The sequence below is a fragment of the Carcharodon carcharias genome, chromosome 21, assembly GCF_017639515.1.
Source record: "Carcharodon carcharias isolate sCarCar2 chromosome 21, sCarCar2.pri, whole genome shotgun sequence".
NCBI lineage: Eukaryota > Metazoa > Chordata > Chondrichthyes > Lamniformes > Lamnidae > Carcharodon > Carcharodon carcharias.
The window spans coordinates 80,337,150-80,481,328 of NC_054487.1; the positions used below are offsets into that span (position 1 = coordinate 80,337,150).

At 45.0% G+C, this 144,179-nt stretch overlaps 1 protein-coding gene, 1 long non-coding RNA gene and 1 other non-coding gene across 4 annotated transcripts; all 3 read right to left on the reverse strand.

Moving 5' to 3' along the window:
• Positions 1 to 19,634: 19,634 nt before the first annotated feature.
• Positions 19,635 to 87,372, reverse strand: dcn (decorin). Of its 2 annotated transcripts, none has more exons than XM_041215363.1 (8): positions 87,134 to 87,372; positions 67,673 to 67,885; positions 43,230 to 43,342; positions 34,611 to 34,824; positions 30,095 to 30,208; positions 24,805 to 24,898; positions 22,247 to 22,385; positions 19,635 to 20,094 (listed from the first exon to the last, which is right to left on the reverse strand). In XM_041215363.1, the coding sequence occupies exons 2-8, from the start codon at positions 67,854 to 67,856 to the stop codon at positions 19,900 to 19,902; spliced, it is 1,053 nt and encodes a 350-aa protein (XP_041071297.1). In that variant the 5' UTR covers positions 67,857 to 67,885; positions 87,134 to 87,372; the 3' UTR covers positions 19,635 to 19,899. The 2 variants fall into 2 exon arrangements, with proteins under 2 accessions (XP_041071297.1, XP_041071298.1); XM_041215364.1 differs by lacking the exon at positions 87,134 to 87,372 and adding an exon at positions 85,692 to 85,710.
• Positions 87,373 to 101,590: 14,218 nt separating this feature from the next.
• trnac-gca lies at positions 101,591 to 101,662 on the reverse strand. The gene has a single exon. It is a non-coding gene; the product is annotated as a tRNA-Cys (tRNA).
• Positions 101,663 to 133,410: 31,748 nt separating this feature from the next.
• On the reverse strand, positions 133,411 to 135,476 carry LOC121292913. Its single transcript, XR_005946374.1, has 3 exons — positions 135,401 to 135,476; positions 134,835 to 134,882; positions 133,411 to 133,678 (listed from the first exon to the last, which is right to left on the reverse strand). It is a non-coding gene; the product is annotated as an uncharacterized LOC121292913 (long non-coding RNA).
• Between the last annotated feature and the right edge of the window lie 8,703 nt (positions 135,477 to 144,179).

Sequence of the window (144,179 nt, forward strand, 5' to 3'; positions counted from 1 at the left end):
TTCATGCTCCATCCTGACTTAGACATATATTACTGTTCCTTCATTGTCACTGGGTCACAATCCTGGCACTCATTGCCTAGCAACATTCATCAGCCACCTTAAACATTCACTCCCTCTACTATTGGCACACAGTAGCAGCAGTGTGTACCATCTGAAAGATGGACTGCAGCAACTCGCCAATGCTCCTCTGACAGCACCTTCCAAACTCGCGACCTCAACCACCTAGGAGTAGAGCAGAAGATGCATGGGAACACCACCACCTCCAAGTTCCCCTCCACGCCACACAGCATACTGACTTAGAAATATATCGTTGTTTCTTCACTGTCGCTGAGTCAAAGTCCTGGAGCTCCCTCCCTAACAGCACTGTGGATGTACCTACATCACATGGGCTACAGCAGTTCAAGAAGCCAGCTCACCACCACTTTCTCAAGGGCAAGTAGGGATGGGCAATAAATGCCGGCCTAGCCACTGACAATCATATGAACTAATAATAAAAGCTGTGGGAGTAACTTACCACATGCCTGCAGATGGTCAAGAATGCAGCTCACCACCACCTTCTCAAGGGCAACCAGGATGCGTAATAAATGTCAGACTTGCTAGTGACACCCACAGCCCACAGAAAAACAGTGAGTTGGAGGGGGAGAAACAATTATTTGAGACAGACAAGTCCTAGGTGAAGGTCAAATGGAGTTGAGATATACAGATTAGCCATGATCTAATTGAATGATGGAACCTGAGTAGCTGCAGGGCCTACTCCCGCTCCTAATATTCCTATGTTCCTAAGAAAATAATTAATTTTCTAATTTCCTGTCGGGAACCTCACATAACAGCAGCGCGTGGCAGAAATGTGACACTCAAGATATTTCATCCGTCAAGTTTGATTGAACAGAAAGTTATGGAAAGCTTAGAATTTCTGACTTGTGCTCCCAGTGAATGAAGTTCTCTGCCTGAAGCACAATCCAGAAGATTTAGCCCCATTTTAAATAGAGCTTAGCTACTAGTGAGACACCATAATCCAGACAAAGGAATGCTCAAGCCGCTTTCTGCAGGCAGCCTCAAATCTTGGGCCATTGTTAATGGGGAGTGGGCAATCGGACAAGATATAACCAAACCCAATGACCCATTCTACATGTGCTGAACAAAAGTCGCTTTATAGTCGTTTGGTAGTACAGACTTGAGTAATGCTGAAAAAAGACATTTTGTGAAAGCTTTTTGTCTTGCACTCATCAGGACATTCACAAGAATACCAATGTCAGGGGAAGCAGCAACTTTATACTGTATAAGAACAGAGTCCTGATCGGTTGGCAAGTGGACTTTGACTGGTAGAGGCATTGCCATGGAAAATGCACCAATTAATGGTAACTGACAGTTAACTGCCAAGCATTGTTTGAAATTTAAACCAGGTAGTTTGACTCTGATTTGTCAAGGAATGAACCAGCAAATGGCTGTCATTTATTTTGTTTAGCTGAAACAGGTGCAAGGTGTGTACATGCTCTTTCTGTCTGCAAAGAACAGGGCCCTGTATATTAACATAAGTAGCTTCCAGTACACACAAATGTGCCACACTGCAAGCCCGACTGACTATCTTAAATTGGTTGTCGGTGCAATTTTTAGCACACCGAGGATTATTTAGCAAATGTTGTCCAATCTCGGAATCACATCTAATGTTGCCCACTGTGTTTTCGGTTTTGGGCTGGCTGGGTACAATCTGTACCTTGCCCATTGCTAACAGCGGCGGGGACATGCTGTTTGATATGATCCGCCAGTCCTTGGGTTGTACGGCCTACATATCTAACATAGAAACATAGGGCAGGCCGGCTGGGAGAGGGCGTGCGCGGGCGCGGAGCCGATTGCCGCCCACGATCGGCTGTGTGCCGCCATTTTACATGGGTGGGCCAATTAAGGCCCACCTAGCATGATGCATGCCCGGTAGCGCTTAGCATGAGTGCAAAAGAGTGCAGAAATCTCCCTGAGGCACGGAGCTGCCTCATTATTATTAGGTTCAATTTGAAAGTTTAAAATAAAGAAAGATTGAAATTATTTAGACGCATACCCAATGTCACCGCGCGTCAAAGTGAAAATTTTGCCCATAGAAAATAAGAGCAGGAGAGGTCATTTGGCCCTTCGAGCCTGCTCCACCATTCAACATGATCATGGCTGATCCTCTATCTCAAAGCCATATTCCTGCTCTCTCCCCATACACGTTGATGCCTTTAGAGTCCAGAAATCTCTTGCCCACATGTCTGTCCTTAGCTTGCTGCATTGTTCCAGTGAAGCCCAACGCAAACTGGAGGAACAACACCTCATCTTCCGACTAGGCACTTTACAGCCTTCCGGACTGAATATTGAATTCAACAACTTTAGGTCTTGAGCTCCCTCCTCCATCCCCACCCCGTTTCTGTTTCCCCCTTCCTTTTTTTTTTCCAATAAATTATATAGATTTTTCTTTTCCCACCTATTTCCATTATTTTTAAATATTTTTAAATCTTTTATGCTCTCCCCACCCCCACTAGAGCTATACCTTGAGTGCCCTACCATCCATTCTTAATTAGCACCTTCATTTAGATAATATCACCAACTTTAACACCTATGTGTTCTTTTGTTCTATTGTTGGTGACATCTTTTGATGATCTGCTTCTATCACTGCTTGTTTGTCCCTACAACCACACCAACCCCCTTCATTTCTCTCTCTCTCTCGCCACCCCCCCCCCACCACACACACCTTAAACCAGCTTATATTTCAACTCTTTCTTGGACTCGAACTCAAGTTCTGTCGAAGGGTCATGAGGACTCGAAACGCCAACTCTTTTCTTCGCCGCCGATGCTGCCAGACCTGCTGTGTTTTTCCAGGTAATTCTGTTTTTGCTAACTATAAGTGTGTTTATTACTCGAGGCAGGGCTACCTTGTTTGTAAGTGCATTTGGATGTGTTGTCTTGTATTAATATTTGCTTTCTGGGTGTGAATGATGTGGGTTTATTGCTCGTTGCTTGTTGCCCTGGGAAGGTGATGGTGGGCCTTCTCCTTGAACCACTGCAGCCTTTATGGCAATGGAGCTCCCACAATAGTGCTCAGTGGGGTCAACTCCCAGGATTGATGATTGACGTCAAGGCTAGTGCGTGACTTGGAGGGGAACTTAGCGTTGCTGGTGTTACCATGGCATTGTTGGCTTCTCTTGGTGGCAGAGGGCATGGGATTGGGAGCTGCTGCAATGCATTATTGTTTTAATTGGCATAGATTTAACACAAGTAAGCGAGGTATCTCTATCAGCACCCTGTACCAGGAAAGAAATGTAATGGAGACATTACTCATTTATTTTTCAGACTCTCAAGTAGCTCAACGTGGAGGTGGAGGTAAAAGCTGCTTTTTAAAGAAGAATGGGGGAGCTCTGACCAACATTTATCCCTCAAACAAAACCTAAAATAGATGATCTGGCCATTTGCGGGATCTTGCTGTGTGCACATTAGCTGCTGCTTTCCCTACATTGCAACCCTGATTCTGCGTCAAAAGTACTTAATTGCCTGTGAGGCACTTTGGAATACCCCGAGATTGTGAAAGGCGCTACACAGCTATAAGTTCTCACCTTTTCAAATGTCCTCTTGTAAGGTTAATGTGCTGCCTATTTATTTGAATAGTTAGATGCTTCAATATGTTACAGATTGTGGCTTCAGACAGACTTCATTTAGATTCCACTCACTGGTTCTCTTCCCTCCTCCAGACAATCACATCTGGTCTGTAGTCACACCACAATCTGCAGCCGGAGACCTTTAACCTTGTTTTCAGCTTCTGGCTGGCTCCACAGATTGTGGTACATCTGTGATTAATAAGCAACACATTCTTAACTGCATTTCAATTCCAGCCAGGCAAATGTTTGAATTCTAGCTTGCTCTGCATTTGTTAATACTTTCATTTTGGATTCCTATTCACAACAGGAATGCCATTATGCTGGAAGCATGATTTGCCTTTCCATACATTTAATGGGAATGCAAAACCTTTACTCAGTTTATTTTCAGTCGTATTGCTTCACTGGCTTGCTAATGGGAGATTAGAAACTAATATCGGAGATGTTTAATGTATAGTCAAGTCTTGTGTGGATGCCAGTATGTAAAAAGAGGACAAATGACTCAAGTCCACCTACCCTTTTACACTTCATTTTACACTGTTAGAAATTTGAATTTATTCTCTAAGGAAGAAAAGGCAACTGAATTTGTGGTTGACTCAGCTCAGTTCTAGTTGAAAACGTTTGCTTCACAGACGCTTTCTCCCTCTATTATCCAGGCCAATCGCCTCGAGCAGTCTGCGAGCGTTTATCGAGTGTGAATTCAAAGGCAGCGAGAGGGGAGGGCAGCACAAAACAGAAACAACTGTTAAAGAACAGCTTACGACTATGTGGCAGTGCTGCTGGAAGCTGAAAGGAGATAAAGGACACTGAGGAGGAGGTGTACATAGGATATAAGGCAAAGAAAGGGGCCATCCGTTCCATCCAGACCATGCCATGTGTGTACTTAAGGTTCAATGGGTGACAGCGTTTCACAGGTCAGAAACCTTGGTCCACTAATGAGTGAATTTGTTCTCAAGAAGTGAGATAGTGCCGATGCTGGAAATCTGAAATAAAATCAGAACAAAGCAGAAAATAAGAAGTAGATCAGGCAGCCTCGGTGGAGAGTGATGGGTAAGGTGAATGACCTTTCACAAGACATGAAAGGTTAACCATTCTATACTCTGGTCACAGTTGCTATTTGTTGTCAATTCTTCTTCAGAATGTGAAGAATTTACCGACAGCTCTGACGTTTCCCTTCAGTAAGCCAAGCTAGCCTTTACTTTTTAGATATAGCAAAACCCATCAGAGCAGGGCATGGATTATCACTGTTTAACAAGCAGGAAGTTATCCTCTGGAGCCTGATAAGAAACAATTGCTTCACCAATGTTGATGTGTTTGGAGAACAGAAAAAACTTATAGGACTTCAAAAAGTAAACCAAGCCTAACCATAATAGAGGGGCGGGATCTTCTGTATTTAGAAGATTCTCAGGCATTGGGGCCTGATCCTCCTGGTGTTGGAGGTCCATCCACCAACATGCTCCTCCCAGAGACAGCCAATTGACAGGCTGCTTCCATGTTCACAGGCCAATTAGGAATGCTGGGCAGGTGGGAGGGCCAGTTGTATCACCCGAGGCTGTGGGGGTGGGGGGAGTGCGGGGGGGAGGTGGTTGTAGCTGGCAGCCCCACCGAGAGAGGTGGATGCTGCTGGTGCAGGTAGGAGACAACGAGGGTGTTCAAGATGGAGGTGGCCTCTGAATGTTTCCACAACTTTACAAATTAAGTTTGACCACAGCTGCTAAGCCAGCCGTGGGATAAACCCTCCACAGGGTGGCCACAGTTAAGGCTCTCTGTTTCCCCACTCTGTGATGGGGGCATTTAAAGGAAGCATTGATGGCCCCTCCCAATCAGCCGCCATAAGGCTGCCACCAGACAACGGCCAGGCTTTGGTCTCAGCAGGGGGCCAGTCTACCATCCGGTGGATCCCTATGTCATCACCAATTCACCCCTAAAGGGGCAATTCATTGACAATAATTGGCCACTTGCCACAGCTGTGCGGGCAGCTGGTGCTGGTATGACACTGCGTCCAGCATGAGCACTCAGAGGTGGGATCACGCCAGGTGTGAGCTTCTCTTATGTTGCAGCTGGTCCCAGCTCCAGGCCCTCTCCATGGGGCCAGGACATTTCTGTCCTGGGGTCTTTAAGTTTTTGGAAGGGTTTGGTAGGCTTGACGTGAAGAAGATGTTTCCGCCTGTGAGGTGGGCTGGTGGGGAGTGGGGTTGTGATCGGGAGGGCAACCAAAACCAAGAGGAGAGTTTTCTCCCCATCGGTTGGGTGGGAGCGCAGCCGATCACAACCTTCAATCCGCTGCGTGCCGCTATTTTACGTAGGCAGGCCAATTAAGGCCCGCCCAGCGTGACACACACCGGGGAGCACTGAGTGCTCCCTGTGCGGGCACAGAGTGACTAGGCTGAGTTGGGGCCTGCGCGTGAAAGAGCACAGAGATCTCCCTGAGGCACATGAGCTGGGACATGTCTATGAATTTTAATGAAAATCTTTATTTCACTTATAAATCATTATAAAAAATGCAAAGGCCGCCTGGGCTCTTCGTCTGCCTGCCAACAATAAGGTTGGACGGGCAGCTATGTTAAGTGGTTTAATTAGTTCTTAAATGGCTTTTATGGGTCTTTGACAGTTCGGCAGGTGTGCTGCCAACTCCGGTGTGCACCCACTGAACTGAAAATCGGAATGATGCACGCCCAATGTCACGATGCATCATTTTACGCGTTGGCGAGCCAGCCCCCTGCTACTCACCGAGCCGAAGATTCTGGCCCAGGGTGATAAATCTAAGATAGTCACAAATAAATCCAATAAGGAATCCAGGTGAAACTTTCTTACCCAGAGAGTGGTTAGAATATGGAACTCATGAACATGAGGAGCAAGCGAGGTGTATAGCATGGACACATTTAATGGAAAGTTACTTAAGTATGTGAGGGAGCAAGGAATTGCTAGGGTGAGATGAAGTAGGGTGGGAGAAGACTCATATGAGACATAAACACCAGAATAGACAAGTTGGCCCAAATGACCTGATTCTGTAAAATTTATGAATGGTGAGTCATGGATAAGCAACAGAGGATGCCATGGAATTATTTGGGCTTGAATGTCTGGACACAGTAACAGAATTGAAAGGCATGTATTTGCTGGTGATTTCAGCAAGTGAATATTACATTTTTACAGTTATGTTTTTCCATGCAGAGTGTACTTTCCATACCAGTGTTGGCCTCTTCACATCTATGCTGCACCAAGTACACATCAGTAATGCTTGCCACTCGCACACTTCTCCTGTACATTAACCAAACCTTATTCAACCTTACGTGCCATTCAGCAGAACAGCCTAGACCATCCAGACTTCAAAGCACCACTCCATCACACACTGCAGCAGATTACTCTTTACACAACCATTTTTACTCCATCAGAGGTAGAGTTCGCTATCTCCAAGATCCCTGCGCGCCTCTAATTCTGGCCTCTTGAGCATTCCTGATTTTAATCCGTCTGCAATGGATGGCTGCACCTTCATCCACCTAGGTGCAAACTCCTGAATTCCCCCCCCATACCTCCCCGACTCTCTAGCTCCCTTTCCTCCTTTAGGATAGCCCTTAAAGCCTACCATGTTTTTGGTCAAGTGTCCTAATATCTCCTTATGTAGCTCAGTATCAAATTTTGTCTTATAACACTTGAGGTGATTAATGATGGGAAAGGTGATATATAAATACAAGTTGTTGAGCCACTTGCACCTTCACAAACTAGTGAGCTACCATCACTGACAGAGCAGCAGAATTTCTGCTAGCTGCAGATAATCTGGGGAGGCCAAGTGAGTGGTTGCTTGGAAGCTGAAAATCACACCCTTCGGTTGATATATTAACCCAAGGCCTCATTGGCCTTGTTTAACTGGACATTAATGATCCCAAAATGTGATAAAACTCAAACACTTATCTTTGGAGGTCAGGAACTCCAGTTTCCAGTGTGCCTTGGGCCTTCCGTGTGTGCGTGGCCAGGAAATGGCCACACATGAGCAGTTTGTATCTTTTACGTTATTTAGGCTGGGCACCGGCCCTGCATTCCTCCGCAGAGGAAAAGAAGTAGAATGCGCAAAATTGGGTGACCTGATGATGGAGTGTCATTGTGCCAAGTGTGTCCCAGGAAGTGGGACAGGGAGAGGTCCCAGAAGGAAGTCCCAGGCAGGGACAAAGACAGGAATCAGAAAGAGGTCCCAGAAGTCAAGTTAAAAGAAAGGAATGGAGCAATAGGCTCTGAGTTAAAGATAGACCTGTGACGACCAGACTTGAAGTGAAGAGGGCTTGAGAGAATCCCTGAAGATCCGAGGAGGCAGCCGAAGGTTGGTAACTCCTTACTGCAGGCCCTTTGGAGCAGTGGTGTTCTCCTTGGCATGGCTGAGGATCTGAAATTGTGCTTGGAAGGTGAAGCTAAGGTATAACCTGAAATCTAGGAGAAAGGCATCTCGGAAGATAAGATTGAAACACTGCAAGGTGGGCCATTATTACAGCCATCTGAGTGGGTGCGACATTTGGAGAGAATTCCAAGGCAAATTCTTCAAATTTGGAGATTGGAAACTCGCATGAGAAGGACAAAGCTTCAGTGAGACTGGTTGGCTCACAATGTGACAAATATCTAGATGGGTTGTTAAAAAATCCATGGAATCTGCTTTGGTCGCATCTATCATTTACTTTGGAGTGTGGTGTGTCTGACCACAGTTCATCTGTTAATTCCACATATACCTCTTACCTACCCTGAATATAAGAGTATAAGATGGATATGGTAAGTTGTTTTATTTTTCTGAATTTATATGCAGCTGTAAAGATAATGCTGGGGATGAAGGAATAATGAATATTTGAGTCACCTTCTAATGTTTATGTTGAGATTTTCCCAACCTTTTTGTCTGGTGTAATGTAGTTCATTTTTCTTACTTAATAAATATTTTTTCTTTGTGCTAAACGTTCATCAGCAGACTCTTGTGAACTTGTTCAGTAACTTTCCTCCACAATTGCTAAAAAAATGATAGGATCTATCAAGCTAGGTTTCACCCTGGGATCTGACTTGTCCAGGATTAACATCAGCTAGGATCATAACACAAACAAAAAAAAGTGGAAGGAATTCTCCTGGTGTCCTGGGCAACATTATTCCCTCATCAAACAATCATAAAAGCCTAGATTTGTTTTTGTGCTGAAAACTGTAGAGTGGGACAATGAACCCACAACCTCTGCCTCAGAGATGACAGCACCATCTATAGTGTTTAATGGTTCAATTGTTGTGTTTGATTACATGAGACTGTTTATTATTGATGCTCACTGTGCTTGATTGGTTAAGTCTGGGTGTTGACTCAGAGTAAAGTTAACAGACGCCACAGAAACTATTAAAAGCTTAAGAGCTGAAACATGGTTTAGACATTTTAAAACATTGTATAAAGCTCTGTAAATAAAGTTCCTGCACACCTAGAAAATAATGTCATACCTGCATACATCGAGATATAAAAAAAGACAGCACTATTCTCTGAGAAAAGACTTCTTTCACTATAAAGGGAGCAAAGGATTGGGAATTCAGGTATCCAAGTAGTTAAAAGTAAAAGGGCAAGTTGATAAAAAAAAAGCATTTGGGATTCTAGGTTTTATAAACTGGAGGAAGTTTTACCCCAAACAAGTCATTGGTTAGGTTGCAGCTGGGATATTGAGGACAAAGCTCCTCGCGCCTTTTAATACAGAAGTGCTAGAATCTATGCCTCAGGAACCAATCATATAGATCTGACTGGACCTTCGGAAATCAGGAAGTGTTTCCTTCATCTTCATCTACACAGTGCACCCTAGCCAGTAACAACACCATCTTGGATGCTAGTCAGCATGGAGTGGACCAAAAATGTCACAGAGATGCACCACCCTGGGGCAAAGGGTTGCCAACCCTCCAGGGTTGACCCAGAGTCTCCAGGGATTAAGGATTGATCTGCAGCAGGACATTGCTGAGAGCAACTCCAGAGAAAAATCATTTAAAAATGTGTTTTTTTAATTTTCTTTGAACACTTTTTCTCTATTATTTCCAAAAGTGCGTAAAATGGGGAATAGTTGACAGTCAAGAGTCATCCAATTGGATCTGTTTGCTTTCCAATTGGCGTTGAAAGGTGACGTGTCACAAGAATGGATGTGTGAAGTCACCAATGGCAGGGGAGGGGTGGCAGAACAGTTGAAGGTCAGAGACCGTGTGATGAAACGTCCAGCAGGAGGATGGGTTACCCTACAACACAAAGATGGAACTCCCTTATCCTTATTTTTTGAGTGTCCATGCCATGGCGAAGACCCGGATGGGTCCCACTTGCACCCCTCCAGTTCGGTTACACCCCTGACTGGATCAGGGGGCTCCTACAGATATGGTAGGCCAATGGTAAGGAAGCTGCAAGCCTATACGCCCTCTGACAGGGTGACCTGGTTTGGCACAGGCAGAGGTTCTGTCACAAACAAGGCTCCATGGGAAACATCAAGAGCCAGCCAATTCAGGACGCAGTCTAAATCCCAGATTTACTTTACCCGGAACCTTCCTCCAAACCTCCACTGGATTTATAGTGAGGTAGTGCCTGAGATGCCTGTGAAAATTCGGTGCCATTATGTCCAGTTTCGGGCAGCCTATTTTAGGGCTCAGCTGCACAGGATTTTCCTCATTGCTTTTGAGTGGGTCAATAATTCCAGGGAGCGGTGCATGGGGGAAAATCAGGCAGGGAGGATCACATTCTGCAACAAAGGCTGATCAATGCAGAATCAGAAGAGTGAATGCCTCAGAGGGCCTCTTAAAGCTGGAGAGGGCCACCGGGGAAGCAAAGAGCATGATTGTGGACAACTCATAGACCAAGCCAGGAATTTTGAACTTGATGAAAGAGGAAACCAATTGATATCTGCAAGGTTGGGGTGATAGGGGATAAAAAGAAATGGCAAACACAGATCCCAGATTTAATTAACAGAGGGTAATTTTTCCTGTGTGCACCGCAAACTCATGAATGTTTCCTTTAGAAACAGGCTTCTGATGTTGTTACTTATAGTGTCTGAAGGAAATATCTCCCCCATGTGCTAACAGTTAAACTCTCTACAATGATATATCTTGAGATGTCTGCACCAACAATCCATCACTAAATCAGGTCCAAAGTATCCTACAGTACTGCGTTTAAAACTTAGAAGACAAGTCCGATTCTTTATTTGGTAGTTAATTTTGTTAACTACGTAAACTGGTGTGCCTATTACAAGGAGGCAGTGCTCTCTGCTGGCAGTTTTTGCACAATCAACAAAGTCTCTGAGGAATCTATATAATAACAGGAACTGCCGAATGGATCACAAATACCCACTGAATTCCAATCCAATAAATGGCTGTGTAACAGTGGCATGACCTCTACCCCCGAGATATGCCAACTCATTCTAGGTGGCAACCTGACATTTTCTTCACTGTAAATTTCGCAGTTGAAGTTGCTCTGTTTCAAATTATTTTTTATTTGCTGACGTTCCACCAGCCTCAGGTATAATCTGGCCTCCCTCATATTGACACGCCTTTAAGCGTGCCTGCTTTTTTTTAAATCTCCTTTCTCTCCTTCTGTAATGTTTGACTTACAGTTGAGATTCCGTTGGTTTTAAATCGCAGACTTTCCAGCCTCCAACATCCATATACTTGATTATAAATCCTCATCTCCCTGCCTAACAGCACTATGGGTGTACCTACACCACACAGACTACAGCAGTTCAAGACGGCAGCTCACCACCACCTTCGCAAGGACAATTAGGGGATGGGCAATAAAGGCTGGCCTAGCCAGCATCGCCAACATCCCATGAATGAATAAAAAAAATCTTCCTTCTGTTATAGAACTACATTTAAAAAAATACTGGTGAACAAGACACAAAAAGGTGATGGGGAATTAAAGGGACAATTAATCAGAGAGTAGATATTTCAGTATTTCCATTTAGATGGAGAATAAATCATATATCAGTTCAATTATACATTGTGCAGTATGCATACAGATGTGTAAAAGGCATGTTGCTAAATTTGTATTAATTTATATGTTACATGATGAATGCATAACAGATGACAAATATTATTTTTACTGTAAACTGAATTTGAATCAAATCCTATTTGCTCTAAGCTAAATCACTCCCTGATATATATAGGCTCGACATGTCAAACACAGTCAATTCCATATCCTGTAAAGGATCCCTGACAGTAGTGGATTTATGTTCACAGAACATTACCAAGTCGCATTGCTGCTTCTTATACAGTTATTATTGGTGCAGCTATTCCCTGCTATTTAAACTAGATGTCACGAATGTGAACAATACAGCAGAATTCCAATCTCCCTTGCTGTCTATCTATAAACAGAATTCCTGATCTAAACGTTTCCGAGTCTTGCATTGTTCCTGAGTCTTTATGTCAGACTTTTGAAAATTAGAATATTTTGGTGCTGTGGCAAATCATAGATTTTCTTCTGTCCAAATGATATAAAAGAATATTTCTTGGATTTAATCAGGCATGAGCAACTCCAGCTCCAAGATCTTTCTAAGGATTGATAAGAGGCTACCCTTTTGTCTGTCCCTTCCTCCAGCTTTACAACCCTCCAGGGGCTAAGCACCCCTCCAAGTATGACCTCCTGCTCTGATTTCCATTGCACCACCTTTGGCAGCGGTCGCTCGGTTGCCTGGGCCCTAAACTCAGGCATTCCCTCCCTAAACCTCTCTGCCTCTCCACCTCTCTCTCTCTCTCTCTCCAGCTTCTTTGAGACGTCCCTGAAAACTCTTTAACAAAGCCTTTGATTATTTATTCTAATATCTCCCTCTGTCACTCAGTATCAATTTTTGTTTGAAAAGGCTCCTGCACAGTACCTTGGAACACTTAACAACATTGAATGCACTGTATAAATGCAAGCCGTTGATGAAACAACCTGAAAGAGGCATGGGAAACTGTTAACTATCCTCTTCCATGTTGTGGCCAATGCTGTGTTGGAAGACATAATCAGGGGCAGCCTTGAAACCTCTGATCCAGCTTATCTCTCTGAGTATTGTGATGCTCCTTTGTTTTAAAGATGGTGTTGTGCTGTTGGCGAATCAGCTGCGGATCTAATGTGTTTTACTCAGCATCTTAAACAATGGACTAATCTATGAGATGTGGTGGTGGGTACACTGTCAAAAAGCAGTGATGCAACATGATGCAGCTCCAAAGGAGATCTGAGCAGCAGACCCTAGCTGCCAACTCATATTGCCACCTGGATGTCGCTGAGCAAGGCTGGCATGTTTTGCGCATCATTAGTTGCCCTGAAAAGGAAGGTGATGAGCTGCACCCTTGAACGGCTGCAGTCCATGTGGTGAAGCTGCACTGATCATACTGGAGTTCCTGAAATTGACCCAAAAAAGCCTTGCATTATATAGCACCTTTTACAACCTTAAAATGTCCCAAAGCCAAAGTATTTTTGAAGTGTGGTTAATGTTGCAATATAGAAAATGCAACAGCTAATATGTGCAGAGCAAGATCCCGCAAAAGGCAATGTGATAATAAGCAGGCAATCATTTTATGATGAATTTAGTAATCAATATTGGCCAGTATATAGGGGAGAGCTCCCATGCTCTTCTTCAGAATAGTACCATGTGGTATTTATATCCACCTAAATTCTGATCAATGTTTCATCTGAAAGATAGCACCTCCAGAAATGTAGCACTCTCCCCAGTATTGCCTTGGAGCATCAGTCTCGATTTTTGCTTTGAAGTCTGCAGTGTGGGACTTGAACCCACTGCCTTTGTCTCAGAGGTGAGAGTGCTACCCACTGAACCATAGTAGATGCAGCCACAATAAAGGAACAATGTTACATTTCAAAATCCTGATGATGTATGACTTGGAAGCAATGGTGTTCCCATGCATTTGATGACAGCTTCAACCTGGACATCGTCTGTTGGACATTGGAAAGAGCTACCATGAGACCAGGTTTGTAAGCTGGTGTTTAGGGCCTACGCTAATTGGTGTGCAACTGCTGCTGAAGCTCAGTACCTCCAACACGTGTGCCCATGAGAGCATGGTAACATGTCAGCCACACATTTAATGGTGAATTGTGCTGCTTACCATACCACACTTGAGGAGCTGCTACTACCTGCTTCCCAACTGGTGATATCTCAAACCTGTGCTTGTCCATTGACCTACTAGTGTCTATCCTCCTTGGAGATATGGGAATCAAGAACCTCTTAGGTTAAAGGTGATGCCATATGATGAAACAGGAAATTTAGAACCATGTTAATCCACTGTGGCAAATTTAGTAATTTGATATTTGAGCCAGCAGATCTAGGAAATATTTGGGTCAGTGATAGAAGTGGAGGGATATATCCACCACTGGGGGCTAGTGTTTTTCTCACTTGTCTCAAGATAGCCCTGAAAGTCAATGGCTTTATGGTGAGGGAGGGGTGGGGTCTCCTTGTTGGATACACATCAAGAAGCTTGTTGTTGATCTGCACTAGTAGGTTATGCAATTTTAACTGGGTAAAGTCCAAAATTATTCCTGAGCACATTTGGTTCTGGCTAGTCCAAGATCCTAACCACTCACCGTGTGAAGAGGTTTTCCCTCAAGTCCCAGTTGCTGCTTTTGCCAATTACCTTAAATTTTTGCCCATTGGCTCTCGGTCCTTCCACCAATGGGATCAGTTTCTACCTGCCCAGACACCTCATGACTTTGAACACTTCTATCAAATCCCCTTTCAACCTTCTCTTCTCTAACAGCAGGAGTGTTCTCCTAACGTTTGCCCCTCAACCAACAATGTCACTAAAACAGATTATCTGGTCATCACATTGCCGTTTGTGATTGGCCACCATGTTTCCTCCATTACAGCAGAAACTATACTCCTAAAGAACTTCATTCCCTTTCAAGTATTTTGGGATATCCTGAGATTGGGCTAGAAACCGGCAAAGAGCATTACTAAGTGGCTGATGTTTACGCTTTGTGCCAGACAGCTTCTGCTCTGGTGAGGCCAACCAAAGATTCTTCTAGATTTTGTCCTATTTTTTTCAGATTTGGGCTTAAAAGAATCGTAGACTTCAACTGGAAAAACCTCAGCAGAAAAATAAGATTTTCAGTTCTCTGGCCAAGAATGATTGTCACATCCAACACTTGCCAGAGGAAATGACTTAGCGAAAAAAATGCCTCCAGCGTCGATATTCCTGTTTTCATAGGACACATGAGGGCCCATTGTGAGGGAACATCAGAGAGCACAGAATGTGTGGTTTTGATAAAAGTTTATTTGTGATGGCTTTGGCCCAGGCATGAGGTTTTATTTCTTCAGTCAGAGAAGTTACTGAGTTAGATTTCTGAGTAGGGAAGAACAAAGTGAGTGGCATCGTCAACTTTCATCGTCCTGGGCGGCATCAAATAATGTACACTTGTCAAAATATTACCATAAAGTATCAGCACAACGAGGGGAAGCTAAAATGGGTTTGAAATATTTCACCAGGCATAAAAGGAACTTGGCAGCTTACTGCTCGTTGATTAAAAAACAAATATCTGGGTCAAGTTTGTCAACGGGAGTTAGCAAAACTTCCATTTATATTTATTCTTTTCCTGTCCATTGAATTGGCAATGCTTTGGTTTCCATTTAGAGATAGAATAATGTCCCACAATCAATACTTCAAATCTTTTCGGGGGTTGCAATGAATACCGACTAAGACCAGTAATGAACATGCTAACAGGCTCATGTCCAATTCCTTACTCCACAGAGATATCTTGTTTCTGAGTGAAGAGCTTGTGCTAAAGAAATGGATGGTAAAATTTCCTACCTCATTCACACATCCATTACTAATGTCAGAGAACTTCATATCGTCATAGTTTCGTAAAACGTGGAGTGAGAAAAGGCCTTTCAGCAAATGGTTCTGTGCCTTCCAGAGATTACAGGCCAATTTTCAACCATTGACTTCCCTCCCACCGAAACTTCAAACCTTGCTGTTGATAGCTCTCTAACCCACAGTTCCCCTTCACAACAAATATGGACCCATTTCATTTATCAAGTTGTCAGTCATCCCCACCCTTTCCTCAATATTTCTGGGAGCTAGTTCCACATTATTCATGATCCCGTGAGGAGAAATGTCCAAACTTAGCCAGTTTGGTACCTGTACCCTCCAAGTCATTATCCAGATTAATAAATATGCTGATTGGGTTGGGTGGGGTTAGGGGAATCATGTCAGTTGCTCGATGGGCTCAATAGCTTGTTTCTGTGCTGTGCAAACGATGTAAATAGCTTGCCAACTTCCACCTCATCTGTACCTTTCATTATTGTAAAGACCTGTATGACGTTTTCTTGCAAGCTTCTTCATTGAAAATAAATATAATTACTTGAGCCTTTCTTCTTAACTTAGACTTCCACCTTAGTGATGGAAAATGAAGGGAAATTGGTTGGGAAAGCCTATCGTAATAGGTGTGCCTCCATCAATGCGTAAGTCGGTTTTATTCCTTCCATTTTCCCAGGAATCCTGGCTTAGTGAACCTTGCATGTCCTACAGGTGGAGCAGTGAAGGGAGTAGGGCCTGAATATCTGGTCATTTTCCCTGTCTCTTCCTTGTGTTGAACCCCACTGTTCCCAATGGAGGAGAAGTGGCAGCAGGGCCCGAGGCAGTAGTGGGAAGTCTGACAAAATCCTTTCTGGAGGGAGGTCTCTTGGTCTTGGGTCCTGATTTCTTCCCCCAGTCACTTACCCCTGTATAGGGGCATTACATGGGGGTGGGGGGCCACACAAAACTCGCCCCTCCACCACCACCACCACCCCCCCCAACCCCCCGCTTCCCCCCCCACCCCAAACCCAGAAGCAAAGCCATTGTGGAGCCGGCCCTGTCCATAGCCATCAAACGCTGCAGAGTCTAAACAGGGCCAGTGTGGGATTTCCACCCCCCTCTGGAGAAGGAGCCCCACCCTTGGGAGCTGCCGGCCAATCCGATTGGCTGACAGCTCCGGCAGTGCCCACTAACACAATCTTGGCACTGCCGGCACTGTAGCAGAGGAAACCGAAGAATGATCAAATAGATCACGGGAAACAGGCCTGTCTGAGGCCTTGGGCAGGGAAGGTTTGGGCAGTTTAGGAAGGGGCGCAGGGGGTGGGGGTTGGGTGGTAGGTTTAAGGCAGCAGGCAGGTAGGAGGGGCGTGTTCTATTTCAGGCCCCACCCCCCCCCAATCCGATCTGCAAAGGACAGCCCCCAAAAGATAGAAACATCCCCTTCCTTCCCGCCCTTTGAAGAGATTATTTTTTAAATCAGGCTGCCCACTCCCGTCCGCCTGTCCACACCAACCATTTTATGGTGTGGGCAGCATATTATCAGGGTCAATTAGCTTGGTAACAAGACGAACTGGCCCTTGATTATCTATTTACATATGACAGATGGGCTGCCAATTTTGGTGCCTGCCTACCCCCTCATATTGGGGGGGGGGGGGGGGGGGGGGGGGGGGGTGTGGGGTGTGCCGGTGAGCTCCAGGGTGGGTAGGATGGGCACCTGCCCTATTTTCTGTGCCCCCCGCAACACCAACCCCCACTGAAAACATGCCCAGCGGTGGCAGATAAAATGAAGTCCCTTGTTAGATTTGAGCCAAGATCCTTAGAAGCCCTTCTGTAAATCCTATCCCCCCCGTGACAGGAGGAAAGGGTTGGGAGGCAGGAAATCAATCAGTAAAAAGGTGAAACCTGATCCCAATCCCCCAGAGATGCGGCTATCTTCCGGTTTAAGTGTGACAGTCTGGGGAACATATGGGTAAACAGGTCTGGGAGGCGTATCAGTGATTATAATATTAACCAAGGTTCTGGTCCTCAGATTTTAAGAGCCATTTTAATTGAACGGCTTTGGGCTGGTTGCAGGGCTCGGAAAACCCGACAACCTGAAGGTACGGGATGCAGCAGGTCAGACCTTTCCCAGTGCTGCTGATGGGCTGCGGGAGCAGGATTGCTTCCCCCCAAACCCCACAGGCAAACCTTCCGTCACAATCTCTCCTCCTGTGATCCCTGTCCCCGCTGTGATTGGCCAAGAAGCATTCCCACCCCACATTTTCTCCCCAACCTGATCACAATCTTTCTCCATCCCCATGCGATCAGCCAACCCCTTACTATGTTTCTCATCATGCGGTTGCTCCTCCCCATGCCCAGCAATCTCTCCTTCCCCCCCGTCGTCTCCTCTCCCCTCTCCTCACCACGCTTGGATTTTCAATAGTTGGGGACTACCCCCAGTTGCGGCCTTCTACCTTAGGCTCTCCCTTCCAGCGGCCAGGCAGACTCTCAATCTGGCCAGGAAACACAGTAAAAAAAAAATTGCTGAAGATAACCTATATTAAAGTTAAGCAGGATCCCCACAGACTGAATTTGCAAGTTTGCCATTTGCAGATGTGCTCCCCCTGCTCCCACCTGGCCAATATTGAGACCAATATTACTGTTAATGCAATTGTGCATACGAACAAGGAGCAGGAGTAGACCATTCGGCCCCTCAAGTCTGCTCTGCCATTTAATAAGATCATGGCTGATCTGATAGTAACCTGAAATCTGCATCCCACCTACCCCCAATAACCTATCACCCGCTTGCTCACCAAGAATCTATCTAGCTCTGCCTTAAAAATATTCAAAGACTCTGCTTCCACCACCTTTTCAGGAAGAGAATCCCAAAGACTCACAACCCTCCTAGTGAAAAATTTTTGCCTCATCTCTGTTTTAAATGGGCGACCCTTTATTTTTAAACCATGACCCCGGTTCTAGATTCTTCCACAAGAGGAAACATCGTCTCCACATCCACCCTGTCAAGACCCTTCATTGGGGTGATGTCTAAGCGTATATTGCATTCTTGCCTGATTTTTATTGTTTATTTTTATTATTTACCTCAATCATTTTAAAGGTGGTGCCAAAACACCTCAGAAGTTACATCTTGTTGATTGCTGGTTGCATTTTTGGTTATGCATCTACAATTCCTAAAGATATATGGATCAAAAATCAGTTGACAGACGGTTAAAGCAAGACAAAGTTCTACACTGTCCAGGTAATGGGATACTATCTGTTCAGATGCTGTCGATTGTAAAAATTGAACAACTGTTTAAGAATCCCTCTTAAGAATACCTCAAGACTTGGCTTTTCAAATGCAATGCTGGCTAGTCTTCCACATTCTACCTTGCTTGAGCTCACTCAAGACTCCGCTGACTGTCTCTTAATGCGCACCAAGTCCCGTTCGACCATCACCCTGTGCACTTTGGCCTACGTTGGTCAAGCAATGTTAAAATCCTTATCCTTGATTTCATATCCCTCAATGGCCTCACCTCTCCCTGTCTCTGTCATCTTCTCCAGCACTACAACCCTCCAAAATATCTACACTCATCAAATCCTGGTCTTTTGAGCATCCCTGATGTTAATCGCTCTACCATTGGTGATTGAGTCTTCAGCTGCCTAGCACTTAGGCACTGGAATAACTGTACCGCCCACACCCTCTCCCCACATCCCTCCCCCCCAACAACTCTCCACCTCATTTTCCTCCTTTCACTCGCTCCTTAAAACTCACCTCTTTGACTTTTGGTCATTAACCTTACTTTCTCCTTTCTCACATTTTGTTTTATAATACTCCTGTGGAGCGCCTTGGAATGTTTTATTATGTTAAAGATGCTATGTAAATATAAGTTGTTGTTGTTAAAAAGAATGAAACCAGGACAGGAGCTTACGATATATTTTGTATAGTTCTCACTTTAACCAGGTGAGCACCAACATGCTGTTTATGATACATACACTTTGCAAAGAATGGGAGAGCCACATACTTCAATCAATCGAACCACCTCCTCCCCTTCCCCCGCACACAAAGGCTTTCCCCATGAACTGGACAAAAAGCATTTCCAAGGAGCTCTTGATCAATTTGGTCAGGGTCGACACTTAACAACGTGAACATTGTGAGATTTAGCAATAAGCCGCCCTTGGGCAATGGACAAGGATCATGGCTGAGACAGGTTGGCAAAGCGATGGATAATAAATTACTGGCTGATGGGGGGTGGGGTGGGAGTGTGGGTGGGGCGGGGGCGGTGGTGGGGTGGGGGGGGGGGGGGGGGGGGGGAGACCGGTGTTCAGTCAGATCATGTAACGTGCTTGCGCCCGCAGACGTTACAAAATAAGTGTGCGGTTGGAAGATGAAGCTTGTGGATATGCTCGTTTCTATAATTATTCAGGAGTAATGAAGATAGTTTAGTAGCACCATTTCTGTTTGGTCAGCTGTAGGTTTACACTCCTCAGCAAATCTTGGGGTGTACGAGGGATACTCAGCACTGATTGTGACATTTCCTTCTCACAGGCTGGGAAGGTTTTATTTAAAGTTGCCGAGCTGGATGGCTGCACGGTTCGTGGCGCAGCGGAAGGTAATTGGCTGGATCTCCCAGTATGGGACAGGGTTATTAAAGAGGCTTATCCCCGAGTACAGGTTCTTCTTTGCGTAGTAATCGAGTCCGCAGAAGTCATTAACGCCCACGGCCGTGATGAGATTGTTATGGAGGTAGACCACCTGTAGGGTAAAGGAAAAGATAGCGTCAGCAAGAACACCAATAATTAATGAACAGAATGTAAGTCTTGTATTTCTATGGCGCCTTTCACCACGTCAGGACATCCAAAAGAGCTTCACAGGCAGCACAGCTCAGATCCTAACCACTCACTATGTAGATATGTTTTTCCTTATGCTGCCATTGGTTTTTTTGGAAAACACCTTAAAAGTGGGTATCCTCTGGTCATTACTCGAAAGCGAGACATGTTGCCGAAGCTTTTCGTCTTGCATTCATCAGGACAAACGCAAGAATGCCAAATTTCAAACAATCACAACAATTTATACTACAGGAGAAAAGGTTGCTGATTGGTTGGCAAATCAACTCTGATTGGCTGAGGCATTGCCATGGAGAAAGCAACAGGGAAATATAGACTCCCTAAGCTCCTAGGAATTCAAAAAATGTACAAGGCTTGAACATATTCCTTTGTTTGCAGAGAACAGGTCCCTGCGTACTAATCAATTAAAATGCTCAAGCCTTGTCCCTTTTCTGAATTACCCAGGAGCTTGGGGAGCCTATAGTTGCTTTCTCCATTGGAACGCCTTGGCCAATCAGACTCAACTTGCCAACCAATCAGCACTCTTTTCACCTGTAGTATAAATTGTTGTGATTGTTTAAAATTTGGCATTCTTGCATTTGTCTTGATGAGAGTGAGACAAAAAGCTTCGGCAAAATGTCTCTCTTTTCAGCAATATTCAAGCTCTGTACTACCAACCAGCTGGAATCTGCTTCTCGACCCTTCTGTCAATGGGAACAGTTTCTCCCTTTCTACTCTGTCCAGACCCCTCATGATTTTGAACACCTCTATCAAATCTCCTTGAAACCCATTCTTCTCCAAAGAGAATAGCTCCAGCTTCTCTAATCTATCCACGTAACTGAAGTCCCTCATCTCTGGAACCATTCTCATCAATCTTTTCTGCACCCTCTCTAAAACCTTCATATTCTCCCTAAAGTGTGGTGCCCAGAATTGGACACAATATTCCAGTTAAGGCTCTCCAAGGAGAGAGTGCACTCCCCACTGAGTGATGGCTGACATCCAGTGTGGAGGAATAATCTGAATCTTAAGGACAAAGATCTTTCGAGATCCTGCGCCACCTTGGTGTTTTGAGAACTTGAATTCATTTTAAGGAATCCGGGAATGACAAGAGTTGGTATCAATAAAGATGGCCTTAGATCTGACTGCCAGGTTATCACAAGAGCCCAAGTGTCCTTTGAAAGGAGACCTGCTTTCCTTACCCAGTTTGCCCTATATTTGGCTCCACAGCAATAAGTTTGGCTTGTAACTGCCCCCTGAAATGGCCTAGCAAACCACTCAGTTCTAATCGGAAGGGTAGGAAAGTGGATTTGAAGCCAAAGATCAGCCATGATGATATTGAATGGCGGAGCAGGCTCGATGGGCTGTCTGGTCTACTCCTATGTTCTTAATTTGAGATAGGCAGTAAAGGTCCTTCACCAACCCCACGACCTCTACCACTAAGAAGCACAAGGGCAGCAGACACATGGGAACACCATCACTTGCAAGTTCTGCTCCATGTCACTCACCATCCTGACTTGAAACTATATCATTGTTCCTTCACTGTCGTTGAGTCAAAATCCTGGAACTCCCTGCCTAACAGCACTGTGGGTATACCTACACAACATGGACTGCAGCGGTTCAAGAAGGCAGCTCACCACCACCTTCTCAAGGGCAATTAGGGATGGGCAATATACGCTGGCCTAGCCAGTGATGCCCACCATCCTGTGAAAGAATAAAAAAACCATAATAGTTGCCATTGATGCTCATATCTCAAGAATTAATATAAAGAAAATGAGTATTGCTATAAAAAGAGACATGCTGTCAAAACTTTTCATCTTGCACTCATCAGGACAGATGGAAGAATGCCAACTTTCAAAGGGAGCAACAATTTATAAAGCGTGCTGAATGGTTGGCAAGTTGACTCCGATTGGCCGAGGTGTTGCCATGAAGAATGCACCAGGAAACAATAAAGAAAATGGTCTTTTAATGTTCCTCCTGAAAAGCATGTTGTGTATATAATAGCCAGATACCACAACCAGATTAAACACAGGATCATTTACATAAATATAACACAGTTTGGCACGTGTCTTTCACCTACATACCTGGATATATCGATGGTCAGCCAAGCCGGCAGGTACTTTGGTGAGTGCATTGTTGTCCATGTGAAGTTCTCTCAGGTATGGTGCATTATCCAGTGAGCCATTGTCCACAACGACAATCTCATTGAAACTCAAGCCCAATCTGCAAAGGTGGGAGAGAATTAGAACGCTGTTGGCCACATGATGCGAAAGCTCACAAGTTGATAACTAACAGCGACTTTCAGTAATAATGAGAACAGACAATGCTAGAAACACTCGAAGGTCAGGCAGCATCTGTGAAGAGAGAACTAGAGTTGGTGTTTCAGGTTGGTGACCTTTGTTTTAAGGACGCAAAAACCTCTCAACCTGAAATGTTAACTCAGTCCACAGAAGTTGCCTGACCTAGAATCATACTGTCATTATGCATTGAACAGGCCATTCAGCCCAACAAGTCCATCCTGGGTCCCTGTAGAGCATCCAATCAGTCCCATTCCCCTGCTCTATCCCCGTTGCCCTGCAAGTTTATTTTCCTCAACTGCCTATAAAATTTCCTTTTGGAAGCATGGGTCGTCTCCACTTCCACCACCCTCGTAGGCAACAAGTTTCAGGTCATTGCCACTCACTGTATAAAAAATTCTTCCTTACATCCCCCCTGCATCTCTTACCCAGGAAATCAAATCAGCATTTTTTGTTTTCATCTTTCAGATGTTCAGCAACCACGGCATTTTGCTCCTGCTTTGGGGATTTTCATTAATGTCACTCCTGGCAGGAAGCTGAGGCTCTGCTGAGAAGAGGGTTCCATGATTTCCTGGTGTGCGCCCGTGGCAAGAAAGGCTTCTCCACTGTAAGGGCGAGGTGAGAAAACAGGCCCTGTATGTATATTATAGATGGACCGACATGGATATGAATGGACTGAATGACCTCCCTCTGTGCCATTATTCCTCTATGGGTGGTATTTAGTCGAGGTGAAGGGGGGTTCACCAAGTGCCGGATGGAGAGGTGACAAGAGTCCCGCGTCACCTCTTTTCAGGATGGCCTGCCAGGTTAAGTGGCAATCAGGCGTGTACTGGGCAGTAGCGGGTCTTCCCTGAGATCGCTGGGGCTCCTGGGACGGAAACCCGCGCCTGCCAAGAGCTGCTGGCCAATTGGAGTCCAGCAGCTATTCATTGCTCATCAGCGCCACTGGGTAGGTGGTGGCTGCTGCTGGTACTACACCCATCAAAGACCCAGTACAGGTTTGTGATGGCGAGGGGTGGGGGGATTGGGTGGAGGCGTCGTGGTGTGGTGGCCATAGGAGAGGTGGCCGGCAGCAAGGGCAGGGGGTTTGGCTCTCAACGGGCCCCCTTTCCAATGCTGGGGTCCCTCGATCAGGCGCTGATTGCCTTTGCGCGAGGGTCCTCCCTGGAAGCCCGCAAACAACCTGCATGGTTTTGCTATTCAGGTTCCCACATGGTGAGTTCCTGCCTGCCACTGGGTGAATACCAGTGACGGTGGGATGAAGGCCTTAAGTGAGAATTAACTGCCCACTATAAAGGCCTCAACTGGCAGCAGAGTGGGAAGGCCATTCATGAGCCCTCCTGCTATGAGCCCAGTCAGGGCAGTGCCCAGAAGGTGGTGGGGTCCTCACCTCCTGCCTGATTAAATGCACTCCGCCACCAAACTCACCACAGGGGGAGGGTATTAAATTCTGCCCTATGACTCTAAGCTTCCGTCTCTCGACATAAATTACTTCTCAGTCAATATTACAGTACTGATGTTCCAAGTGACATTTAGTATCAATCTCATACCTACTGTGTATTGTACATTGGTAGCCCATGGATGTCAAAGCACAGCCCGTGCTAATTAAGCCTCCTTCATAAAATTAACAGTCTGATTCAAAAAAACTTGTATTTACCACAGATTTATTTCAAAGTGGTAAGCTAATCACAGAACAGGGATATTCGGATCCGGAATTTTGCTCTACTAACGTCTCACAAAGTATGGCGGAAAAATGGAGAACTCAAAAGAGTTGAAAGAGAGGTCCAGAAGCTTCAGGCCAATTGACTGGGGCACAGGAAGTGATGGGTGAATAGGTATTTTTAATGGGGGTGGGGGTGGGGGGGTGGTGGGGGCTGAATTCCAGCTTAGTAGAAATTGTGATTTGTGGGGGATTGAACCTCAATGTTGTCAAAAACACAAATTAGGGGAATTCAGCCATTGACCTCCAGCAGGAAGGCTCAAAGGGTGGGCTACCAGCAATGGGTCTTTTGGTGAAACCAGGAAATTGCACCACTTTGTCCCTCTATACAGTACTGTTAATAGAATGAGGTGTTCCAAGGTGCTACACAGGAGGGTTATCAAACAAAAATTGACATTGAGCCACAAAAGGATGGCATTAGGGCCAATGATCAAAAGTTTTAAGGAGTATCTAAAAGGAGCTGCAGAGGTGGCAATTTAGGGTCTTAGCAGCTGAAGGTGTGGCCGCCAATGGTGATGCGATTAAAATCGGCCAGAATTGGAAGAGTGCAGAGAGCTGGGAGGGCTGACGGGACTTGAAGAAATCACAGAAACAGGGAGACTGTCAGACAATGAGCTTCATTTACCTGACCAAGTTGTGCAGACCCTTCAGCGAATCAGTTTTCACACGAGTGATTTTGTTGCCGTCGAGATGAATTTCAGACAAAGAGCTTGGGAGATCTAGTTAAGGGGGTGGATGGGAGATGGAAAGGGGAAAGAAATTAGTCAAAATGAGCCATAAGAGAGTTACCATAAATCACTGGGGCCAGAGGCTTGCTCATGAACATTCTGTCGCCTTCGAATAAAACAGGGGTGGGTGGTTCCATTCCTCTGCACTCCAACAAGGAGCGGCACTTACCACTGGGAACCCAACTTGGGTATTTGTTGGAAAGCAGCCTATAAATCCCCATGACGTGCTCCCCTTCTTCCAGGAATTGTTGGGATTATAGAATCATCCCTCATACTTTTAAGGAATATCATTATTAGTCGGATCATGTGAAAGCACTGCACCTATCATTCCATGCAAAGGAAATGTCCAGCCAGCAACATCAGTGGGTCTTTAGATCAAACCAGGAGATTGCACAGCATTCTGCAGGGGGGCAGCAGCAACAGCAGCATAATGGTTATTTTGCTGGGCTGGTAATCCAGAGATGTGAGTTCAAATCCAAACACAGCTACAGGAGGAATTTAAATTCAATAAAATGCTATGAAATGACTGAAATGTCACAACAAGCCTGTCTGGTTTACTAATGTTCATCAGTGGAGGAAATCTGACATCCTTACCTGGTCTGGCCTACATGTGACTCCAGACCTACAGAGCAATGTGGTTGACTCTTAACTGACCTCTGAAATGGCCTAGCAAGCCACTCAGTTATAGGTAGCTCACTGTTACACTTTCAAGGGCAACTAGGGATGGGCAATCAATGGTAGCCCTATCAGTAACACTCAAATCCTGAGAAAAAAGGTAATACATCATCAAATCAACCAGGAGAAAGCACTTATATAGCACTGTTTATGATCTCAGGATGGCCAAAGTGCTTCACAGCCAGTTGGTATTTTTGCAATGTAGTCACTTCGTCTGTAATGTAGATCAGGCAATTTGCACACAGCAAGCTCCCATAAATAGCAATGTGATAATCTGTTTCAGTGATGTTGGGAGAGGGGATAATATTGGCCAGGACATTGGGGCGAACTCCCCTTCAAAATAATGCTATGGGATTTTTTACGTCCACGTGCAAGGACACAACAGGGTCTGGGTTTAACTTCTCATCTGAGAGATGGCAACTCCAACAGTGCAGCACTACCTCAGTACTGCACTGGAGCATCGGTCTGGTTTATGTGTCCGAGTCTCTGCAGTGGCTCTTGAACCTACAACCTTAGATCTGTTGTTTAAGTCCTGCAACTGGGTGGCAGTCAGATCAGTAAACGTGAATTGTGAAAGATGTTGCACATCGGTTTAGTAACCTCTCTGTGAGAGTGGAATGATCAGCCTGTGGGGCTGCCACAGTTCAGTGCTCCTCTGCACCGTTCTGCTCAAGGTCACCAACTCCCCAGGACTGGCCTGGGGTCTCCAGGAACAGGAAATTAATCTCCCGACCACTGCTGTGAGCAACAGGCAGAAGAAAACTCACAGGGGCATTAAATAAATAGTTGCTTTTTTTTTCATTTCCGTTGAGCGCTTTTTTTTCAGATATAAACATATATCAGATGTGGGGTAGGGGATGGTGAAGGCTGAACAACTGACAGTCAAGAATTGTCCAATGCAATGGAGATTGGCCGTAGGGAGGCAGGGCACCGTGGGGATGGCACTCCATGGAGGTGATGATGGGTCATGTCTGCCAGCTGGAGAGCCGCTGGCGAGAACCCCACGTTATCTCCTTTGGGGAAGGCCCACTGTGAGGGCCATTTAGGCACTTGAGCGATCAGTGGTGGGCCTTCCCCGGGATTGAGGGCCCCAGGGGGGTGCAAGTCCCACACCCCAAGAGCTGCCGGCCATCTATCGCAGGCAGCCCCGGTGGGAACGATGGCAGCCGCCGGCAATGCATCCACCTGAGGCCGGGGATCAACGAGGGGCCCAGACCCCGCAGGTGACTTGAGGGTGGGATAGGGGGCATCATGGGGTGGGGGTCGTGGGGGTTGGGGAAAGGAGGGTCATCAGCGAGGGCAGAGGAGTGACTCTCAGTGGGGCCCTCCCCCGTCCTGATGCTGGGTCCCTCGGTCAGGCATTGAGTGTTTGACAACGAGGGATCTCCTGGGCAGCCTGCAAGCAAAATCGACAAGGTTTTGCTTTTCAAGCTCCCTGCATGGCCAGTCCCCCACCTGTCGCTGCAGAGATACGAGTGGCTGAGGAATGAAGCCGTTGAGTGGGGATCGATTGCCCACTTAGAGGCCTCAATTAGTGGTTGGGTGGGACAGATGTCCATGAGCTTCCACACCCCGGTTTTAATTGGGGCAGAGGCAGGAGGTGGTGAGGTGCTCACCTGACACCCACTAGCCTGATTAAATGCCCCCCACCTCCAATCTCATCTCGGGGAGGGAGGGCATTAAATTCCACCCAATATGTCAGATGACCGATGACAGGAGTGTGGGGATGGGAAGACGATAGGAGATCATGTGCTGAAACATCCAAGAATACAACCAACCAGAATTGGCAACCATGCTCCTCTGCATAAACCTTCATCCAACTGTAGAGACAAGCGGATGAAAAGAACAAAAATGTGATTAAAAACGGTGTGAAAGATTTCAAAGGTACTTCTTCTGATCTTATGGTCTTGCGCCATATTGTAATCCCCTTTGGGGGGAGATGGTGGTATGGTGGAAATGTCACAGGACTAGTAATCCAGAGGCCCAGACTAATGCTGTGGGGATAAAAGCAAAATACTGCGGATGCTGGAAATCTGAAAAAAAAATAGAAAATGCCGGGAAAACTCAACGGGCTGAGATCTCCAGTCGGCGAGCCGGTGTCGGGCGGGTGTCCTGACATCTCCGCCCGTCATTTAGATTTTCAGTAAGGCAGGCATGCAGCCGATTCAGCTGCGCGCCCGCCGAACTGTCAAAGGCCTATTAAGGCCTGTTAAAAGCTAATTTAAACAATTAAATGAGCTGACCATCCAACCCTAAGGCTGAAGAAGAGCCCAGGCGGCCTTCGCATTTTTCATGGAACCTCATCCACGGGCAGGATGAGGTTTCATGAAGTGTTTAAGAATTCAATAAAAAATTTTTTTATAAGTCATTGCTATGTCCCAGCTCATGTGACACTGTCACATGAGGGAACATGTTTTAAAAGTCTTCAGATGCTTTATTTAGAAATTTTAAACTTTAACAAATCTCGGTGCCTCAGGGGGATTTCTGCGCTCTTTCGAAAAAGCGCACTCCCGACTCAGGGAACCGCACCCCCCACCCCCCCACCCCACCACCCACCCGGCCGCCCGCACAGAGAGTGCTCAGCTCTTCTGGGTGAGCATCACACTGGGCGGACCTTAATTGGCCCATACACCTAAAATGGCGGCACGCACCCGATTGGGGGCGCCAATCGGGTTCGCACACGTCCCGCCCACACCCCCCCCACCCAGCCCCCCCACCACCGCACCCCCCCCCTCCCGCCACCCCACCCCTGCACAACCCCGCCCAACGGGCGTCAAAATTCAGCCCAGCAGGTCTGGCAGCATCTGTGGAGAGAGAAACAGAGTTAATTTTTTGAGTCCGTATGAGGAGAAGAGTCATATGGAGTCGAAACGTTAACTCGTGCTTTTCTCTCCACAGATGCTGTCAGACCTGCTGAGTTTTTCCAGCATTTTCTGTAATGCTCTGGGGACACAGGTTCAAATCCCACCACAGCAGCTGGCAGAATTTCAATTCAATTAATAAAGTCTGGAATTGAAAGCTAGTCTCAGCAATGGTGACCATGAAACTATCATCCATTGTCGTAAAAACCCATCTAGTTCACTAATGCCCCTTAGGGAAGGAAATCTGCTGTTCCTTACCTGGTCTGGCCTACATGTGACTCCAGACCCAAAGCAACGTGGTTGACTCTTAACTGTCCTCCGAACTGGCCTTGCAAGCCACTCAGTTCAAGTGTAATTAGGGATGGGCAACAGATGCTGGCCTTGTCAGTGACACCCACATCCCATGAAAGAAGAAATTTTAAAAAAACTTACACCAGGCCTCAAACATCTTTAAACCTTGTATAGGGTTTAGCATCCAGCTCATTTGGGTGCTACCTGAGCATGAATGCAAAGGAAACTCTTAAGTCCTGAAAACAAGATTGTCTACAACCGCAAAGTAAGATCTACACAGTGAATCTGTTCATAGCGTTGCTTACACTGCCATCAACCAGGATGGAAAGCGTTTCTTCCTGATTTCTGCACTGTTAGCAGGTGTACCAGAAACTCAGATCCAAGCAAGCATGCAACTTCCAACCATTAATTTAAACGGTGAGGGAAACGTGCACAGTCCAATTCTGCAATTTCCGAAATGCTCGTTTTCCCATTGGAATTGCGAAGTAAGAATTAACGCCATTAAATCTTCACCACCATGAACCTGACAGATCCAAGGCTAGAAATGACTGTTGTCAAATCTAACTCTTAGAGCTGTTCACAGGTCATTTCTCTGCCCACCGTTTTTGTGAAGATGTTGGCCATTTGAAATAAGTGCCCACTTTAAAATATCAGACTGACAAATGGATGAGAGTATCTATTCATTATCCATCCACTAATATCGGCAGAGGTAACCTTATTTACTATTAGTTACCTTCGGTAGGTGACAGAATTTCACAATTGTAGACAAAATTATTGCCATACAGCACCAAAGGAGGCCTTTCGATCCATCATGCCCATGCCAGTTCATTGAATGAGCTATCCGTTAATCCCACTCCCCTGCTCTTTTCCTCTTGTCCTTGCAACTGTTTACTTTAAAGGTATTCATCCAATTTCCTTTTGAAAGTTACCGTTGAATCTGCTTCTTCCTTTCAGATCACAATAACCCGTTGTGTAAAAAAAAAAATCCTCCTCTTTCTTCTCTTCGGTTCTTTTGCCAATTACCACAAGTCTGTGTCCCTCTGGCTACTGAGCCCCCTGCCAGTGGAAACAGTTTCTCCTTATTTACTCCATCGAAGCCGTTCATCATTTTGAGCACCTCTATTAAATCTCCCCCTAGCCTTCTCTGCTTTAAAGGAGAATAATCCCAGCCTCACTGGTGGCCATGGCTTAATAAGAATGCTGGCAAATTAATAAGAAATTAATAGATAACAGACACATTTATGGAGTACTGCACCACAAGCTCAGTGCAGCTCTGGCCAGGTCCATGGATCCCGCCGTGCTCAGTAAATGAGCTCCTTTGCCAACGTGAAATGCTCTAATTGTTTCATTTGCTCATTACCTTTGGGGACAGCTGTGAGGGCTGCATCCGATAGTCGAATAAAAGAAAGCTTTTTCAGTCCGTGAAAGGCACCACTGTCGATACCGGAATTTTTCAGGGGGTTGCTGCCCATTTCTGTTGGGGTTGGAGGTAAAAGAATTGAAAAGAAAAGTTTGAATCATCGTATCTCACGGCACCTGGATGAGGGCAGCTCCAACAACTCAAGAAGCTCGACACCATCCAGGACAACGCAGCCCACTTGTTTGGCACCCCATTCACAAACATTCACTCCCTCCACCACCGACACAGTAGCAACAGTGCGTATCATCTACAAGATGCACTGCAGCAACTCATCAAGGCTCCTTTAGCAGCACCTTCCAAGCCCATGTCCCCTAGAAGGACAAGGGCAGCAGATGCATGGGAACATCACCACCTGCAAGTTCCCCTCCAAGATACACACACCCTCCTGACTTGGAAATATGTCATCATCCCTTCACTGTTGCTGGATCAAAACCCTGGAACTCCCTTCCTAACAGCACTGTGGGTGTACCTACACCACAGGGGCTGCAGTGGTTCAAGAAGGTAGCTCACCACCACCTTCTCAAGGGAAATTAGGGACGGCCTAGCCAGCGATGCCCACATCACATGGATGTATAAGTAAAAAATGGAGACCATTTGGCCCATTATGTTTATGTTAGTTTTTTGAAAGAGCTATCCAATTAATTCCACTCTTCTGCTCTTTCCCCACAGCCCTTCGAATTTTCCCTTTTCCTGGGATATATCCAATACTCTTTTGAAATTCACAATTAAATCTGCTTCCATCGCTCTTTCAGGCGGCGCATGTAATATATAGTTATACGTTATAATACATAGTTATATGATTTGGTTGAAGTATCAGAAGGTACAGTGCTTAGTATAAGGAGCTATTTCCAAATGTGGGTTTTTTTTGCCTTGGTGTAGATGAACCAACATTGAAGACACAATGAACCATAGGATCATAGAAAGCTTAATTCACTGATGTAGGAACGTAGGAAAAGGAAGGTAGGTTCTAGAGGATTGCAGGTCTGCGAATGTTGTAACAACATTTAAAAGGGGTGCAAAGGATAGGCCAGAAAATTATAGGCCATTCAGTCTGACTTTGGTGGTGGGCAAATCATTGGAATCAATTCTGAGAGATAGGATAACCTGTCATTTGATCGATTAGGGATAGTCAGCATGGTTTTGTTAGGGGAAGATTGTGTCTTACTGAGTTAATAGAAATTTTTTGAGTAAGTAACAAGGGGGATTGATGAGGGTAGTGCAGTGGATGTTGTCTGCATGGATTTTAGTAAGGCATTTGACAAGGTCCCACATGGCAGACTGATCAGGAAGGTGAGATCCCATGAGATACAGATGAAAGTGGCAGCTTGAATCCAAAACTGGCCCAGCGACAGGAAACAAAGGATAACATCGATGGGTATTTTTGTGAATGGAAAACGATTTCCAGTGGTGTTCTACAGGATGTGGGGTCAGTGTTGGGGCCATTGCTGTTTGTCGTATGTAATAATGATGTAGACATAAATGTGGGAGGCATGATTGGGAAATTTGCAGATGACACAAAAATTGGCCGTGTAATTGATTGGGAAGAGTATAGCTGTTGTCTCCAGAATGATATCAATGGTTTGGTTGAGTGGGCAGAAAAGTGGCAAATGGAATTCAATCTGGAAAAGTGTGAGGTAATGCATTTGGGGAGGGAATACTCAACAAACGGGAGGATATTGAGAGGGGTTGAGGAGGTGAGAGAACTTGGAGTGCATGTCCACAGGTCCCTGAAGGTGGCAGGACAGGTGAATAAGGTGGTAAAGAAAGCCTATGGAATGCTTTCCTTTATTGGAAGAGGTACTGAATACAAAAGCAGGGCTGTAATGATGGAACTGTATAAAACACTGGTTAGGCCACAGCTGGAATTTTGTGTACAGTTCTGGTCACCACATTACAGGAAGGACATAATTGCTGTGGAGAGAGTACAGAGGAGATTTACAAGAATGTTGCCAGGGCTTGAAAATTGCAGCCAAGAGAAAAGATTGGATGGGCTAGGGTTTTTTCCTTAGAACAGAGGAGGCTGAGCGTGACTTGATTGAGGTATACAAAATTATGAGGGGCCTAGTTAGGATAGACAGGAAAGATCTGCTTCCCCTAGCTAAGGGGAAAATTACCAGGGGTCATAGATTTAACATGATTGGTAGAAGGATTAGAGGGGACATGATGAAAAACTTTTCCACCCAGAGGATAGTGGGCATCTGGAATTCACTGCCTAAATTGGTAACCACCAAGCTGAAACCCCCAACTCATTTGAAAGGTACCTGGATCTGCACCTGAAATGCTGTAACCTGCAAGGCTACGGACCAGGTGCTGGGAAGTGGGATTAAAAATGAGTGACTAATTTATTTTTCCTTTTTTTTTTGGGCTGGCGCAGACAAAATGGGCTCAATGGCCTCTTTCTTCACCATGACTTTGCTATTGTTCTAGGAGGCCATTCAGCCCCTCAAGGCTATTCCACAATTTAATTAACTCAGGGCTGATTTATATCTTAACTCTGTCCCACCTGCCTTCAATCTGTGATCCTTAATATCCCTGCCTAACAATGACCTCCAGCCTCCACAACTTTTTTGTGGGAAAAAGTCCCAGGTTTCCACTACCCTTTGTGTGAAGAAATGCTTCCTAACATCATTCCTGAATGACCTAGCTTTAATCTTAAGGTTATGCCCTCTTGTTCCAGATTCCCCAACAAGAACAAATGATTTCTCTCTATATACAATGCTTTCTCTCTATTTATGCTGGCATTGTGGTATTGACACTGGACTGGTAATCCAGAGACCCTGGGTAATGCTCTGGAGACTTGGGTTCAAATCCCACCAATAAAAATCTGGAATTAAAGGTCTAATGATGACCATTAAAAAAAACTAATGTCAATTGTTGGGAAAAACCCATCTAGTTCATTAATGCCCTTTAGGGAAGGAAATCTGCTGTCCTTACCTAGTCTGGCCTACATGAGACTCCAGACCCAGCAGCGATGTGGTTGACTCTTCACTGCCCTCTGAAATGGCCAAGCAGCTCAAGCACAATTAGGGATGGGCAATAAATGCTGGCCTAGCCAGTGACACCCATATCCCATGAACAAATGAGAAAGAACTATTCCTACTCCTTTAATCATCTTCAAGCAATGTACCTCGCATTATGCAGGTTGTGCACATCAAATAATGATTAGAGTGCTCAATATTATTCCCATGTATTAGTGGAAAGCTGTAGTTACTGGAGTCCGCTGGTGGCTGATCGCTGAACTTAGAAATTTGAGTTATGTGGAACGCTTATCCAGCAAGGGTCTAGAGAGGAGGGGGAATGTGAGTGACATGATGGAGGTTTTAAAAATTTCCATGGGGATGGACATCTCCGGATCAGAGGAAATTCTTCCTCCATCTGGGTAGTGAGATCAAGTTGGGTTCAAGTGGGACAATGGGAAGATTTAAGGTAATGTGTCCCTAGCTTTAAGATTAAACTCCCCGTGTTCACCTCTCACTTTGGGGCTGGCCCTTACTGTATCTAGTCTTCCATCCCTTCACAATCAGGGCCAGCAGAGCAGTACTCCGCTTGCATAATATATAATAATAAAAACAGAAAAACTCAGCAAGACTGACAGCAGCCGTGGAGGGAGAATCAGAGTTAACGTTCTGAGTCTATGTGACCCTTCTTCAGAGCTGCCTTCGAGAACCCCACATTGCTTCCTTGGGGAGGGCCCGCTGTGAGGGTCATTTAGGCACTTAAGTGACCCGTGGCCGATATTCCCCGGGATCGGGGGCCCCACCAGTGGAAGTTCCGCACTCCAAGAGCTGCCGGCCAAGAACCATAGTACTCTGCTTTCATTAGGGTTTACCTCCATTCAGTGGTGATGGGAGAGGCCTGGGATATTACATGGCATGGAGAGAGAGAATGAAACCATTAAAAAAAAAAGCCTTTAAATGTTTTCTTTTTTAATAGAAAAACATCAGCATCAACAGTAAACGATCTTTGTGCAAAATCTACTGTCTGCTGCAAAGAAGTCGAGCTGGGGCAATAGGCTGTCTGAGGGCTGAGTACCACCGGGTCCCTTCAGCATATTTTACATGTATTCACACTTTACAATAGAATTGGAAAGCAATTGACTTCACAGCAATGCTTCCAAACTACAACACCTGAGGCTGCGATGGGATCATTTTACCCTCGTGAATTCCCAACGCGGAGCCTGCCCATCGGGAATTTATCCCATGATTTTCAATCCGCGGACATGAAGACTTAAAAAGCAGGAAGAGTTTGCCAGGATTCTTGATCTTCCCAGATGGGTGAGGATTCACAGCGGGCACGCTAAACCTGTCAGATTAACCCTCCGCACCCCCCAACCTTTTAACCACCAACGTCAACTGGAGAGAATAAATTCAGTCCCAATGAAAGGAGCGGGAAGTTGGCCAGAACTAGCTTGGGCATCGTGTGTGATCTCAGCGACTGGGGAGGCAGTGAGTTATACCTAAGGCGTACACCTGCGACAGGTTGTCAAAAGCGTTCTTCTTCACTTTGGTGATTTCGTTCTCGTGGATGCGAAGCTCGTGGAGGGAGGAAGGCATGTTTGCTGGGATTTCTTTCAGCAGGTTCTTGGACAAGTAAAGCCTCTGCAGCTTCACCAGGGGTGCGAAGGCTTTGGGATGAACCATGCCAATTTTGTTGTTCACCAGGATCAAGGCCTGGAAAAGAAAGGAAAGGCGCCAAAATCAGTGCAAGCAGCGCACAACACAATGATGGAAATCTGAAACAGAAATGGAAAATGCTGGAACAGGTCAGGTAGCATCTATGGAGACAGAAACAGAGCTAACGTTTCAGTTTCATGACCTTTCAAATTTCTGTTCTGATGAAAGGTCATCGACCTGAAACATTAACTCTGTTTCTCAACATATCATTTCATCTGGCTCGTACATAACTTACATAAAAATAGCACCACCACCTTAAAGATCAGGACCTGGGTGTCCATTAAATTATAACCATGCTGTGCTGCTCATCTTATTTTTCTAAATTGGGTTCAGACCTCATGGAGACGTGTATTCACTTCTGAACTTGTACGGGACCTTAGTTAAGTCACACAGAACACTGTGGTCTCAATGTTACAAAAAGGATATAGATGCACTAGAGAAGGTACATAAAAATATTCTTACAGATGAGACCAGATGAGAGGTCTCAGGCAAGACTGAACAGGCTGGCACCTTGACATAAGAGAAGGCTGAGGAGTGATCTACTATCTGTCGTTAAAATTACAAAAGGGTAAATGTAGAGCATCTTGTGGGGGAATCCAAAACTAGCAGCCATAAATATGTGATAGTCACTAATAAATCCGACAGGGAATTCAGGAGAAACTTCTTTACCCAGAGAGTGGTTAGAATGAGAAACTTCCTACCTCTTGGATTAGTTAAGGTTAGATGCATTTAAGATGAAGCTAGGTAAACGCATGAGGGAGAAAGGAATAGAGGGATACAAAGATAGGGTTAGAAGAAGAAAGTGGAAGGGGGCACCCATGGAGGATAAACACCAACATGGACCTGACGGGTTGAATGGTCTGTTTCAGTACTCTATAACTCTGTGCAATTCTGAAAAAACAAGTGTCCGCTGCTCCTTAGCTGCCTGTAAATACCTGATTAGGATTCTGGAGAAGAAATACTTCTTCCTTACCACAAGACTACCTCTGAGATATGTTTTGCCTCCAACAAGCAAACAGTTGCTATTCTGTTATCTCCACCTGAGACTGGGCATCCATAAAATAGAGAATTTCTCATTGGATTTGGAATGCTACTAGCTGTGGAGGCTAATTTTCCATCATTGCCGAACAGGAATATGTCCACAGGCCGCTGAAGGTGACAGGATAGCAGGATGTACTGGTCAATAAAGCACATGGAGTGCTTTCCTTTATTGGTCGAGGTATGGATACAAAAATAGGGATGTAATGATGGAATTGTATGAAATGCTGGTTAGGCCACAGCTGAAATTTTGTGTATAGTTCTGGTCACCACATTACAGAAAGGACATAATTGCTCTGGGGAGAATACAAAGGAGATTTATAAGAATGTTACCAGAGCTTGAAAATTGCAGCTATGAGGAGAGATTGGATAAGCTGGGATTGTTTTCCTTAGAACAGAGGAGGCTATTGGGTGACCTAATTGAGGTATACTGAATCATGAGGGCCTAGATAGGGTGGACAGGAGAGACTTGTTTCCCCCTAGTTGAGGGGTCAATTACCAGGGGGGCATAGATTTAAGGTGATTGGTAGAAGGATTGGAGATGACATGAGGAAAAACTTTTTCACCAAGAGGGTGGTGGGCAGCTGGAATTCACTGCCTAAGTCGGTGGTTGAGGCTGAAACGCTCAACTCATTTAAAAGGTAACTGGATCTGCATCTGATGTGCTGTAATCTGCAAGGCTATGGACCAGGTGCTGGAAAGTGGGATTAAAATGAGTGGCTAGTTTCTTATTTCTCTTTTTGGATGGCGCAGACACAGTGGGCTGAATGGCCTCTTTCTGCACTGTAACATTTCTGTGGTTCTAGGAACAGCAGCAGAGGCAGACTTTGAAACTGAGGAAAAACTGGGCAATTAGACAAAGCTGCTACTCTTTCCTTAACTTCCTGCACTCCAAAACTTGCATATCTTCCATTGAATATCTTTTGAAAGCAGTGGCATTGCTTGTTAAACAACCACCTTGCCTCAGTGGGAGAGGCCTGGTCTCTGTTATACTACGATTCATCTAAGTGAAATTTCACTAAGTTGATTTCTGGGATGAAAGGTTTGTCTTATGAGGAAAGTTTGAGCAGGTTGGACCTATGCTCATTGGAGTTTAGAAGAATGAGGCATGATCTTATTGAAACATATAAGATTCTGAGGGGGTCGATACTGAGAAGATGTTTCTGCTCAAGGGGGAATCTAGAAGTAGGGGACACAGTTTAAAAATGAGGAGTTTTCCATTTAAGACAAATATAAGGAGGAATTTTTTCTCTCAGAGAGTCATGAATCTTTGGAATTCTCTTCCCCAGAGAGCAGTAGAGGCTCGGTCATTGAATATATTCAAGGCTGAGTTAGACAGCTTTTTGATCGACAAGGGTTATGGGGGCAGGCAGGAAAGTGGAGCTGAGGCCACAATCAGATCAGCCTTGATCTTACTGAATAGCAGAGCAAGCTCGATGGGTCAAATGGCCTACTCCTGCTCCTATTTTTTAATGTTCTTACGTTAAGCCAGAAGGTTATATGTTTGAGTGCATGGTTGAGTTATCACGATCGTGGGGTACTGTGGGAGTGTCGTCTCTCAGGTGAGATGTTAAACTCTCTGATGAGTACAAAAGATGCCGTGGTACTATTCAAAAAAGAGCAGGGGTGTTCTCCTCGTGTCCAGGCTGACACTTCTCCCTCAGACATTCATCAGCTGATGTGGAAAGCAGTAATTTCTAGGCTAGTTATTGTGCACAATTTTTGTTGCTGATTTTACATAATGATCACTCACTTCAGCCAGAATTGGTCTTTCAGCCTCCTTTGCTATCCTGAGTGCCTTCGGCACCATTCCTGACAGAGCATGACCAAGCAAGCTGTTCCCAGGTCACTTCTGATCCTAGTTTTGTCAATGTGCTACAAGGAGATTCAGGTTAACAGGTCCCCTCCTTCCCTCCCTCCCTCCCTCCCTCCCTTTCTCTGGGGTTCCACTTCATCTTTGCTCAACATGCCCCCCCACCCAACCCCCTGCCTGAGCTGGCTGACATAAGGAACTTACTGTGTGGACAAATATGAAAGGATTATATGGGGCAAAGTTGTTCTCCATTTGCTATTAACACTGAAATCTTTAACGTAAGTGAACAGAACACATTTACAATTCACTCTGAAATCTGCCTCTGATCTTCCAAAATGTGGGGTTTTAAAAAAAGAACAGTTTGTAAATATAATAATGGCATAAAGGAATTCCAGAACATTCATTCTGTAGGTTTGTCCTTCACAAAACTAAAGCTCTAATTCAAACAAAGCCTGAATTAGTGCAATAAAGTAGAATACAGACTAATGGCTTTCTACCCAATACCTATAAACAGTATTTTTGAACCTTGCTGATATAATCTTTATGAACCCACAGAGGAAACCAGTTAGTGTAGCCCCATCTGAATTTTATTAGGGGCACCTTGGTGCTGCGAGTAAATGAAAGGCATAAAATTGTTGCTTTTTGACTGTGTCCTGCAGGAGGTTATGATCAGCTGCCTTCAATGGTTTCCATGGCTCTTACTCTATTAGACCTCATTTCTCTTAAAAAGAAAGACTTTTATTTATATAATGCCTTTTCTGAGATGTCTCAAGCACTTCACAGCCATCCACGTACTCTTATGGTATAATCACTGTCATAATGTAGGAAGCGCAGCAGCCAATTTGCACACAGCAAGCTCCCACAAACAGCAATGTGATGATGACCAGATTTTAGTGATGTTGATTGAGAGATAAAACACTGGGGATAATACCTCTGCTCTTCTTTAAATTAACACCAAAGGATCTTTTACATTCTCCTGAACAACCTGACGGGGCATTGGTTTAACATCTCACCTGAGAAGCAGCATCTCTAGCAGTGCAGCACTCCCTCCGAACTGCACTGGGGCATCAGGCTTAACGCTTGTGCTTAAGTCCCGGAGAGGGGCTCAAACCCTCAAACTTGTAACTCAGGAGCAAGAGTGGTATCAACTGAGCCACAGCTGACACACATTTAGCTTTTTAATGGGCATTCTGTTTTAGACTGAAATAAAATAACTTTGGTTAAGGTTTGCTCACTTCACGAGAAAGGTGCATATTTGTGGAAATGCAAACTAATTTTTCTGAGCATCGGCTAATGGGATCATTAAAAACAAATTGGCCAACACCCTCACCCCTGGTTGTCAATGATCAAAAGATGTTGCTCAACATCAAGCAAGCTTCGAAATGGGTAGAACAATTACTGAAGATACGGAACTGCTAATAGAGAGCTCATGTTGTTAGACAAAACATTTGCATTTGTCACGCTCGAGTAGTTATAGAAAAAACAAAATACTGCGTGTGCTGGAAATATTCAGCAAGTCTGGCAGCATCTGTGGAGAGAGAAGCAGAGATAACGTTCCGAGCCAATAATTTTTCATCAGAAACTGGTTGCGGTACAAGTTTATTAGCCTCAAGCTGTAACTCTGCTTCTCTCTCTCAACAGATGCAGCCAGACCTGCCAAGTATTTCCAGCATTTTCTGTTTTAATTTTAGCAATTGTAGAGTTGCCAACTCTCTACAATTGCCCTGGAAGCTCCAGGAATTAAAAATCTCCTAGGCACAGGTGTGAGCAAAAGCCTAGAAAAAGGACACCGTGGCATTTAAAAGTGTTTTTTTTTTCCAATTTTTTTTAACACTCTTGTTATTTAGTTATAAAGTTATTGGGGGGTGAAGGGGGACCTGAATGACCATGGGCACAGTGGTTGGAGGCAGGACTTCATCTGATGGAACCTCTAGGAATGTGTCCAACCCGAATTGCAACCCTATTGAATTCTGCACTTTGAGACTGATGCTTGTACAAGGACTAAGTTACCTCACTCCTGCTTTTGGTCCTTCATCTGTAGGCAAAAGAAAGGAGGAAGATGTCCTCTTTTGCAAATTCTGTGCCTTTTGGCTGAATTAACCTTTAATCAATTAATCCCAATAATTAAGCGATAAATTGGAGCCATTTACAAACATGAGAAAGAAAAGAGGGAGTAGGTCATTTGTCCTCCCGAACCTGCTCTGCCAATGATCAAGGCTGGTCTTCCACCTCAACTCCAATTTCCTGCCTGCTTCCTTAAATCCCTTAGTGCCCAAAAATCTATTGACCTCTGTCTTGAACTCAATGACTGAGCATCCACAGCTCTCTGGCGTAGAGAATGCCAAATGATTCAGCAACCTTTCGAGTGAAGAAATTTCTCCTCCAAAATGGCTGCTCCCCTGTCAAGGCCTCTAAGAATTCAACGAGATCACCTAGCATTCTTCTAAATGCCAGGAAATACAGGTCCATTCTACTCATTTGGTCTTGTCTCTTGATTGCTTTCCTGATTTGAGTTGAAGGTGACTGAATACCATGTAAGCAGCAAAGATTCTCATATCAGGCTATAGCAGTTTGTGTCGATTGCAATTATTGTCACTCCGAGCCAGGCCGGTTTCTACCAAATCTTGCAGTCCATTTGCAATAATAACAGCACGCCTGCAGGCAGCAGCTTGGCAAGGAGTTAGGGTGCGGAATTGATGCCAAATAAGATTTAACAGGAAGTGGCCACTTAAAGATAAGTGGCTACATATGAGGGATAAAAATTTGGGAAGAAAAAATCCATTGGGAAGCAAAGCAAGTGTGGGGATCAGAAAATGAAGCTTATGGGTACATGACGCAATGGGGCAGCACCTGTATGATGGCTGGTAAACAGATGGTGATGTTAGATGAGGCAAATGAGAAAAAAGTCCTGGGGCTGCATTTAACTGGGCACCGTGGACCCCATACCCTGGTTAGAAATTTCTGGGCGGAGACAGCTGGCAGCCTTATAGCCCCAGCGGCCAACTGGATGTTGATTGGTTTAAGGCAGGACTTCCGCCCTCAGCAACAGAAAGCCCCGCCTCAGAGAACTGCCAACTACTGAGAGGCCTGTAGCTCTCCAGTACTGGCAGCACCACTGGGAGTGGTGGCCAATGAGAGTACTGCAGCGAGGCCTGCAGGAAGACATAGTGCACGGGAGCTGGGACTGGAGGTAAGTGCAGTAGTCTTGCTGGGGCCAGGCTGGCAGCCCTTGATGATGGGGGGAGTTGCGGGGGAAGGGCGAGGGGTGTGGGGGTAGGGATAGATAGGCCAGGGGTCAGGGGGAGGAGGGGGAACATGGCAGGAGGGTTAGATGTTGCGGTAGGCCCTCTGTGGGCTTTAGGGAGGGTGTGTTAAGGAGGATCCGCCTCTCTTGTCCATCACCAGCCCACGCAGAGAAAGCTGCTGGACTGAATGCTTGGCATGGGCCTCTCTCGTGGTGGGTTAAATCACAGCAGTGCGATGTGTGCAGTCCTTCAGCTTACACTAGCTTTCATACAATCTTACAGCACAGAGGAGGCTACTCAGCCCATTGGCCCTATGCCAGCTCTTTGAATGACCTTAAATGAGAGGATTGACGCCTTGCACAAGAACTAGAGGACGACTCAGAAATTACCTTTGGAGAAGGAGGCTACTCTGTGTCTAAGAGAATAGAGGAAACAGAGAGAGAAAAGCCCACAATTATTGACTTGCAAAGTGAATTCTGAATGGGCTGATTTTTCACTGGAGGCTGAGCAGAGCACAGCAGGGTAAAAAAAGATAATAGCACTTCAAAACCCCCTGCATTTCACTCACCAATATTTACTAGGAACTAGTTAGAGAGTTTGAGGAGGATATCTGTGGGTGGAACCTTCCACTTTGACAGGTGGTGCACACAGCTGGTATCGGCCCTCCATTATTTGCACCAGTAAATATCCCTACCCATTGCCTCTAATGGCAAGTCACAAGAGGTGGGGACAGGCAATGTAGGGTACATAATGAGAGACAGTTGCGTAGAAGTAATCTCACTGGTGTAGTAATCCCAAGATCCTGAAGGCTAATGCCCTGGGGACATGGGTTCAAATCCCACCACGGCAGCTGGAATTTAAATTCAATTAATAACTGTGGAGTATGAAGCTAGTCTCAGTAATGGTGACCATGACAACTATCATCGATTGTTGTAAAAACCCATCTAGTTCACTAATATCCTTCAGAGAAACCTGCCATCCTTGCCTGGTCTAGCCTACCTGTGACTCCAAGGACCCACAGCAATGTGGTTAACTCTTAATTGCCCTCTGAAATGACCTAGCAAGCCTCTCAGCTCAAGGACAATTAGGGATGGACAACAAATGCTGGCCTGGCCAGTGATGCCCACGTCCCACGCAAGAATAAAAAATAATCCAAGATCATTCATTTTACATCCCTGCCAATGTTAAAAACTTTGTCCTTCAGGGTTGGGATATTCCATTCCCCCCACACCCAACATCACTGTGGCTGTACCTCCACCACATGGGCTGCAGTGGATCAAGAAAGAGGCACACCACCACCTTCTCAGGGGCAATAAATGCCGGCTTTGTTTTGAACAATTTAAAAAAAAAACGTTTGGGTCAAGTCTCCTTCGCTGAAGGACATCAGAAAACCAGATTTGTTTTTTAACAACAGTCCAACAGCTTCATTGGTCACATTTACTGCACCAGCTTTGAATTGGCAGATTTTTTTAAACTCAATTTAAATTCCCAAACTGCTGTGGTGGGATTTGAATTTACTGTGACTATTGCTTATGGCATTACTCGCCCAGTAACATAACCACTCTGGCACTGTACCCTATGTACTGAAGCAAAGAGGGATTCATGAGAACGAAGCTCTACAAAGACAAGTTGAAGCCAGTTTGACCCAGTTAACCAATCAATAAGGATAATAAATCACCACACGTGAACACTTAAAACCTACGTGCCTCTTTTTAGTGGCCCAAATTAAAGTTCCAAATCATGACAAAACTAGCTTAAAAAATAATTTAACAAATTTTAATTTTGTTCCTTTATTGTCTTTGATGCATTCCAGTCCCTCATGTGCCCACACCAATTGTGGGAAGATAACAGCAGACAACACGTGCTCCCTCTTTGGCGACACCTGAACACAGACATAACTGTGGGACAGAGGGATCAAGCACCCCCATCGGTGGCGGACTGCCTAGACCTGTCAGTTGTCACCTTGGTCAGGCCCAAGAGCAGGCCTACGAGCTGCTCCTCCAGCCTGTCCTCTTCTCCCGCCCTCCCCCCCCCCCCCCCCCCCCCCCCCCCCCCCCACCCCTGCCCCCTCCCCCACCCGCAGTATCAGATGATCAGTGAGCAGCAGCGTGGGGACTGAAGCGCACCCAGAAGTCGAGGAGCAGTCCTCTTGAAGAATGGAAAAGAGGCTGCATTGAGGCAAGCTCATGGTGAAGATTGACACGTCAACACTAACGGAGACATATAGGCCTATCGAGAAGCGATTCTGTACAAGGGTGACCATGTCAGAAATAAAATCTGCAAGCCAATAGTGAGAGGTAGCTTACATGAAGATTCTTTAGGTTCTTGAAGTCATTTTCTTTCAGCTCTGTGATCTTGTTGTTCTGCAGGTCAAGTAGTGTGGTGTCTTTGGGAATGTTCTCGGGTACTGTGGTCAGACCTGTTGCGGAAGAAGGGTTGAAAGATGTCACTTTTAAGAGCTTACACATCACTTTATAGACTTGTGTCAGCCACAACTCAAGTGATAGCATTCTCGTGTCTAAGACTGAGCGTTCTGTGTTCAAGCACTTAATCTGGGCTGACACTGAATGAAGTATTGTTTAGAAATGTAGACACTGTTGCAATGCAGGAAACGCAGAAACCAATTTGCACACAGCAAGCTCTCACAAACAGCCATCTGATTTAGGCCAGATAATCTGTTTTTTTGTCTTAATGGTGTTAGGTGAGGGATAAATATTGGTTGGAAAACTGGGGAGAGTTGCCCTCCTCGAAACAGTGGCATTGAATCTCTTACCCAAAAGATGAAGCCTCTAACAGAGTGTTCACGACATTAACAGGCAGGACCGTGTAAATGAGTGGCAGAGCATTCCAGCGGAATTGGCACAGTGTAAAATCAACAGAAATCAGTCACGTGTCGGAAATGTCATTCTTACACCAAAATGTCATTGAAAGGACACTAATAGTTATTCAGCAATTTGAAAAGCAAGACCAAGCAAAATTACAGCCTCTGGCAACCTAACTCTGCAGCTCCAATTTTCTCCACATCTGACTTCAGGATACATGTCTCTGCAATCAGTTGATTTATTTTAGCTGCAGACAAGCAGAGACTGTTAACACTGAGTATTATCTCCCTTGTTATCTGGTCTACAGAGTTGAGAATGAATATAAATTTAAGTGTTGTCATGAGGATGCTTTCAGCGTGGTACTTTTGCCTTACGCATGTTAATTAAGACATTGTTCAACTGCAGAACCAAAGTAGCACCCCCTCTCCCGATCACCCCACCCCACCTCAACCCCCACCCCACCCCAACCCACACCCCAGCCCACACCCCACCCCAACCTCCCCCACTTTTTCTTTTCTCTTAGCGATTCAAAATGGGCAAAGCATGTATCCCAGAGCATTATGGTCCACTTACGAGAATGTGTAATTCACTTAATGTTACACAGATGATGCCCTGACAACATAGCCCCAGGATTGAAAGTCAAGTAGATTAATGACAAACAAATTTAATTTAATTGAAGACATAAAAGATTGATGAAAGAAATGCTCCTGGTGACTTACATCGAATTTTACAACACAAAAACAGGCCATTCTGACTAACAGGTCTAGGCCTGTGTTAATGCTCCACATGAGCCTCCTCCCACCCTTCTTCATCTAACCTCATTAGCATGTCTTCCTATTCCTTTCACCCTCATGGACTTACTGAACTGCTCCTTAAATGCATCTATAAAATTCACCACAACTATTCCCTGTGGAATTTTAAACACTCTGTGGTTGATAAAGTTTCTCTTGAATTTCCCATTGGATTTACATGGAAATAGAAACAGGCCTTTCGGCCCAACCAGTCCATGTTGTGTTTATGCTCCACTCGAGCCTCCTCTCATATTTCCTCATCTATCATCGTAATCTTCTACTCCCTTCTCCCATATATGCTTGTTCCACTTCCCCTTAAATGTATCTGTACTACTTGCTTCAACCATTGTGGTAGTGAGTTTCACATTCTCACCACTCTTTGGGTAAAAAAAATTTTCTTCTGAATTCCCTACTGGATTTCTTGGTGGCTACCTTATATTGATGGCCCCCAGTTATGTCCTTCCCCACAAGAGGAAATATTTGGTCTGTGGCCACCCTATCAAAACCTTTATAATTTTGAAAACCTCTATTAGGTCACCCCGCAGCCATATTTTTTCAAGAGAAAAGAGACCAGGCCTGTCAAACCACCCCTGATATTATACCCACACAATCCTAATATCATCCTTGTAACTCCTCTGTGCACCCTCTCCAGTCCTCCTCATCCTTTTTATGATATGGCAACCAGAGCTGCATGTCGTACCCTAAGGCCGGGATTTTCCGGCCCTGTTGTGGGCGGTACCCGCCATGGGAGATTCGGCGGCCCAGCCAAAAGTCCACTGACTTTTGGCGGGACCGGACAATCCCGACAACGTACGGGGCTGGAAAATCCAGCCCTAAGTGTGTTCTAACCAAGGTTCAATAAAGAATAACTTCCCTACATTTCAATTCTATTATTGACTATCTCACATTTATGGCCTTTAGTTTTGGATTCACCCTGCAGTGAAAACACCTTTTCTACATCTGCCCTACCGAACCTCTTCACAATTTTAAAGGTCTCAATCTTCTCTTTGAGGAGAAAAGAGCTTCAGCTCATTTGGATTGATCTATCTCAACTTGTCAACAATGTGTGACAAATTATAGGGTGGGTGCTTGCTGAGATATTCACACAAAATGATGGAGCAAAGTGTTCAGTTCTGATATGAATAGGTTCCTGTATGTTCATTTACTTAGAGGTCGTTGACTTGGAATAAGAATTTACTTTCAATAAAAGTTAATCAACCTTTGCAAAAAGGAGCAGGGCAGCAAGACCACGATTGATTTTGGTACCTACGTTTCCGTCATTCTATCTTTAACTCAGCGAGAGTACTTTAATTGTGTGATGAGAAAAGGGAAGGCTAATATTCTTGCAGGAAATTTTTAGTTGACACAAACTGAAGCAGCATCACATTTCCCCGCCAGTATAGGGGCCATATTCCGACCTGAGTCACTCTAAGCCAAATCAAGTGGAGGGTTTTGAATTTCAGAATGAATTGGAGAGAGTAAATGGTGAAAGATTATTTCCACTGGTTGGAAAATTGGTAACAAGGGGATGGTAACAATTATTGAGGATTCCCTCTCTTCCAATCCTGACCTCTGGCGCATCGTCAATTTTCTTCGTACTACATTGGCAGCCTTGCCTTCAGCTGCCTGGGGCCTACACTCTGGAATTCCCACCATAAATCTCTCCGTCTTTCTATCTTTCTTCCCTCCTTTAAGATGGTCCTTATAACCTACCTTTTGATAAAGCCTGTTCTAATATCTCCTTATGTGGACCAGTGTCAAACTTTCTTTGATATCACTCCTGCAAAACATCTTGGGATGTTTTATTATGTTAAAGGCGCTTTGTAAATACCAGTGGCTGTTGTTGTTGAAAAGGAGAAATAGGAAACTAGGACCCTTTTTTTCCGCATGGTGGGGGGAGTAGGATCATGGTAATGATCTTAAAATAACACAGGAAAAGGAATCTTCATAAAGTTAAAGGAATAGATGTAGGGAGCTCCTCAGCCCACTGGGCTCATCCTTCCTTGGAGGTCTTAGCTTCCCCACTCCCAGCATAATGCCTAACTGCTGCTTGATGGACAGCTCTTCCAGGAGGATCATCCAATCTCCTGCCGTGACTCTGGGAGAAATGGTGGAGGCAGAAATGTGCATTGGGGTTGAGGTGTGAGAAGTCGCACAGAGCACATCTCTCCAAGTTGCTTTTCCAAAAGCAGCCGTCAGAGCGGGGAAAATTGCCCAGAATTTTCTTGGAGCTGCTTCCACTCCACCGGAAGAAGAGAAAAACCTGACATTTAGATTGTGCCTTTCACAACCTCAGGCTGCCCCAAACAGCTTTACAGCCAATGAAGTACTTCTGAACTATAGTCACTGTTGTAATGTAAGAAACACAGCAGCCAATTTGCACATAGCAAGCTCCCGTAAACAGCAATGCGATAATGACTAGAGAATCTGTTTTTTTAATGGTGTTGGTTGAGGATAAACATCATCCAGGACAGTGGGAAGAACTGTTCTTCTTCTAAATAGTGACTGTGAGGTATTTGACATTCACCTGAGAGGGCAAATGGGACCTCAGTTTAACATCTCATTCAAAGACGGCACCTCCGACACCGACGCTGGGAGTGTCAGCCTCGATCTTGTGCTCAAGCATCTGGAGTGGAGCCTGAACCTACAACACACCCAGTCTTGGAGGCACGAGCGTTACCTACTGAGTCACAGTTGTGAAAGTCAATTTGCACAGAAACAATAGCAAATTCCAGGCGTATGACATCTTTTAAGAGAAAAATAGGTGTTCATTAAGAAGTCTACAAGAGAAAGGATAAGGAAATGGGAGTCAATTTGATAGACTCAGTTGAGGTGTGAGTTAGAGATGGATGAAAGAATATTTTTGTTGAGGACATGAGAGTGAGGTAAATTCCCATTAATTATCAACTTTAATGACAATGCTTAATCATTTCATCAGTGACCTACTCATAACTGGGTTTCAATAAAATCCCTGCAGACTAATTTTGAGCTGTTGAGTGCAATTCTCTGATGTGAATAGTCGTTTGGTAGCACAGAACTTGAGTTATTGCTGAGAAAAAGAGACATGTCGAAGCTTTTTGTCTTACACTCATCAAGACTTTGCAAAAATACCAATAAAAGGAGAAAACAACAATTTAAACTGTACGCGAAGAGTTGCCACATGCCAACCAAAATGTCCTGATGAGTGCAAGACAAAAGGCTTCGACATGTCTCTTTCTTCAGCAATACTCAAATCCTCTTACAGGCAGGTAGTGGGAGCCTGTGGGGCACTGGCAGTGTTGTGGTAATGTCACTAGCCTGGTAAGCCAGAGGCCCAGGCTAATGCTCTGGGGACAAGGGTCTAAATCCCACAACAGCAGCCGGTACAATTTAAATTCAATTAATAAATCTGGGATATAAAGCTAGTCTGAGTAAAATGGACCATGACAATTATTGTTGATTGTTGTAAAAGTTCACTAATGCTCTTTAGGGAAGGAAATCTGCCCTCCTTCCTGGTCTGGCCTACATGTGACTCCAAATACTTGCCAGTGACGTCCAGATCCCATGAAAGAAAAATAAAAAAACTCCTCAGTGTGCCTGACATTTTGTGTAGGCAGGTGGTTCACATTAGTGCCGATCATAAAAGGAATTATAAGAATGTTTTGTTAAACAAATCTATAATTGTTAAATGAGAAAACAATTAGCGGGTGCAAATTGCTTTTCAGGCTTTAGGTTAATGGAGCATTCAAAGCGGCTACAAGAACCTTTTGGTTTGTTCCTGTAATAGTTAAAGCTCCTAGTCCTGAATTCTGCTTCTGGACTGAAATTTTAGGTCAATGTGTGGGCGCGCGCCCAACTTGATTGGACGCGAAATCACCTCAGGCGAGCGTCCTGATGCCATCCTGCGCTCGCACAATATTTCAGTCAGTGTCGGAAGCACACCATCCGACAATTAGGAAGACAATTAAAGTTGTTAAAGTCCCAATTGTCCCCGATTTTCCGTGGTCCATCCAACCTTACGGTTGGCAAATCTGCTAGGTGCATTGTTGATGAAACCTCATCCCAGGGCGCGATGAAGTTTCCATTATTGTCCAGGTCTGCTACATTTGGACATGAACTTCAGCATCTGAGGGGTCGTGAATGGTGCTGAACATTGTGCAATCATCAGCGAACATCCCCATTTCTGACCTTAGGATGGAAGGAAGGTCATTGGTGAAGCAGCTGAAGATGGTTGGGCTGAGGACACTACCCTGAAGAGCTCCTGCAGTGATGTCCTAGAACTGGGACGATTGACCTCCGACAACCACAACCATCTTCCTTTGTGCTAGGTATGACTCCAACCAGCAGAGAGTTTTCCCCCTGATTCCCATTGACTCCAGTTTTGCTAGGGCTTCTTGAAGTCACACTTGGTCAAATGCTGCCTTTATGTCAAGGGCAGTCACTCTCACCTCATCTTTGGAGTTCAGCTCTTTTATCCATGTTTGAACCAAGGCTGTAATGAGATCAGAAGCCGCGTGATCCTGGTGGAACCCAAAATGAGTGTCAGTGAGCGCGATGAAGTTTCCATTATTAAATTTAAAAAACAAACGTATGGACAGAATTTTCATCATGTATAGGTTCAGGTGACTGATTCTAATGCGTGGACATTTTTTTTCCAATTATTTAATTGTTTTGAAGTCTTCAGCCCCCCGAGGCAGCTCTCCGCCTTCGGGGAGCTTTCATTCAGCGCTCGCCCGCAACCCCCCGCGCTTATGTCAGCGCCCGCCTTCCTCCCCTGTCCTGTCGCCCCCCCCCCCACCCCCCGTCACCCCAGCAGTGCTGAGCGTTTCATTTCGTGCTTCATGCTGGCTGACCGTTAATTGGCCAGCCAGGGTTAAATCGCGGCCGGGGGGTGGGGGGGAGCCAATCGCAAGTTCCCTGGCCACTCTCGGGCCCGCCGGTCATGCCTGCACTTCGACTTAAAGATCCTGCCCTCTGTTTGAGTTGTGTGGGCATCACAGGCTGATATCCTTATTCCGCCCTCATTTCTACGGGCCGTGCCAGCTAAACCCTTAGCTGCTGAGATGGTCGTCCTGATGACGGAAACGTACAAATGGAAATAACGTAAAGGTGGGTCTTGGGGATTTCAAGCGTCGGGGCTGTCCCCTGGCAGCTTGTTCCGTTGGTGGGATTGTCCTTGGGAAGAAAGACCCTGGGCGGGATTTTCCAGCCAGGCCAGCGGCCGGCATTGCCGCAAGCGGGGCGGGAAAATCTGGACTCTTGACTTCTGTCCGCTCTCCAAATTCTGCCATCCCATCTGCGACGATGGCCGTACTGGGCCGGGGTGGGGGTGGGGGGGGCCGGAAAATCCCACTCTGTGTCTTGGGAACAAATGGTCTTTGTGGTCTGTGTGGATGTCTAGCCTGTGTTTATTCATTGCCGGAGGGCACCGGGTACTTGCTTCAGTCAATTCCCACCAGTCCGTCCCATATTTTACAGAACACGGTCCCAGTGTATTTTTCTCCCTCTTTCGAATCTTACATTTTCACATATTTCCCTGTGCATATAGAAAAAGGGCACGTTATCTGGCGCTTGCAGGCTGAACTGCCCTGAACCAAATCAGGAATCAGCATTGAGAGATATACATTGAAGCAGGCTTAAAAATATATGGGCTGGTGGGTTGCGGGGGGGTGGGGTTGCTGGTTGGGTGGGGAGGGGGGAATGCAAAACTTGCATTAACCAGATCCAGCAAGGCCTGAATTGAATTTAAGTGGATCAGACGGTCGGTTCATTTCGACTGCAGCCTGGAGCCAAAGTCTGGTTTCAGCAATTAAAGCTGTCGGTTTCACTGGAGTGAATCTGGCGGTTTAAAAGCAGCTCCACTGGAGTCGATGGGGGGTGGTGGGGTGGGGGAGGGGGGGGGGTTGGGGGGGGAAATATCTGTCTGATGTGCCTGCGAGATGTCTGACTAAATTTCAGTGTTAGGGCTGGGCGGGGGGGCCAACTGATGGAGAAGGGGAATGCTGACTAAAGGCTGGGAAAGAGAGCGGGTTTAGCCTGGGCCTGTCGCGGGATTATTTCCGAGGCGAGACGTTCCTCCCTCAGGTTGATTTCAAGAAGCCAGTGCTAAATCTGAAGTCAATCGGCGATGCAGCTCTTATGGCACAGAACGCGGCCATTCGGTCCATCAGGCCCATGCCCGTGCCTGGCCCTTCGAAGCAGCTATCCCGCAGGGGTCCTGCCACTTCCTCACAAACTGGCCGCTGCATTTCACTACATTCCAACAGAGACTACGGGCGGAATTTTCCGCCCCCCCACCCCTGCCCCTTCCCCAGCCCCAAGCAGCAGGAATTTGCCGCTTAATTTTGGCAGGAGGCAAAAAAATCTGGCCGGGATTTTCTGGCCCCGTCATGGTGGGACACACTCTGCGAGATTCGGCGGCCCAGGCAAAAGTCCACTGACTTTCTGCGGGACCGGGTGATCATGGTGGCAGGCGGGGTGGGGCGGGGGTGGGGGGGGGGGGGGGGGTGGGGGGGTTGGGGGGGGGGTGGGGGGGGTGGGGGGCTGGAAAGTCCCTTCCTCTGTTTCCCGAGAGCGGGATCAACCGTTGTAACTTTGTTTTCCTGACTTTCGAGGTGTGCTAAAGGCGAGTCCAGCTTCCCGACGAACGGCATCAGGAACCCCATTTACATGCGTTAAAGATCTCATGGAGGCTCACTAAGAGGCCATCTCGCCAGAATTAATTCCGCCCTCCAAATTAAGTTCCTCACCAGCGAGAATTTAGAACTTCAGTTTTACGCCTGTATACAAGCGAAGCGAGCTTCACTTCTTCCAAGACTTTGAGGTCCGTAGGTGTTGCTTTCTCCATCTTGGGGGACCTCACATAACATCACTCGAGTGTCAATAGCACACCCTGCGCCATGGCTGGACATGGGAGGCAGGCAAAGGCCGGAAGATTGGTGGGCAAGGGTGGAAGGGTCGGGCGAAGGCTGGGACAGGGGAGGCAGGCTTAGAGGGTAAGGGTGGGGAGAGTGTCTAGGGAAGAAAGGGAATGGCCAGTGGGGTGGCAGACTGCCCGGGGGAGTGGAGGCAATGTCGGGGAAGCAGTGGTGGGGGGGTGGGGCTGGGTCATCTTAGAAGGCAGGGTTGCTGGTCTTGACAGTGGGGTCCTAGGGGGATAACCTGGGGTACTGGTGATAGGAGAGAACAGTCACAGTCAGAGGGGGGAGTGGGATGCGGCAGGGTGGCAGGTCCAAAGTGAGAATCTGGTAGGTGAAGGTCTCATCGGGTAAGTCACGGAGGGGGACAAAACAGGGAGGCTCGGATGACGGGAGGGGGCAGGATCAAGGCGGGCATGGAGGTGATTACGGGCGTCAGCTCTGAGGGGAGAAAGGCACGTGGAGGTGAATCGTTATAGGGTCGAGGGTGATGAAGGAAGGCTCAAGGGTGACAGAGGGGAGGGGAATGGTTATATTGGGTGGGTCAAGGGTGATGGGGGAAAGTTTGGTAGGTCACATGGGGAGGGTAGAAGGCGGTGGAGCGAGTTTGAAAGGTGACGTGCACCACTTTCCCAAACTGACCTTGGCCACGCAGTTAGTCAGTCAGTGAGATCCCTCAAAGTGGGAGGAGGGTCTTTTCAAGTGGGTGGGAGTACAAGTGGCCGACTAAAGGGACATCCGAATAATTATGAGGCAACTGGATGTGAAAGTAGCTCACTTGTGTTCCCCTCTCCACGGTGAAGCCCACGCGGCTGAAGGTTTGTTCCTGACTCATGGGTCTCATAACATTGAGATCCCAGCGAGATGCGGAGCTGCTGTTCATTCTGTGTAACTTGCCAATTGCTGCAGTCAGAGACAGGGATAAAGGGAGGGAGGGAAGTGGAATGCCACTGAAGGGCACGGCTGGTGAAGAGCTGCCGACTCGCAACTCCAAACCTCCTTGCTTCTGGGTGAATGGTTATGGCTGATAAGGGATCATGCAGTTAGTCTTTCCGTTCTGCCAATGCAAATATCTCTCTATAGAGCCTGGAGGGTAGCGGAGACAAATGCGAAAGTGTCCAAGTGGCGCTTCTTGCACATGGCTCTCATCACCCCGGTCAAAGAGCAATGTCTCCATACACACTCATGTATAAACAGCAGGAACACCCATCTCGGGTCCTCCAGGATGCCCTTTACCTGGAAGGGGTGGGGTGGGGGTTTCGTGTCTAGGCGGAGGCCAGGTGAAGGGCTTAGCACTGGCCTGCTGGCTTTGAGGTGGAGGGGAACCTGTAAAGGACATGCTCACTTAAGGCATCACTTCAATCCATTCACACATCCTCTGAGGTGCCGATGATGCAGGCTGCAGGCAACCCTGCCTTGGTAATGGCTCTCATCCAGACGAGGAGAAGGAAGGCCTGTCACTGATTGGCACAGGCCAGGAGGAGCAAGGGCCTGAGCAGCAAGAGGCAGCAGAGCCTCTATAAGGTCAAGAGGCTGTGAACATGGAGCGCTGCAATGACCCGACCATGGGTATATCGCCAGCAGTGTACTTATCTAGAGACGAGTGAAAGGCAATGCCAGAGGTGCCCTGGTGTGTCCCGGGATTTGGTTGCTCACACCTGCCAGCTTCTCCAGCATGAGCTGTGGCCACAAGGACTCTGGAGGAGTAATGTGGAGCTCCTGGCCTGCAGTGAGTGAGTGTCTGCCCGGGTGCGCTTTAAATATGGCCCCAGGGCCTTTGACTCCATGAGGTAAGTGCGGGGTGGGTGACTTACTGCCTTCCCCACCCCGAGATTCGCCAAACTCTTTGCTGATGCACAATTAATGCGCTGAAAAGTAAAAGATCGTGTGTGTTCACCTGTCCAACCGCCAGCGGGAATTATGTCGACTTTCCCACCACCGCTGGACTTAGTCTCCAGGATGGAAAATTCCGCCCTACATTTCAAGCATACTTCAATGGCTTTAAAGTGCTTTGGAATGTCCTGCGATTGTGATGGGCGCTATGTAAATGCTACACCCCCAAAGCCCTGCAAATATTTCCTTTCCAAGGTATTTATCCAATTCTCTTCCAAAAATTATTATTGTTACTTCTTCCACCACCCTTTCAGGCAGAACATTCCAGATCACAACTCGCTGAGTAAAAATAATTCTCATCACCTCCCCCATTTGTTTCAATTGTGTTAAATCTGCGTCCTCTGGTTACCAACCCTCCTCAAAGTGGAAATAGTTTCTCCCTGTCTAAAGCCCCTCATCATTGTTCTAATGTTACTTGTGACCATCTCCAAAAAGAGAGAATCTAACAATCTCCTCTTGGCATTCAATGGCATTACCATCACTGAATCCCCCACTATCAACATCCTGGGGGTTACCATTGACCAGAAACTGAACTGGAATAGCCATATAAACACTGTGGCTACAAGAGCAGGTCAGGCACTAGGAATCTTGCAGTCAGTAACTCACCTCCTGACTCCCCAAAGTCTGTCCACCATCTACAAGGTACAAGTCAGGAGTGTGATGGAATACTCTCCGCTTGCCTGGACGAGTGCAGCTCCAACAATACTCAAGAAGCTTGACACCATCCAGGACAAAGCAGTCTGCTTGACTGGCACCCCATCCACCACCCTAAACATTCACTCCCTCCACCACCGACGCATAGTAGCAGCAGTGTGTACCATCTACAAGATGCACTGCAGGAATTCACCAAGGCTCCTTCGACAGCACCTTCCAAACCCGGGACGTCTACCATCTAGAAGGAAAAGGGCAGCAGGTGCATGGGAACACCATCACCTTCAAGATCCCCTCCAAATCACTCACCATCCTGACTTGGAAATATATCGCCGTTCCTTCACTGTCGCTGGGTCAAAATCCTGGAACTCCCTTCCTAGCAGCACTGTGAGTGTAGCTGCAGCGGTTCAATAAGGCAGCTCAACACCACCTTCTCAAGGGCAACTAGGGTGGGCTAATAAATGCTGGCCCAGCCAGTGACACCCACACTCCATGAACAAATAAAAAAAATAAACTGTAGTTGTAAGTGAAATCTGCATCCATCCTGAAAGCTGAACTCCTTCAATGTAATGAAGAGCAAGAATAAAGTGAAGTTTAAGAAAGGCTTGGGTCTGTTTAGCCAGCCACTGCAGAGCAGCCCATCACGGGAGTGTAAGTACAGCTAAGCACAGAGCCTACTACTTGAGCCCATAGTTAGAGATCAACTTTTCATCCTCAGAATCGACCACCCCATTGAGTAAACAATTTTCTCATGCACAGTCGTCAAAAAAATTTACTGCGTATCTGCAACTTGAAGGCCCTTTGTAAAACTCCAAGTCCGTACAGATTCCCCTCATAACCACATTCCTGATTAAACGGCCAGTGGCATACTTAAACATTGCCACGTACCATTCACTACAACTTAATTTGGACTCAATCGTTTTATTTAATGTGTAAACTACGTAGTGTTATGCAGTACAATAACAACAACCTGCATTTACGTAGCGCCTTTACCGTAGTAATACCTCCTGAGATCCTTCAAAGGAGCATTATCAGTCAAAATTTAACATCCAATCACTGAAGGTATTAGGAAAGGTGACCAAAAACGTAGTCAGAAAGGTAGGTTTCAGGGAGCATCTTAAAGGAGGAAAGAAAGGCGGACGTTTAGGGAGGGAATTCCAGGGATAGGGTCCAAGCTGTTGAAGGCAGGGCCACCAATGTGGCATGATTAAAATCAGGGGTGCTCAAGGGGCCAGAATTGGAAGAGCGCAGAGATCGCAAAGAATTGAAGGGCTGGAGGGGGTTACAGAGATCAAGGGCAGGTGAGGAGGGGGTGGTGGGGGGTGGGGAATGGAGGGATTTGAATAAGTGGATGAGAACTTTAAAATCGAGGCATTGCTAGACTGGGAGCCAATGTGGGCCAAGAATCGCAGGGTGACGTGTGGGTGGGACTTGATTTGAGTTAGGACATGAGCAGCAGGGTTTAGGATGAGCTCAATTTTCGGGAGGGTAGAATAAGAGAGAAAGTGTTGGAATGAGCCTGGAGAAGACAAAGGCATGGATGAGGGTTTCAACAGCAGATGGGCTGAGACATTGGGCAGAGACGCATCAGATTACAGAGCTGGAAGCAGGCAATCAATAATGAAGAGGATTTGGTATTGGCCAAACAACATTAGAGCACCTTGCATCATGTGACTATATTCTACCCCCTCATTAAGATCTGTGTTTTATTTACCCCTGTCTGAATGTTTATTGATGACCTGATAGTGGGTGAAGCATTTACACCTTCTTGAACACAATGACCACAATTTCTACGATCGAAGTTTAAATAATAGTATTACCTCTGCCCCCCACTCACAAAGAAAGTCTTCTATTGACAAAAAGCACCAAAGTTAGGTTGTTCTAATTTATTCTTGAAGCTCTTATGCAACATTCCAACAAGAAAGAAAGACTTTAATTTATATTGGGCCTTTCACAACCATAGGATATCCCTCAGCACTTTAAGGCTTTTAAAGTGTAGTCACTGTTATAATGTAGGAAACACAGCAACCAATTTGCACACAGCAAGCTCCCACAAACAGAAATGTGATTTTTTATTCATTCATGGGATGTGGGTATTGCTGACTGGGCTAGTATTTATTACCCACCCCTAATTCAGAGAGCAGTTAAGAGTCAACCAAGGAGTCACATGTAGACCAGATCAGATTTCCTTCCCTGAAGAGGCCATTAGTGAAGCAGATGGGTTTTTAACAGTTTTGTGGTCATCATCAGATTTTTAATTCCACATTTTTATTGAACTCAAATTCTACCATCTGCCATGGTGGGATTTGAACCCAGAGGATTGTCCTAGGATCTACTATAGATTACCAGTTTCTAGTGACAATACCACTATGCCACCACCACCCCAGACCAGATATGCTGTTACCTTTAGTGATGTGCTTGAGGGAAAAATATTAGACAGAAAACTGAAGATAACACCCCTGCCCTTCTTTGAAATAGTGCCATAGGATCTTTTATTCCAGCCAAGAGGGTTTATCTCATTTGAAAGAGAGATAGCACATCCAACAGTGCAGCCTCAGTTAGATTTTTTTTGCTGGAGTGTGATTTGAGCCTATAACCATCTAACTCAGAGGTAAGTATGCAATCAATTGAGCCACAACTGACAAACACTAAAAACAAGCCCCAAGGCACTTCACATAAGCAAGAGGGAAAAGTGGACACTTCACCAAAGAAGGAAATATTAGGAGGAGGTAACCAAAACCTTGGTCAAAGAGATGGTTTAAAGCAAGGTCTGAAAGGTGGAGAGGGAGAAAGGTTACCGAGAGATTTCCAGCATGTCAGGCCTTGGATGCTGAAGGTACAGTTGCAGATAGTGGGAGCAAAAAGAGGGGGCAATCCACAAGAGGGCAGAGCCAATCCAATGGAGAGTTTGGGAAGGAGAGGGCTGTCGGATGGAGAGAGCAACAGAGATCAGAAAGAGAATGGCTAGGGCAAGATTAAAACTGAATGAGAATTTTAAGTCTGAGGTGTTGAGGGAAAGAGCCATTGGAGGGCAATGAGAGCAGGAATGACGGATAAGTGATAGTTTGTGTAAGACAGGACATAGGCAGGAAAGCTGTAGATGAGCTGAAGTTTATAAAGGGTGAAGGATGGGAAGCCAATTAGTGGGGCGTTAGGCTAGTTGAGTCTGGAGGTGACAAAAGACTAAACAAACAATGAAACAAGTGATATAATCAAATTATTCTGCAAAACAGTGATGCACAGTGCACTATGCCACTGGACTAATGAAAATAACTCTTAAAAATCATATTGCAAGGAGCATGATCAGACAAAATTTGACATCAGCCTGTCATGAAGATATTAATCTGTATAATGTTATTGGAAATTATTTTAAATTGGACTTGTAGCGGGGTCTGTGTTTGTGTGTCTGAGTGTGTATGTCTTAATTGGATTAAAGCCAGCTAGACTGTGTGCTTTGATGTATAGTCATTTCGAGATGTTAAACAGTAAGGTAAAGGGTGAATTTGCATTTTGTTGAATAAACCATTCAAAGACTGGGGCACCAACAGTTTCCCAATGGCTAGCTTAGGTTGAAATTGCTCCTTTATTGTTTGTGTGCATATGTAAAATGACAGAATGTTGTTCTGTCACATGGACAACACTGTTCGGGCTATGCCTAATGCCACTCGAAAAGGATACTTGAACATTTACATTGTGACCTTAAACTCTGGTGTCGATTTTACCTGTTCCTGTCTAGCAGAATGATGGGGCTCAATGGCTTTAGCTACCCATTTTACACCTCACCCAATTTTCCCCGAAAGGACACAGTGTAAAACTTTTATGTTGATTCAGTCACAGGATGTGGATTGCCCATCCCTAATTGCCCCTGAGGAGGTGGTGGTGAGCTGCCTTCTAGAACCACTGTCAATGTGGTGTAGGTACACCCACTGTGCTGTTAGGGAGGGAGTTCCAGGATTTTGACCCTGCGATGATGAAGTAATGGCGATATATTTCCAAGTCAGGATGGCGAGTGGCTTGGAAGGGAACTTGCAGGCGGTAGTGTTCCTATGCATCTGATGCCCTAGTGCTCCCAGGATAGGGATCATGGGTTTGGAAGGTACTGTGGAAGAAGCCTTGGTGTACCTTGTATATAGCACACACTGCTGCCACTGTGCATCGGTGGTGGAGGGACTGAATGTTGAAGGTGGTGGATGGGGTGCCAATCAAGCTGGCTGCTTTGTCCTGGGTAATGTCAATTTTCTTGAGTGTTGTTCGAGTTGCACTCTTCCAAGCAAGTGGAGTACATTCCATCACACTCCTGACTTGTGCGTTGTAGATGGTGGACAGGCTTTGGGGAGTCACGAGGTGAGTTACATGCTTCAGGATGCCAAGTTTCTGACCTGTTCTTGTAGCCACAGTTCAGTTTCTGGTCAATGATAACCCCTTGGATGTTGATAGTGGGGGATTCAGTGATGGTAATGCTCTTGAATGTCAAAGGGAGATGGTTAGATTCTCTCTTGCTGGAGATGGTCATTGCCTGGCACTTGTGTGGTGCAAATGTTACTTGCCACTTAATGGCCCGAGTCTGAGTATTGTCCAGGCCTTGCTGCATTTGGACACGGACAGCTTCAGTATCTGAGGAGTCACGAATAGTGCTGAACATGGTGCAACCATCAGCGAACATCCCCACTTCTGACGTTATGATAGAGGGAAGGCATCCATGAAGTTGCTGAAGATGGTTGGGCCGAGGACACTACCCTGAGGAACTCCTGCAGTAATGTCCTGGGACTAAGATAATTGATCTCCAACAACCACAACCATCTTTCTTTGTGCTAGGTATGACTCCAACCAACGGAAAGTTTTCGCCCTGATTCCCATTGACTCCAGTTTTGCTAGGGCTCCTTGATGCCACACTCGGTCAAATGCTGCCTTGACGTCAAGGACAGTCACTCTCACCTCACCTTTGGAATTCAGTTCTTTTGCCCATGTTTGGATCAAAACTGTAATGAGGCCAGGAGCTGAGTAAGTTAATTCACTCCCTTTATTTCATTCTTTCATGGCATGTGGGTGCCACTGGCAAGGGCAGCATTTGCTGCCCATCCTGAATTGCCTTTGAAAAGGTGGTGGTGAGCTGCCTTCTGATGAAGGTACAGTGGTAATATCACTGAACTGGTAATCCAGAGGTCCAGGCAGACCAGACCATAGCAACTGAAGGAATTTAAATTCAATTAATAAAATCAGGAATATAAAGCTTGTCTCAGCAATGGTGACCATGAACCTATCACTAATTGTCGTAGAAACCCATCTGGATCCCTAATGTCCTTCTGGAAAGGACATCTGCCACCCTTACCCGGTCTGGCCTACATGTAACTCCAGACCCGCAGCAATGTGGTTGACTCTTAACTGCCCTCTGAAATGGCCTAAGCCACTCAGCTGTGTCAAACCGCTGCTACCTGCTGTTTCCTGCCTGAGTTATGGGGAGAAACAGTTAAAATGGGCTCTATTGTGCCAAGTCAGGATGTGGACAAAAAACGAGATGAAAGCTGCTCTGTTCTGGTGCTGAAAGGACTTTGGAGACTTTCAATCCAGTTCTTAGAGGATTCGAGTCCCGCATCATAACAGTTGTTCCTAATTTCTGTTGCCACTTGACACTCCCAGGAGGAAGTTGCTCGCAGGAGTTGGAAAAACTTACAGTGGTCTAGAGTGGCCTCTGAGTTTCTGTCTGAGACACATTGTTCAACAGGATGTATAAAGCTTTATTCTCTATCAGGCCATACGCCCTCAATGTGCCTGATATTTTCATTGTGTAACTTAAATGAGGAAAACTATTTTTTCCATTTAGTCACATCCTTCACAGCAAGGAGCACAAGAAAATATCACAAATATTACATCACCATCTTGGAAAGGATTTTACTCTAAAAAGCGGAAAGATCCAGAAATGAGCGTCCCTTGTCCAAGAGTTCTGGTGAATGCATTCTCACCAAAAGTGCTGTGCCAAGAGAACATCATAAAGCACTGAAACCAGAGCTGGGAGTCAAACAAATTTCCTGCACATCTGATATTTTAGCCTAAATGAAGTAATGGAACTAGAGCAGCAAGACTCCACTTGAATGAAATCTTAAACTACCTGCCAGGTTTATTGTTGCCAATTTCCAACTCTAGATTTTCAACCTTGATTCTGACCGAGAGTTTAATGATTTGTGTTCGAAAACCAAACTGGTATTGTTCTGCATTTCAAGTAAAGGTGTCCATTTGTGTGACTTCTTCCAATTCATATCTCTTGTACTTACATTTGACTTTCCAACCCTGTCTGTGTCTTATAGTTGGGTGCGGTATTAGGGACAAGTAGACCTTAAACATGGGGAGGCCGGGGAACAATTTTAATGAGATCGGAGAGTTGGGGGAACCAAAGAGGGCAACATGCCCGGGAGGTCAGCATTTATTGCTCATCCCTAGTTGCCCTTGAGAAGGTGGTGGTGAACTGCCTTCTTGAACCGCTGCAGTCCTTGTGGTGTAGGTACAACCACAGTGCTGTTAGAGAGGATTTTGACCCAGCAACAGTGAAGGAACGACGATATATTTCCAAGCCAGGATGGTGAGTGACCTGGAGGGGACCTTCCAGGTGGTGGTGTTCCCATCTATCTGCTGCCCTTGTCCTTCCACATGGTAGCAGTCGTAGCTTTGGAAGGTGCTGCCTAAGGACCCTTGGTGAATTCCTGCAGTGCATCTTGTAGACGGTACACTGTGTGTCGGTGTTGGGGGGAGTGAATGTTTGTGGATGGGGTGCGAATCAAGTGGGCTGCTTTGTCCTAGATGGTGTCAAGCTTCTTGAGTGTTGTTGGAGCTGAAATCATCCAGGCAAGTGGGGAGTATTCCATCACAGTCCTGACTTGTGCCTTGTAGATGGTGGACAGGCTTTGGGGAGTCAGGAGGTGAGTTACTCATCGCACGATTCCTAGCCTCTGACATGCTGTTGTAGCCACAGTATTTATATGGCTAGTCCAGTTCAGTTTCTGGTCAATGGTAACCCCCAAGATGTTGACAGTGGGGGATTCAGTGATGGTCATGCCATTGAATGTCCAGGGACAATGGTTAGATTCTCTCTTGTTGGAGATTGTCATTGCCTGGCACTTGCATGAATGTTACTTGCCACTTTTCAGCCCTAGCCTGTATATCATACAGGACTTGCTGCATTTGGACATGGACTGCTTCAATGTGGAGAATCAATTGGTGTGCGACCATAATATTAATGAACACCCACTATCCTGGCAGCAGCCACAATGCGTTCATTCTGAGACAATCTGCTGTTCCTATCATCTTCAGGCCTATGAACCAGAGGCTTGCCTTGGACAAAGGCATGTGCACACAGCTGATGACACAATCTATGCACTCACCCCACCTCCCGCCACCAGCTGACCACGCAAGAATAGCAGGAATATAATGAGTGTCACAGCAACCAGGAACATCGTGGAGCAGACCATCTGCGTGCTGGCAGCAGTGAGAGGAAAAAAACACAGTTATCCTGAGAGAGACCTTTGTGTTCCACAGAAACTCTGCCACTCCCAGGGAGTGGTACCTCAGCTATCCTAGTAATCTCTGGAGGATAGAGCCTGCATGACCCTTTCAGCATGGAGGTCTCCACAATGGCGGTAAGCATAGATCTCAGGACCTCTGTCTGAATATCTCCTGCAGCACTGAGGTATTGGCTGGCTTCTGCTTGTACTGCAGTGGAAACAGCCACTAAGCACTGCATCACAGGTGGGTCTGTCAGTTCTACCATGGAGTTGGCTACAACTTCCACAATGGACAGGATGGGCTTCAAGCTCCACATGATACCCTCTGCTCATGTTGGAGTCCAACTCCTCCATGCTCCTTGACAGTGAAAGGAAGCTGTCTTTCAGGCCTGACGATGCACCAAGCATCTCATCTGCTTTCCCCAGTCTGTCACCCCATCAACGTCCTCATCCGCTTTCCCCAGTTTCCACCCCATCGATGTCCTCATTCTCATTCCCCAGTTTCCACCCCATCGACGTCCTTATCCTCATTCCCCAGTCTGTCACCCCATCAACGTCCTCATCCTCATTCCCCAGTCTGTCACCCCATCAACGTCCTCATCCTCATTCCCCAGTCTGTCACCCCATCGATGTCCTCATCAACTTTCCCCAGTCTGTCACCCCATCAACATCCTCATCCTCATTCCCCAGTCTGTCACCCCATCAACGTCCTCATCCTCATTCCCCAGTCTGTCACCCCATCGATGTCCTCATCAACTTTCCCCAGTCTGTCACCCCATCAACACCCTCATCCTCATTCCCCAGTCTGTCACCCCATCGATGTCCTCATCCTCATTTCCCAGTCTGTCACCCTATCAACGTCCTCATCCGCTTTCCCCAGTCTGTCACCCTATCAACGACCTCATCAACTTTCCCCAGTCTGTCACCCCATCAACATCCTCATTCTCATTCCCCAGTCTGTCATCCCATCGATGTCCTCATCCTCATTTCCCAGACTGTCACCCTATCAACGTCCTCATCCGCTTTCCCCAGTCTGTCACCCATCAACGTCCTCATCCTCATTCCCCAGTCTGTCACCCCATCAACGTCCTCATCCTCATTCCCCAGTCTGTCACCCCATCAACGTCCTCATCCTCATTCCCCAGTCTGTCACCCCATCAACGTCCTCATCCTCATTCCCCAGTCTGTCACCCCATCAACGTCCTCATTCTCATTCCCCAGTCTGTCACCCCATCAATGTCCTCATCCTCATTCACCAGTCTGTCACCCCATCAACGTCCTCATCCTCATTCCCCAGTCTGTCACCCCATCAACGTCCTCATCCTCATTCCCCAGTCTGTCACCCCATCAACGTCCTCATTCTCATTCCCCAGTCTGTCACCCCATCAACGTCCTCATCCTCATTCCCCAGTCTGGCACCCCATTGACGTCCTCATCAACTTTCCCCAGTCCGTCACCCCATCAACGTCCTCATCCTCATTCCCCAGTCTGTCACACCATCAACGTCCTCATCCTCATTCCCCAGTCTGTCACCCCATCAACGTCCTCATCCTCATTTCCCAGTTTCCACCCCATCGATGTCCTCATCCTCATTCCCCAGTCTGTCACCCCATCAACGTCCTCATCCTCATTCCCCAGTTTCCACCCTATCAACGTCCTCATCCTCATTCCCCAGTGTGTCACCCCATCGATGTCCTCATCAACTTTCCCCAGTCTGTCACCCCATCAACACCCTCATCCTCATTCCCCAGTCTGTCACCCCATCAACGTCCTCATCCTCATTCCCCAATTTCCACCCCATCAACATCCTCATCCTCATTCCCCAGTCTGTCACCCCATCGATGTCCTCATCCTCATTCCCCAGTCTGTCACCGTATCAACATCCTCATCCTCATTCCCCAGTCTGTCACCCTATCAACGTCCTCATCCTCATTCCCCAGTCTGTCACCCCATCGATGTCCTCATCCTCATTCCCCAGTCTGTCACCCTATCAATGTCCTCATCCGCTTTCCCCAGTCTGTCACCCCATTGACGTCCTCATCAACTTTCCCCAGTCTGTCACCCTATCAATGTCCTCATCCGCTTTCCCCAGTCTGTCACCCCACTGACGTCCTCATCAACTTTCCCCAGTCTGTCACCCTATCAATGTCCTCATCCTCATTCCCCAGTCTGTCACCGTATCAACATCCTCATCCTCATTCCCCAGTCTGTCACCCCATCAACATCCTCAGCCGCTTTCCCCAGTCTGTCACCCCATTGACGTCCTCATCTGAATTTGTCTGTAACCTCATCCTCCAGTGAGCTGGCACATGAGCCAACCTTTGCCCATGGTCAGCCGATCAGAGGGAGCCAGCATGAATTTGTAAAGGGTAGCTCATGCCTAATCAATTTGATTGAATTTTTTGAAGAGATGACTAAAGTGGCGGACTAGGGAATGTCTGTGGATGTTATTTATATGGACTTGCAGAAGGCATTTGATGAAGTCCCTCATAAAAGGTTGTTAGCTAAAGTTGAAGAAGAGTTAGTCCTGTGTTTTGTTCCTTCCTGGATAGGTAACACATGCTTCTAATGTACAGTGTGCTGTTCAACAGAATGCACAAGAAACTGCACAACTAGTTGTGAAAGGAGCAAAGTTTGAAATATTATGAGATTAGGATTTAAAGCAAGACATAGGAACAGAGAAGGCCATTCAGCCCGTCGAGTCTGCTCCACCATTCAATACAATCATGACTGATCGAACACTTCAATGCCTTTTACCCACACTAACCCCATAACCCTTTACGTTATTGTTAATCAGAAATCCATCAATCTCTACCTTAAACTTACTTAATGACTGAGCTTCCACAACCCTCTGGGGTCGAGAATCCCAAAGATTCACAACCCTCTGAGCAAAGAAATTTCTCCTTATCTCGGTCCTAAATGGCTTCCCTCTTATGTTGAAATTGTGTCCCCGGCTCTAGACTCCACAACCACGGGAAACATCTTACCTGCATCTACCGTGTTTATTCCTTTAAGTATTTTGTAGGTTTCAATCAGAAACTCTAGATATAGGCCCAGTTTGCCCAATCTCTCTTCATAAGACAGTCCCGTCATCCCCGGAACATGTCTGGTGAACCTTCATTGCACTCCCTCTATGGCAATAATATCCTTTCTGAGGTAAGGGGACCAAAGCTGCAAACAGTACTCCAGATGCGGTCTGGCCAAGATTCTATACAATTGAAGCAAGACTTCACTACTCCTGTACTCAAATCCATTGCGATAAAGGCTAACATTCCATCAGCCTTCCTAATAACTTGCTGCACCTGCATGTTAGCTCTCAGTGACTTATGGACAAGGACACCCAGGTCCCTTTATACATCAACACTTTCTAATCTCTTACCATGTAGGAAATACTCTGCGCATCTGTTCCTTCCACCAAAGTGGATAACCTCACATTTTTTCACATTATATTCCATCTGCCATATTCTTGCCCAATCACTAAATCTGACCAAATCCTCCTGTAGCCGCTTTGCACCTTCCTCACAACACACATTCCCTCCTAGCTTTGTATCATCCGCAAACTTGGAAATGTCACATTTGGTCCCCACATCCAAATCATTGATATATATTGTGATATATTGTAATATATATATTATGTATTCTAAATTGAAAACACATAACCTAAAGCAACTAGAATCATAGGATCATAGAAGGGTCATGGCCCAGGAGAGACCATTCAGTTTGTCATGTCCGTGACAGCTCTCTGCAAGAGCAACTCAGCTACTTCCACTCCCCTGTCTTTTCCCCAGGATTCCCTCTTAAAAGGCTCGATTGAGCCTACTTTCGTCACACTCTCAGGCAGTGCATTCCAGATCCTAAACACTTGCTGCTGGCAAATGCTTTTCTTCATGTCACCATTGGTTCTTTTGCCATTCACCACAAGCCAATGTCCTCTAGTTGGTGAATCTCCTCTCAACCTTCTCTTGTCTAAGGAGAACAGTGCCAGCTTCTCCAATCTGTCCATGTAACTGAAGTTTCTAATCCCTGGAACTAGTCTGGTAAATTTTTTCAGCACCCTCTCTAAAGCCTTCACAAAGTGTGGTGGCCAGAATTGGACACAATACTCTAGTTGAGGTCAAACCAATGTTTTATAAACCATAACTTTGCTGCTTTTACAATCTATGCCTCTGTTTAGCTCAGGATCCCATATTCCTTACGAACTGCTTTCTCAACCTGCTCTGCCACCTTCAATGATTTATGCACATATACCCCCAGGTCCCACTGCTCCTGCACCCGCTTTAGAATGTATATTTTATATTGCCTCTCCTTGTTCTTCCTACCATAACATGTCACTTCACAGTTCTCTGTATTAAGTTTCATTTGCCACATGTACGCGCATTCCCTCAGCCTGTCTATATCCTCTTGAAATCTATCACTATCCTCCTCACTGTTCAGTTTTGGAAATCTTCCAAATTTTGTGCCATTGGCAAAATCTTGAAGTTGTGCCCTGTAAAGCCATGTAAAGCCTATCAGGTAAAGCCTAACACCCCTGTGGAACCCCACCCAATACCCGCCTCCAGTCCAAAACACAACTGTTCACCACTACTCTCTCTGTCCTGCCACTCAGCCAAATTGGCATCCATGTCCCTTTTATTCCAGGGGCTTCAGCCTTGCTGACAAGCCTGTTGTGTAACACTCCTATGGAAAAGAGAAGCCAATTAAGGAAAGGCAAATTGAGAACTGCAGTCCATACCATGAAGCCACATATCCAGATTTACAATTCCACCAGCTCACCACCACATTTTCAAGGGCAACTAGGGACGGGCAATAAATACTGGCCCAGCCAGCGAAGCCCACATTCCATGAATGAATAAATTAAAAAAATCACTATCAGATATAATAGGATTCGATTCAACATTTTCACCATTCCATCTTTACCGTTCGGGGATATTATAAAACCATACAATCATCCAACAAAGTGTTAAATCCAATAATTGTATGTTGAGGAAGAATGAGTCTGAAGCTAACCTGTATCTTAACATGGGTTTATTTCCAAGACAGTAAAGTAAAATCACAGACTCTCCCAAGTCCTCCTAGGCACCCAGAGTGAACTGGTTTATATACTCTTTGGAGCAACCATTTAAAACAGATTAACAAAACAAGGCAGCCCCTTAAAAGGATACTGGGAAAAGAAAATCAAAACCTGAAAGGAAACTTACAAAATTCAAACTAAAATGTGTTTAAAGGGGTCAATAAAGTACCCAGCCCCCATGGTGGGCACAGAAGGCATCGATCACGTTGGCGGACACTGTGTGCTCCTCTTTGCAGGGAGTGAACTAGTTTCTATACTCTTGCAATGATTCCCTCATCCTTCCCCAATTGGGGAACGCTGTGCTAAATTACCAACTTAAAGCATGTATTCTATTGCAGCACAATTTCAACATTAACACAGAGGAGGAGGCCACTTGGTCCATCATGGCTCTTTGAAAGTGTGTCCACTTAGTCCCACCCTGCCACCCACTGCTCTTTTCTCATTGCCCTTCATTAACTTTTTCTTTTCAAGTATAAATGCAATTCCCTTTTGAAAGTTAAGGTTCAATTTGCTTCCGCCCTTTCAGGCAGTGCATTCCAGACCACAACAACTTGTAAAAAAAAATTCTCCTCATTTCCCCGCTGTTTCCTTTGTATATTACCTTAGAAGTGTGTTCCCTGGCTAACGACATCCCCACTGCCGATGGAAGCAGTTTCTCCTCATTTACTCTATCAGAGCCTTTCATCATATCAAACAGGAACTAGTTGCATTGATAAACGGTAATAAAACCGCTCAAGGAGCTTCACATGAGCATTAACAAGAAAAACTGAGCCACAGAAGGGGTTATCAAGTCAGGTGATCAAAATTCCAGCCAAAGAGGTAGGTTTTAAGGAAACCATCTTAAAAGACAAGAGAGGACGAGAGGTTTAGGGAGGGGTTTCCAGGGCTTCGGGCCCAAGCAGCTGAAGTCCCGGACACCAATGGTGGAGTGATTATAATCGGGGATGCTCACAGGCCAGAATAAGAGCAGTGAAGAAATCTTGGTGGGTTGGAGGGCTGGAGGCAGTTACAGAAATGGGGATGAGTGAGAAGGATATGAGGACAAGGATGCGAATTTGACAAGATTTATTCAACATGAAGACACCGGGAAAGCAATCCCGTGACTGAAGCGGTCTGAGACAACACAGCTTACCTAAGTCAGAGCACTGTACCACTCTTCGTTGGCACTGACAACCAAACGGGCACCTGGGTACATCATTATCGGGGAGAAAACCAGATCCCTCATCCTCCAGCATAAAGTCAAGGAACTGCGTCTGATGAAATGGCTTGGCCCAGGAGGCTGCCACCAGGAATGCCAGCGATATGATCACATGCATGGTTGGCACAAGTAACACAGTAACTTAACCTAGGAGAAAGCAAAAGAACACAGTGGTTACAATACAAAGAATTGCGCTGAGTTAACAGCACAGCAACAGGCCATTCAGCCCAACTAGTCCACGCTGGTGTTTGGGCTCCACATGAGCCTCCTCCCACCCTCTTTATCTAACCCCATCAACATGTCCTCCTATTCCTTTCTCCTTCATGTCCATGTCTAGCTTCTGCTTCAATGCATCTTGCTACATTATGCATAACATGTATTGTGTCATTCAAAGGTCAAGATAGTGTCATTTAGCCAAGTCAAACCTTTGAGACCATAGGAACATGCCAACATAGGAAATAGGAGTGGGAGTAGGCCATTCAGCCCCTCGAGCCTGCTCCACCATTCAATACAATCATGACTGTCTCTCACATCCATTAGAAAAAGCAAAGCACCTTTAGTTTAACGTCTCATTTGCCAAGGAGGCACCCCAAACAGTGCAACATTCCCTCAGTACTGCTCTGGAGCATCAGCCCGGATTTTGTCCTCAACTCTCTGGAGTGGGACTTGAACACATTCTTGTTAATTGTACACCAGCCAGCTAGAGACCTGCTCTGGCGTTCGGCAAGTGGAGAGAGGCAGATCTGTTGGCCCTTCACATCACATCACTGGTGAATATTAAAGGGGAACTCTTCCATTTTTCTGCCTGTTTCTATGGACCAAGAGTCCAGGAGGAGGGAAAATGGGAAAACTGCATTTTGTTCTGCCCATGATCTCTACCAAATATGTGTAATTGTTGGATGTGGATCTGTGATGCAAACTCCAAAGCAGAGAATCTCCCTAGAATGTTTAATGAGAGAAGGAGGCACAAATTGGGGGATTTATCACAGGGTGTGTCACAATAACTTAATTGCCCACAATAACATAATCCCTTTCAGACTTCTCTTGAATCCTGTTTATAGACAGGAATATTTTCCTTGAATGGTAATAACAATGAGTTCCAAATATAATAATGGGAAAAATATCTAGTTACCGTCTCAAGTGAGCTGGCAATAATTCTTTCAACATGCAAAGCTTCTGATTAACACAGGAGAACTGTGATTTTGAAAAAGATGTTAGTGGAATGAGGCATATAATTAGGAAGAAAGTATAACATTAGAAAACATCACTGAATCCGCGGGTATCTATTTCAGCACCTTCATTCACATCTTCTAATCATAATTAAGTCTGGTCAAATAGTCATTAGTCTGGTGTATTATTCTAAAACTGGAACAGGTCTAGCTACCACCCTGTTCACAGGCAGTTACTCTCCGTTTCATTCCAGTCAATGTTGCTTATGAACATAAGGAATTTCCGATCAGACATTGCCTCACTCCACGGCTGGCCATTTCTTTTGAACTCAGTAAGATATACTGACAGAATATTGTAAACATTAAGTTTGTTGCTGGTATGTTTTCAGATGTGGTAGCATGTGATCAAACACATTGGATGACAGTTTTAAGAGATTTTGAAATAGATGGCATTGATGCATTGCCCTCTGAATTTAAATTGAGACCAGAAACTGAACTGGACCAGCCATATAAATACTGTGGATACAAGAGCAGGTCAGAGGCTGGGGATCCTGCGATGAGTAACTCACCTCCTGACTCCCCAAAGCCTGTCCACCATCTACAAGGCACAAGTCAGGAGTGTGATGGAATACTCCCCACTTGCCTGGATGAGTGCAGCTCCCACAACATTCAAGAAGCTTGACACCATCTAGGACAAAGCAGCCCACTTGATTAGTACCCCATCCACAAACATTCACTCTCTCCACCACCAACGCACATTGGCAGCAGTGTTTACCATCTACAAGACGCATTTGCCAAGGGTCTTTCAACAGCACCTTCCAAACCCACGACCTCTACCATCTAGAAGGACAAGGGCATCAGATGCATAGGAGCACCATCACCTGGAAGTTCCCCTCCAAGTCAATCACCATCCTGACTTGGAAATATATCGCCGTTCCTTCACTGTTGCTGGGTCAAAATCCTGGAACTCCCTCCCTGCCAGCACTGTGGGTGTTCCTACACCACATGGACTGCAGTGGTTCAAGAAGGCAGCTCACCCCCAACCCAAGGGCAGATAGGGATGGACAATAAATGCTGGCCTCGCTAATGTTGACATCCCATGAATGAATAAAACAAATTCCCAGGACTGTGGAAATCTTTGGGCTGTCTGATGAAATGTTGGCAACATGAAACATTGGGTGGATCATCTGGTCCTGCTGGTGGTGGGCATCATGGAGGGAGCGGACAGTAAGACGACAAGGCCAAAAATCGGTTACATGCCATTGTCAAACGCAATCATCCGCTCCTCCGTCAATGGCGGGCCGCGTTTCCCACCATCCAAAATTCGGAAGGTAATTTTAATATATTTGCATCTCATTATTGTGCTCTCAACGCTGGAACCATCCCCCCACGTCAAACTTGCCGCCCACGTTGGTATGACTTCAGAACAGCATGCTTCACGATTGCCTTTAAAAGGTGTGTACCTGGTGACCTGAACTCTGAGGGCTCCTGTGGGGGTGAGGCCGATGGGATGGTGGGTGGGTGGTGGTGAGGCAGCACAGAGCTCATGTCTGGGGTGTGGGGGGATGGGGGGGGTGGTGGGTGAGGGAAGCGGCCTCGCACTTGGAAAAGCTTGTCAAAAGTGAGTATCCTTCTGCAGCTGAGACCGTTGAGCAGCAGCTCGGTGTGGGGCCTCTGAAACTCTTCTGCCCACTCAAGCAGCGCAAAAGCATGAAAATGCCAGCAAATGCTCCAGAACCTTTCACCCCTCGGGCGCAGACTGTAAATTAGTGTACGGTTTGAGGGGCAGCAGAACAATTGGCCGACTGGGCAAGTTGTCCAATCCCCTTGTGAAAGGCAGACATGGCGCAGTCACTGGTGGAGACGCTCACAGCCCCTTGCAATGTCTTTATTCAGGTTTGGACCAGTGTCCCTCATGGTTCAAGCTAACAGTGCAGCCTTGCAGTGAGGGTTAGGAGAATGCCTGTGCCTGAGCTGAGAGCACAGCCTGCAGTCCAGTGGGCAAAGCTGCTGCCAATCAGTCAAGTGGACTGGGGCAGAGGTGGGTGGGGTTTCGGACAGCCAATGAGCACACTACACACTGGCCATCCAAGCAGTGGCCAGCACTCTCCTGCACGTGTGAAGGGGCCTTGAGACTTAACCAAGAGAGGTTCTTCAGGCACATATGCTAATCCATGCGTCTCTCTCTTTGATCCTGCAGGAGGAGAAGATCAGGATCATGGAGGCTGGTGATTTAGCGTATGCCTCATGGCTTACAGGGAGCAGAGAAGAAGAAGAGTGTGGTAGAAGCACCTGGCTCAGCAAATGGAGGAGCACCACCCTCAAAATGAAGGGGTGGGCAGGCAGTTGAAGATCCACAGAGAGCCGTCACTCATAGGCACCTCTCTCACACAGGGACTATAGACAGCACCTGTCATTCCTGCAGGTGACTGAGAACCAGTTTCGCTGAAGACTGCACGAGTCTAGGGAACTGGTCAGTCACATATGCCACCTGCTGCAGGATTTGGTGTCACGGGGACATGGAGGGCACCCATTGCCAGTGGCCATGAAAGTGACAGCGGTGCTCAAATTTTATGCTACTGGCTCCTTCCAGGCCTCCACAGGTGACCTGTGCGGGAACTCAAAAGCCTCCACCCACAAGTGTATCCAGAAGGTCATGGACGCCATATTCGCAATGGCACAGAATTTTGTGCATTTTGCCCGGGGTCAGGAAAGCCAGGAAACAAGAGCGCTGGGATTTTCGCAGATCTCAGGTTTCCCACAGATGCAAGGTGCCATCAACTGCACTCACGTGGCACATAGATCTTCGTGGCAACAAACAGTCAATTATGTCAACTGCAGGGGCTTCCACCCGCTGAATGGTCTGTGACCACCACAAACACGTGGTACAGGTCGGCGCATGATTCCGAGGGAGCGTCCGCAACTCCTACATCTTTAGCAGGTCTCAGATGGCTGAAGTCTTCCAGGGTCCAGAGAGACGACAAAGTTGGCTGCTCGGGGACAAGGGTGACTCACAGAGGACGTGGCTGATGTCGCCTGTTCCCCGGCTTCAGACTGCAGCAGAGTGACTGTACAACGAGGTTCAAGCCACGACCGGGACTTTGGTGGAGCAAACAGTAGGCATTTTGAAAATGAGGTTCTGTTGATTCAACATGTCTGGTGGAGCACCGCAATACAGTCCCTAGGTGCTGTCCCGCATCATCGTAGGTTGCTGCGCACTATACAACCTAGCGCTGCAATGGGGGCAGGAACCGGCTGAGGAAGAGATGGAAGAGCTGCACTCCTCCTCCGATGGTGAGGTCCTTGAAGGCGAGGATGCCGGTAATGAGGCCACCGCACTGATCAGACAAGGCAGGCTCGCTCTGGAGGCCCTCATAGCCGCAAGATTCATGGAGGATGATGACTCTGTGCAGTGAGGACACTCCATAGATCTTCACATAGCCTCTGTGAATGTCTGACTCCTGTCTGGCTGAGGACAGCTCACTTGAGCTCGATGATCAGGGTCATATCATGGAGATGGAGCAGTGAAACTTTAAATGCACCTGATCTTTTGTCAGCCTTCAGCACCTGACCCTTCAGGAGCACAGCGTCACCGGACACACATGCTGAATAGATGGGGGCCAGCCCCACCTCAAAGGTGCAAAGAGAATGACGGAGCTCTGGGACGCCTGCCCAGGACATTCTGGTAGCAATGACAAGCACCAGCAAGGTGCAGGTATCAGTAATGTGTCCAGAGAATGTGTGGCCAGACCATCACTGTGGTCTGAAGGCTGCACAAGGTACAGGGAGCAGGCCCTGGATTGAGGCATCTGCTTTTATGTTGTGCAGGAACCCACGTTTCAAATCTGAGTGACACGAACACTGCTTATCATAACAAGGAGCCATAGGTAGGGGGACATCCTTGGGAGTTAATTTACAATAGTGAACGTTATGTACAAGTGATTAACACCCATGCCCACGCTATGCAACTGCATATTCTTAACCTTCCTAATTCTGTCGCTATGTCTTGGTGCTTCCCTAATACCCACAGCAGAGCTAGAGGCAGCCTGCTGACTGATATGCCCTGCCTGTGATGATCTTGGCGGGCGTCCTTTGAAGGGCTGAGACCTGGAGTGCCCCCGGCCTGCTTTGGGAGTCCTGCTGTGGGGCAGGTGCACCCTCCCTTGCCTGTGGAGCTGGATCTGCGAGTGTCACAGGAAGAGGGGATTTTGATCTGTCGGGCATTACTGGAGTCACCTGGATGGATGGCCCCGGGGTGGGGAGATGCTGATCCACTTCCCTATGGGTGCCTGGCAGCCCCAGGCTGAGTCCTTGAGGAGATGGGGAAGCCGGAGTGAGATCCAGCAGCCCCACACCCCTCTGCATTGACACTGTTGGGGGCCAGTAATGGCATCAGTGATGGAGTGCAGCCCACTCAGCAGGGCCGTGGTCTCCATGGCGACCGCCATCCTACCAGTGTTGACCTCGGTGCGTCAGCATATCAGCGCTATCACCTCAGGCTGAAAGCGGACGGACTCCTCCATCTTCCCTTGCAATCTGAGGAGTGCAGCAGACATCCCTTCCTGATGTTCCCGTGAGTGTCTTTGCAGCTCCACCAACTGATTGAGGACCGAGTCCAGAGGCTCATCATCTGACCTGGATTCAGCAGATTCCTCAGGTCCAGCAGCCCTCCGAGTGCCGGCAACAAAGGATGTCCATGCCCCCACCTGCTGTGGAACAGATTGGGTGCTGTCTCACCAGAATGCAATCCCGAGGCTACTCTACATCTAGGTCCCATCAGGTTGGGTGCCGCTGCGCTGGTGGAGGGTGTGGGTGAGCGCTGTGACAGGTCTTCAATGGAGCTGCCCTCAGGGTCCTCATCTGAGGTACTCTCGGCACTGGGGTTGGGGCCAAGATTGTCTGAGGGCAACATGGCAGGTGTGTCTAGGACAGAAAATGACGATTATTAGTGTTTGGCAGCTGCATTGAACACAGGACAGGGGACTCAATAGCGTCGAGTGTGGGATGATGTGGTGCAGGGTCCTCATGTGGGCATTCGCAGGCGACCTCACTGTCGCTGTAGGAATGGACCATGTCCTCTCCGGCCAGTTCAACACGCGCCTCTCAAACCGAGTGAGGACCGTGGGGCTGAATTTTTAGCTCGGTGGACGGGCGCACACCCAACCCGACCGAGCGTAAAGTGACCCAGGATATTTCGGTCAGTGGGAGTGCACCCGAGTCAGCATTGCGCCCGCCAACAATTAAGAGGCCTATTCAGGCCATTAAAAAGGTAATTAGAAGAAATTTTTCGCTGCTGGTCCAACCCTCACGGTTGACGGGCAGGCGAAAAAGCCAAGCGGCCTTTGCATCTTTTTGGAAACCTCATCCACAGGTGGGATGAGGTTTCCAACATAAAATAAAAAAGAAATAAAAATCTTAAAATTTATTTAATAACATGTCCCTGCTCATGTGACACAGTCACAAGAGGGGCCACATTTTATAACATTTTTAAGATCTTTGTTTTTCATTTTTAAAACTCTTCATCTCCCTGAGGCAGCTCTGTGCCACAGGGAGATTTTTCAAGCGCTCACTCATGCACAGGCACCAAGTTCCCCCTCTCGCCCACCTCCCCCGCCTGCACAGGCAGCGCTGAGCGTCGCTGCTCATGTTTCACGCTGGGCAGGCCTTAATTGGCCGACCGGTGTGAAATCACGGTCCGGCCCTGATCGCGGGTCGGCCATCGGCTTCCTGACTACCCCCTGCCCTCCCCCACCGAGCCCACCTGACAAGCGCAAAATTCCGCCCTTGATGTCCGGCACTCCACCTCCAGTCTCGGACCTCTCCCGGTGATTGTACATGATCTTGTCCTGCCATAAAGACAGATGGGGAAGAGTGTGACCAAGGCGCATGCCTGGCCAAATGAGACGGACGCCAGGCATGTGTGTGTGTGTGTGTGTGTGTGTGTGTGTGCTGAGTGCAGCCCTGGAAAGGATGAGGAGGCAGTCTCCAGACGACATGAGGCCAGATGGAGATGTGAGGGCGCATGTGAGAGAGTGAGTGGTGATGTCCCTTGAGCTGGCAGTGAGTGAGGTGCCAGTGAATGTGTGATGGGCTTGTGAGTGGGTGAGTTTAGGGTGATGAGATGGTTGACTTACTCTGGCGGCACGGATGAGATCATTCATCTGTTTTCTGCACTGGATGGCCGACCTCTTGTGTACAGCATTGTCACTGACCACCTCTGCCACTGCCCCCCCCTAAGCCAGAACGGTGAGACTGATGGGCCTCCCGCAGCCAGAGCAGCTTCTTGGCCTTTGGAGGCCTTGTCTTCACCGGAGCAGTCCTGGGCTGTAAGCATTGAGAAGTGTGAGCGCGGCTGATGTTTAAATAGGGTGCCCTTGCGTGAGGAAGTGGTGAGGTATCGGCGTGGCGGGCAAATCGGAGGCCACTCACCATCGAGACGCCATGTTTCCCATGACTGCATAACTTATGAGGTAGGAAGGGGACAATATGGTGCAAAAACCCACCACTGTGGCCAGTGAGTAAAACACCTTTTCTCACGGACGTTACCGCACTTAGTGCAAATCTGGGATGGTCTTGCCCATTAATTTTGCTTCTCTCTCCGTGGGCAAGCCTGCTGTGCATTTCCAGTATTTTCTGTTTTTATCTCTGGGTTAGTAACATTAACAGTAACAGTAAATACATGTTCTACTAATTTATTAACTGTACAACTTTCTTTACAAAAGGTTAATCCATAAAACAAAAAGTTTTAAAGTTCAAACCATTTAGACCTGGTAATAGTCAACCACAAGATTTTGCGTTTTATTTTAAGAAAAAATAAATGCATTATATACAAATATATCTGTAAATTAAAAGTTAAATATTTGGTGAAACTAATTCATGGCAAATCCACCCTGCCAGAGAAAAAGTGTGAGTGTCCCGTTTTCCCATTTTCTAAAAGTCTTTGCTTATAATGAGGCAGTATCACATATTTCTGGCCAAAAATCAAAGTGTTAGCACTTTGTATTCCTAAATGTAATAGTTAGTCAAATATTCATAAAGAATGTTCCAGAAGCCAATAGTAAAAGCTCTTATTTTTATATCTTAATAATTAGATAAATCACATACAATCAAAACACAAAAGTAAACAGACACACAACCATGTACGGACCTTTTCACTATAGAATGGAAGAGAGAACTTGCATTTGTATAACACCTTTCACATCCTCAGGACATCAAGCAATTTAAAGCCAAAGAAGCATTTTTGAAGTGTAGTCCCTGCAGTAACGTCGGTAACATGACAGCCAATTTGCACACAGCCAGCTCCCACAGACTAAAATTACCAGGTGACCTGCTTTTAGGTATCGGTTGAGGAGTAAATATTGCTCGAAGAGTGCCAGGGGATCTTTTACAGCCATCTGAGAGCTCAGACAGGGCCTCACTTCAACATTTAACCCAGAGCATGGCACCTCTGATCCTGCAGCACTCTCTCAGTATTGCACAGAAGCATCAGTCTTAAACCCTCCAGCTTCAGACTCAAAGGTGTGAGTGCTACCCACTGAGACACAGCTAACATGGAAACAGACCCAAACGACTGAATATCTGAAGCACAAATATGAACAAAATATTTGCCGTAATGCATACAAAGTGAATTCCTCCCTTACGGCCTGTGTTTTGTCGTGACATACATTTTGCAGCAGATGGCAGTCAAAAAAACACCATGTTCAATCTCTGGTATTTGATATTATTCTATACTCTGTTTTTCCACTTAATTCTTAAGATATGACAAATTGCTTGACAGATCCACATAAAACCCCACATGCCAAGTCTGCGACTGAACTCCACCCTCATCCTTCCTTTACTAATGTTCCACCAGATTCTCTGGCTGCTATTTCACTTGGCTCCAAACATCTGTTTAAAATCCAGCTGTCCTTGCCTGCACCAGCCACTCACATCACCCCATCCACCCCTCGCAGAGTACACTGAGGGCGGACACAGAGTAGGAAGAAATGAAGCTACTGCAGAGGAAAAATGGAAATTTGTCTTAATTGTTATTAAATATATGCAGAGGAAATATTTCTGGGAGTTTTAAATACTATAAATTAAATGTCATCCTTTGGAATGTGAGACATGATGTATCAGTGGCTGCTTGCCTGTTATTGTAATGGAAGTGAGCTCTGAAATGCTGTGGAGTGTTGCACTGCAATCTCTCAGTCTAGCTGTGATGGCAGATCAACATCCGCCTCTAGGGAAACAGGCACTAGTAACCTGAGTTAAGGCGGGGGACCCCTGTGGAATCTCAGGCCTTAGAGATTTATGATCTAACAACAGAAAACACTGGCAAAGCTCAGCAGGGTCTCTTCTTCAGAAGAAGGGTCATACGGACTCGAACCGCTAACCCTGTTTCTCTCTCCACAGATGCTGTCAGACCTGCTGAGCTTTTTTCAGCGTTTTCTGTTTTTAATTTCAGAGTTCCAGCATCTGCAGTCTTTTTCTTTTATCTTAGAAATTAACACCCTTGTTTGAAGTTAAAAATGTGTGTCATTTTGTGACTCCTAGTTGAATAATAAGGTAACAAACTAAAGATCCAGATGATCACCTGAACTTGTGTTCAATCACCTGAGGGGGTCTGAGGGGAAGATTGCAAAAATTTGTTTTTGACCCTGGGTTTTTCTCTGGCTCATTTTTCCAGTCTCTAGATATTGGGTTGGGGGTGGGAGGGGCAGAGGTGGGGATAGGGGCGGAGGTGGGGAAAGGGACTTATGGATGGGTGAATGCAGGACCAGCGGACAGGGGTAGGAGGTGTCTAGTCTTGATGCCCCAACCATCATGAGGGTATGGGGCACGTTTGATGGATCGGCTAGTCTTTAGCTGTGCAGCTCACCAGCATCTTCTCAAGGGCAGTTAGGGATGGGCAATTAATGCTGGCCCAGCCAGCAAAGCCCACATCCCGTGAATGAATTTAAAAAGAAGTATGTATTTTGGGATGACTCCTGGAAACTAATGGCATCAAAGGCTGTGGGCCCAGCAGTAGCCATCTTAGTGCATTCCCTCCAGGTCTTATTGTCAGCTGCAAACTCACACTCTTAACCCCGATGGCACTGCAATACTTCAACTGCAGCTTTTCCTCTTCATTACAGGCTGCAGTGCAAGCTCCCATTCCTGATTAACTATTGGAGGTGGCCCAACTGGTCACATACAGGGAGGGAAGAGTTGAGTTCGGCACTGAAGGTCAAAAAAGGGGTGAGTTGCCGTTTAAGTGCAACGAATTCATTTAACTCCGTGTTAATATTTTGCTTGACCCTCATCCACTTATTATCTAATTCTACAATGTTGTGTGATATTCTCACTGTTTAAAGGGAGAAGGTGACTTAGTGGTAATGTCATTGGGCTAGTGATCCAGAAGCCCAGGCTAATGCATGGGGACATGAGTTCAAATCCCACCATGGCCACTGGTGCAATTTAAATTCAGTTAATACTTCTGGAATTGAAAGCTGGTCTCAGTAATGGTAACCGTGATTGTTGTAAAAACCCATCTAATTAACTAACACCCTTTACTAACATCCTTACCTGATCTGGTCTACATGTGACTCCAGACCCACTTAACTGCTTTCTGAAATGGTCTTGCAAAACCCTCCCTTCAAGGGCAATTAGGGATGGGCAACAAATATGCAGGCCCACACCCCGTGAAAGAATAAATAAAAATTTTGAGTTTGAGGGAATTACAGAATACGTAAATACTCACATTGGCATACGAAACAGCCCCCAAAAATCCAACCCAAAAAACGCCAAGGAACAAGATTAACATTGTTGAATGAGCAGCTGTATCAGCAGATTGGAATGAAAGGTTGTCATGAGGGCACTAGCTAACATGATGGTGTGAATTTCAGTAACCTTGCTACTCTTACAAATTCATGGAATTTGTTGCATTGAATTTGGACATTGTCTTATTTGTGAGTGTATCCTGTAATTGCCAGATGAGATGTGGTTAACTCATCCCATCAGATCACTGCACTAACTAGTCAGAAGAGAGGAATTCTCATATGATAAACATGGACCCATTAGTCACTGTCTGATTATTTGCTGTCTCTCACATCTCACCATCCATGTCAGGAAAATACCAAATACCAAATCGTTGAAGATGTTCTTCAAATGTATTTTAATATACGTTTCAGAGTTAGAAAGGAGTGATTCTGAAATGACTAACAAATGGTTTAATAATTAGTTTCTAGCCTGCATTTTTGATTCATTTTAATATAAAAGTTGCCTGTCAATCAATCAAACTTTAATATTCAAAGTTGAGCTGTGCTGGTCACTATTTGATTCAATTATGATATGTTTACGAATGAACCCAAGTTAAATTTCTAGTTTAGCAGTAAAGAATGTGGATGGGACCAGAGATTCATCGATATTAAAAGGCTCCTGTGTAGCAATAGGATAAGGATTAGATCATGACTGACTGTATCTTTACTCCATCAACTCACCTTGGTTTCAGAACACTTAATGCCAACAAAGATCCATCAATCTGAGTGTTAAATTCTACAACTGCTTTTTGGGGGAAAGTTCCAGATTTCCATTACCCTTCCATTTCCTGACATTACCCCTGAATAGCCTGATTTTAAGGCTATGCTGCCTTATTCTGGATTCCCCCACCAGAGGAACTAGTTTCTCTCTATCTACCATATCAGCACCTTTAATCATCTGAAGCACCACAATTAGATCACATCTTAATCTTCAATACTCAAGGGAATATGCAGCCTGTGCAACAGATCAGCCATCTCACTGATTGGCGTGGAACAGCCTCAACGGGCTGAATAGTCTAACTTTGTTCCTAATTTCTTAACACTTCTTCATAACCCTTTTAGCCAAGGCATCATTCCAGTGAATCTGGGCTTCACTCCCTGCCCCTACCAGGCCAAAATATCCTTCCTGAGGCGAGGTGACCAGAACTGAACTCAGTATTTTTTTTATATTATTTGTTCATGGGGTGTCGGCGTCGCTGGCTAGGCCAGCATTTATTGCCCATCCCTAATCGCCCTTAAGAAGGTACTGGTGAGCTGCCTTCTTGAACCGCTGCATTCCATGTGGTGTAGGAACACCCACAGTGGTGTAAGTATTCTAAATGGGATCTAACTAGAGCTCTATAAAATTGTAACATAACCTCCACCCCATTATTTTTGGCCTCTTGATATGAAGGTTACATTCCTTTTGCATTTTCATGTAGCTGTCGACAATTTTTTAGTGTTTTCAGGCACCAAAATCTCCTTGCATCCCCAGTAAATACTGTATTGGCTCAGTATGCTCATCATTTATATTGCCAGTTGGAAACCGCCATGTCCTCCATGTTGGCTCCTGATAATCTTAAAGAATGCATTAATTGCAATTATCATTGCCCATGTCTTAAGTAGATGCATGTCTGTGCATTAATCTTGGCTATTTTATTCGATTTGCGCCAAGTACGTGTTTCCAAAGCTTTCTCGATCCCCACTCACTTCTCCCTCAGAAAAGTCATGCTGGTATTTCCCTTGTGTTTGTGCCAGGCAATGGTAATATGCTGGTTATTGCGGATGTATTCACACCACAAGTTCAGCTCTGTTCTGAAGTGGCCTTAGCTTTGTACCAACGCTGACCTAGAGTTCGGGGCCTAAAGTGTCAGCCGTGACTGTGTGGCTCTGGTGGTAGCATGCTCACTGCTGAGTTACCGGTTTCCAGGTTCAAGTTCCACTCCAGAGCTTGTGCACAAAAGTTAAGGCTGACATTCCAGTGCAGTACTGAGGGAGTACTGCACCGTCGGAGGTGCGGTCTTTCAGGTGTGACCTCAAAGCGAGGCCCTGTGTGGATGTATCCTATGTCACCCTGAATTTGCAAGACTAGCAAGGTTACTGAAATTCACACCATCATGTTAGCTAGTGCCCTCATGACAACCTTTCATTCCGATCTGCTGATACAGCTGCTCATTCAACAATGTTAATCTTGTTCCTTAGTGTTTTTTGGGTTGGATTTTTGGGGGCTGTTTTGTTTGCCAATGTAAGTATTTACGTATTCTGTAATTCCCACAAACTCATAATTTTTATTTATTCTTTCACGGGGTGTGGGCCTGCATATTTGTTGCCCATCCATAATTGCCCTTGAAGGGAGGGTTTTGCAAGACCATTTCAGAAAGCAGTTAAGTGGGTCTGGAGTCACATGTAGACCAGATCAGGTAAGGATGTTAGTAAAGGGTGTTAGTTAATTAGATGGGTTTTTACAATAATCACGGTCACCATTACTGAGACCAGCTTTCAATTCCAGAAGTATTAACTGAATTTAAATTGCACCAGTGGCCATAGAAGAGCAGGGGAGTTAACCCCAAAATCCTGGCCGATATTTATCCCTCAATCAACATCACAAGGAGCAGATTATCTGGTCGCTATCACATCTATTTACGGGAGCTTGCTGTGCACAAATTAGATGGTGTGTTTTGTACACTACAATAGTGGGGATTTCAAAATGTACTTAATTGGCTGTAAAGTGCTTTAAGATGGCAGGAGTGGGGGTGGACGGGGCACTTGGACTTTGAAGATTATGTGATAATTCCTCCACGAATATGTCCAACCAAAGCTGGCCATCCTAAACAAAGGGACGATCCACCCAACCAAGTAACTGCCCTCGGGCTTCTAAACAGTCAATTGCACTATGTTCAGCAGTACTTCAGTTGAGCACAGTCGGACTCATAAACAATTTAAATAGGTGGCCTGCAAAAAGCAAGTTATTTGCTTTATTCCCTTACATGGGCAACTGAAAGCTTGAGGTTTTGGTATTTAAATAGATCATTATAGGGAGATAAAACTAGGGGTCAGAAATATAAGATAGTCACCAATAAATCCACTAAATTCGTAAAAAAAAAAACCTCTTTACCCAGAGAGTTGTTAGAATGTGGAACTTGCCACCTCAGAGAACAGTTGAGGTGAATAACATACAGGTATTTATGGGGAAGCTAGATAAACACGAGGGAGAAAGGAATAGAGGGATATGTCGATGGGATTAGATGAAGTAGGGTGGGAAGAGGCTCGATCATGTGAAGCATAAACATCGGCATGGACCAGTTGGGCCGAATGGCCTGTTTCTGTGATATAAATTCTATGTAAGGTAAAAAAGGTCAGAACAAATTTAAAAGAACTGCAATTAGAATTTTCTGCAATTTTTCATAGGCAACCAGTTTTCAAAACTGAAATCATCATTTAGTCTTTGTTTCTGTTTTCAACATTCCAAGGTTAACTACATTCATAAAAAAAATTAGTTCACAGGCCCGCACAATCATGAATCAGCCTTTAAGAATTCTGGAAGGACCATATCTGTGAATTCCAATAGATAAATTGGTGGGTTTGCTCATTTTCATGTTGGCTGCCACTCTGAAATTAAATCAATAACCTTACTCTGCACAAGAAGTAGCATTATTGCAGGTGAGTGCTGATTGGACATAACTGGTAGAAGTCTGACCAATGAAATCACACAGGGTATAGGCACCCAGAAACAATTAGCATTTCTATCCCGTCTCATTAATAGAAAGCCAAAGATAGTGGTGACACCACAACTAGAGTACTGTGAACAGTATTGGTCTCCTCATTTAAAACAGGATGTAAATGCATTGGAAGAAGCTCAAAGAAGGTTTACCAGACTAATACCAGGAATGGGCAGGTTGTCTGATGAGGAAAGGTTGGACAGGCCAGGCTTGTATCCAATGAATGCAAAATACTGTGGATGTTGGAAATCTGAATTAAAAACAAAAAAAGCCAGAAAAACTCAGCAGGGCTGGCAGCATCTGTGAAGAGAGAAACAGAGTTAACGTTTCGAACCCTTATGACTTCTTTGGAGCTAAAGCTTTTTTGTTTTGTTTTTATTCTAGGCTTGTATCTGCTGGAGTTTAGAAATGTACTGGTGGCTTGATTGAAACATATAACATCTTGAGAGGTATTTGCTGAAAAAGAGAGACATGTTGAAGCTGGTGTACATTGCACCTGCCCAAGGTGCTGAGGTATTGGAGTTAAACATGGGCCTGATGTTTGACTGTGAACATCATCAGTGTCCATTTTGTGAGATAAAATGGAAGATGATACCTGGGAGGAATGGAAATAGGCAGCTCATTTAAAATTAATTTAATCTTCCTCCCAGATATAGAAAACTTAAATTTTGGCCACTGATAATTGCCAACCAATCAAACTAAGTTAATTATTTGCTAAACATTTCTTCACATTTTATGTATGCCAGATGAGGGGTGAATCTCCTGACACTGGTTAATTTTATTAATGCAGTTTAGCATGATTCAGCATCGGTTAGAATGAGGATCAAGCTGCTATGGGTCATTGAATACCAGGACAGCTCATATGGAATGGTAAAAGAACTTGTGCCTTTCACAATCTCAGGATGTCCTAAAGTTTTACAGCCAATTAAGCACTCTTCCGAAGTGTAGTCACTGTTGCAATGTAGGAAATTTCTGCACAGCAAGCTCCCACAAACTGCAATGTCATAATGATAATCTGGGGATTTTTTAAAGTGATATTGATGAATATGTCACATCCCTGTGCAAAAAAGGAGGATAAACCTGGTAATTAGGGTCAGTCAGCCTAATATTGGTGGTGGGGAGACATTTAAAGGCATTAATCCAGGACAAAATTAATTGGCACTTGGAAAACCATTAGTTTATACATAGAAGGATTTGTTAAAGAGAAATCATGTTTGACTAATTTGATTGATGAAGTATCAGAGTTGGTTATATGGGCTTTCAAAATTTGCCAGCAAAACTGAAGCCCATGGGAATAATGGGATGGTGACAATGTGGATATAAAATTGGCTAAGTGATGGAGTAATGGTGAATGACTGTTTGTCAGGCAGGAAGGGGATGTGCCCTGGTGTTCCCCATAGGTGGACATTAGAACCGCTACTCTTTTTGATATATGTTAGTGATCTGGGCTTGGGAATGCAGGGCACCATTTCAAAGTTTGCAGATGGTACAAAACTCTGAAAAGCGATAAACAATGAGGAGGGTGGTAACAGGTTTAGGGAGGGTGCGGACAGACTGCGGAAATGGGCAGATACATGGCAGATGAAATCTAAAGCAGGAAAGTGTGAATAATCCATTTAGGTAGGAAGAATGGGGGGGGGGGTAGGAAATCTGAAATAAATGGTACAGCTTTAAAGGGAATGTGTGAACAGAGAGATCTAGGGGTGTACGTGAACCAGTCTTTGAAGATGACAGAGCAAGCTACTAGGGCTGTTAAAAAGACAAATGGAATCTTTGGCTTTATAAATAGATGCATAAAGTGTAAAAGCAAAGAAATTATGTCATGTCTTCTTGAAACACTAGATAGGACCCAGCGTGAGTATTGTATCCACTTCCAGGCACCATACATTAGGAAGGATGACAAGGTCTTAGAGAGGGTAGAATGGCACCAGCAATGAAAGACTGCAGTACCATGCAAAGACTAGAGAAGCTGAGATTATCCTCCTTAGAGAAGAGCAGGCTAAGGGGAGATTTGATAGAGTAAATAGAGTAGAATACCAGTTTCCACTGGTAGAAGAGTCAGTAACCAGAGGACACAGATTTAAGGTGATTGGCTAAAGAACCAGAAGTGACATGAGATAGAAAGATGTTAGGCGGCAAAGACATGAATGGCAGACACATCGGAGCACCACCACCTGCATTCCTGCAAGTTCCCCTCCAAGCCACTCACCATCCCGACTTGGAAATATATCACCGTCCCTTCACTGTCGCTGGATCAAAATCCTGGAACTCTCTCCCTAACAGCACTGTGAGTGTACCTACACCACATGGACTGCAGCGGTTCAAAAAGGTGGCTCAGCGCCACCTTCTCAAGGGCAACTAGGGAAGGGCAATAAATGTTGGCTTTGCCAGTGACACCCACATCCCATGAAAGAGTATAAAAAAAGTTATGATCTGGAATGTTCTGCTTGATAGGGTGGTGAAAGCACATTCAACAGGAACTCTCAAAAGGGAATTGGATATTTACTTAAAGGTGAAAATGTGTTGGGCTATGGGGAAAGAGGAGGAGAGTGGCACTAACTGGATAGCTCTTTGAAAGAGCCAGCATAGGTGTGATAGGCTAACTGGCCTCCTGCTACGCTGTATCATTCTCTGCTGGAAAATAAATATTGGCAAGACCATAAGACCATAAGACGTAAGGGCAGAAGTAGGCTATTCGGCCCATCGAGTCTGCTCCGTCATTCAATGAGATCATGGCTGATCTGATAATCCTCAACTCCACTTTCCTGCCTTTTCCCCATAACCCTTGATTCCCTTACTGATTAAAAATCTGACTATCTCAGCTTTGAATAAACTTAGCGACCCAGCCTCTACTGCTCTCTGCAGGAAAGAATTCCACAGATTGACTACCCTCAGAGAAGAAATTCCTCTTCATCTCTGTTTTAAGTGGTTGCCCCCTTTCTCTGAGATTATGCCCTCTGGTCCTAGACATTCCCACAAGGGAAAACAACCTCTCAACATCTATCCTGTCAAGCCCTCTCATATGTTTCAATAAGGTCACCCCTCATTCTTCTAAACTCCAATGAGTACAGGCCCAAATAACTCAACCTCTCCTCATAAGAAAATCCCTTCATCCCTGGGATCAACCTAGTGAACTTTCTCTGGACTGCCTCCAATGCCAGTACATCTCTTCTTAGACAAGGGGACCAATACTGTTCACAGTATTCTAGGTATGGTCTAATTAGTGCCCTGTATAGTTTTAGCAAGACCTCCCTATTTTTATACTCCATTCTTTTTGAAATAAAGACCAACATTCCATTTGCCTTACCTATTACCTGCTAAACTTGTATGCTAGCCAGGACATCAGTAAGAACTACACCGCTCTTCCTCAACATACAGTAGTACCACTTTTACATCCACCTGAAAGGACAGCAAGGCTTTGGTTTAATGTCTCATGCAGAAGATAGCACCTGTGGCATTGCAGCACTCCCTCTAAACTGTATTGAAGTGTCAGCCTAAATTGCGTGCTCAATTCTCTGGAGTGACACTTGAACCAGTGACCTTGTAACTCAGGGGCAAGAAGCTGGCCCACTGAGCCACAGCTGGCACCTACTGCTGGATGAATGATCCCACCATACCAGGTGCCCCATCATAATATGCTCCTGGCCACACACACCTTCTCACTTTAGTTGATACACCCACTCAACAGACCAAAAAGAGACCTGGAAATTAGTTTCTCGAGGAATTAATTTCTATGTCTAAGAGAAAAACCAGATGGGGTATCTGTCACCTTGCTACAATTCTCATCAAGCACCCTCTTCAGAGTCTAGCACAACTGAACAAAAAGTGGAAGGCGAGGATCCTAAAATGACTGTAATTACCCTTTGCGCTGGCCCTGGTTCCTTATCTTTTGCCCAAGAATTTATGTTTCAATCTGTTACAAAATGGGACAGCTGGCCACTATCTATGAGAATGTAACATCACCAGGGGATACTCAAGCCAGTAGTTGCTTCACCACGTTAAAATATTTTGTCTCGATTTCATGAACGGATTTGAACATACTTACTAGGAAGAGACCAAAAGGGTCATTTCAGAAATGAGGCTAAAAGAAGTTTTTGAAAGAAAATCACAATGATGGAACTACCCAGAATTAGACAATACTGAACTCAAAACACTTCTGGAATCTTCTTGTTAAAGTAGCACTTTAGGACCATGTGATTATTTCACTCTTCAGAATTCTATTAATAAGGCTGTACAGCAATGATCAAACAGCACATCTCAGTATTGCCAGTACCACAGGCTGATAATTTACATTCACCATGTAGTTTTTATTTGACTACACCCCCGGAGTGCAGCTAGCAAACAGTTACAAGGTCAGTTTTGCATCTCCTTTCAAGTGTTGAAGAGACAAAGTCAACAATACATTCATCCTCCAGCCGTTAAAGTCAAAGTGCTGGGCTAACATATTTCATCTAAACAGCTGCAGTTAAAACAAAGGGCTCGCCCCACGCGATAAATGCAAAAGCCATGCTGAAAGAAAACTTATTTTGCAGCAAAGCACACCTTTATCAAGTATGCTTTTGATTTGGCGGGGGGGGGTGGGGGTGGTGGAGTGCCTCAGATACAACGCATAATGCAATCGAGTTAAAGTTTGCGAAAAAGCCACTCAAATTTACAGAGCTTATCAGTTTTTTAGAGGGGGGGGGGGGGGAAATCACAATCGATGACTATTTGCAGATTGAATCGATCAGCATTGGACGCGAGCCATACCTTTTCAGTTGCTAAGATCCGTCCCAGTGTTTCTCTGAGATGTTCTGACGGTGAATTCTCGCTGCCTGGGGAGAGCAGTACAGGTGTGCAAAGGGGAGGGAGCGTGTTAGTGTTCGCTGGAGGGTCACAGCTGGTTAAAAAAAAGTTATCCCCTGCTCCTGTTCTTTTAGCTAGCCTCTAGACTAGGTCCCATTAACTGCAGAGAACTTTAACTGACACACACACACACATACACACACACATACCGGCAACTCCTGATCATATGGTAATGATATATCCCTTGTATTGAAGCCAAGAACACTTTATTAGTCTTTTGTTAGATTCCCACCCCCACCCCCCCCCCCCCCCCCTCAGTTTGGCTTGAGTATTCCCTTTGCACGTGGACTTGTTCAGCCTCACACACCCACTAGATCTGAACGTGTAATTTATCAAACGTGTCATCGGGGTTTGAGAAAATAAACTCCATAATAGGGACTTTTTCCACGATTCTGAAAGTGCAATAGTTTTGTCAATGCCTAAAATGATAATTGGCATCAATGAAAAGTGATCCTATTCGAGGCGCGACAGCACTGAAGGTGAAGCTTTTTGCCTCATGGAAATCCAGGGCTCTGTCACAGAATCTCTTGAGTACTCAGTAAAATGCAAGTATGTGTTTTTTCAAGAAATGCTTCTTGGGAGGCCAGCCACTCAGTTGACTGAAGACGCCTGGCCATTTTTAGTATGATAACAAGCCTGCTGTTAGTCTGGGCTTCAAAGCGCTTATTGCACCAGAATATCCTCATTCACCCACTATACTTACACTAAAGTGAAAGGCCAGTACTTCTTTCCTCTCAAAAGTCAAAATAAATTGCAACCACCCCAGCAGACCATAACACCCACTAAACAGTTATGATACAATTAATATTTACTTTCCACTGAAGCAATTGTTGTTGCTAGCTTGTCGAAACATCTGCCCAGAAACAGCTGGAGAGGCACACCTCGGGAGTAAGTGCCACAGATTGAATTCTTATTGTCTCACCCCTCAGAGCATGACAGATCACTTGGGCGGCGTGAGTTATTACAGTGCGTCTCATCCTCATCGACTGTCCCTTGGTTCAAGGGTGAAGTCTACCCCAGGGTTGTGAGTTTCTGCTGTGGGTCTTCATATGCCTGGACAGTCCGACTCTCGGCCCACAGGTCTTTGGGAACATGGGGCAGGACGTCACACGAGGTAGTGGGATCTGGAGTGCAGGATTCGCTTCCTTCTCTGTTGCTGCTCTGCCTCATCATTAAGATGTTGTGAGTCGAAGAGTGATGCAGCTTGATGGACAACCTGTCGCCATTTTGAATTATTGGTGGCAAGCTCCTCCCAGTCATTAAGGTCAATGCTGCTGTGCGTCAAGGAGAGCTTCACAGTGTCTCTGAAGCATTTTCTTTGCTCTTCTGTGGAACATTGGCCACTTGAGTGTCGAAAAAACAGGACCTGACCGGGGAGACGGTTTCTGGCCGTTCAGACAAAAATAGGCCTCCTTAAAGATGGGTCCAATGATCTATCTCCTTAGCCAATGAAATTTAAGATTGAGAAAGAAACAGGAGGGAGCAACACTGAAGGAATTAGGATGAATTAGGGTCAAATCAGGTACAGAAAGAAATGGAGAGGGAGAGAAAGATTGGATTAAAAATGAACGAGGAAATAGTCACAGAGAGGAAAAGTTAAAAAAAAGTAAAAATTTTGAATAATTCTAGGAACAATTTACTACCTACAGTAATGAGACAGTTTCAATTGTTCCCTTTCTGGTGGCATGTCAGGTCCATAAATCACCTCATTAATTCGGTCCTAATGATATTGAGTACCAGCCCTAACTTTCTGTGGAGAGATTCATTCATATTCATGCTGCAAATCTAACTATTTCTTGACACTGACAGGGAGGTTGGAGGCTTTGCTGCCATTTTCGGGGGAGCTGAGTGGCCCAAATCATCCAACGATTTGTCATGATTCCCAAATTCATGATGTATCCCTTCCTCGCCTCAAGTAGCTGGGTTTTTTTTTTACAGACTAATAATGACTGGCTTCGTGAACACATTTTTTAAGAATTAGTTTACAGGATGTGGGCTTCACTGGCTGGGCCAGCATTTATCGCCCATTCCTAATTACCCTTGAAGGTGGTGCTGAGCTGCCTTCTCAAACCGCTGCAGTCCATGTGGTGTAGGTACACCCACAGTGCTGTTAGAAAGAGAGTTCAGGGATTTTGACCCAGCGACAGTGAGGGAACGGCGATATGTTTCCAATTCAGGATGGTGAGTGACTTGGAGGGGAACTTCCAGGTGATGGTATTTCCATGCACCTGCTGCCCTTGGCTTTCTAGATGGTAGTGGGCATGGGGTTGAAAGATGCTGCCTAAGGAGCCTTGGTGAGTTTTTGCAATGCATCTTGTAGATGGTACACACTGCTGCTACTGTGTGTCAATGGTGGAGGGAGTGACTGTTTGTGTATGGGTGCCAATCAAGTGGGCTACTTTGTCCTGGATGGTGTCAAGCTTTTTGAATGTTGTGGAAGCTGCACTCATCCAGGCAAGTGGTGAGTACTCCATTACACTCCTGACTTGTGCCTTGTATATGGTGGGCAGGCTTTGGGGAGTCAGGACCATTATTAAGCCTATGGCAAAATTTCTGATCATGGAATGAAGTAAATGTACCATTTTTAAAAATGCAACAAAGAAGCACAAACTGCCCCTAATTCTGTCACGCTCATCACTCAGGCAGGTTTAAGAGGGATTGGTATTGGAAATGGAAAACATGCTGCAGTTGCATAGTTTGTGGATGAAAATGGAGGGAGATCTGCACTGACTGTGATATGGCTAAGCCGGGTCCTCTAAGTATTTGGCCCTGATGCTGGGTGCCTGAAATCTAAGACTCCTGCAGCTATTCTGAAGGAGGCTATTCTTCCCAGCTTGTCTATGCCAACTCTTTGAAAGAGCTAGCCAATTTCATGACTCCAGAGAGTCCCAAAGTGCCGACGAAAAGTAGTCACTGTTGTAATGTAGGCAAATGTGGCTGTCAATTTGTGCACAGCAGGATTCCACAAACAGCAAGGAGATAAATGTGCAGATAATGTTTTTGGTGATATTGGTTGAGGGATGAATGTTGGTCAGGACACCAGGAGACCTCCTTCCCATCCCCCCATCGTCAGATTGTGTCACAGGGCTTTGATTCACCTGAGAGGGCACACAGAGCCTCAATTTAATTTCTCATGCAGAAAACCAGCGAGTCCAATAGTGCAGCACTCCCTCAGTACTGCATTGATGTTACAGTCTGGATTTGTGCTCATGTCTCTGGAGTAGTTCTGGGCTGCACAGCCTTTCAGCTTCAGGTGCAAGGCTGAGCCAAGGAGCTTGTGCAAACAGCCCACTACATTTGTCTACTCAATGTTGCCTGGCTTTCAAAAGTAATTAATTTGTACGGAAGGCACTTTGGAACATCCTGAGATCGTAAAAGGGTGCGTTTCAGTGTAAGCTCTTTTCAGCTGACTGATATTTAATTCCGCCTTTTGTGAAACCTTTTGGGATCTTTCACAATGTTAAACATGTTAGGTAAGTGCAAGTTGGTTTTATTAGCCCAGTCTGAAAACAAATGTCAATATGTGGCAGATGAGTTGATAACCAAAGGATAGAGATCCCAGCTCACTGGCAAAATGAACCAGAGGTGCACAGAGGAGATTCTTTTTACGGAGCAAGTTAGTGTGATCTGGAATACACTGACTGAAAAGACGATGGAAACCAATTCAGTTGTAACTTTCAAACAGGGAGCTGGATAAATACATGAAGGGGGCAAAGTTGTAGGGGTATGGGGAAGAGCAAGGGGAGTAATGTTCCTGCTAAGCTGCGGGGACGTACAGGTCCCTCACAGGCCTTGTTATGTGATAAATAAGGTGTGTGCGCAGCTGCGCAAAGTGTTAAAGGGGTTATGAACTGGAAGAAAACTACACGTGCACTTACTAAATTTGAAAGGGAGCAAACAGCACCTCTGGCTCATTTTGCCAATTAGCTGGGATCTCCAGCCTTTGGCTATCAACAATGAGATAAATATGCAGATAATCTGTTTTTGGTGTTGGCTGAGGGATAGATTTTGGTCAGTGTACCAGGAGAACTCCCCCCGCCCTCCCATGTTCAGATTGTGTCACGGGACTTTGATCAATGGGACTAACTGGTGACACTTTGAAAGGGCTGGCACAGGCATGATGGGCCAAATGACCTCCTTCTGAAATGAATAATTGATTCTGTGATACTTAATGCAGTTCTGAAGTAGCTCCCTGATGAACAGAACAGAGAAGCAAAACAACATACCTAAAAGCACAATGCAGAACTCCAACCTGCAAAGTTAAGTATGAACACTTATTGCATTCATTATGGTCAGCAACTCACCAAGACTCTTTTGACAGAGCCTTCCAAACCTTCAACCTCCACCACCTAGAAGGATAGTGGCAATGGCAGCAGCCACGTGGGAACACCATCACTTTCAAGTTCCTCTCCAAGCCATACACTATCCTGACTTCGAAATATACCGCCGTCCTTCACTGTTGCTGGGTCAAGATGCTGGAACTCACTCCTTAACAGGACTTTGGGTGTACCTACGCCATATGGACTGCAGCAGTTCAAGAAGGCAGCTCACTGCCACCTTCCCAAGGGCAATTGGGGATGGGCAACAAATGCTGGCCCAGCCAGCGACACCCACATCCCATGAAAGAGTTAAAAAGAAATACATTCCTCTGTGTGCCATTAGCTCATTTACTTGGTTTTACATTCAATGGGCAAATAACAAGAATGATAAGTATAACATGTCTCAAAACTGCACTGGAGGGGAATGAAGTATCAGCAGGCTAAAGGCTTGTTCCCAAGCTTCAGTAGTAACTACGCTCCACTTTGTTCTGGACAAACCTTGACTTGTGTAAAATTGTACTTCAACAGGCTCTTCACTGTGAAGTAGCCCACAATTGCATTCTCTGCAACGTGTCTCCCCACCCAGGTCAAAATTCCAGTCAGGACCAGTAAAGGCTTGTCAGTTGATTTAATGATCAAAAAGCAATTTTTAAGGATTTAAAGTAGGAACAAAATCTTAATACTAATCCCTTTTCGAAAGCACTGCACAATGATGAATGTTAGCATTAGAAAGTTTTCTACTTTGGAAGAAAGATAAAAAGAATTTATATAGCACCCCAGGACACCCCAAAACACTTTACAGTCAAAGAGATTTTTTTTTAAGTTTAGTCCCTGATTTAACAGTAAATAATGATCAGATAACCTGTTTTTAGTGGCAATGGTTGAAGGATAAATATTGGCCAGAACATCGGGGATAACAGCCCTTGCTTTTCCACAGGCTGGTGGCGCGGAATCTCTTACAACCCCTCAAGATGGGGCTTTGGTTTAACACCTAATCCAAAGCGCGGCACCTCTGAATGTGCAGCATCCTCTCAATACCGCACTTCAGATGCTTTGAGCATCTGAGGGAACGCTGCACAGGGATTTTGCTAAGTTCAAATTGGCTGCCATATTTCATCCATTACAACAGTGGCTACCCTTCAAAAAATACTTGTTTGGCTTCAATTGGAATGTCTTGAGTTGTGAAAGGCGCTAAATAAATGCAAATTGTTTCTTTCTTCCAAAAACACATCAGATTTCACACGTATGCTGACGACTCCCCGCTTTACCTCACCACCATCTCTCCTGACCCCTCCACTGTCTCGACATTGTCACACTGTGTGTCTGACATTCAGCCAGTGGATGAGCAGCTATTTCACTGAACCAAATTTTTTTAAAAATGTCTTAATTCCCACCACAAATTACATTCCCAAGCCACCAACTGCAGCCCTCTCCCTGGCAACTGTCAGGTTTAACCAGTCTCTTCACTGGCTTAGTGTCATATTTACCCCGAGGTGATCTTTTGACTACAAATCTGCACCATCACCATGACCACCCTAAAGTGTCTTCCTTAAACTTCTCTACTTCTCAACTTCTCTTCCTCTTTTTAAGACATCCCTTAAAACCTCTCTCTTTGACCAAGCTTTTGATCACATGTCCTTGTGTGACTTTTGTGAAATTTCGTTTGCTAATCGCCCCCGTGAAGAGCCTTGTAGTATTTTACTATGCTAAAGGTGCTACATTAATGCAAGTTGTTGTTGTTGAGAAGGTTAAGCAGAAATTTAATAAAGGTGTTCAAAATTATGAGCAGGGGGAGGCTTTGATCAAAAAAATAAGGAAAAATCGTTTCCGCTTGGGGAGGCGGTGACACAGTGGTGTTGTCATTGGACTAGTATTTAGAGACCCAGGGTAATTCTCTGGGGACCCAGATTTGAATCCCACCATGGCAGAGGGTGAAATGTGAATCCAATAAAAATCTGGAATTAAAATTCTGATAATGACTACGAAACCACTGTCGATTGTTGTAAAAACCCATCTGGTTCACTAATACCCTTTCGGGAAGGAAATCTGCTGTCCCTACCTATATGTGACCTATATATCTGGCCTATATGTGACTCCAGACCCACAACAATGTTGTTGACTCTTAAAAACTGCCCTCTAAGCAAGAGCAATTAGGGATGGGCAATAAACGCTGGCCTAGCCAGTGATGCCCACCTCCCAAGAACGAATGTATTTAAAGAAAGCAGAAGACATAGATAATAGACGATTGGCTGGAGGGGAGTGAATATGAGGAGAATATTTTTAACTCAATGAGTTGCTGTGATCTGAAACGTGCTGCCTGATTTGGTGGTGGAAACTGATTCAATATTACATTTCAACAGGGAATTGGATAAATACTTGAAAAAGAAAATTCTGTAAGGACTCTGGGGGGAAAGAGAAAGGGGGTGTGGACCTAATTGGATAGCTCTTTCAAACAATCAGCACAGGCTTGATGGACCGAATGATCTGCAGTTGCATTGGATGATTCCAGAGGTTCTGAGGTGCATGGGAGCAGTTTGAGTTTTCAGCTTTGAGGAGAACAGCACAGGGTGAAGAATATGTTTCCTCAAAAATCACAAGAGGACCATGGAGTATTTCAGCATAGAAAGATCATCTGGTTCATCAAAGGGAGCTGGTTCTCTGAATGAATGACTTCCTGAATCCCATTTCCCTGCCCTTTCTAACACCACTTTATATTTATAATAAAAGCAAACTCATCGATCCATAGTACAGAACTTGAATCTTGCTGAAAAGAGAGACATGTTGCTGAAGCTTTTCATCTTGCACTCATCAGGACAAATGCAAGAATGCCAAATTTCAAGCAATCACAACAATTTATACATCTTAGCCAGAGTCAGGAGAAAAGAATGCTGATTGGTTGGCAAGTCAACTCTGATTGGCCAAGACGAATAAATTGTTCTGACTGTTTGAAATTTAGCATTCTTGTATTTGTCCTGCTGAGTGCAAGATGAAAAGCTTCGGTGACATGTCTCTCTTTTCAGCAACATGAAAGCAAAATATGGCAGATGCTGGCAATCTGAAATAAAAACAGAAAGTGCTGGAGATACTGAGTTCTGAAGACGAGTCATAGTCAATTCGAAACACTTTCTCTCTCCACAGATGCTGCCGGACCCGCTGATTATTTTCAGCGCTTCCTGCTTTTATCGCTTGGCAGTTCTTTCTCGTCTAATACTAATCCAGTTCTTGTCTAAAAGCTACAATGGATTCTGCTTCCGTCCCCACCAACCCTCCCCCCACCATTACACCCCAGACGAAATGCCGATAGAAAAAAAACATTCTTCAAATATCTTCTTCTATTTTTTTTTAGAGATGGTCTTTGTTAGCGACTTGTCCAGCAATAGTTCCTCTTGATTTATGTGATTTTTCTCATAACTTTGAACAGCTGCCTTAAATTTTCAATTAATCGTCTTTAAAAAAAGCAGGAACTTGTTTGGGCCAGATTTTGCTGAAGAGTTAACAGCGTGCGAACGATGAACATTGTTATTGATGCAAACCAGATTGCTGAATATTTTGCATGTTCCATTATTAGATTTGAGAAAATGGTATGGTGCCCTCAACCTCCCTGTGATTTTCAAGTAGTTGCGGCATTTGCGCATTAATTATCTATTAAACTCACCGGAAAGTTAGTCTAGTATTTATCAGCCTAAGTACCCTATTAATGATGTGGTAATTGTCCGTGACTGCCAATCACCCTGTCTAGCTCAGGAAGTGAGCAATTAAAAGTCTCATTCCTTCGCGTTGTGCATTGTTTTTAAGAGGTTTTAAAATTGTCAAATTTTAAACTTCATTTTTTTCTTACTTTTCCTTTCTGCCTCTTTTCTCTCTCCTCATCTAATCTTTTTTCCCTCACTTTATTTCTCTTTCTAAACCTGATTTGACATCAAATTCATCCAATTTAATTCACCCTCCTCAATATTTCAAGGAAATATGCAGTCTGCCCCATTATTCACTAAAGTTCCAGATGTCCTGTTGCTTTCACCATGCCATTATCAACTCACACTTCCATCACCTTTGTGGCAAAATATTTTAAACCCTAAAACATGCAACTTTAAATTCTTACTAAAAGGGCATGCAGTAGGATACTTCTCTGAAGAAAAATCTGACCTCTTACATTTATATAGTACCTTTCCTGACCTCAGGAGGTCCCAAGTCACTTTACAGCCAACAAAATATTTTTGAAGCGCCGTTATATATGGGTGTATATGTGCATAAGTTATTGAAGGTGAAAGGGCAGGTTGAGAGCATGGTGAATAAAGCATACAGTATCCTAGGCTTTATCAACAGGGGCATAGAGTACAAGAGCAAGGCGATTAAGTTAAACTGACACAAGACACTAGTTCAGCCTCAGCTGGAGTACTGGGTCCAGTTCAGAGCACTGCTCTTTGGGGAGGAACATAAGAAATAGAAGCAGGAGTAGACTAGCTGGTCCCTCGAGCCTGCTCCGCCATTCAATTAGATCATGGCTGATTTATCTCAACGCCATTTTCCTGCACTATCTCCATATCCCTTGATGTCTTTACTATCAAGAACTCTATCGATCTCTGTCTTGAACAAACTCAATGATGTAGCCTCCGCAGCCCTCTGGGTAGAGAATTCCAAAGATTCACCACCCTCTGAGTGAAGAAATTCCTCCTCATCTCAGTCCTAAATAGCCTATCCTTTATTCTGAGACTGTGTCCCCTGGTTCTGGACACCCCCCACCAGGGCAAATATTCTTGCATCTACCTGTCAAGCCCTGTAAGAATTTTGTATTTTCAATGAGATTGCCTCTCATTCTTCTAAACCCTAGAGAATACAGGCCCAGTCTCCTCAATTGCACCTCATAGGACAATCCCGCCATCTCAGCAATCAGTCTATTGAATCTCCATTGCACTCCCTCCGTGGCAAGAATACCCTTCCTTAGGTAAGGAGACCAGAACTGTATGGGCAGGATCTTCTCCCCATCGGAGGAAGGCGCAAGTGGGTGGGTTCCCGATCGGTGCCCCCGATTGGGGGCACGCCGCCATTTTACGTGGGCGAGCCAATTAAGGCCCACCCAGCGTGATGTCCGCCAGGAAGCGCTATGCACTCCCTGTGCGGGCAGGGTGGGATTCCCTGAGCCGGGAGTGTGCTCTCTCATGCATGCGTGAGAAAGAACACACAGATCTCCCTGAGGAAGATCGGCTCAGGTTTGACACATTGAATAAAGATTAGAAAAAAATTACTGACATGTCCCTTCATGTGCCACTGTCACAAAGCTGGGACATGTCAATTTCTATTGTTTAGATATTTATTACAAATTTTAATACCCTCATGAAACCTCATCCTGCCCATGTATTAGGTTTCATGTTTTTTTGGAAGCCAACCTGGGCTCCCGGCCTGCCCACTAACCTTAAGGTTGGACGGGCAGGTCCACTGATTGATTCAATTACTTTATTAATGGCCTTAAGTGGCTGTTGACAGGTTGGCGGTTGCACAGCCGAGTCGGCTGCATGCCCACCAACCTGAAAATGTAACTGACACAGGATGACATCGGGACGCCCACCTGATGTCACCCCGTGTCATTTTACACGTCGGCAAGCGGGCCCAGAAGATGCAGCCCTATACAATACCCTAGGGCCAGGATATTGAGGTTAAGGTTGGCGGGCAGGCTGGGAGCCCAGGCAGGCTTCAGAAAAAGCATGAAGCCTCATCCATGGGCGGGATGAGGTTTCATGAAGGCATTTAAAAATGTAATAAAAGTTTGAATAAGAGTGATAGACATGACCCAACTCATGTGACAGTGTCAAATGAGGGGGGACATATCAGGGAAATTTTATGTTTGTGCATTGGCCATTTTTGAATTTGGCTCTGATCTCCCTGAGGCAGCACTTAGCCTCAGAGAGATGTGCGCTCTCAGCTTAGGGAATCCCACCCCCCCCCCCCCCCCACCCCCCCCCACCCCCCCACCATACAGGGAGCGCATAGCGCCTCCTGGTGGACATCACACTGGACGGGGCCTAATTGGCCCATCCACGTAAAATGACGGCATGCCCCCAATTGGGGGCACCAATCGGAGGCGCGCCTACACATGCCCACTCCTGCACTTCCCCCCGACGGGGTGAAAATTCTTCCCCAGGTATGGTCTCACCAAGAATCTATACAATTGCAGCAAGACATCTTTACATCCTGTGCTCAATTCCTCTTGCAATAAAGGCCAACATACCATTTGCCTTCCTAAATGCTTGCTGCACCTGCATGTTAGCTTTTAATGACTCACGAACAAGGACACCCAGGTTTCTTTGGCCATCAACACTTCCCAATCTCTCACCATTTAAACAATACTTTCTGTTTTTCCTACCAAAGTGGATAACTTCACATTTTTCCACATTATCTGCCACATTCCTGCCCACTCATTTAGTCTGTCAAAATCCCCTTGAAGCATCTTTGCATCCTCCTCACAACACAAATTCCAACCTTAGTTTTGTAACATCAGTAAATTTGGAAAAATTACATTTGGTTCACATATCCAAATCATTGATTTAGCTTGTGAATAACTGGGGCCCAAGCACTGATCCTTGTGATACCCACCTAGTCACAATCTGCCCACCTGAGAATGACTCATTTATTCCTACTCTCTGTTTCCTGCCTGTTAACCAATTCTCAATCCATACCAGTACATTATCCCCAATCACATGTGCTTTAATTTTGTTTACTAACCTCTTGTGTGGCACCTTATTGAAAGCCTTCTGAAAACCCCAATACGCCACAACCACAGCTTTTCCCTTATTTATTCTGTTAGTTACATCCTCCAAAAATACTAACAGATTTGTCAAACATGATTTCCCTTTCATAAATCCATGTTGACTCTGTCCAATCCTACCATTATTTTCTAAGTGTCCAGTTATCACATCCTTTATAATAGATGCTAGCATTTTCCCTACTGATGATGCCAGGCTAACAAGTCTGTAGTTCCCCATTTTATTCTCTCTTTCTCCCCCCGCTCCTTTCTTAAGTAGTGGGGTTACATTTGCTACCTTCCAATCTGCAGGACCTGTTCCAGAATCTATAGAATTTTGGGGGGATGACCACCAATGCATCCATAATCTCAACAGCCACCTCTTTCAACAGTCTGGGATGGAGACCATCAGGTCCAGGGCATTTATCAGCTTTCAGTCTTATTAATTTCTCCAGTGCTACATTTTTACTGATAAGGATACAAAGGCATTGGAGAGAGTGCAGAAAAGATTCACGAGAATGGTTCTAGGGATGAGAACTTCAGTTATGGAGATAGATTGGAGAAGTTAGGACTGTTTTCCTTGAAGAAGAGAAAGCTGAGGGGAGAATTGATAGAGATATTCAAAGTCATGAGGGGTCTGGACAGGGTAGATAGGGACCACTCATGAAAGGATCGAGGACGGCAGGGCACAGATTTAAAGTAATTGGCAAAAGAAGCAAAAGTGACGTGAGAAGAAAACCTTTTCACGCAGCGGGCAGCTAGAGTCTGGAATGTGCTGCCTGGGAGTGTGGTGGAGGCAGATTCAACCTAAGCTTTCAAAAGGGAATTGGATTGTCGGCTGAAAAGAAAGAACGTGCAGGGTTACGGGGAGAAGAGGGGGTAGTGGCACCAGGTGAATCGCTCATTCGGAGGACCAGTGCAGACACGATGGACTGAATGGCTTCCTTCTGCACTGTAACAATTCTGTGATTCTGTGAACTGACAAACCTTCTGACTCTGTGTGAGAGTGCTAGCCACTGAGCCCTAGATAACACCAACAACAAGGGCTTCAATTTCTCAAGCCTTTCTATTATAGCTCAAAATAGCCGAAACCTGACATACTTAGATCACAGTGAAGTAAGCTGCACATGACACACTGATATAATTTATGGTATTATCAGTCTTGCTTCAAATTGCAATATGATCAAAACACAGGACACAGTCAGGTGAAAATGGCACCTTATAGCTGACACAGATCAGGCCCCTTCAAGCAACCTGTCTTTCTCTTTCTCTCACAAATGTAAATGTTCCTTCTCCTTTCAGTCCAGACCAGTTTCCTGTCTTTCTAACAGAAAAGTACATTACTTCATTAATCAGCCATGAGTTGCTTTTGAACATCCCGTAGTTGTTCAAATGCAAATTATTTTTTTCCTTTAAAAACTAATGAAAAAATGGACCAACACTATTTCAGTTAACAATGTAAACTTCACCATTTTAGTAATATTTTAACTTCTTTTAAAAAAATCATTAAAATATTTTATTCTTTCTGATTGAAAATTGTAAAACAGGGGACTGGGTGGTGCATTGATCTTTTTCATTCACCCTTGTAACTTGGATTCAATTCTTGCCCAGACTGATTTACATGATCCTTTATATATCCTGAGTTTTTTTAATGACCTGTATAACAGCTTTGCTTGCACAATGTAGTTCTACACAGCTCAGAATTCTTCTTGGAGAAACAGCTGCTATAAACACGAGTTCTTCCCTACCTTTTTTTAAGTGGCTGACGTGAATGTGAACATCACAATTGTTTAAAAGCATCGGTCAGCATCGAAGAGTAAGTTCACAAATGCTTCTTTCCCATACACGAGCGCTAAATCTACTCCTAATGTCTCCGCGGAGCAGGGCTACCAATGAAATTTGCCCCTGATCTTGGTGGAGATTGTCAGTTTTCGAAAGGAGAAGGAACATTTACATTTATATACCCACCATTTGTGACCTCAGCACGTCCCAAAGCACTTTTCACCCAATTAATTATTTTTGAAGTGTAGCCACTGTCATAATCTAGGAAGCACTGCAGCCAATTGGCACACAGCAAGCTCCCACAAACAATAATTAAATAAATGAGTAGCTATTTATCAAATAGCGTTGTGTTACTTTGATGTCCACTGGAGAGGATTAATATCTCATGAGAAAGGCAGCACTTCCAGCAGTGCAGCACTCCCTCAGTACTGCACTAAAGTGGCAGCGTGGATTACATGCTCAAGTCTTTGGAGTGGGACTTAAACCCCTGACCTTCTGACTCAGAGGCAACTAACTCAAACAAAACATTGGTTTGTCAGTGTATCGTATTCAGGCAGGAGACAAAATAATGGCGGTGTTTTAAACACCAACATTAAATGAACTCAAAAATATTTGTATCTAAACCCATGTTCAATTCAGAATAAACTGTTGCTCAGAATGGCCTGCATTCCTAGTTAACATCTCAAACTGTTCAATTCAATACAGGTCGAGCATTTTTCCCTAATATATTTCAGCTGCAGCACCTACAGAAACTCCTTCAAGGCATGACTGCCGCAAGGCTGACATATGGAAAAATTGCATTTGGGTAGTCAATGTCTGGTAGTATTTGAGTCTGCGGTACATGCAAGAGAGATATCTCAACCCAATACCACAAGGCAGGTTAACAGGAGAACAAGGCAGCAGTAAAGTACTTTGGTTTCTCAAACAATCAAAGCTTCCTGTTGGCTTTATAATGTATAATCCCAAAGTATAGCAAATACCTTCATTGACAGGAAGAAGCCATCGAAAATATTACAGTGCTTGATGCAAAGGTTTTGTAACATTTCTTTTTCACTGCACTAGAACAGCTGCTGGAATATTAATTTGTTGTTTTTTTAAAACAAAAAGTTCCTCGGGGTTCTGTACAAAAAAAAAAGTCAGACATCTGGCTCAGCTTTATTGGGACAATTTGTTTGAAAAGTGCCAATTGGGAAAAAGCAGTCAGAATTTTTTCCAGCATGAGATCAGTGGACAATGGGGGAAACTGAAAAATACATGGAGTGATTTTCACAGATTGTGCGTTAATCTTCAACACAGACCTGTGGAGCCTTCTCAATTTATTTTATCAAAGGCATAACCTTTCCATTCCCTCAACTCCGAGCCATTTTATCCAACAAAATCTTGCCATTTTACTGTGAACTCATCCTGGTTTTAAGATGTACATTCCTTTCTGTTGTCTACATCAGGGGAATTATATCATGTATTGAGATGAGAGAGGGTGATGGGGCCATAAAGGAGGCCATTTAGCCTACCAGGCAACTTCCAAGGGGGCACCTGGATTTGAACTAGGGACCTCTTGATCTGCAGTCAAATGCTGTACCACTGAGCTATACCCCCATGCATAGCCCAACTCAAACTTATCCTTTTTATCTTACTCAAGCATGCTCTACCAGCCAAAAAAATTTTAATGTTAATGCTGGCAGGATATTCAGCCTCTCCAGTACATGGAAATTTTCCTGTAATGAGTTTGAACTCATTACTCTCTCTGCAAAAGTAATCTATACAGTTTCACTTCAATCTCTGGAGCTGCAGGCTAGTAGTGCGTTGGGATATTTGAAGGCTAGGGGGTGGGGGGGTTGCAGAGCAAGCCTTGCTTTAATGTCTCATCTGAAAGATAGCACTAATACTATTGCATTGGAGTGTCAGTTTAGGTTATGTGTTCCAATCTCTAGATTAGAACTTGTATCCATAACATACTGATTCAGAAGCAAGAGTGCTACCCACTGAGCCAATTGGTCTGATATCCAATAGCTGGTTTATTCATACTGGTTTAAACAAGGAATAGTGACGCTTTTTTGATGGAATTGTAAGCTTGAACAGTTACATCTAAATGTGAGTTTGTGTAATCTCGAGAAAATATGAGTAAGTAGGAGGGGATAATTTGTATGAGGAAATGCTGAGCTGTTCTAGGGATGCAGGTAATACAGAGAAATGATCAGGACTCCATATGGGTTTTATCAATTGTTTTCAAACCCTCCTATGGCTTAAGTCTCCCCTCCTTAGCTTTATAGCCTCCTTCAGCTGTACAGCTCTCTGAGATATCTGCACTCCTTTAATTCTGGTCTCTTTAATTCCCAATTTTAATCACTCCAACATTGGCGGCCATGCTTTCAGCTGCCTGGGCCCTAAACTCTGGAATTTCCTCCTTAAATGTTTCCACCTCTCTCACTCCTTTCAAAGTCTACCATCTTTGACCAAGTTTTTGATCATTTTAGAGGGTGACCTTTTAGCAGGAGATGGTGGTGTAGTGGTAATCGTACCTGTAGTACAATGGGTTAATGGAATAGTTATGGTAATAAATTATCATGATGTAACTGTGGCATCAGCAGTCATGTGCTAGATTTTCAGGACAGAGGATAGAACAGTCTGTACTCATGCGAAATATACTTACTCTGCAGCCTATCTTATATATAGAGTTAAGAAGTCAGTTTGAAGTAGCTACCTGAGTCAGACTCCAGTCTCTCTTGATAAACTAGGCCACACAACCAGCATTTGAAACAGTAATGTCACTGGACTAGTAATCCAGAGGCCCAGGTTAATGCTTTAGGTACATGGGGGTTCCAATCTCACTGCAGTATCTGGTGGAATTTAAATTCAATTAATAAAACTGTAAATAAAGCTAACCTCTGTAATGGTGGCCTGACAGCTATCACCAACTATTGTAAAAACCCATCTGGTTCACCAATGCCTTTCTGGAATGGAAATCTGCCATCCTTACCTGGTCTGGCCTACATGTGACTCCAGACCCAAAGCAATGTGGCTGACTCTTAACTGCCCCTCTGAAATGGATGAGCAAGCCACTCAGTTCAAGGGCAATTAGGGATGGACAACAATTGCTGGCCCTGCCACAGATACCCACATCCCATGAAAGAAATGTATATCTCCTTATTTGGCTCAATGCAAAATTTTGTTTGGTTTTGCTTCCACGAAGCACTTTTGGACATTTTATGACATATAAGTGCTATATAAGTGAAAATTGTTGTTGCGCATTGTCCTGGTTTGAGATAGTCTCCCAATCCACCATCCAGCCCTAACCTGAGTTGAACAAAGGGAAACCATACCCTTTATGCAGTTTTCCAGTTTAAACATGTTGACACTGAGGCCGGAACTTTCCTCCCCCACCCCACCTCCCCCCCCTCACCCCCGCAACCCAACCCCCACCACCCCCCCTCCCCTCCCATGGCAGGACCCACCGCGGGGGCTGGGTGGGCCCAGAAAATCCCAGCCTGAGTGTGTCATCACCAACTTAGCTCTTGCCATCAAACGTTGGCAGAACTATGCAGTGCCACATGGCTAAGCTACATCTTATCAAGCATTTAGGATGAGTATCAAACCCATATGATCTTGTTGCATTTACGGCAAGGACTCATTCCATGTACCTTAGCCTTGCAATTCCATCAATTCTGCACCCCACCCCTACAACTGCTACTAAGAGAGTCAAAAAACACTGAGGCATGTAGCCACATCAGGAGCTCTCTATCAAAAAAACCCAAGCAAACCCTCAAAAGATCATCAGCAACGTCACAAGAGCATTTAAACCATTAGCTATCGCCTGGAATCTCATCGCTGTTGTGCTGTGTACATGTAATTTTTGAAAAATGTCTCCAACACTTTCTTGAAAGAGTCAGTCCTCATTACCACCATAGATTAACCACCCTCAGAAAAATAAACCTTTTAAAACTCATTCCTAGCATTCTCACTTTAAACGGGAGGTTTCTCACTCTACCTGGCCCCATTGATGTCAAACAGTCTACTTCTATTGATGCCCTTAATAATTTTAAATACTTCATCAGATCCCATTCTAAGCCCCTTAAGCAAATTCAAGCCTATGAACAATAATCTATCTCAGGTTCGGGATCATCCTTGTTGCCTGGCTTTAAAGTCACAATAAACTTCTTGTATTAGGGAGTAAAAATGATGCACAACGCTCCAAATGAGGTCAAAGCAAAATCCTTATTGTGGCCTTTGTTTTTATACTGAATAACTGTGCAATTCAACCTAAACCCCTCTTCACTTCAGCAATAGCCTCCTGATACTGCACTTGAACTTTTTGGGGAGCATACCGACCACTGGCAAGCCTGTCCCCCTCCTGGTCACCTTCAATATATACCCACTCACATTACACTCTGAATTTTGTGTACCTGTGTGCATAACTGCACAGTTATGTACAATGAACAGAATTTGCCAATTTTGGACCCACTTTCCCCGTCAATCCAAAGTAAGTGGCAGGAGTCAGAGGGTGATGGTCGAAGGTTGTTTTTGTGATTGGAAGCCTGTGACGAGTGGCGTACCACAGGGATCGGTGCTGGGACCCTTGCTGTTTGTGGTGAACGTTAATGATTTAGACTTGAATATAGGAGGTATGATCAGTAAGTTCGCAAATGACACAAAAATTGGTGGTGCCACACAGAGTGAGGAGGAAAGCCTTAGCTTACAGGATGATATAGATGGACTGGTAAAATGGGCAGAGCAATGGGCAGGATTAAATGGAATTTAATCCTGAGAAATCTGAGGTGATGCATTTTGGGAAGACTAACACAGCAAGGGTCTTTCACACATTGAATGGTCGGACCCTAGGAAGTACAGAGGATCAGAGGGACCTTGGTGTACATGTCCATTGATCCCTGAAGGCAGCAGCACAGGTAGATAAGGTAGTTAAGAAGGAATATGGGATACTTGCCTTTATTAGTCATGACATAGAATATAAGAGCAGGGAGGTTATGTTGGAGTTGTATAAAACGATAGTTAGGCCACAGCTGGAGTACTGTGTGCAGTTCTGGTTGCCACACTAAAGGAAGGATGTGATTGCATTGGAGAGGGTGCAGAGGAGACTCACCAGGATGTTGCCTGGGCTGGAGCGTTTCAGCTATGAAGAGAGACTGGATAGGCTAGGGTTGTTTTCCTCAGAGCAGAGAAGGCTGAGGGGAGGTTGATAGAGATATATAAAATTATGAGGGGCATAGATAGGGTAGATAGGAAGAAACTTTTCCCCTTAGCAGAGGTGTCAATAACCAGGGGGCATAGATTTAAGGTAAGGGGCAGAAGGTTTAGAGGGGATTTGAGGAAAATCTTTTCACCCAGAGTGTGGTTGGAACCTGGAACAAATTGCTGAAGGGGTGGTAGAGGCAGGAACCCTCATAACATTTAAGAAGTGTTTAGATGAGCTCTTGAAACACCATAGCATACAGGACTACGGGCCAAGTGTTGGAAAATGGGATTAGAATAGATAGGCACTTGATGGCCAGCATGGACATGATGGGCCAAAGGGCCTGTTTCTGTGCTGCATAAATCTTTGACTATAAGTGGTGATTAATTTTCCTTCTTTGTAAGATTCAGCTACCTCACAATTTAGCATCAACTGCAATTACCATCTGTATTTATATCCTGTACAAAATCATTAATTGGTATATTTAACAGCAGCGAACCCAACAGAGAACCCTGATGACTGATAGAAGACCCAGCACTAAACCCACCAGTGACAGGACCCTAATGGAACGCTGCCCTGCTTAAAGTCACCATTTCAATTCTGGTCTTTTGGCTAATTTCTAAATCACCTTGCTCTTTCTCCCTTCACCCCATTATGTTTCACTTTAGTGTGCAACCTGTCATGAAGAAGCTTAGCAAAAGCCTTTCAGAAAACCAAGTAGATGCTTGACCTTCCAGAGCCACCACCCTAGTGATATCCTCAAAAAACTGGATCAGGTTTGTCTACGGTGACTTCTAACTTATGAAACCGTGTTGGCGATCTTTGATCAAACCCGGGTAATGTAGGTGATTAACACATCCAGAATGATTAGATCCCTTAATTTCTGAACCACACCACCCATATGCAATCAAGGGGATCCATCAGTCTCCCTTACAACACTCAATGTTAGCAGAATTAATATACAGAGGTCCAACCCCAATGTAACCAAAGCTCTTTGAGGAACATGTGCAGCAGGGTTTGGGCATGGGCAGCTTCAAACTTTATTTGACGTGCATTCAAATATTTATGTGTATAAAGGTTTTAAAATGGTACTTCTTCATCACATTGTGTTTCATTGTTTCTTTTTTGGAGAGTGGAGAATTATTTCTATCTGATATTACAATGATGATGCTGAAAATTGATAAATTCAGTGTCTTAACATCAATTCATGTATGCTTTAAACTGAGAGACTTGCACGGCATGGGTTTCAGGAAGATGATATCCTTTAAATCGTTTGTATTTCTAAAGAAGCATGCTAAAAGTAACTTATACAGATGTTGATCTAAATATACCACACTGGAACAGGATACTGGTAAGTTCACTGACCCACCTTACCCCAGGCAGGCTATACAGCTCAGAGAATCATCTGTAGACTTTCTTCCGGAATGTACTCCCTTTAGGTAGTTCAGCTCCTCAGCTGAAGTCCAGGATTTGTGACCTTGATAACCCCATTTAATCTTGTTAGGTTTAGGTTTTAAGATGCGTAAAAATTCGAAGGGAGACAAGCAATTTAGCTTGTGGAAATACAAGTAGAGTTAACTTCATTACGAAATATAGAAATATGACCTGCACAAGTTTATATGGAATTTAGATCCCTGCAGGGCCAAATGTCCTTATTTTTATGTCTTTGCCAGTCATACCTACTTTTCCATCCAGTTTCACTTCCCCTTTAAGGTATTTGCTGCATAATGCTTTATTCAGGCTATTACTTCCCTGTATTTGGCTGTATAAAGAATGGTCTTGTGAACATTCTCTTAACAGATTTTTTTACAATCCTACCCAGAGCTCTTGCTTCAGACAGAATATAATACTCTCTGACAAAATTGCTTACTATTTATTTACAGATGCATTTTTATTCTTTCATGGGATGTGTGCATTGCTGGAAATGCCATCGTTGTTGCTCACTGGAGTGCGACTCAACGGAGTGCTGGGGGTTGGTGAGTTGAGGGGGTTCAGTGAGGAGGGGAGGGAGGTCCCCCTTTGCTTTTAATAACTTTTTCACCTTGTAGGAACTGGATCTTGCTCTGCTACATCAGAAGAAGTGAACTGTTTGGTGAGTATCTGGTAAGTATCTATTGAGTGGTTAAGATCTATTCTGTTCCTAAGGTTTAAAATAGCACAGGAATTTGTGGTAAGATTAATAGAATACATAAAATAAAATAAATAATTGAATAAAAGAACTAAGTGGTTAATTAAAACAAATAATGATGGCAGGACAGGTGTTGTGTCACAACTGCAGCATGTGGGAGCTCCTGGGTGCCAGTGTGATCCAGGGCAGACACGTCTGCAGTAAGCGTTTGTGACTTGAGGAGCTTCAGCTCAGATTCATTGAGCTGGAGGTTGAGCTGCAGACACTGCAACACATCAGGGAGGGTGAAAATTACTTGGAGGCTTTATACCAGAAGGTGGTCACACCTTTAGGATAGGGTCTTCTGATTTCAAGGTAGTCAGGGACTGCAGCTGAGGCAGGTAAGGGGACCCAGGGGCAGGATTGCAGGATTGTCAACCTCTACAATTGTCCAACAGGTTTGATGTTCTCTCGGTTTGTTTGGGTGAGAGTGAGGGCTGCAGGATGGATGAACAAACTGACCATGGCACCATGGTACAGGAAGCCATTCAAGTGGGAGGAGCAAAAAAGGAGTGTTAGTGGGGGACAGTATAGTGAGGGGATTGACACTGTTCTCTGCAGCAAAGAATGAGAGTCCAGATGGCTGTGTTATCTGCCCAGTGCCAGGATTCAGGTCATTTGCTCAGGGCTGGAGAGCAACTTACAGTGGGAGGGGAAGGATCCAGTTGTTTTGGTCCATGTAGCTACCAATGACATAGGCAAGATGAGAAGGGATATTCTGCATAGTCAGTATGAGGAGCTTGGCACCAAATTAAGAAGCAGAACCTCAAAGATAACAATCTCTGTGTTATTACCTGAGCCATGTGCAAATTGGCTAGGGGCAGGTAAGATTAGGGAAATGAATGTGTGCCTCAAAGACTGATGTGGGAGAAGTGGGTTCACTTTCACTGAGGAAAGTGGGGCTGTACTGCTGGGACAGTCTAGAGCTGAACTGTGCTGGGACCAGTGTTTTAACGAGCTGCATAACTAGGCAAGAAGAGAGGGCTTTAAACTAAACAAGGGGGGGTGAAGAATCAAGCTTGGGTAGAGGTAAAAAATCAAGGGGTAGAGTCAAGACAGGAGAGCAAAATAGTAATATGGGAAATGAGAGTCAGGGAGTGGCAGGAATAGACAAAGAGATAAAACCTAAGAATACACCAACAGTTAAGGCTAGATGTTACAAAGAAAACAAAAGTGCAAAACTAGAGGCTCTGTATCTGAAAATGCATAGCATTCATAACAAAGTAAATGAATTGATAGTGCACATTGAAGTAAATAAATATGACCTGATAACCATTACAGAGACGTGGCTGCAGAATGGCAATGATTGGACCCTAAATAGTGAGCGATTTATGATATTCAAGAAGAATAGGAAACTAGGTAAAGGTAGGGAGATAGCACTGTTGATCAAGAATGGCATTGGTAAAATAGTTGGAGATGACCTTGGTTCAGGAGATCAGGATGTAGAATCAGCCTAGGTGGAGATGAGGAATAGTAGGGGAAAGAAGTCATTGGTGGGAGTGGTCTACAGGGCCCCTAACAATGTAGAACAAAGTATACAAGAAGAAATATTGGGTGCTTGTGATAAAGGGATGGCAATAATCATAGGTGGTTATAATCTACATATAAACTGGAAAAATCAGATTGGTAGTAGTAGTAGCCTGGATGAGGAGTTCATGGAATGCTTTTGAGATAGTTCCTAGAGCAACACATTCTGGAACCAACCAGAGAACAGGTTATATTTGACGTGGTATTTGGAATGTGACAGGATTAATTAATGACCCTGAGTAAAGGCAGCCCGAGGTTGCAAAGACCATAATATGATTGAATTTTACATCTAGTTTGAAAGTTTGAAAAATTCTAACCATCTGTAGTTAACTAAAGAAGTTAAGGAAAGCATCAAACTTAAGGAAAAAGCATATAACTGCGCAAAGATGAGTAGCAGGTCAGATGATTGGACAGAATATAAAGAATGGCAGAGAATGACTAGAAGGTTACTCAGGAGAAAGAAATTAGAGTATGAGAGGAAGCTAGCTAGAAATGTAAAAACGGATGGCAAGAGCTTCTACAGGTATTTAAACAGGAAAAGATTAAGTAGAATGTTGGTCCTTTAGGGAGTGACAGTGGGGAGTTAATAGTAGATAATAAGGGAATGGAGGATGAAATGAATAAATATTTTGCTTCTGTCTTCACTATAGAGGATACAAAAAACATTCCAGTGATTGCTGTAAATCAGGAGGTGGAAGGGAAAGGGGGACTTGGTGAAATTACAATCACTAGGAAAGCCTTACTGAGCAAACTGATGGAGCTGCGAGCTGACAAGCCTTCGGGTCCTGATGGACATCATCCCAGCGTCTTAAAAGGGGTGGCTAATAAAGTAGCTGATGTGTTAGTGTTAATTTTCCCAAAATTCGCTGGATTCTGAAAAGGTTCCATCAGACTGGAAAATAGCAAATATAACCCCTGTATTCAAGAAGGGAGGGAGGCAGAAATCAGGAAACTATAGCTTGATGGCTGTCATGGGGAAGGCATTAGAATCAGTCATGAAGGAGATTATAGTTGGGTCCTTAAAAAAACTCAAGGTAATCAGGAAGAGTCAGCATGATTTTGCAAAAGGGAAATTATGTTTAACCAATTTATTGAAGTTCTTTGAAGAAGTAACATGTTCTGTGGATAAAGTGGAGCCTGTAAACATACTGTGCTTAGGTTTCCAGAAGGCATTTGATAAGGTGCCACCTCAAAGGTTATTGCAGAAAATAAAAGTTCATGGTGCAGGGGAATAGAAGATTGGCTGGCTGGCAGAAAACACAGAGTGTGCATAAATGAGTCTTTTCTCAATTGGCAGGATGTGATGAATGGAGTCACGCAGGGGTCTGTGCTGGGTCTCAAATTTTTACAATTTATATCAATGACTTAGATGAGGGGAACTAAGACATGGTAGCTAAATTTGCAGATGGCACAAAGATAGGTAGGAAAGTGTGTTGTGAAGAGGACATAAGGAGGTTGCAGATGGATATAGATAGGTTGAGGAAGTGGGCAAAAATCTGGCAAATGGAGGATAATGTGGGAAAATGTGAAGTTGTTCACTTTGGCAAGAAGAATACAAGAGCAGAGAAATTCTGAGGTGCAGAGGTGTTCTAGTGCATGAGTCACAAAAAGTTAGTATGCAGGTACAGCAAGTAATTAAGAGGGCCAATGGAATGTTAACCTTTATTACGAGAGGAATTGAACATAAAAGTAAGGACGTTATGTTTCGTTATACAGGGCATTTGTGAGACCACATCTCAAAAGCTCTGTGCAGTTTTGGTCTCATTATTTAAGGACCGATATAAATGTGTTGGAGGTGGCTTGGCAGAGGTTTACTAGGTTGCAATGAGCGGGTTGTCTTATGAGGAAAGGTTGGGCAGGCTGGGCTTGTTTCCATTGGAGATTAGAAGAGTGAGGGGTGACTTGATTGAAGTATATAAGGTCCTGAATGGTATTGACAAGTTGGACATGGAAATGATGTTTCCTCTTGTGAGTAAGTCTAAAACTAGGGGACACTGTTTTAAAATTAGGAGTCACCTTTTTTAGAACAGAGATGAGGAGAAATCTTTTCTCTCTGAAGGTTGTGCAGCTTTGGAACTCTGCCTCAGAAGGCAGTAGAGGTTGGGTCATTAAATATTTTTTAGGCAGAGGTAGATACATTTTTGTTAGGCATGGGAATCAAAGGTTATCAGGGGTAGATGGGAATGTGGAATTTGAAACACATACAGATCATCCACAATCTTATTGAATGGCAGAGCAGGCTCGAGGGGCCAAATGGTCTACTCCTGCTCCTATTTCATATGTTTGTATCCCTAATGGTCCTTGAGAAGGTGGTGGTGAGCCACCTTCTTGAGCCAGTGTAATCCATGTGATGTAGGTACGCCCACCCGCAATGCTGTTCGGGAAGGAGTTCCAGGATTTTCACCCAGTGACAGTGAAGGATATAGTTCCAAGTCAGGATGATGTGTGGTGCAGGTGGTGGCATTCCCATGCATCTGCTGCCCTTGTCCTTTGAGATGGTAGACTTCATGGATTTGGAAGGTGCCATCAAAATAACCTTGGTGAGTTGCTTCAGTGCATCTTGTAGATGGCACTTTATAGATGCTGTGAACTGTTGATTTGAGCAAAAAAATTCATTATCTTGTGCAGGGATTTAAGCTAAAACCCCTCTGTCTTGGTTGCTGGGCACACAAGATTCCAGTAGACACTTATAAATAATACACACAAAGTAAACACAAATACATAACACAATCTCTTATTCTCACTTGTAACAAAAGATCAAAGAAAGAAAGACTCACATTTCTGTAGCAGTTCTCACAATCTCCAGCTTGTGCACAGGAAGCTCCCACAATGCCATCAATGACCAGATATAGACTTGGACTGCACTGTCTCAGTTTTTGCACAATTAATTTTCAGTCCATCTTCCACAATTATATCATTAAAGGCGTGCCCACCATTGTGGGTGGGCGTACCTATATCACATGGATTACAGTGGCTCAAGAAGGTGGCTCACCACCACGTTCTCGCGGACCATTAGGGGTACAAACATACATATATGAACAACAATTTGTTCTGCAGCGTTCATTTAGGCCGAGGATCAAGTCTGATAAAAGTCACTGCATATCAGGGCCAGTCATAAGCCTCTAGGGTCATGTAATCTTCAGCTTGATTGGCATTTCACAATACCCATTTGCACCCAGAGTATTGAGATAATCCTGACTGTTTCTGGGCAAATGCAATGGCAGCCCGTTCTGCATAAAATTTAAGTTTATTATCCAGATGTCATATTCTTTTAATGAAACAGGCTTGTTGGCACGGTTTTGGTTTAACAGCTCAGTGAACATGTAGGTTGAATTCGGCATGCTCCTTAATACAGAATTGCTTTTTTTTAAGAATGTAAATTGCTTGGCAAAATAACTTGGTTTCATTTCTAATTTGATGATTCCAAGATTTGATAGAAAGACGTCCGAATAATTAAAAGCAGAAAACTAACAACGTCGCCTGTAATGTGCAAGCTTTATTATCCCACCATCCACATATGCCTTACACACTGACAAGACCATTGCAGAGTTCTGGAAGCTATATATAACTGCCCAGTGTTATTTGCACCACCGGTCCATGTAGTTCATGAACCCATACTGCATGGACTACAGATTACTGCATGGGCTACAGCTTACAATTTATGTCTCCTTCTTTATGTCAGTAACTTGCAAGTGCAGTTGTTTAAATTAAAAAAATTTACCACAACTCCTATTGTATGAGACTGACAATTACAGTGATGTATTTGTACCAGTAAACAAGTAAATTTTTCCAACTACAAAGGATTTCATTTACCACAAGTTTCTGTTTACAGCATACTTCTTTTCCATTACCACTGTCTGGTTGACAATCCAGGCATGAGGCAATTAATTAACGCTGAGATCCAATGTAATTTGGAGTTGCTCATTGTTTCCTTTCTGGTTCTTTCCCGGAATACTTTTCCACATTAATTTTCCTTCTCCCTTCCCCACCAATGGTATCCACTCCTGGTGTTCTACCGGCAACAGTCATCCTATGGTATCTATGGAAACGCACATGTGACAGAGTGTTAGCTGGCCATGCAGGCCCGTATGCATCACTGTAATTGTCAGTCTCATACAATAGGAGTTGTGGTAATTTTTTTAATTTAAACAACTGCACTCGCAAGTTACTGACATAAAGGAGACATAAATCATAAGCTGTAGCCCATGCAGTAATCTGTAGTCTAAACCGTGTGGGTTCATGAATTCTTCACTGGGTAACCATGGATGTTCATGCCCAGCAAAGGTCACTGAGAGCATGACCTATGGCCAGTTATCCTCTCTCTCACTCAAGGCCAGTTCTCGCATCACCCAACAATGATGCCCAAAGCTTGCGATAAACTAACGCAGCATGGTCTGAGCGTTTTCTGGCCAGCATGAGTCAGTCCCTCACTGGATAATGAATCTAATTGACAATCCATGGAGCCATGTTTGAGGCTTATGGTTTACACATTGGGATCGTTTCACAGTGATGGGAATCGATTTTAACTAGCCAAAGTTCACAGCAGTCAGACGGGAATAGCCCTTTTAAAGCTGAGGCTCTATCCACTGACACTTCTACAAGGAACGATCACTGGTCAGTCAAATTGATTGCATGTTTCATGAAGTAGGCCCTTTATAAATGCAAGTTGTGTTCTCTAACATATAGAGGGTGCCAATTACCAATTAAGGGCATGTATAGACTACTCTCAAAATAGTTCCCTGCTGATAAATTTGAACAAGCTGAAAATGTACACTGAAAATTATTCCCTTGGAGCGAGGAGTGGAGCAAGAAAGCTTCTCTGGTTCCCACAAAAGTAATCTTTGGCCATCCTGGGCTATCCTAGTATTGTATCAGCCTGGACCCGGAAAGCTGCATCCAGATGCCAGTTTTCAGCCAGGCATCTTGATGGCCTCATTGATACGAGGTCCAGCCATTAGAATGGACCAGTACTCCCATTGTACATCCTCCTGATGTTAAAACTCCCCATCAACTCTTTCACTTATGCATGTAAAAAATGACCAGTTTAAAAAGTTCCCACAATTCCTCATCTGCCCATTGCTTCATAGGGCCCATGGTCCAGCCAAATTTCTCATTAAGCCCCTTTGCTTCTCTCTTGGTATCTATGTCTCCTTGAGCAATGGGTTCTTTTGAATTCCAGTTAATTCCTGAAGCCTTTCTGTGGTTCTTCTGGTCGACCCAAAATCTGTTAGTCTCTGGATTTTGAATGTCTCCCACGTGGCCTCATTATTTAATTGTACACCTTTCCTTGTACAACCCCCTGCTCATTCCTTGCCTGGTTTTGGGCATTCAAAACTCCTGACCTTCACCTCCTCTGAATACTGGAACCCTTATTTAGCATCAGTCCTCCCAATGAATTTCATCTTATAAAACATGTGTCCTCTCACCTGTATCGCATTAATGTTTATACAGAGCTCTGATGTGGAATTCCATCCTTCTTGTATGTTTGTTTTACAGAGCACATCTCTTCTGAGACACAATGAACCAGATGTTTATCTCTGCAGCTGGACATAAGTATCCCATGTCGCTAAACACCATCAGCTCTTGGATTAAATCCAAGCTTGCATGTGAAGGCTTGAACACTTTTGAATTCAGCTTGCCCACAATGTTGCCATGATACCAGAATGAAAATGGTTATATTATTGCAACATCTGGTATCCCTTCATGTATGGAAGATTAAGGGCTGATATAATTATAGTGTTTAAGATGATTATTTGATTTGATAGGATGGATAGAAAGAGCGGGAGGGCTTGTGGTGTAATGGTAACATCACGATTTCTAGGCCAAAAGCTCTGGGTCCCTTTAGGGCTTGATAGCAACGGAAGGTGTGATCGTAATGTGGCCAAACAGGTTGATTATCAGCCTGTAAATCCCTCCAGTAGGCCTGATGGCAGGAGGTGAGAGCGGGAGAGTTTCCTGGTCAGCCATACTGCAGAAGGTAATTGCTGACCACTACAGTACTTTGCCAAACATAATCATGGACAAAGTTCATGGTGGCCAATGCCCTCTTAGGGCATGGTACTTGAAGGAGGAGATAGAGAGAAACTATTTCCTGTGCTGGGAGAGCCCAGAATAAGAGGGCAGAACAATAAATTTTATCCACCCTCACGCCTTCTCCTCCCTCCCAGAAACATGATAGGGTCCCCCTTGTCCTCACTTATCACCCCACCAGCCTTCGCATTCAAATGATCATCCTCCGCCATTTCCGCCAACTCCAGCATGATGCCACCACCAAACACATCTTCCCTTCACCTCCCCCTTCACCTCCCCAGCATTCCAGCATTCCGTAGGGATCATTCCCTCCGTGACATCCTGGTCCACTCCTCCATCACCCCCTACTCCTCAACCCCCACCTACGGCACCTCCCCATGCAAACGCAAAATATGCAACACTTGCCCCTTCACTTCCTCTCTCCTCACTGCCCAAGGGCCCAAACACTCCTTTCAAGTGAAGCAGCATTTCATTTGCATTTCCCCCAACTTAGTCTACTGCATTCGTTGCTCCCAATGCGGTTTCCTCTACATTGGAGAGACCAAACACAGACAGGGTGACCACTTTGCTGAGCACCTTCGGTCTGTCTGCAAGCATTACCCAGACCTCCCTGTCTCTTGCCATTTTAACGCTCCACCCTGCTCTCTTGCCCACATGTCTGTCCTTGGCTTGCTGAATTGTTCCAGTGAAGCTCAACGCAAACTGGAGGAATAGCACCTCATCTTCCGACTAGGCACTTTACAGCCTTCCAGACTGAATATTGAGTTCAACAACTTTAGATCTTGAACTCCCTCCTCCATCCCCACCCCCTTTCCGTTTCTTCCCCCTCCCTTTTGTTTTTTTTTCAATAATTTATATAGATTTTTCTTTTCCCACCTATTTCCATTATTTTTAAATGTATTCCACCATCCTTTATTTCACCCCAACCCCTCTAGAGCTACCTTGCTTGTCCTGCTCTCCACTCTTAATTAGCACATTCTTTTAGATAATATCACAACCTTCAACACTTCTTTGTTCTTTTGTCTGTGACATCTTTTGGTTATCTCCTCCTATCACTGCTTGCTTGTCCCAACAACCACACCCATCCTTCTCCCTGCACCGCCACCCCTCCCCAAACCAGCTTACATTTCACCCCTTTCCTATTTCTGCTTAGTTCTGTTGAAGGGTCATGAGGACTCGAAACGTCAACTTTGTTCTCCGCCGATGCTGCCAGACCTGCTGAGTTTTTCCAGGTATTTCTGTTTTTGTAATAAATTTAGAGTTCTTGGCCATTCGAGGGTGATGTGAGAAAGCACCTCTTCACAGAGAGAGTAGTGGGAATGTGGAACTGTCTTGCCCAAAAAGCTGTTGAGGCTCTGGAGAAAATTAAAATATCAAAACTGAGATTATTGTTAGGCAAGGTTATTAAGGGATATGGAACCAAGGTTGGTGGATGGAGTTAAGTTGCAGATCAGCCATGACCCAATTGAATGGTATAACAAGCTCAAGGAGCTGAATTCCTGTTTGCACATTCCTGCTCACTGTTCTAAACCAAGAGCAGACTCACAGATGTTTTCAGAATTACTGTAGCCCTGCCTTCTAAAAACATTTATTTCTTAAGTAATTGTAAGGCTAGTTAGAAAGAAATATTTTGGATTTATATAGCCCGTTTCACATCCTCAGACACCTCAAAGTGCTTTACAGCCCATGAAGTACTTTTGAAGCGTAGGCACTGCTAGAGCGAAGGCACGCATGGCTGCTGATGTGTGCACAGCAAGATCCCACAGGCAGCAACAAGATAAATGAACAGTAAATATGTCTTCTTTAGCTGTGATGATTGAGGGTAAATGTCAGTGAGGCCACATCCCTTCCTCTTCTTTGTATATGGCCTCAGGATCCTTTGGGCTAGGAATTGTCTTGTGCTTATTTTATGTGTGTAAAGCGGGTGCAACAAAACCTAATTTTGAGGACCAATGTCTTGTGCCCAAGGATGCCTGAAAAATGGCTGACTTGAAATTGGGAGAACCCATTTTATAGGCGTCCCTGATGGTCACCTAAAAGAGGTTTTGGGTTTTACGTATGCAAATGAGGGGTATATTTTAGGGCTCCCTCTCCAAGATTGATCTGCAATGAGTGAGGCTGGTCAGGATTCATCAGCGTTCCCTCATGGCCTGCAGCCTTCCAGACGATCACACCCCCCCTCCATTCACTCGCCCTTCCTCCAGCCCCGCCACCTCCTCATTGAAAACGATCCTGACACAATCACAACAAAACAAAAAGTGAATAGTTACAGCCCCGAACTGATCCTCTGCTTTCTGATAGATGATGAAAGATAACCTGCTGCCCAGAAGCCATTGATTGCTTTAAAATCGGACCCCAAAAAGTAATACTCCCGTCAGTGAAGGTTAGGTTGGCCACAAACTATTTCTGTGCAGCGGAAATTGCTCTACTCAAATCATATGATGCGTGCAGTATAGCCTGAGTGTTTAAACCACTGCTTTACCTGGATTCATATCAAAGTTAGTTTAATTAACTAAAAGTGTGAAACATATAACATTCTTAAGGGGCTTGACAGGGTAGATGCTGAGGGGTTATTTCTGCTGGTCAAGGAACCTGGAACAAGGGGACACAGTCTCAAAATAAGGGATCGGCCATTTAGGACTGAGGTGAGGAGAAATCCCTAACTTTTGAGATTCTCCACCCCAGAGAGCTGTGGATGCTCAAGTTTTGAGTACAATCGAGACAGTTCAATAGATTTTTGGGTACTAAGGGAATTTAGGGATTTGGGCACAGTGCAGGAAGATAGAGTTGAGGTAGATCTTATTAAATGGCGGAGCAGACTCAAGAGGCTCAGTGACCTTCTCCTGTTCCTATTTTTGACAGTCTTATGAGCAATGGTGTTTTGACGAAGAGGTTTCTAACCAAGATAACACATCGTCTGTCATGGTCGCCGGCTATTTGAAACAACATATGCAAATATGCACCATATTGAATTTTAAAGAACTATAGAGTATAAAATTTTAAAGGTGAGCCACTGAAGCTTTGTTGAGTCCCAAAATTCACCAACATGGTAGATTTTCAGAAGGGGTATCCAAGGGCAGAATTTTTTGCTTGGCGTGCGCCCAACCCGCTTGAGCGTAAAATAGTGCGTGATGACGTTGGGCGAGGGTCCCGACATCTTCCTGCGCACGCACGATATTTCGGTCGGCGGGCGCATGCGAAAGTCGGAAGTGCACCCGCCAACAATTAAGAGGGCAATTAGGCCCATTAAAGTTCCAATTGTCCTGATTTGTCATGGTCCGTCCAACTTTACAGTTGGCGGGAGGGCAAATCGGCCAGGTAGACTTTGCATTTTTGATGAAACCTCATTCAAGGGGCAGATGAGATTCCTGTTATTAAATATAAAAAAAATAAAAACGTACGGACAGAATTTTCATCATTTATATGTTCAGGTGACTGATTCTGATGCATGGACATTTTTTTTCTGGATTAATAAAATCTTTATTTATTGCTTTTAAATTCTTCAGTTCCCTGGGGCAGCTCTCTGCCTTCAGGGAGCTTTCATTCCACGCTCCCCGGCGCTCGTACTTAAGTCAGCGCCTGCCCCCCATCCTGGCAGCGCTGAGCATTTCAGCGCACGTTTCACGCTGGCTGGCCGTTAATTGGACAGCCAGCGTGAAATCCTGGTCGGGGGCCGATCGCGGGCGGCAGTCCGTTCTCCGTTCGTTCTTTGGCCCGCAGATCGCGCCCACACGCCAACCTAAAAATCCTGCCCCCGGTGTTTGCATTGAACATGGCTACTAAGTCCTCAGACCTACTTTAGTGCTTGGAGTTGATATTGTATAGCAGTGGTTATTGTTAACCTATCACTTCCGCCAAATCTCTGTCACGCAATTTTAGTCAAGCAATGTATTAAATGCTCCATACAAAGGGAAAATAGAAATAGGGAAGAAAGAAGGATTGCATTTATATAGCACCTTTCACCATGAGCCAGTGAAGTACTTTGGAAGTGTTGTCATTGTTGTAATGTGGGTAAAAGGACAGCTAATTTGCACCCAGCATGGCTCCACATTTTAGTGTGTTTTAGTGATGTTGGATGAGAGATAAATATTGGTCAGGATTCCCCTGTTCTTCTTCAAAGTAACATTATAGGACCTGAGAGGGCAGAAAAGGCCTCAGTTTAACATCTCACCTGAAAGCCGACACCTCTGAAAGCAATAAATGAAAACAGAAAGAGCTGGAAAAATTCAGCAGCTTTGACCGCATCTGTGGAGAGAGAAACAGAGTTGATGTTTTGAGTTCAATATGACCCTTCTTCAGAACAGTCTTTCAGGACAGATTGTGATCCATGATCTATTGGGAACAACCTCTGCTTGATTTAGGAACAATGTCTGCCCCTATTGGTTTGGGGGCAGGGTTGGAGTAGGAGCTTTGAACCAATTGTACTATGTGAATATGTCAATAAAGGTGGCAGGACAGGTTGAGAGCATGGTTAATAAAGCACACAGTATCCTAGGCTTTATTATTAAAGGTATAAAGTACAAGAGCTAAACTTGTGTAAAACACTGGTGCGGCCTCAACTGGAGTATTGTATCTGGTTCTGGGTGACACACAGTGAAGGCATTAGAGAGAGTGCAGAAAAGATTCACGAGAATGGTTCAAGAGGTGAGGAACTTCAGTTATGAAGGTAGATTGGAGAAGTTAGGACTGTTTTGCTTAGAGAAGAGAAGGTCGAGGTATTCAAAATCATGAGGGGTCTGGACAGAGTAGATAAGGAAAAAAACTTCCCATTGGTGGAAGGATCAAGAACCAGAGGGCACAGATTTAAGGTAATTGTCAAAAGAAGCAACGGAGACTTGAAGAGAAATTGCTTTCACATATTGAGTGGTTAAGATCTGGAATGCGCTGCCTGGGAATATAGTGGAGGCCGGTTCAATCCAGGCATTCAAGAGGGAATTGGATTATTGCCTGAAGGGGAGGAATGTGCAGGGTTATGGGGAGAAGGCAAGGGAGTGGCACTGGGCGGGTTGATAATTCAGAGAGCCGGCACAGACATGAAGGACCGAATAGTCTTCTATGATTCTGTGATCCAGACAGTGGAATGTGATTATGATCTTCGTACAGTTGAATGCACTGAAGCAGTATCAGCCTCTCAAGCATAGCTTGGTGCTGCCCATGATCTCCACTTAATGGTAGAGGAGGGTTGGGAGTAGGTTTATTCTGTGTTTGCTGGGGAGGATGCACCAGTCTCTGCCAAGTGGGCATGTGTCATCAGGGAGTAGATGTTTGTTTGACTGGAAGTGGGGGGTGTTTCAGTACTTCCCCTCATGCTGGTCATTGGGAGTCACTGGTCCTGATGTTTGGTGCTTCTGCCAAATGATTTCAGGAGTGAATTCAGAGATGTCATTCTTTATCCCTTCTTCATGCTGATTATTTGTTTTCTGACATTGTTTTATTTTAATCATTGAGTGCCACAGTGACTAATATGCTGATTAAAAGTAAGGTTTGCCTTGTGAAACTTGATGCTTCCTACAATTTTTTCGTCTCTCTTTACACCGTATATGTGTAATAATCCCCATGGGGGTTGTTATGACACTAGCCAATGTTAATAGTTGTGCAACCCAATCTCAGAGGGAAACTTGGCTTACAGCCACAACCTATTTTTTTTTGTATTCCAATAACAGAAAGAAGACGTACCGATCTCAGTGTAAATGGTCCAGTGACACTTCTGGGATTTTAAAAAATTAAAAGTAAAAGTTTGATTAACAATAAAAAGGGAAAACTTAAGCACATAAGATTACAGTTGCACAATTAAGGTTAGTCTTACAAAGCGTTCCCCCAAAACTCTCTACTTGGTCAAACCCACAAGTAAACATTTTCCAGGCAACACTCCCTTATAGTTATTTAAATATGAAATCTAGTAATATTACACAAGGCAAACTGCTGTAGCTTCAATAAAGATTTACCACATGGCCTGCACCCTCTTCCACTTTGTTATGGAATTCACTTCAGAATAAAACTGCTTGCTGCAACCCAAGACTTCTCAACAGCTCCAACAGCTCCAGCTGTCTCCAGACATCTCCAACTTAATGGCTCAACAGCTATCTAGCTCAATAGCTAAAAACCAGCTATCAGCAGTAACTCTGATATACCTTTTTCCCCTTTCATCTCAGTCCCATTGTTCTCACACCCCTTTGAAACTCAAACCCTTTAAAATATAAGATCTTTCATGTTTCCATCTTGTCTTTGCTTTTAGGTCAATAAAAATATAATATCCCCGCTATTTACCTATGGACTTCTGCAAGATGCAAACATTTTCTTTGATGCCTCTGATACCCTTTGAAATTCAAAAAACCTTTCAACTTATCTAAAAATGCAAAATGTTAGATCTAACCTATTTACTTGCACCTCCAACTTAATACCTTTATCCTTTTCATGTTTCCAATCTCCAGACAACCTGACTCTTATCAACTCTGCTCAGCCTAATTAAATCACACAGACACAGACACCCAGCCTTCTTTACAGAATAACACAATATCCCCCCAAAAATATTTTTTAAAAATAACATCCATTCTCACAGGATCCATAGACCAAATGAACCAAATTTATTAAATGACACCCCCAATGAAGAAATTAATCAAACAAGGTTTCACATTTTGTAATTGTAACTTTAACGTAAATCAGAATCAACGTAAATTAAATATAGATTAACAAGCAAATCATGATCACTATAAACTATAATTTACACATGCAGATAGCACAAAGACTATTGTGTATCACACAGAGTGAGACAAACACATGCTCAACTGCAGGCAACCATTACTGAAATAATCTTATTTATACCTCCCCACCAGAGAGGGCAGCATAGAGGGCCATGTAACAAAATACTTAGATCTTGCATATACCACATTCCCTCTTCACTTAAAAGAAAACATACGTTAAAATGTAAAATGGTGCATGTACATAATTTTCCAAAATACAGTATGACTAAACCAACATTAAACAGGTTGAGCTGCATACTTGTGTTTACTATAATAAGACCACAAGACCATAAGATGTAGGAGCAGAAGTAGGCCATTTAGTCCATCGAGTTTGCTCCGCCATTCAACGAGGTCATGCTGATCTGATAATCCTCAACTCCACTTTCCTGCCTTTTCCCCATAACCTTTGATTCACTTACTGATTAAAAATCTGTCTATCTCAGTCTTGAATATACTTATCAACCCAGCCTCTACAGACCTCTGCAGTAAAGAATTCCACAGGTTGACTACCCTCTGAGAGAAGAAATTCCTCCTCATCTCTATTTTAAATGGACACCCCTTACTCTGAGATTATGCCCTCTGGTCCTAGACTCTCCCACAAGGGGAAACAACCTCTCAGCATCTACCCTGTCAAACCCCTAAGAATCTGTTATGTTTCAATAATGTCACCTCTCATTCTTCTAAACTCCAATGAGTACAGGCCCAACCTACTCAACCTGTCCTCATAAGAAAATCCCTCCATACCCAGATCAACCTAGTGAACCTTCTCTGGACTGCCTCCAATGCCAGTATATCTTTCCTTACATAAGGGGACCAAAACTGTTCACAGTATTCTAGGCGTGGTCTAACTAGCACCTTGTATAGTTTCAGCAAGACTTCCCTATTTTTATGCTCCATTCCCTTTGAAATAAAGGCCAACATTCCATTTGACTTACCTATTGCCTGTTGAACTTGTATGCTAGCTTTTTGGGATTCGTGCACGAGGACCCCCAAATCCCTCTGTGCTGCAGCTTTCTTCAGTCTTTCTCCCTTTAAATAATGTTCAGCTCATCTAATCTTCCTTCCAAAGTGCATAACCTCACACTTTCCCACATTATATTCCATCTGCCACATTTTTGCCCACTCACTTAACCTGTCTATATCCCTCTGTAGACTCTTTGTGTCATCCTCACCACTTGCCTTCCCATCTATTTTTGTGTCATCCACAAACTTGGCAATAGTACATTCATTTCCCTCACCCAAATCATTAATATATATTGTAAATAATTGTGGCCCCAGTAGTGATCCCTGTGGCATGCCACTGGTGACAAGTTGCCATCCTGAAAATGCTCTCCAGGTCCCAGTTCTCTCTCATCTATTAGCCAGTCCTCTATCCATGTTAATATACAACCCCCAACACCATAGGGTCTTACTAATTAACGTTATGTGTGGTACCTTATCAAACACCTTTTGGAAATCCAAATATATTACATCTACTGATTCCCCTTTATCTATCCTACTTGTTACCTCCTCAAAGAATTTTAAGAAATTTGTCAGGCATCATTTCCCCTTCATGAAGCCACGCTGACTCTGCTTGATTAGATTATGTATTTCTAAATGCTCTGCTATTACATCCTTTATAATAGACTCCAACATTTTTCCAATGACAAAAAACTGGTCTATAGTTACCTGTTTATTGTCTCTCTCCCTTTTTGAATAAGGGTGTTCCATTGGCCGTTTTCCAATCCTCTGGGACTTTTCCAGAATCTAAGGACTCTTCAAAGATTACTACCAGTGCATTTACTACCTCTGCAATTATTTCCTTCAATAACCTAGGATGCAACCCATCAGGTCCCAGTGACTATTTGGCCTTTAGCCCCTTTAGTTTCCCTAGTATTTTTTCTCTAGTGAAAGTTATTGTATTTATTTCCTCCCCCTCTTTTGCCCCATGATTATTTAGTGTTTTTGGAATGCTATTTGTGTCTTCTGCTATGAAGACTGATGCAAAGTATTTATTCAACTCCTCTACCATTTCTTGGTTCCCCATTATTATTTCCCCAGTCTCATTCTCTAAAGGGCCTATATTGACTTTGGCCTTTCTCTTCCTTTTCATATATTTAAAAAAGCTCTTATTGTCCGTTTTTATATTGCTTGTTAGTTTACCCTCAAAGTTTATTTTCTCCTTCTTTATTGTTTTTTTGGTCAACCTTCTGTTGGTTTTTAAAACTTTCCCAATCCTCTGGGTTACCACTAATCTTTGCCACATTGTAAGCTTTTTCTTTCACTTTGTTATTATCCTTAACTTACTTGGTTAACCATAGTTGGTTTATCCCCCACCTACAATCCTTCTCCCTCTCACTGGGATATATCTTGGTTGTGAGTCATGAGCTATTTTCTTAAACGTCTGCCATTGTTCATCAACCGTCTTTTCTGCTAAACTCCTTTCCCGGTCCACTGCAGCCAACTCTGCCCTCATTCCTTTGTAATTACCCTTACTTAAGTTTAGCACAGTTGTTTCTGAACCAGGGGCAGAATTTTGCGTTTGGCGTGCGGTTACGAGTGTCCCAACATCACCGCGTGCCATCGCGGTATTTCTTTGGACAGGCGCACGATGAAGTCCGACGCGTGCCTGCCGTTAATTAACGGGCCACTCAAGGCCTTTTAGTGTTCAATCGATGCGATTTTTCGGCACCCGTGCAATCTTCGGGTTGGTGCACGGGCACAATGGGCAGGCGGGTAGGAGACATTTGTATTAACTTCATCCACGGGCGGGATAAGAGGGCTCTGTGGGGTCGTGAATCTGCTCTGTGAAGTACTCATTGCTGAAAGTTTCTCAAACTCGCCTGTGTGATCTGCAGTGCTTCAAAACACATCCCAGCTGCTTTTTCTGGACTCTTAACCTCCAGGTCAGCACCCTGCAGTGAGGAATCTTTCCTGGGCCTGCAAGTTTCAGGAGGCCTTCCTTTAGCCTGGGTATGGGAGCTGATCTGTCCACTGGAGGCAGCTCCTGTGAGGAGGAAGGGAGGTCTAGAAGGGGGAGGAGGCCAGAAATGCACAATCAGCCTCCAGCGGAGCCACCTTTGGGAGGACAGGCTCAGGCACAAGGGGCACAGGGCCAAGAGGTAGTCTAGGTAGAAGGGGCCGCAGAAGACGCCACTATCTTGATGCCAGGGTATACAGGCGGCGAAGCAGTTATCTCAATATGTCTGAGGTGCAGTGCAAAAGGGGGTTCCATCTCTCAAGGGAGACAGTTAACAATATCTGTCGCTTGATTGGGCCCGAGACCTCCGCAAACTGTGTGGGTGGACACCCCATGCCAGTGGCTCTGAAATCACAGCTGCCCTCAACTTCTATGCCTCTGGCTTCTTCCAGGTGATCTTTGAGGTGTCTCCCAATCAGCTGTCCACACTTGTGTCAAGCAGGTCACAGACGCTCTGTTCAGGCGTACTTTGACCTTCATCCACTTCCACTGGAACCAGGCAAGCCAGACACAGTGAGCTGGAGGCTTTGCAGCCATTGCTGGCTTACCCTGTGTCCAGGGTGCTATAGACTGTACACATGTGGCCATCAGGCGCCAGCGAGTCAGCCCAGTGCCTTTGTCAACAGGAAGGGTTTCCACTCCATGAACGTGCAGATAGTGTGCTGATTCTGCAAGTCTGTGCAAGGGACCCAGGCAGCTCCCACGACGCCTACATCCTCAGACACTCCCAGGTGCCGGGGCTCTTCAGTGCTTCAGCTCGGCTGGATGGATGGCTGCTGGGTGACAAGGGCTATCCCCTCAGAAGGTGGCTCATGACGCCTGTCCCCCACCCAAGAACAGCTGAGCAGCGGCACAATAGGTGCCATTCCTCCACAAGGGCTGTGGCAGAGAGAGCCATCGGTCTTCTCAAGATGCGCTTCTGGTGCCTGGACCGCTCAGGCGGCGCACTCCAGTACTCCCCAGATCGTGTTTCGGTGATAATGGTTGCATGCTGCGCTCTCCACAATCTTGCGCTGGAAAGGGGGTACTCAGTGGACGATGAAGTCATCGACACAGTGTCTGAGGCTGCACACGATGACTCCAGCATTGAATCCAAGGATGAGCATACACAGGGAAATGCTGAGGGGGTAGACACTGAACCGGGACTACTCCAGGGAGGCAGGGACACCTGGGATGCTTTAATCCAATGAACCTTCAGCTAGCACAACACAGATGGATCACCAGGACAAGCCTAGGCTGCCGCCTTGATACTCAACACCTAAGTGCAAATTCTGCTAGGTCAGCAACACTAACTAAGGGCCTTGTACATAAAGTTGAATGTCCAAAAAATCACTCATTACACTTTGTCAACCATACACATGCAGAAGAAACGAGGCACCCTCAGCCATGGTCACACACCTGCATTTAATGTGTGAAGCAAAAGAACTTATCATGAAGAGAAAACAATAGTGCTAACAATCAAAAAGAAATCATAAGGACCTCAACTCAGACCAACACTAAAGAACCAGTGAAAAACCCATGGTGTGCCGAAGGTGCCTTATGTTTATGTTTATGGGTATTACGTCTTGGTGCTGCTCCATCGCTCGGAGTGGCATCTGAGACAGCCTGCTCACTCTGCTGTCCTGTTGGCCTTGATGACCTTGGCAGTCGTCCTCTGGCCCATGGAGCTTGTGCTGGCCCTGCCTGGGAGGGAGCTGCCAGTTCTACAGCTGATATATCCCCAGTCGTCACAGCCTCACCGGATGATGCGGTCATTGGGAGAGGGGCAGAGATGCTGCCGCCCTCATCCGAAGCACCCTGAGAGGAGCCCATAGAGATGACAGGCAACTGCTGCGCCAACGTAAGGTTGATTTGGACCTCCCTGCTCACCATGGATGGATGGGCAACAAGCTGGGAAGCTTGATGCCCATACCATCTCCCACACTGGAAGTGACCAGCCGAGGTCATTGCCGATGTGAGGGCTTGCTGGTCCGAGCGCATTCCCAAGAAGCCCTGATGGGTCTCCTGCAGTAGGCTCTCCATGAGAGTTGCCGTTCTCTCCTTGGAAGACGCTTGGGTGCTTGGACATGTGGCTCATTGCTTCAGCGAGCATCCACATAGACTCCTCCACCACAGTGACCATGCCAAACATAGCCTCATGTATCACCCCCAGATACACCCTCACACCCGGCCGCATTTCCTGCACCTGCTGCATCGCGGATGATTCCAGAGGCACCTCATCAGGCACTGACTGAGCATGTGCCTGGTCCCCTGCAGTCTTCCAGCTGCTGGCGCCATGGGCACTCTCTGTCTCTGCCAGCTCCTCCAGTGAGTGTGAAGTGCCCTCACCGCTGTGCCCGGGACATTAGCCGATGTTGTAACTCCCTCTGAGGTGCTAGTATCTGCCCTGGTGCCTGCCTGGCAGAGATGGTGTGACACTGGTGAGACTTCAGGGCCCTCAGGTGTGAGAGGGGGCCTCTGCTGCTCCTCCTCCTGGCCTTGCTTCGATGATGCTGAAAGGAAGAACAAGGACAGTGGATCAGTTAACGTGGAGACAATGTCAATGTGTATCCCTGTCTCCCAGATCATTTATGCGCTCAATCTTCCATGAGCAATGGTCAATCCATGTTACAAAATTAAATCATTTAACATTCAGCAGTGCCATGGCTGTTTGGAGAACAATGCTGACCTCACTGCTGGGCATAAATACCTGCCCGTGGCACCCCAGCCTCACCCACACCGGTGGACCTGGGCGCATGGCACCTCTCCAAATCCAGGGCCTCCTGCTCAAACTGACTGAGAATGGCTAACTGTGCCTGGCCGCCGCCAGTCCTTGCCCGCTGTGCTGTGTTATGAGCATTCTTCTCCTGAAAATGAGAGTAGATCAATGATTAGTGCAAACTGCACATGGACTCTCTTTGCGCACGGCCCACCCCAGCCAGAGTGGGACATATCAGGTCTCCAGTGCCTCCTCATCCCATTGCTGTCGAACACTCACATAAAGATGCTAGGCCTGTTCCCCACCTCCCCCACCTCCCCGCGTGGCCACATGCTGCCTACGTCACATTAGGCACCACACAGTATATCCTCCCATAGCAAGGAAATGCAAGTACATGGAACGCAGAGCGCAGCAGATGGTTTGTTGCCACGCCACCTTGAAGCTCTCCTCCCAGCATGTCATCACCCTGACTTGGACATGTCCTGCAGTCCAAGCACAGCGCCTAGGTGCAGCTCCTCCAGGTTGCTCCCAAAATAGTCATGTGGGTCTCGGTGTACCACATGCTGCAGGAGATAACTCATCCCCTCATGACCCACTCAGGCTGACCTCAGCATGGGCACTATCTGCCTGGCCATCCAGCAAAGGAAAAATGCCATCAATGATTCAATGCAGTCACGACACTGAGACTTGGCAGGGCCGCAGAGGGTAAGTCTACCTGCTGGGTTAAATGCCCAATGCCAACATGGTACTCAACCTGCCAGAGTGCAACAAATCTTTGAAGCACTTGGGGCACTGGATCCAGGTGCGCAGCACCACATTGCAGGAGCTCACCACCCCCGCCACCTCCTCCCAAGCACGTTTTGCCATGTGGGGGGGCCTCCTCCTCCCATCCTGGGGGACTAATGCCCCCCCCCGCCGTCCTGCTAAATCCTCGAGGAGGGCAGCAAGGCAGTCATCAGAAAAACGAGGGGCACACTGGCCCCCCCCCCCCCGCTGGCCTACCCTCCAGCCTGGCCTGCTCACCCGAACCCCTCTGCTGCTGCCTAGCACTGACCATTGTGAGCAGCCTACAAAAGGCTTTCTCTTTCTGTCTGGGTGTCTCCTTCCATTTTCATTAGCTTGACTCTTATCTCAACATCTCTGATTGTGTTAAATCTGAACTTTGGTTTTGATCAACAACTTCACATGGGAACATAGGAAATAGGAGCAGGAGTAGGCCATTCGGCCCCTCAAGCCTGTTCTGCCATTCAAATAGATGATAGCTGATCTTCTACCTCGGAGCCATTTTCTCCACGCTATCCCCATATCCTTTGATATCTTTAATATCTAGAAATCTATCCATCTCCGTCTTGAACATACTGAATGACTGAGCCTCCACAGCCCTCTGGGGCAGAGAATTCCAAAGATTCACCACACTCTGAGTGAAGAAATTCCTCCTCATCTCAGTCCTAAATGGCCACCCCTTATTCTGAGACTGGGTCCCCTGGTTCTAGACATCCCCCAGCCAGGGGAAACATCCTTCCTGCATCTACCCTGTTGAAACCTGTAAGAATTTTGTATGTTTCAATGAGACCATCTCTTATTTTTCTAAACTCTGGAGAATACAGGCCCAGTCTCCTCAATCTCTCCTCATAGGACAATCCTGCCACCCCAGGGATTAGTCTGGTGAACCTCCATTGCACTCTCCCTTTGGCATGTATATCCTTCCTTAGGTAAGGAGATCAAAACTGTACACAATACTCCAGGTGCAGTCTCACCAAAACTCTATACAATTGCAGCAAGGTATCTTTACTCCTGTTCTCGAACTCTCTTGCAATGAAGGCCAACAGCCCATTTGCCTTCCTAATTGCTTGCTGTATCTGCATGCTAGCTTTCAGTGACTCATGAACAAGGACACCCAGGTCCCTTTGGACATCAACACTTCCCAATCTCTCACTATTTAAGAAATACTCTGCATTTCTGCTTTTCCTACCAAAATGGATAACTTTGCCATTTCCACATTATATTCCATCTGTCATGTTCTTACCCATGCACATGGCCTGTTGAAATCACCTTGAAGCCTCTTTGCATCCTCCTCATAACTCACATTCCCACCTAGTTTTGTCACATCAGCAAACTTGGGAATATTACATTTGGTACCCACATCCAAATCATTGATATAGATTGTGAATAACTGGGGCCCAAGCACTGATCCTTGCGGTCCTCCACTAACAGCCTGCCAACCTGAGAATGATCCGTTTACTGCTACTCTGTTTTCTGTCCGTTAACTAATTCTCAATCCGTACCATTATATTACCTCTAATCCCGTGTGCTCTAATTTTGTTTACTAACCCCTTGTAGAATTGGGCAGAGCCAAAATTTGTACCTCTAAATAACACCCCGTTGTTCATTTATTTACTTGTTCTTTGCGGGAGCTTGCGGTGTGCTAATTGGCTGCTATGTATCCTAGGTTACAACATCAGAAGTAATTAATTGGGTGAAAAGCACTTTGGGATGTCCTGAGAAAACATTTACTTCATCTTCATTTCCTTTTTTATTCTCTTTCAGCCAAATGTGTAGCCTCCATTTGTAAGTACCCCAGTCCTCTTTGTCAGGGTTGAATTCCCCCTTTGTGCCCAGATATGCCTTCAGTGCCATTTCTTCAATTACATACCATGCTGACTAGATCATTGTTTATCTGAATACCATGCGCACACAGAGAAATCTTTCAAATTGCTCAAACCTCCTCAAAGTCAACTTTAGCTGTTCAAAAAATGTGCCACAATGTTCTTCAGTCCTTAATTTCTCACATGGAACATAAAAACAATTCCATCCCAGCATTCTCAGCATTTTTCTGTTGTGCGTCACACTGAGTAAGACTAACACATGCACAGCCGCAGACAGCCATCGTTGAACCAACTTTATTTACACCTCCCCAACAGAGAGGGCAGCAGAGAGGGCACTATAACAAAAAGCTCAGGTTTTTGCAATATGCTACAACTATCACCTAGGCCGATGCGTAAAATGACGGGCAGTGACATCAGGCGCGCGGCCCGACCCCACCGCGCATCATCCCGATCTTCCGCTCAGCTGGCACGCACCGGAGTTGGCTGCGCGCCCGCCGAACTGTCAAAGGCCTGTTACGGCCATTGATAAACTAATTAAAGTAATTGACGGGACTGCCCGTCCAACCTTAAGGTTGGCGAGGGGCAGGCGACAGCCCGGACGGCCTTCGCATTTTTCGTGGAACCTCATCCACGGAGGGATGAGGTTTCATGAAGGGTTTATTAAATAAATAAAAAAATTTATGCGAATTCATAAACATGTCCCAGCTCATGTGACACTGTCTCGTGAGGGGACATGCCTGAATAATTTTATTTTTTCCATCTTTAAAACTGAACATAATCTCCCTGAGGCAGCTCTGTCTGTGCCTCAGGGAGATTTCTGCGCTCTTTTGCACTCCTTCCTCCCCCAACCTGCACAGGTAGCGCTGAGCGCTACCGGGCGTGCATCACGCTGGGCGGGCCTTAATTGGTGCACCTACGTAAAATGGCGGTGCGTAGCCAATCGCGGGCAGCGATCGGCTCTGTGCCTGCTCCCGTCCGGCCCGCCCAACTGGGAGAAAATTCCCCCCATAGAGTTTCTAGGCATTCACTCTGCTTGTATGGCCGACATCTTAAGCCACAAAGTTCATTCAAGCCTCATATCTTCCTAGGACAGAATTCCAGTCTCTTTTCTTCAAGGGCTTATCTAAGACTGTGCAGGCAGCAGTGTCCATGTAAACAGGGCTCCACCTGTGCAATCTTCCACACAATGGCGTGCTTCTTTCTGGAACCTTCTCAACTCTATGCTCACGTTGGTCTAGGTAGCTGCACCTACCGGAGCTGTATTTACCTTTGCATGGTGTGGCTGATGCCAGGCATTCAATTACTTGGAAGTGCAAGAAACAGCAGCAGCCATCCTAAATGTGCTTTCCAACCACTCAGGAATTCAGCTTTCTGACACCTTGCTCCAGCTCTTCCCTTCCCTTCCCTCTTTAATGGCTCTGCTACACAGCCTCCATATTTTAACTTCCTTCCTGCTGATACAGCTTTCAGGTCAAGGGTCATCAGGTCACATGGATCAATGTTTCTCATGATCCAAAAATTATAATTGATCCCTTTTCAAGTGATGCAAAACTCTTTAGAGTCATTTTCAAATATTTTTAAAAGCAATTACGGATTCATTTGAAAGCCGTTACAAATTTTCTTTACTGTTACTGCTTCCGGGCCTCGGGCCTAATTTGCTAAACTTTGGTTAGTTGCCAATGCCTCTTGTCCCTGGACAGGCTATTCAGCCACTTTAGGAGATATAAATCAGACTGGTTTCCTCATTTCCCTCAGGTAGGTATAGGGAGGTGGGGATAGGGAATGACAGTGGGAGAAGAAACAATTGCGGCCTGCAGCAACCCTCAGGATTGCCGTGGAGCTAAAATAACCCCTGGTCTTCCCCACATGAATTAAAAACAATAACACTTATTTTTCGGCGATGACTATTAATAGATTTCATCCCCACCAGCAAATTCTGAACTAAGAGAGCCCAGTCCTGGTTCGAAGAGGTGGTAGCGTAGTGGTAATGTTACTGGGCCAGTAACCCAGAGACCGAGGTTCAAGTCTCACCATGGTAGCTGGTGGAATTTCAATTCAATTAATTAATCTGAAATTGAAAGCTAGTCTTGGTAATGGTGACCATGAATCGTCAATTGTCCCAAAAACCCACCTGGTTCACTAATGGGAAGGAAATCTGCCATCCTTACTCGGCCTGGCCTACATGTCACTCCAGGCTCACAGCAATGGTTGATTCTTAAGTGCTCTGGAGGGAATTTAGGGTGAATAACAAATGCTTGTTGCCAGTGATGCCCATCTCCTGTGGACAAATAAAAAAACTCATGCCAACTTGATTTCTCAGAGGCATCCTCAGTACAGGCACAGGGCCTAATTTCTGTCTTAGGCAGCCACCCAGGGAAGAACCCAAGCTTCTCCAACCTCTTGTTGTAGCTGAAGTCTCTCATCCCTGGAACCATTCTGGTAAATCTCCACTGCATCCACTTGCCTGGATGAGTGTAGCTCCAATAACATGCAAGAAGCTCAATAGCATCCAGGACAAAGCAGCCCACTTGATTGGCACCCCATCCACCACCTTCAACATTCACTCCCTCCACAACCAACATGCAGTGGCAGCAGTGTGTACCATCTACAAGATGCACTGCAGCAAAGCAACAAGGCTTCTTCAATAGCACCTTCCCACCCCATGACCTCTACCATCTAGAAGGCCAAGGGCAGCAGATTGATGGGAACACCACTGCCTGGAAGTTCCCCTCCAAGCCACTCACCACGTTGACTTGGAAATATATCATCATTCCTTCACTGTTGCTGGGTCAAAATCCTGGAACTCCCTTCCTAACAGCACTGTGGGTGTACCTACACCACAGGGACTGCAGCAGTTCAAGAAGGCGGCTCACCGCCACCTTCTCAAGGGCAATTAGGGATGGGCAATAAATGCTGGCCCAGCCAGTGAAGCCCACATCACGTGCAAGAATAAAGAAGAAATCCTCTCAAGGACAATCATGCCCTTTCTAAAGTGTGCTGAGGAAGTGCTAATGTGTCAAATTTGCTGTTTTCAGCAGAGACATTAAGCTGAGACCCCTTCTACCTTCTTAAGTGGGTGCATAAGATCCCATGGTACTGTTTTGATAAAGGTTGGGGGATTCCTCTCCATGGTGTCCTGGCCAATAACTATCCCTCAGCCAGCATCTTTAAAAAAACTGGTTTTTGTGGGATCTTGCCATGCGCAAATTAGTTATCATTTTTCCAACAGTGACCACACTTCAGTAAAGTATTTCATTAGCTATAAAACGGGAAGTCCTGAGATCACAAAAAGGACTATATCAATGCATGTTCTTTCTTTTTATCAATAAAATTGAACAAAGTAAATGGATATTTCGGCCCTTGGGCTCAGGAAGGTGTTTAGTACCAATTGGATACAAGGAGAGAAATCTTCTGTTGACTAGGAAGGCTTACTTTAATCAGGAAGCATCACAGAATTTTGCTGTTATTTTGCAAACATGGGGACAGACAAACTATGTGTGAGCAAAGTTTATTAAGTGGAGACTCATTTAAGGTACGAGTGCAGTGTTGGCAGACGTCAGTGTGCAGAACATGCAGCATTTAATATCAGCTCTGGGCTGCTGTTCATTTTCTCTTTCAAACGATGCAGAGCAGAGTATGGGTCCGCCTGGCTCTCATGGCTCAAATCCTTCGTTAAACAGGCAGCCACAGGCACCTCTCCCTGAAGCAAAGGCAAGAGTTGTTTAGCATTCATTTCATGCATTAAGTAGAATGTACAGAAAGAGAGAGAGAGAAAAACGGTGAAGGGGGGAGCAAAAATTATTTGTAAACTAGCGAGCCAGTTCTCTGTTTTTGGGAGGCAGACACAAAGTTATCAAATGAAAATCAACTCCAAATGAAATAAAAACCTGAATGCAATAAAAGGAATAATTTATTGCAAAAGGGCTTTGCATTAATTACTTCAGAACAGACCTTCTCGCTACAGGGGGCTAAGGATTTGCAGATTTTTGTTTTATCCTTTAGTTTCTTCTTAAGCCCTGAATTGCAGCCCAACCATCCCCCAACTCACTACCCCCCCCCCCCCCCCCCACCCCCCACCACCCTCCCAACCTCAGTGCTCGGGCAGGAATGGGTTAATCTTTTACGAATTCTTCGAGGATGTTACAGTCAGTAGTATGTTACAGTCAGGGTGTTACAGGATGTTACAGTCAGGAGTATGTTGCAGTCAGGGTGTTACAGTCAGGAGTATGTTACAGTCAGGGAGTTACAGTCAGGAGTATGTTACAGTCAGGGTGTTACAGGATGTTACAGTCAGGAGTATGTTGCAGTCAGGGTGTTACAGTCAGGAGTATGTTACAGTCAGGGTGTTACAGGATGTTACAGTCATGAGTATGTTGCAGTCAGGGTGTTACAGTCAGGAGTATGTTACAGTCAGGGTGTTACAGTCAGGAGTATGTTGCAGTCAGAGTGTTACAGGATGTTACAGTCAGGAGTATGTTACAGTCAGGGTGTTACAGGATGTTATGGTCAGGAGTATGTTACAGTCAGGGTGTTACAGGATGTTACAGTCAGGAGTATGTTATAGTCAGGGTGTTACAGGATGTTACAGTCAGGAGTATGTGCAGGCAAAGCCTGCCCAGTTTTCCTCACTCACTGTTTCGTTCAATTTGGTACAAAGTATCTGAAATGCAGAGGTGGATGGAAAACGATGGTGCAGGCAGGGGAATCGGGAGCGGGGGAGGGTGAGAAAGGGGAGGGTGGAGGAGAAAGACGAGGAGGGGGAACCAAGGGAGGCAAGGAGGAGAGAGAGAGGGAGGGGGAGAAAAGGGATGAGGTGGAGAAGTGGATCGTCTGAATATTATGATAAAATTACTTACAGTTGGTTGATCAGTTTCCTGCATTTTTAAGAGAAAGATGTGAGCCATCTGTGTAGTAGAGTGTTTGGGCACAAGGCCATTAGAATTTGCCTAGGCTTGAATTTTTCATTATACAGCATTTGGCAGTCATTTCATAGATATTCCCTACTCTGCAGCGGCCGTGATATCTTATTATTTCCTTTCCAAAGTCTTTCTGCAAGAGTTGACAAATTTAAAGGCTTCTGCGCTTTATAATTTGCTTGAAATACTTTCTTTTTCCCTTTTCTTGCTAAGGAACGTTTAAAAAGATTCTGTTTGTCGTTTCCTCCAGGCCACTTCATTTGAGATTTGACTTTAAATTTCTCCTTGTATCAAGCTAAACAACCGTCAGCTGGGTGCCTACCCCAACCCCCGCCAGCTCCCTGAGCCTAGTTTTAATTGCACCAGGCAAGCTGTACACCCTGTGACTGCTGTACAGTACTGGACTAACACATGGCTGCTACTCAGCTGTAACTTGATTCATTGCTCACTTTACCTAAGCCTAGCACACACCTTAAAATTACCACCTGTGCGAATGGGAAACATACCTTCCGTCCTCTATGCACTTATCAAGCGCAGCAGTGCCTTTAGTGAAAATGCCTAATGGTACAGCGGCTGCAAATCTCACGTCGTGTCAAAAACATTTCAAAATAGTAGCCGCAGGTATAGAGCATTCAGGGGAGGAGCTGTGGTCCTATCGGAGCATAAGGAACACTTGGTGTCTTACTTGCAATTTTAAAACTGTTTCTCAGATTGATGATACTTCTGGGCTCACTTGTTTAAGTGTAGTTTTTTTAAAAATTAGCTGCGTTGTTTTTTTCCCTGTCCAATGGTCTGTTGCATCCTTTTGATGGTTGGTGTTCTTTAGCGCAGTCCCCATCAGTCACGCATACACGCTCGTGGACGAGATCCCTGCAGACAGCGTCGGCATTTGCTTGACGGCAAACTGCAGGAATCCTGCCGATCGCTGTGGCTCAGTTAGGAGCGTTCTGATTCAGAAGGTTGTGGGTTCGAGTCCCACTCCAGAGATTAAGTCTGACCCTCCAGTGCCGTAACTGAGGCAGTGCTTCGCTTTTGGACGAGGCTTCGAGCCGAGGTCCGTCTACCCTGTCGGGTGTCTGGCACCCTTTAGAAGGAAAGCAGCAGAATTCTCTCTGGTGGCCTGGCCCATGTTTATCCCTCAACCCACATCCCAAAAAAGAGCAGATTATCACCTTGTTATCGCATAGCTGGATTCATGACCTTGCTGAGTGCAAATCGGTTACAGCCTTTCCTGCATTACAACAGCGGCTGCACTTCAAAAACGTACATAATTCGTTGTAAAAAAGCTTTGGGATGTCTTAAAATTTGCTACACAAATGCAACTTGTTCCTGACTTCGCCACACTTCAGCTTATCAATAGAATGGATACCAGGAGGGCATTTCCACTTGTCTGGGAGATTAGAACTAGGGGGCATTTTTTTAAGAATGAGGTCTCCCTTTTAAGACAGAGATGAGGAGAATTATTTTCTCTCAGAGGGTTGTTAGTGTGTGGAATTCTCTTCCTCAAAAAACAATGGAGTCTGGGTCATTGAATTTATTCAAGGCTGAGTTGGGCAGATTTTTGATAGACAAGGGAGTCAAGGGTTTTTGGGGGGAAGACAAGAAAGTGGAGTTGAGACCAAAACCAGATCAGCCATGATATTATCGAATGGAGGAGCAGGCTCGAGGGACCAGATGGCCTACTCTAGCTCCTAAATCCCATGTTCTTATATTCCAAGGAATCCTCATCCATGCCTTTGTTACCTCGAGACTCGACTATTCCAATAAACTCCTGGTTGACCTCGCACATTCTACCCTCTATAAACTTGAGGTCACCCAAAACTCTGGTGCTGGGTTCTAACTCACACTGAGTCCATTGACCCATCAACCCTATGCTCGCTGACCTACATTGGGTCCTGGTCAAGCATTACCTTGATTTCAAAATTCTTATCCTCATTTTCAAATCCCTCTACGGCCTCGTCCCTCCCTGCTTCTGTAACCTCTTCCGGCTCCACAACTCTCCGAGATATCTGTGCTGCTCCAATTCTGCCCTCTTCAGCATCCCCGATTTTAACTATTCCACAGTTTGGATGCCCAGGCCCTAAACTCTGGAATTCCCTCCCCCAACCTCTCCGCCTCTCTATCTCACTTTCCAATTTTAAGACGCTCCTTAAAACTTACCTCTTTGAAGAAATGTTTGGCCGCTGATCCTAATATTGCTTTAGAGTCAAATTTTGTTCCATAATGTTCCTTGGGACTTTTTATGATGCTAAAGGTGCTTTTGAAATATGTGTTGTTTGTGTACTTTTTAAAATGACAATCAGTTTTTCTATCCCATTAGACATTTATAATTAAGTTCCTTCAATTTTCTTTAAGGAACTGCTGTTGGCTATGGTTTTTCAGCCTGTGGGTTCTTTAAAATTATTTCATGGGATGTGGGTGTCACTGGAAAAGCCAGTATTTGTTGCCCATCCCTAATTGCCCATGAGCTGAGTGGCTGACACAGCCAAACCAGAGGGCAGCTAAGAGTCAGCCACATTGCTGTGGGTCTGGAGTCACATGTAGGCCAGGCTGGGTAAAGATGGCAGATTTCCTTCCCTAAAGGACATTAGTGAACCAGATGGGTTTTTACAACAATCAATGATGGTTTCATGGTCACCATCACTGAGACAAGCTTTATATTCCAGATTTATTTCTGTGCTCAAATTCCACCAGCTGCATTTTTTGTAATTCATTCATGAGATGTAGGCTTCGCTGACTAGGCCAGTGTCTATTGCCCATCCCTAATTGCCCTTGAGAAGGTGGTGGTGAGATGCCTTCTTGAATCACTGCAGTCCATGTGGGGCAGGTACACCCATAGTGCTACAAGGGAGGCAGATCCAGGATTTTGACCCAGCGACAGTGAAGGAACGGCGGCATATTTCCAAGTCAGCATTATGATGACACAGTCGATGGTAAAGGCTAAGTTGTTCAAATCCCAGAAGGAAAGTTGAACAAACTGTCACAACCCATTTTTGCAATTTGTATGTTTTGCAATGCAGGCTTTGAATTAAGTAGTAATAAGACCACCGAGTCTCAAGAGGATTTTATAAAACTAAATTAAACATTTATTAATACAAGAAAGAGTGTAAACACATACATACATCTACAAAATTACTACTATAATAACTACAAATATCCCCTAATTAATCTAACTCTTGGTTACACCCCCTATAAGGCAACAATAAATCTCATAAATTTAAACAGACATCTGGCAAAGCAAACCCTGGACAGTCACATTCAAAATGAGTTTCTTTCAGCTCTGGGTCTTTGCAGACAGCAGCTTGAGGCTTACAGATTGGAGGCTTCTCACACTTGTTGTATCTAAAATGCTTCTACTTTACATACAATCTCATTTCTCCTTTATATATCTTTCTCTTTGAATGTAAATTTTCCAGTGTATCACTAGGCTTTTAACTTTACCACTTCTAACAATGACATCCTTTCATCCAACCAATTTCATTAGTAAGCTAAAAAAAATAAACACATTGCTTGGCGTCTTCTAGCTAGGTGCAAGATTTCACCCACAGTCTTGAATGGTTTCTTTTAACAAGCGCAAATTTACACTTTACTTTCCACTCTCCTTACCTTTACCTAATTATCATTTCAAAACTACTATACATCAAAACACCCAGACTAGCTGGCTTTAATCTAATTCAGACACACACATAGACACAGTTCCCACTAGAACTCTATTTTAAAAAATAACTTCCAATAACATTATAGACATTAATATCTCTTCATGGCAAGGATGGTGAGTGGCTTGGGGGGGAACTTCCAGGTGGTGTGTTCCCATGTATCTGCTGCCCTTGGCCTTCTCGATGATAGTGTTCATGGGTTTGGAAGGGTGCTTTCTAAGGAGCCTTGGTGAGTTTTTGCAGCACATCTTGTAGATGGTACACACTGCTGCTACTGTACTTTGGTGGTGAAGGGAGTGAATGTTTGTGGATGGGGTGCCAATCAAGCAGGCTGCTTTGTCCTGGACCATCTATGTCAAGCTTTTCAGTGTTGTAGGAGCTGCACTCATCCAGGCAAGTGGGAAATATTTCATCACACTCCTGACTTATGCCTTGTAGATGGAGGACATGCTTTGGGGAGTCAGGATGTGAGTTACTCGTTGTAGGGTTCCTAGCATCTGACCTGGTCTTGTAGCCACTGTATTTATATGGCTAGTCCAGTTCAGCTTCTGGTCAATAGTAACCCCCAGGACATTGATAAGGGGTTTGGGGTTTCAATGATGTTAATGCCATTGAATATCAAGGGGTGATGTTTAGATTCTCTCTTGTTGGAGATGGTCATTGCCTGACACTTGTGTGGCACGAATGTTACTTGCCACTTCTCAACCCAAGTCTGGATGTTGACGAGGTCTTGCTGCATTTGGACATGGGATGCTTCATTATCTGAGGAGCTGTGAATGGTGCTGGACATTGTGCAATCATCAGCGAACATTCCCACTCCTGACCTCATGATGGAAGGAAGGTCATTGATAATGCAGCTGAAGTTGTTTGGGCCCAGGACAGTACCCAGAGGAACTCCTGCAATGGTGTCCTGGAGTTGAGATGACTGACCTCCACCAACCACAACCATCTTCTTTTGTGCTAGGTATGACTCCAACCAGTGGAGAGTTTACCTTCTGATTCTCATTGACTCCAGTTTTGCCAGTGCTCCTTGATGCCACACTCGGTCAAATGCTATCTTGATGTCAAGGGCAGTCACTGTCACCTCACCTCAGGAGTTCAGCTCTTTTGTTCATGTGTGAACCAAGGCTGTAATGAAGTCAGGAGCTGAGTGGTCTTGGCAGAGCCCAAACTGAATGTCAGTGAGTGGGTTATTGCTAAGCAAGTGCCAGTTGATAGCACTGTTGATGACCCCTTCCATCACTTTACTGATGATCAAATGGTGGGATTTGAAACCATGTCCCCAGAGAATTCACCTGGGCCTCTGGATTACTAGTCCAGTGACATTACCATTATGCCACCATCTCCACCATCATTAAATGCCCTGCAGACGATGTACAGTTTGATGTAACTATTCTGGGAATACCTGGGTCACCCTGGATTTTGTGAAATTATGTTGGCAAGTAAAAATCTCTTAAAAGGCATCAAACTGAACAACAGACCTGCTCTGGAAAACAATTTACATTTATAAAACATATTTTGTGTAAAACAAAAGTCCCAATTAAGGCACTTTGCAGGAGCATTATAAAGCAAACTTTGATAAGAGCCACTTAAGGTGATGTTAGGGCAGATGGCCAAAGGCTTGTTCGAAGTGGTTGGTTTTAAGGAGTGCCTTAAAGAAGGAGAGAGAGAGGGAGAGAGATGGAAAGGTTTAGTGAGGGAATCCTAGAGCTTTGGGCCCAAGCAGCTGAAGGCACAGCCACTATTGATAGAGGAATTAATATCGAGGATGCTCCAGGAATCTGGACTGGGCCGTGGATTGTAATTCAGGAAATCAAACTCCATTGAACTGGGCCTGTAACTTTTGAAGGGGAGAGGACAAAAATGATCACCCGTTCACCCAAAGGTAATCAATCAATAACCTGACTCAGTTTTTGAGCATTTGGCAGTAATCTCTGCCTTGTGTTTGTTCCTCATCTATCTCAAATTCTACAGTATGTTATCACGTGTGCTGCTCTATAGTGTTACGGAGATGCCTTAAATCGTGAGTGAGGAATTGCATCCACCTAGACCACTGTATAACTCACCAATACCACTCTAACTCATCAACACACTCTGTAACTCACCAGCACCACTCTATAACTCACACACATCACTCTGTAACTCACCAATACCCTCTGTAACCCAACACCCTCTGTAACTCACCAACACCACTCTAGAACCTACAAACACCACTCTGTAACTCACCAACATCACTCTGGAATTTACAATCACCATTCTGTAACTCATCAACACCACTCTGTAACTTATCCATAGCACTGTCGAACTCATTAGTTACAGAGTATACCCCACCAGCATCACTGTATAATGCACTGTCATTATATAACAGGACTGTACAACCCACCCACTGTATAATCTACTAACATCAATGAATAATGCACCAGCTTCATTGTATAATCCACCAGCATCATTATAAAACCTAGTGACAGCACTGTCCCACCAGTGACTCTACAATCGGCCAGTATCATTGTAAAACTCACCAACAGCACTGTATAACCCACTAATGACACTGCATAACCCAGCAGCTTCACTGTATAACTCAACAACAGGCTTCCTCCGCCAGCATTCACATTCAACATCTACAATGCAACAGGCCTAAGAGCAGGAGGGGCCTTCACAGATGGTTTCTCGCTGTGGTTTCTGATCTTGAACGAGTTGCACCTGCTTCTGAGCATCTAATTTGCACCATTTCAGAGTTTAACAATTGAAACAGTCTCATTTTCCGACTGTTGGTCATTTTAGTGCCTACTTGCGGTAAGTGTGCAGAATGGTAACTCCGGGAGTTGTGAGTACTTCAGGCAGTATAGATGCCAGTCTGCCGATCTGAATACTTGCTTTGATATGGCTGTCCACACTTAAAGCAAATGAATTAAAATTACCAATCAAAATAATTGATGAAATCTGCAACCTTAACACAGTAAAGCCCCACCCTTTGCTACTTCCTCTTTCGCGAATTCGCTTATCCTCACAAAAGTCTTTGTAAATCAGTTCACCCACTGCAGGCCCAAATGTTCACTTATCTGCTGATTTAAAAGTAAAAAATAGAAGCCACCTTTAGAAAATGCCAAGAGAAAGAAAAAAACCACCTGAATAAAGTTTGAAAAAAGGCGGGAAACATGACATTATTTCTTGCAGTAGAAAGTGCACACTGTGCGGGCATCATCTGCTGTTGTTTTGCACATGGATTTTCCACGTCACTGGGATTTAATTCCCGATCAGTTCCACCTCCACTCTCAAGTAAGGTACTGCAAGCGTGACAAATTTTACATTTTTCCTGTTTTCTTGACTTATTAAACAATTCCTCCAGTAGATTTCTCTATTAATGTATTAAAACCATAGGCTGGGATTTTCCGGCCCTGTCATGGGGGGGGACCTGCCGAGGGAGATTTGGCAGCCCAGCCAAAAGCCCATTGACTTTCGGCAGGACCGGACAATCCTGGCAGAGGGCAGGGTGGAAATTCCCACCCATATCTTTTACTGCCTTTGATCCTTTATACATGCAAAATTTTAGGATGGCTGGAGCCTGTCTAATTGATTCCCATTGTAAAGTGTGTTCGTCGTTCGCGATTTCAATCTTTGTGAGGTCTCGCGGGAAGGTAACCCCCTGAAAGATGGAACTTTATTGTATTTGTGAATTTTAAAATGGGATTCGCCACCTGAGGCATGTTGATTGTAGCGCAGGCTTTACTGCTGCTTGAAAGAATTACTGAGGATTGTGGTGTATAAGTCGACGTTTGAAACTTCAAAAAATCCTTCCAAAAACATGGATAAAAACAAAAAACTGCGGATGCTGGAAATCCAAAACAAAAACAGAATTACCTGGAAAAACTCAGCAGGTCTGGCAAGTAAAAATCTCTTAAAAGGCATCAAACTGAACAATTTTTCTCCGCCGATGCTGCCAGACCTGCTGAGTTTTTCCAGGTATTTCTGTTTTTGTCTTCCAAAACGGGATTGGACCCATAAGGCGATTTCAAAATGTGACCCATTGGTGTTGGCCTAGGTGGTCACCATTCTTGATTGTGAGAATCACACAATTGTTACAATGCAGAAGGAGGCCATTCGGCCCATCGTGTCTGCACCGGCTCTCCAAATGAGCAATTCACTCAGAACCAATCCCCCACCTTCTCCCCTTAACTCTGCACATTTTTCCTTTTTTGAGAAACAGTCTAATTCCCTTTGAATGCTTCAATTGAACCTGCCCCCAACACACTCTCAGGCAGTGCACTCCAGGCCCCAGCCACTCGCTATGTGAAAATGTTTTTCCTCATGCTGCCTTCACTTCTTTTGCCAGTTACTTTAAATCTGTGTCCTCTCGTTCTTGATCCTTTCACAAGTAGGAACAGTTTCTCCCTATCTACTGTGTCCAACCTGATTTTGAATAACTCTATCAAATCTCCTCTCAGCCTTCTCTTCTCCAAGGAAAACAGTCTTACCTTCTCCAATCTATCTTCAAGATTGAAGTTGCTCATCCCTGGGACCATTCTTGTGAGTCTTTACTGCACTCTCACCAATGCCTTCTTATCTTTTGTAAAGTGCGGTGCCCAGAACTGGACGCAAATTCCAGCTGAGACTAAACTAGTGACTTATACAGGTTTAACATAACGTCCTTGCTCTTGTACTCCATGCCCTATTACTAAAGCCTAGGACACTGTTTGCTTATCAACCGATCTCTCAACCTGTACTGCCACCTTCAATGACTTATGCATATATACACCCAGGTCCCTCTGCTCTTGCACACCCTTTAGAGTTGTAACCTTTATTTTATACTGTCTTTCCACATTCTTCCCACCAAAATGAATCACTTCACATTTCTCCACATTGAACTTCATCTGCTACTTTTCTGTCCATTCCACCAACCTGTCTATGTCCTTTTGAAGATCTACACTATCCTCCTCACAGTTCACTATGTTTCCAAGATGTGTATCATCTGCAAACTTTGAAACTGTGCCCTGAACACCATGGTCTAGGTCATTAATGTATATTAGGAAAAGAAAGGGTCCCAATACTGACCCCTGGGGAATTCCACCACAACTGTTCCTCCAGCCCAAAATACATCCATTAACCATTATTCTCTGTTTCCCATCACTCAGCCAATTTCATATCCATGTTGCTAATGACCGTTTTATTCCATGAGCTGTAATTTTGCTCACAAGCCTGTTGAGTGGTGTTGTAATATGCCTTTAAGGGATATGTGTCATGTGACCCAGCCTTAGTTTCACTTCAGCCTAGAGCAGAACACACATGCACAGCTCTGCAGTTCTGATGTCCTCAAGCTTTCTGTCCATATCTACCTGTTCACATGTGTCTGGAAATAATAAATGAACCCACAGTGCATTTGCGCAATCCCTTGTGAGTGATTGGTGCTTTTATATCATTATAACACACATGATATGATGTGCAGCAGTGGTCCCTTCGAAACAACATACTGCTTAGCCTGGCAGCAAGATTCAGTACAGGTACAAAAAGGTGAACAGTCTTAGATTGCACTACATGGCATGAGACAACCCTTGACGTTCTGGTTTGACCACAGCAGAGTGATAGCGTTGGAGACCATTGAAATCGCAGTGTGCTAACCACACAGAAAAGCTTT

Bases quoted from the DNA above. Each gene is read 5' to 3' on its own strand.
- dcn (XM_041215363.1), bottom strand. From the start codon at position 67,856: ATGCATGTGATCATATCGCTGGCATTCCTGGTGGCAGCCTCCTGGGCC. The intron at 24,899-30,094 runs GTAATGAGCAAA...CCCCTTAACTAG, and splicing joins CCTCACAGCTGTCCCCAAAG to ATCTCCCAAGCTCTTTGTCT. The intron at 22,386-24,804 runs GTAAATGAAGCT...CCACCTTTGCAG, and splicing joins GGTCTGCACAACTTGGTCAG to ATTGGGCTTGAGTTTCAATG.